The 144,179-nt window shown below is 43.0% G+C and overlaps 1 protein-coding gene across 2 annotated transcripts; it reads right to left on the bottom strand.

Annotated features, from left to right (window-relative positions):
* Positions 1-41,440: 41,440 nt before the first annotated feature.
* On the bottom strand, positions 41,441-142,069 carry ELMOD1 (ELMO domain containing 1). 2 transcript variants are annotated; one of them, XM_075851587.1, is made up of 12 exons: positions 141,937-142,069; positions 104,161-104,249; positions 64,869-65,014; positions 62,618-62,646; positions 60,116-60,213; positions 58,169-58,298; positions 57,130-57,263; positions 54,183-54,251; positions 53,013-53,036; positions 47,214-47,264; positions 45,821-45,954; positions 41,441-44,673 (listed from the first exon to the last, which is right to left on the bottom strand). In XM_075851587.1, exons 2-12 carry the CDS (start codon positions 104,175-104,177, stop codon positions 44,501-44,503), a joined length of 1,005 nt encoding a protein of 334 aa, XP_075707702.1. In that variant the 5' UTR covers positions 104,178-104,249; positions 141,937-142,069; the 3' UTR covers positions 41,441-44,500. The 2 variants fall into 2 exon arrangements, with proteins under 2 accessions (XP_075707702.1, XP_075707703.1); XM_075851588.1 differs by lacking the exon at positions 53,013-53,036.
* Between the last annotated feature and the right edge of the window lie 2,110 nt (positions 142,070-144,179).

Here is a 144,179-nt window from a genome sequence, read left to right as displayed (position 1 = left end):
CTCTATCTACAGGGGGTGTGTGTGTGTGGCGCTCTATCTACAGGGGTGTGTGTGTGTGGCTTTCTCTACAGGGGTGTGTGTGTGTGGCTTTATCTACAGGGGGGTGTGTGTGTGTGGCTTTATCTACAGGGGTGCGTGTGTGTGTGTGTGTGTGTGTGTGTGTGTGTGTGTGTGTGTGGCGCTGTCTACATGGGGGGTTGGTGCTGTGTCCCTGCACAGTGTGATACTGTCAGTATGTAGGGACACATCCCTGTGAAAGGGGAATCATAACACCCATTTGTTAATGCTTGTGCAAAAAGGTAGTGTTAGCAATAGTTACGGCGCAGCAGCGTGGCGGTGGAGAAGGGGGGCCCAAGTTTGGGTAACAGCCCAGGGCCCATGGTCTTCTTAATCCGCCACTGGCTGGGTCTAGTTAGACCCAGCAGCAGTCTGTCAGTAACGGCACCCGGCGATCATGTGACCAGTCACATGAACACCGGGAGCAATAGAGACAGCGGCGCGATCAGAGAAGTGATCAGAGAAGACAGAAGCAGCGAAAGCTGCCTCTATCCTCTCCTCAGGGTCCCCGGCAGTGACTGACAGCCGGAGACCCGACAATCAGCTGCCCGATCTCTCGGGCAGCAAGTTAAAACCCGAGCCGTGAAAAGTCTATGGCTTGGGTTTTAAGGACCCTCACCGCTGGCCGTAAAAACACAGCCAGCGGTCGGGAACCAGTTAATATGAAAAAAAGTTAAAAGTTACACATATTTGGTATCACTGCATCCGTAGTGACCCCAACTATATAACAATGACATTATTTAACCCGCTCGGTAAACGCTGTAAAAAAAATAAAAATAAAAAACAATGGCAAAATTGCTATTTTCTGTTCATCCTGCCTTCCAAATAATTTGATAAAAAGTGATCAAAAAGTTGCATGTGTCCAAAATGTCGTCCCACAAAAAAAACAGCCCTCATACAGCTGCATCGGCGGAAAAATAAAAAAGTTGGCGACACAAAAACAAATAATTTTGAAAAAATGTGTTTTTAGGCCTCATGCACACTAACGTATTTTTTTCCTCCCCTAAATACTGGCGTAAATACGGGTCCTTGTCACACGTATTCAACCCGTATTCCACCAGTATTTATGGACCCGAGCCCGTAAATACGGGTCCTGGGTCACCAGTATTCCACCCGTATTTACGGACCCATTTTCTCTGCACTAATCGACAGCCCCTTCTCTCTATCAGTGCTGGAAAAAGAGAAGGGGCAGCCCTTTCGGGCAGAGTTTTCGCAGCGATTGTAAGTAAAATAAGTTCATACGTACCGTTGTCTTGGTGACGCGTCCCTCTTTTGACATCCAGTCCGACCTCCCTGGATAACGCAGCAGTCCATGTGACCGCTGCAGCCTGTGATTGGCTTTTAGCGGTCACATGGGATGAAACGTCATCCCGGTAGACCGGACTGGAGGAAGAAGCAGGGAGTTCTGGGTAAGTTAACTCTTAATACTATTAACTCCAGCGGTAGTCACTGTCCCGGGTGCTGAAAGAGTTACTGCCGATCAGTTAACTCTTTCAGCACCCTGGACAGTGACTATCCCCTGATGTCGCCTAGCAACCCTCCCGTAATTACGGGTGCACACATGTAGCCACCTGTAATTACGGGAGCCCCATAGACTTCTATGGGCCTGCCCGTGCCGTTATTACGGCCTGAAATAGGACATGTTCCATCAGCCCCCCACTCACTGATTCCCCCTCTGGGTAGCGCCACACAGCCCCTTGTAGGTAGCGCCACACAGCCCCTTGTGGGTAGCACCACACAGCCCCTTGTAGGTAGCGCCACACAGCCCCTTGTGGGTAGCACCACACAGCCCCTTGTAGGTAGCGCCAGACAGCCCCCTTGTAGGTAGCGTCACACTGCCCCTTGTGGGTTGCGCCACACAGCCTTCTTGTGGGTAGCACCACACAGCCCTTTGTAGGTAGCACCACACAGCCCCCTTGTGGGTAGCTCCAGACAGCCCCCTTGTAGGTAGCGCCAGACAGCCCCCTGGTTGGTAGTGCCCCACAGCCCCCTGGTTGGTAGTGCCCCACAGCCCCCTAGTTGGTAGTGCCCCAAAGCCCCCTGGTTGGTAGTGCCACACAGCCCACAGCCCCCTGGTTGGTAGTGCCACAGCCCCTGGTTCGTAGTGCCACACAGCCCACAGCCCCCTGGGTGGTAGAACCACACAGCCCACAGCCCCCTGGTAGGTAGTGCCACACAGCCCCCTGGTTAGTAGTGCCACACAGCCCACAGCCCCCTGGTTGGTAGTGCCATACAGCCCACAGCCCCCTGGTTGGTAGTGCCACACAGCCCCCTGGTAGGTAGTGCCACACTGCACACAGCCCCCCTGTAGGTAGTGCAAGGACTACGAAATGACCCTGATAGCTGGGAGCAATAGACATTCAAAAAAGGACAACTGTGCAGGAGCACACAAAATACCCAGCTTTCCCAGCTATCAAATAAATGTGTGGAAATAAACTAAGATATAACTTTTATTTAGTCTGAGTAAAGGATTAATCCTTTTAGCTAGATTAAATAAAAGTTATATCTTAGTTTATTTCCATACTTTTTTTTGATACCCGGGAAAGCTGGGTATTTTGTGTGCTCCTGCACAGTTGTCCTTTTTTGTAGGTAGTGCCACACAGCCCACAGCCGCCCTGTAGATAGCAACCCCCCCCCTTCCAGTATAGATAGCGCCATTCTAGCTCCCTGAAGGAGCGGAATCCCCATGTGGCCGGGGATTCCGCTCCTGGAGCGCTGCTTGATGCCTCTGTCCATATATTGACAGGGACATCACGGAAAACTCCTGAAGCGGAATCCCCGGTCACAGCGTTGCAGACACTATGACCGTCGATTCCACTCCAGGAGAAGCTCCAGTCGTCTGTGTCCATGACGTCATTGGCTTCTCCTGGAGTGGAATCCCCCGTCATAGAGTCTGCAATGCTGTGATCGGGGGATTCCGCTTCAGGAGTTTCCCCTGATGTCACTGTCCATATATGGACAGAAACATCAAGCAGCGCTCCAGTGTGGCTGGGGATTCCGCTCCTTCAGGGAGCTACAGTGGCGCTAGTAGATAGCAGAGCAGGGTGATACCTCCCTGCTCTGCTATAGTGCCGTCGCTACCACTATAGCAGCCGCAGCAGCTGCTAGCGGCGCCACCGCCCTCATGCCCGGTGTCACCGCTAGCAGACGCTATGGCTGCTACAGCGGTAGCGACGGCCACTAAGTGAAGAAGCGCCTGGTCGGAAAGGCAATTGCAGTTAGTGTGTGTATCCCCGCTGGTAGTTGCTACGGCGCAGGGATACACACACACGCTGGCGCCCCTCTTGCAGTGTGGCGGCTGGCGCCCTGTGCGATCGCACTGGTCGAACATATCTAAGGCCGGCCATATATATATATAGTGATAACAGCGGCTTCTCCAGTTCCTGAGTCCCGGCAGGAGCACTTCTAATTCTCTGGTCGGGGACTCCGTAGCTGAAAGCTCCTAACATCACTGTCCATATATGAACAGTAATATCAACAGCTTCCCTAGGGTCACAATCCACAACCAGAGTACTTCCTGATGCTCTTCCCAGGGACTCCGGCCCTGGGAAATCTCCCTGAGGTATACGTTTAACAATGGCATCCATCACACATAGGCTCCACATAGGCTCCTCCTACTGCGTGGTATACATCTTTTTTGAGGAAAAAAGGAAATTATGTGAATGAGGCCTGGTTTGCACCTTTTATCAACTTTTGCCCTTGATAAATGAGCCTAAGGGTATGTGCACACACACTAATTACGTCCGTAATTGACGGACGTATTTCGGCCGCAAGTCCCGGACCGAACACAGTGCAGGGAGCCGGGCTCCTAGCATCATAGTTATATACGATGCTAGGAGTCCCTGCCTCTCTGCAGGACAACTGTCCCATACTGTAATCATGTTTTCAGTACGGGACAGTAGTTCCACGGAGAGGCAGTGACTCCTAGCATCGTACATAAGTATGATGCTAGGAGCCCGGCTCCCTGCACTGTGTTCGGTCCACTACTTGCGGCCGAAATACGTCCGTCAATTACGGACGTAATTAGTGTGTGTGCACATACCCTAAAAGTACGGCACAAATCTTAGGCCTGACTTTATAACTTTCCATCAAAATTAGGTGAAAACTGAATAGTAATTGTGGGCCTGTGTCTATGCATGGCATCTGGAGTTCTGTATTAGGGTATATGCACACCCAGTGGCGTAGCTATAGTGGTCGCAGCATTCACAGTTGCGACTGGGCCCCTAATCCAGGGAGCCCACAAGCCACTCTTACCACACTGTCCACTGTGTGGACCCGCCGACGTGACAACCACCGAGGGGTCCATCCAACAGCGGAGGATTGCAGGGATGATTGTCGGCAGGTTCTCCTGTCTCACAGAAAGTTCAGATGGGGGAGGGGTGGCACGAAGTCAGTGATGCGTACCCAGGTCACGGCCAGGCGGATGTCACTGACTCCGCCCCTGTCACTGGCCCCGCCCCCTCCGTCACTTTCTGTGAGTCAGGAGAGCCCGTGCAAGTTCATGAAAGCGCTGGGGTGGGGAGGAAGAGGGATTAAAAGACTACACGATTTCAGCCTGCTGGGGCCCTGTATCTAAGCCTACTATGTGGTAGGCTTAGATACAAGGGCTATGTGTGATACTGTTTGCTGGGCCCTGTATCTGAGCCTAGCACATGGTAGGCTGAGATACAGGGCCTATGTGCGATACTGTCTGTTGGGCCCTGTATCTAAGCCTACCATGTGCTATGCTTAGATACAGGGCCCAGCTGACCGCATCAGAAATTGGCCCCCTATCTAAGCTTGCCATGTGTCATATTTTACCCTGGGCCCTGTATCTGAGCGTACCATGTGTGATACTGCCTGTTGGGTCCTGTATCTAGGCCTACCATGTGTGATACTGTCTTCTGGGCCCTGTATCTAAGCCTACTATGTGTAATACTGTCCGATGGGCCCTGTATCTAAGCCTATCATGTGTGATCAGGGCCGCCATCAGGGGGGTATTAGGGGTACTGGTGTGAGGGGCCCGGCCAAACCTAATTGAAAGGGGGGCCCGGCAACTGCCGCGACTTGCCATTGGTAGAAAAAAACGGGCCCTTGCAATGGGGCCCATTTTTTTCACCACAGAATGTCGTGAGCTGCGGGCCCCCCTCTCGTCATGGGGGCCGTCTAACCGCCCGCGCGCGCGACCGATCGCGCGCACAAGGAAACTCCCGCGCGTGCGCACTCGCGAGCGTCCGCGAGCACGCACCCACAAAAGCCCGCACTCGAGACCGCCCGCGCGCACCCGCGGAAGCGCGCACCCGCGATCGCCAGCGCGCGCACCCGAGAACGAAGCGCGCACCCGCGATCGCCAGCGCGCGCACCCGCGAACGAAGCGCGCGCAGCCGCGGACATACACATGGACACAACTTACCTGGAGCCTGGCTGGAGGTGAAGGACTGGACGTCTGGACCGAAGACATCGCCTGACGAGGACTGGAGTGGGAGCAGCTCTTCTGACACAGTGAGTAAAGTGTCTGAAAGTGTTGTTTATGTATGGCCCTGTTCACACAGAGTATTTTGCAGGCAGAAAAAAATCTGACTCAAAATTCCTTACAGAATTTTGAGGCAGATTTTGACCTGCCCACACTATCTTGCCACGTTTTTTTGCTGCGTTTTTTTGCCCACGGCGATTGAGGACAGCAGACAAAAAACGCAGCGAAAAATGCATTTTCTGCCTCCCATGGATTTCGATGGGAGGTCAGAGGCGGAACCGCGGCAAGAAAGGACATGCTGCTTTTTCTTTTTTTCCGCGACTGGCTCCCATTGATTTCAGATTAAATCAATGGGAGGCGTTTTTGGAAGTTGTTTGGTGCTGATTCTGACGCAGTGTCCGAGTCAATATCAAGGCCCAAAAACTCTTTGAACTGGGCCTTATTGTTAGGGCTTATTCAGACGAACGTGTAATACGTCCGTGCAACGAGCGTGCTTTTCACCCGCCTCGCACGGACCTATGTTACTCTATGGGGCCGTGCAGACTGTCAGTGATTTTCACGCAGCGTGTGTCCGCTGTGTAAAACTCACGACATGTCCTATATTTGTTCATTGTTTGCGCATCACGCACCCATTGAAGTCAATGGGTGCGTGAAAATCACGGCCAGAACTTCCGCAGCCGTATAAACTATGAATGAAAACAGAAAAGCACCACGTGCTACAAACATAGAAACAGAGTGTCATAATGATGGCGGCTGCGAGAAAATCACGCAGCCACGCTTCATACGCTGCTGACACACAGAGCTGTTATGGACCTTTTGCATGCGCAAAACGCCACGTTTTTTGCACGCGCAAAAAGCACACGCTTGTGTAAATCCGGCCTTAGGGTAGGAACACACTAGGCATGAACACTGCAGATTTTATGCAACAAATTTTATTGTGGAATATCGGCAGCGTATTACAGTCGCAGCAGAGTGGATGAGATTTGAACAAATCTCATCCACACGCTGCAAAAAAAATTGACCTGCAGTGTGGCTTTTGGCTTTTTAAGCCGCAGTATGTCAATTTATTCTGTAGAATCGCTGCTCCTCTGTTGCGGAACTGCTGCGGTTCTGCCGCAAAAATCACACATGAGAAAAAAAAAAGGCACTTTTTTAAATTGATAAAAAAGTTTATACTTACCCCAGCCGTAGTCCTGGTGACGCGATCCTCTATTCTTAGCGCAGCCCGGCCTCCTGTCATGACGTTTCATCCCATGTGACTGCTGCAGCGGTCACATGGTCTAAAGCGTCATCCCAGGAGGCGGGGCTACATTCAGAAGAGAGAGATGCGTCACCTAAACTACGGCCGGGGCAAGTCTAAACTTTTTTTTCCCTGCAGGATTCCCGCAGCGGACATGCCTCACGAAACCTGCGCCACTATTTGGTGCGGTTTTGCTGGCAGAATTCCCTGCGGCTACCAGGGCGGATAAGCTGTGGAGTTTTACTCAGCATATCCACCTAGTGTGTCCCTTATGATGTCGCTCCTGGAGCTGCTGCCGGTCTCTAAATAGGCAATTGGTCCAGTAGAATTTGGAATTATTTTTTTTTGTGAACCAGCTTAAAAAAATACAAAACTTTTGTGTTAGGGCCTGTTCACATCACCGTTCGCTTCCGCTCCGGGGTTCCGTCTGAGGTTTCCGTCGGGTGAACCCTGCAACGGAAAGTGAAAGTGACAGCACACGTTTTGCGCATGCAAAAGGTCCATAACAGCTCCGTGTGTCAGCAGCGGATGATGCGTGGCTGTGTGATTTTCGCGCAGCCGCCATCATTACGATACTCTGTTTGTATGTTTGTAGCACGTGGTGCTTTTCTGTTTTCATTCATAGTTTATACTGCTGCGGAAGTGCTGGGCTCGAACAATGCACAAATATAGGACATGTCGTGAGTTTTACGCTGCGTGAAAATCACTGACAGTCTGCACGGCCCCATAGAGTAACATAGGTCCGTGCGAGGCGCGTAAAAGTCACGCGCGTTGCACGGACGTATTACACGTTCGTCTGAATAAGCCCTAAGAATAAGGCCCAGTTCACAGAGTTTTTGGGCCTTGATATTGACTCGGACACTGCGTCAGAATCAGCACCAAAAAACTTCTAAAACCGCCTCCCATTGATTTAATCTGAAATCAATGGGAGCCAGTCGCGGAAAAAAGAAAAAGCAGCACGTCCTTTCTTGCCGCGGTTCTGCCTCTGACCTCCCATCAAAATCAATGGGAGGCAGAAAATGCATTTTTCGCTGCATTTTTTGTCTGCTGTCCTCAATCGCCGCGGGCAAAAAACGCGGCAAGATAGTGTGGGCAGGTCAAAATCTGCCTCAAAATTCGGTGCGCGGTTCCAGGCGGTCGCGGGTGCGCATGCGCGGGAGTTTGCGGGTGCGCGTGATCGGTCGCACGGGCGGCGGTGTTTGACGGCCCCCATGACGACCTCCATGCTACCCAGGGCCGCCATCAGGGGGGGTATTAGGGGTACTGATGTGAACCCCCAGGACGCCCTATTGTGTCAGGTATGGGAGGTTTATGTGAAGCTACGTGCAAATTCATAGATCATTACTTAAAGCCGTTAGTAACAGAACTGCCATCACATGTAATTCAGATTGAACCCGACATGTACCTCGTAACCGCAGATGTCGAGAGTCTATATACATGTATTAGACATGGGGATGGTCTGGAGGCGGTCCGCTTCTTCCTGGGGACCAGCAACTGGGATGATGAATTATGTGAACTCATTGTGGAGCTACTCCAGTATGTTTTGAGCCATAATATTTTCGTATTTAAGGACAACTTTTATTCACAGATACAAGGCACTGCCATGGGCGCGGCGTGTGCGCCATCCTATGCAAACCTGTTTCTTGGTCTCTGGGAGAGGCAGGTTTTCCATAGGGATGGCGCTCGCGCCGCGGACCATGTGCAGTGCTGGCTCCGCTACATTGATGACATACTGTTTGTGTGGCAGGGTTCGGAGTGTGAGTTGAGGAATTTCATGCAGCAACTCAATACTAACCAGATGAACGTAAAATTGACTTACTCATTCCACTCATCCAGGATTGAGTTTTTGGATTTATCGATATTTACGGATGCAAGTGGCTTCTTGCAGACGGATGTCTATCGCAAGTCAACATCCGTCAATTCATTGCTGCATGCATCATCTTCTCACACTCCTTCTACCATCAAAGCCATCCCGGTTGGCCAATTCCTCAGGATGAGGCGGATCTGCTCCACTGACCACCTGTTCGAACACCAGTCTCAGGATTTGAGATATAGATTTGAAGACAGGGGGTACAGTAATAGGTTCATTAAGGCAGGGTACCGGAGAGCCAGAAAGACTCCCCGTGCAAATTTGCTGAGGAATAAGATCCCTACAGTGGGAAAAACAGTCGTTAGGTTCATCTCCACCTACAACAGTAGATGGGATGAAGTGAGGACCATCTTAGGGCGACACTGGCCAATTTTGAGGTCTGAACCCACTTTGTCCCTGTGTCTAAGTGATAAACCAACAATGACGGCCAGGCGGAGTAGGAATCTCCGTGATATCCTGGTTCAAAGTCACTATATTCCCAAAAAAATAAACTTCTTTGGAACCCAGGGACAAAGAAAGGGCTGTTACCCATGTGGCAACTGTGTTGCATGCCCAAATATTAGTAGAACTAGTAAGTTCGAATCAGTGGACGGTACCAAGTCTTTTGAGATCAAAGACTATATATCGTGTAGTACCACGCACATAGTGTATTACGCTGTATGTGGGTGCCCAAAGGTTTATATAGGTCTGACGTCGAGGGAACTACGCGTACGCACTAGAGAACACGTGCGAGACATTATTGCAGCAGGAGCGATCGATGACCCTACTGAACTCAAAACCCTGCCCAGACACTTCAAAACGTATCATGGGTGTAATCCAAGATCCCTTAAAATTCGGGGGATTGAACGCATCCGTTGTGGCATCAGGGGGGGTAATGTGAAGAAGGTCCTAGCACAAAAAGAATGTAGGTGGATTGTGCAATTAGGATCTATGTCACCGGCTGGACTTAACGAACAGTTGAGTTTTGCACCCTTCCTATGAGGAAGTCGTAACCACCATACTACCAGCAGAATATTTTATGACTTTTAAACTGTGGATTTTTTGTGTGTTTAGTTTTTAACATATATATTTTTTTAGTAGGCATGAGATTTACTGACCAGTTTCCAGTAAAGGCATCCCTGTGTCCCTGATTAAAATTTCGTATGATTGGACGACCCTCCAAAGTTGTGAATTTCGATGCGGATAATGCATACCCTGGACTTCATCTGTGCAACCTGTTGATGACATTGCTCTTATGTCTGTATAATGCACCGTATAGTTGCCTGTCTTCTTTTCAGACAACTTCATAAGACTGTTCTTGGTTGTAACAGTCTCCTATATATTATTTTTTGCAAATAGTTTACTATTTCCTTTTCTATGTTCATACAAGCACTTTATAGTTGCCTGTTCTTTTACAGACAACCTTACATGACTGTCCCTTTTGGTAACAGTCTTTAACATATTAATATTTTGTGCACTTCTTTATTACATGTGTCATTTTTCATATGCGTTTTGGAGATTTATGTATCTTCAATGTCGAAGGTTTTTATATTAAGAGATGTGAGGTATCGGTATGTTTATGAACGTTATATCAAAGTAAATATTTCGATCTGTGTGTGTATACTCTATATTACCTTCGTAGTGGAATACATATAACTAATTATCTATGCACCCAACTTAATTGGGATATTTGTTGACATTTATCACTCTAATGATTAAATGCTTCTTTTTCCTTTTTTCTTTTATGCCATATGAGCAATGTTCTTCTCGATTTCCGTTCGTATTCAGGTACAAATTATAACTGCCCTTTTAAATAAAAAAACGAATCAGATGTAAAACACTTGTATTCCCTGGTTAGTTTGATTATATTGAACTGCGAAAATTAGAGATCTTGCAACATTGAATGGGTCACTGGATTCTTTAATTCACTTACCTTATCTCGTTCTGCTCCGCCCAATTGGGTGCGCGCTCCCGACGTCCGGGACTGGGTGAGGCCACGCCCGTACCTCCAATAGTGCGGTGCGCATGTCCGGATCTTCTGGTACGCGACCAGAGACCGGATGTGCGCCGCAGCGCTGGAGGACGGAAGTGGGGCACGCCACACTTCCGGTTTCGCCGTCGGGTGCGCGCCACATACTTTTGAGTGGAATAGAATGTAATGGAATACACCTGGATAGACAGGGTATATAGGGTGCCTCCTGGTCAGACACATTACACCCCCTTGAGGAAGCGGACACTCGCGAAACGGGTCTTAGCCTAGGACGCCTATGGGTAAGATCATCATAGCTATCTTTACATTCAGGGCCTGGTTTAGACCCGTTACCCACATCACCTGATGCTTGTTTTTAGGAATACTTACTCCTTCCAAACAGTGTCAAAGTAGGATAGGAGATGTTACTATGTTATGTCATACTAGTGATGGTCTTGCCATAAACCTATACTTCATAAGGGTTCTTCATACTTATCTTGGCTTTCCTGTTCTGTCTCTATGTCATTTTATTGGAGTTTCTCCTAATTGATATATCCTTTTAAATGTTTGTCATTTTGCATATTTAAATAAAGTTTTGTATTGATACTTTTTGATAATACTGGCTACAGACTCTGTTCTTCTTTTGTCTGTACTGATGTGAGAGGCCCGGCCAAACCTAATTGAAAGGGGGGCACGCAGCTCACAACATTCTTTTGGTGAAAAAAACGGGCCCCATTGCAGGGGCCTGTTTTTTTTCTACCAAAGGCAAGTCACAGCAGTTTGCCGGGCCCTCCTTTCAATTAGGTTTGGCCGGGCCTCTCACATCAGTGCCCCTAATACCCCCTTGATGGCGGCCCTGGGTACCATGATATAGTGCTGGACGGAGTACCGTTAACAGGCGGTGCCACGGTAGGGGGGCCCAGAAAATTTAGCTGTAGGGGTCCCTGAAATTCCTGATGGCGGCCCTGTGTGATACAGTCATTTAACCCGCTGTATTTAATTCTGTCCATAGCTATAGGGTCGTAGTGCTCTAGATAGCTGTCTCTTCGGCCATGAAGTTGGGGGGCCCATGAGGAAATTTTGCACTGGGGCCCATGAGCCTCTAGCTACGCCCTTGTGCACACCTCACATTCAGATCACTCTTTTAGCTGCGATTTTTGCCAAAAAGCATCTAAAACTGTAATATGAGCGTGATGTATAAATATACCCTTAAAACTGTTAGAAAGATATATTAACCCCTTCCCGCTCCTTGACGTACTATTACGTCATGGCAGCTGTATCGTTCGCGCTCCATGCCGTAATAGTACGTCTCGGGAGTAACGGCCGTTTCGGCCGTCCTCCCGACACATACAGGAGCTGTGACGCTGCTGTCTTGTTCAGCAGCTGTCACAGCTCCTACAGCGGGGACCGATCGCTGTGTCCCCGCTGATTAACCCCTTAAAAGCCGCGTTCTATAGAGATCGCGGCTTTTTAGGGGTTAAGCTGCCATCGCCGGCCTGCTACGCGATAGCGGCCGGCGATGGTGACTATGGCAACCGGACACCAAACAATGGCGTCCGGCGATGCCATAGACGGAAGCCTAGTGGGTCCTGACAACGTCAGGACCCACTATGCTTGCTGTCAGTGAGTAGCTGACAGTTCTAATACACTGCACTACGCATGTAGTGCAGTGTATTAGAATAGCGATCAGGGCCTCCTGCCCTCATGTCCCCTAGTGGGACAAAGTAATAAAGTAAAAAAAAAGTTAAAAAAAGTTGTGTAAAAATAAGAAAATAAAAGATTTAAAAGTATTAAAATTAAAAATCCCCCTTTTTCCCTTATCTGTCCTTTATTATTAATAAAAATATATAAACAAACAAATAAACTATACATAATTGGTATCGCCGCGTCCGTAACGGCCTGAACTACAAAATTATTTCATTATTTATCCCGCACGGTGAACGCCGTAAAATAAAATAATAATAAACCGAACCACAATCACAATTCTTTGGTCACTTCACCTCCCAAAAAATGGAATAAAAAGAGATCAAAAAGTCGCATGTACCGAAAAATGGTACTGATCGAAACTACAGTTCGTTACGCAAAAAATAAGTCCTCGCACGGCTTTATTGATTGAAAAATAAAAACGTTATGGCTCTTAGAATAAGGTAACACAAAAAGTGAATGATTGTTTACAAAACGTATTTTATTGTGCAAACGCCATAAGACATAAAAAAAAACTATAAACATCTGGTATCGCCGTAATCGTATCGCCCCGCAGAATAAAGTGAATATGTCATTTATAGCGCACGGTGAACGCTGTAAAAAAAAACGAAAAAAAAAACAATCGTACAATTGCTGTTTTTTAGTCACCACGCCACCTAAAAATAGAATAAAAACTGATCAAAAAGCCGCATGCACCCCAAGAAAACTACAATGGATTCCTCAAGGGGTCTAGTTTCCAAATTGGGGTCACTTTTGGGGGGTTCCCAATGTTTTGGCACCACAAGACCTCTTCAAACCGGACATGGTGCCTAATAAAAAAGAGGCCTCAAAATCCACTAGGTGCTCCTTTGCTTCGGAGGCCGGTGCTTCAGTCCATTACCGCACTAGGGCCACATGTGGGATATTTCTCAAAACTGCAGAATCTGGGCAATACGTATTAAGTTGCGTTTCTCTGATAAATCCTTTTGTGTTATAAAAAAAAATGGTATAAAGAGGATTTTATGACAAAAAAAAAAAATGTAAATTTCACCTCTACTTTGCTCTAAATTCCCGTGAAACACCTAAAGGGTTCATAAACTTTCTAAATGCTGTTGTGAATACTTTGAGGGGTCTAGTTTCTAAAATGGGGTGTTTGATAGGGGTTTCTAATATATGGGCCCCTCAAAGCAACTTCAGAACTGAACTGGAACCTAAAAAAATAAATAAATGAGGCAATACTTCGCTTCTTACATTATACTGATAATGAGCCGTGCCCACCCCGAGATGACCCCAGTTTTGACCGTTTGTATAAACGGAGACCCCTATTAGACCGTTCCAGTGCCCGGTTTTCCCAAGCATACACCCCTGAGAAGTGTATTTCTATTGATGAGTCCCTGGTACATTTTAAAGGGAGGGTTCAATTCCGCGAGTACCTGCCGGGTAAGAGGGCAAGGTATGGCGTGAAGATGTATAAGCTGTGAGAGTGCATCAGGGTATACCTACAGGTTTAGGATATATGAAAGAAAGGCCACCCCCAAACCAGACTGCATCCTGGACTACAATAGGTACATGGGAGGATGGACTTGTAAGATCAAGCCCTGAAGCCCTACAGCGCCATGCGGTGTGGTATAAGAAGCTGGCCGGGCACATCATACAGATGGCTTTGTACAATGCGTACATGCTACGTCGATGTGCAGGCCAGACGGGAACTTTCCTGGAATTTCAAGAGGTGATTATCAAGAACCTAATCTTTAGGGACCAAGAAGGGGGGGCACCCAGTACTTCTGGAAGCGGGGCCACACGCATCGTACCAGGGCAACACTTTCCAGGAGAAGTTCCCCAAACTGGCAAGAAGGGAAAAAGTCAAAAGAGGTGCAAAGTCTGCTATAAGAGGGGGTAAGGGAGGACACAATATATCAATGTGACACGTGTCCCGAATAACCAGAGCTCTGTATGAAAGTGTTTTAAAATTTATCATACATCCCTTGGTTTATAATTTACCCCAATTTTACTTACCCTGATGCACTCCACACAGCTTATCCCCCCTCGTCTTTCCCCTCTGGGCCCTGCTGTGTGTCCAGGCAGCTGATAACAGCCACATGTAGGGTATTGCCATATCCGGGAGAACCCACATTACAGTTTATGGGGTGTAGGTCTCCGGTCAAAATGCTCACTACACATGTAGATGAATGCCTTAAGGGTGTAGTTTTTAAAACGGGGTCACTTCTTGGGGGTTTCAACTGTTCTGGTACCTCAGGGGCTTCTGCATACATGACTTCGCACTAGAAAATCCCCAGTAGGCCAAATGGTGGTCCTTTCCTTCTGAGCCCTCCCATGGGCCCAAATGGCAGTTTATCACAACAAATGGGGTATTGCGGCCCTCAGAACAAATTGCGCAACAGAATGGGGTATTTTGTTTCTTGTGAAAATAAGAAATTTTCAGCCAAAACTACATATTATTTGAAAAAAATAATTTTGTTTTCATTCCCAGCCCAATTCAAATAAGTTCTGTGAAAAAACTATGGGGTCAAAATGGTCACAACACCCATAAATGAAGTCCTTGAGGGGTGTAGTTTCCAAAATGGGGTCATTTGTGGTTGGTTTCTATTGCTTTGATACCTCTGGGGCTCTGCAAATGCGACATGGCACCCGAAAACCAATCCAGCAAAATCTGGACTCCAAAGAACACACAGCGCTCCTTTCCTTCTGAGCCCTCCCATGGGCCCAAACGGCAGTTTATCACCACAAATGGGGTATTGCCGCACTCAGGACAAATTGGGCAACAGAATGGAGTATTTTATTTCTTGTGAAAATAAGAATTTTTGAGCTAAAATGACATATTATTGGAAAAAATATATATTTTTTTAATTCCCAGCCCAATTCAAATTAGTTCTGTGAAGAAACTATGGAGTCTAAATGGTCACATTACCCATAAATGAATTCCTTGAGGGGTGTAGTTTCCAAAATGGGGTCACTTCTGGTGGGTTTCCATTGCTTTGATACCTCTGGGGCTCTGCAAATGCGACATGGCACCCGAAAACCAAACCAGCAAAATCTGTACTCCAAAGAACACACAGCGCTCCTTCCCTTCTGAGGCCTCCCATGGGCCCAAACGGCAGTTTATTGCCACAAATGGGGTATTGATGCACTCAGGAGAAATTGGGCAACAAAATTGAGTATTTTGTTCCCTGTGAAAATAAGAAATTTTGGTAAAAAATTACATCTTATTGGAAAAAATGACATTTTTTTAATGTCACAGCCCAATTGAAATAGGTGCTGTGAAAAAACTGTGTGGTCAAAATGCTAACAACAACCATAAATGAATTCCTTGAGGGGTGTAGTTTCCAAAATGGGGTCACTTTTGGTGGGTTTCCATTGCTTTGATACCTCTGAGGCTCTGCAAATGCGACATGGCACCCGAAAACCAATCCAGCAAAATCTGGACTCCAACAAACATATAGCGCTCCTTTCCTTCTGAGCCCTCCCATGGGCCCAAACGGCAGTTTATCACCACAAATGGGGTATTGCCACACTAAGGACAAATTGGGCAACAAAATGGGGTATTTTGTTCCTTGTGAAAATAAGAAATTTTGATCACAAATGACATTTTATTTGGAAAAAATGACATTTTTTTCATTTCAGAGCCCAATTCAAATACTGTGCGGTCAAAATGGTAACAACAACCCTAAATGAATTCCTTGAGGGGTGTAGTTTCCAAAATTGGGTCACTATTGTGGGATTCCTACTGTTTTGGCACCTCAACACCTCTTCAAACCTGGCATGCTGCCTAAAATATATTCTAATAAAAAAGAGGACTCAAAATCCACTAGGTGCTTCTTTGCTTCTAGGGCTTGTGTTTTAGTCCACGAGCGCAGTAGGGCCACATGTGGGACATTTCTAAAAACTGCAGAATCTGGACAATACATATTTAGTAGTGTTTCTCTGGTAAAACCTTCTGTGTTACAGAAAAAAAATGAATAAAATTGAAATTCAGCAAGAAAAATGAAATTTGCAAATTTCACCTCCACTTTGCTTTAATTCCTGTGAAATGCCTGAAGGGTTAAAAAACTTTCTAACTGCTGTTTTGAATACTTTGAGGGGTCTAGTTTTTAAAATGGGGTGTTTTATCAGGGTTTCTAATACATAGGCCCCACAAAGCCACTTCAGAACTCAAGAGGTACCTTATAAAAAAGGCTTTTGAAATTTTCTTAAAAATATGAGAAATTGCTGTTTATGTTCTAAGCCTTGTAACGTCCAAGAAAAATAAAAGAATGTTCAAAAAACTATGCCAATCTAAAGTAGACATATGGGAAATGTGAACTAGTAACTATTTTGGGTGGTATAACCGTCTGTTTTACAAGCAGATGCATTTAAATTCTGAAAAATGCAATTTTTTCAAAATTTTCTCTACATTTTGCAATTTTTCACCAATAAACACTGAATATATCGACCAAATTTTACCACGAACATGAAGCTCAATGTGTCACGAGAAAACAATCTCAGAATCGCTTGGGTAGGTTTAAGCATTCCGACGTTATTACCACATAAAGTGAAATATGTCAGATTTGAAAAATGGGCTCTGAGCCTTAAGGCCAAAACTAGGCTGCGTCCTTAAGGGGTTAAGAAATGAATCAGCACATGTTGAACCTAAAATGACATAATGCTGAAAAAAGTGAAAAATCCATCAGAGTTACTTTACACGTTGCATAAATGCTGTAGATTTTCTGCAACGAAATTTGCTGCGAAAAATCTTCAGCATAAAACAGTAGCAGCAAAGTGGATGAGATGGAAAAAATTGCGGCGTAAATACTGAGCGGAAAAAACGCTCAGAAATTGACCTGCTGTGCAGAGTTTTATTCGGCAGCATGTCAATTGTATTTACGTAAACGCTGCTTATTTGTTTCACATTTTCCCCATTGAATTCCATGGGGAGGTAAAACCTATAACAAAAGTCAGTTGTTGCGGGGGGGTTTTTGCGGCAAAATTGCAGCCATTCCACCTCAAAAAAATGGAACTTAGAAAAAAAAACTCTTATACTTACCCAGAAGTCGGTGTTTCTTCCTCCAGGCAGGACTCCTGGGATGACGTTTCAGCCCATGTGACCGCTGCAACGGTCTCCTGGGATGAAACTGTAGCAGGCCGGCTCAGAGGCGTAGCTAGGTTCTCCAGCACCCGGGGCAAAGATTCAGTTTGGCGCCCCCCCCCCAACCTCTTTCCCGACATCTCCTTCCCCCTCGCCGTGTTTGTTTTCTCTACCAATCGACGTGTCATTTTTTTTTATGTAACGCGAGCATAAAATTATTTGTACATTTCACAAGCAATATGGTTCTATACACAACACCAGAACCAAGCTCAGTACATATATACAGCCCCAGAAGCAAGCTCACTACATATATACAGCACCAGCACAAATACAGCTCAATTTAGTGCAACCCCTGCCGTATAGGTGTATACGGCGTAAAACTACAGCTCCCAGCATAGCCCGAACAATGATAAGGATATGCTGGGAGATGCTGTTTCACAAAAAATAAATCCTATCATAATCATATCACCCATCATCTCGCTGCAGATCATACAGTGACTACAGTACTGATTTAGAGGCAGAATAAACATTTACATTAAGTGACTCACCGGTGACGTCTCAGATTCTAGTTATTTTTCTCCATTTGGTCCAGACCTCTATGATGACTTCTCCCGGTCCATTTCTGCAGTTTGCCGCTCACATGTCTTTTCCAACATTTCTGCACCTATAAATAAATCTAAAGTTATCATTATACCACACACTGCGCCCCTAAATATAATAGCGCCATACACTGCACCTCTAATTATAATAGCACCATACACCGTGTCCCACACATACACACACACACACACACACACTGTGCCCCCTGTAGATAGTGCCTGCCATAGAGCCCCCTGTAGATAGTGTCTGCCATAGAGCCCCCTGTAGATAGTGCCCCCATATAGACCACCCCTGTATATAGTGTCCCACAAATAACTCCCCCTATAGTGCTCTACAGATAGCCCACCCCTGTATATAGCCCCCTGTAGATATAGCCCACCCCTGTATATAGAGCTCTACAGATAGCCCAACCATGTATGTAGCCCCCCTGTAGATATAGCCCACCCCTGTATATAGTGCTCCACATATAGTCCACCCCTGTATATAGTGTTTCACAGATAGCCCATCCCTGTATATAGCCCCCCCTTGTACATATAGTCCACCCCTGTATATAGTGCTCAACTAGATAGTCCACCCCTGTATATAGTGCTCCACAGATAGCCCACCCCTGTATATACCATATACAAGGGTGGGCTATCTGTGGAGCACTATATACAGGGGTGGACTATATGTACAAGGGGGCTATATACAGGGGTGGGCTTTCTGTGGAGCACTATAGGGGGAGCTATTTGTGGGATACTATATACAGGGGTGGGCTATATCTACAGGGGGACTATATACAGGGGTGGGCTATATCTACAGGGGGGCCATATCTACAGGGGGCCATATCTACAGGGGGACCATATCTACAGGGGGACCATATCTACAGGGCTGGGCTATATCTACAGGGGTGGGCTATATCTACAGGGGTGGGCTATATCTACAGGGGTGGGCTATATCTACAGGGGTGGGCTATACATAGGGGGCTATATATCTACAGGGGGCTATATCTACAGGGCTGGACTATATCTACAGGGGGGCTGTATACTGGGGTGGGCTATCTATGGAGCACCATATACAGGGGTGGGCTATATCTACAGGGGGCTATATACTATATAGCCCACCCCTGTATATGGTGCTCAATAGACAGCCCACTCCAGTATATAGCCCCCCTGTAGATATAGTCCCCCTGTATATAGCCCCCCCTGTAGATATAGTCCCCCTGTATATAGCCCAGCAGATATAGTCCCCCTGTATATAGCCCAGCGCTGTAGATATAGTCCCCCTGTATATAGCCCCCCTGTAGATATAGTCCCCCTGTATATAGCCCAGCAGATATAGTCCCCCTGTATATAGCCCAGCCCTGTAGATATAGTCCCCCTGTATATAGCCCCCCTGTAGATATAGTCCCCCTGTAGATATAGTCCCCCTGTATATAGCCCAGCAGATATAGTCCCCCTGTATATAGCCCAGCAGATATAGTCTCCCTGTATATAGGCCAGCAGATATAGTCTCCCTGTATATAGCCCAGCCCTGTAGATATAGTCCCCCTGTATATAGCCCCCCTGTAGATATAGTCCCCCTGTATATAGCCCAGCAGATATAGTCGGCCTGTATATAGCCCAGCCCTGTAGATATAGTCCCCCTGTATATAGTCCCCCTGTATATAGCCCAGCCCTGTAGATATAGTCCCCCTGTAGATAGACACTCCCCGTAGATAAAGTCCCCCATGTAGACAAAGTCCCCCCCCCCCCCGCAGTTGCAGCCGCACACGTCTATTAAAATGTTAAAAAAAAAAAATATTCAAACTCACCTTATTCCCGCTCCCACGCCGTCCGGCAGCCATGGAGACCTGCTCTCTTCTGCGCAGGTCTCCAGGGGGTTGAACACAGCGTCTATGAAAGGCGCTGATTGGCTGGGCAGGATGACTTTCCCTGTCAGTCAGTCAGCGCCTTTCATCGACGGAAGCTTCACTGGTGCAAAAGTTACCAGTCGCTTCATTCATGGAAAGGCGCTGAATGGCCGGGCACGGAACGTGCCCGGTCATTCATTGCTTCAAATTGTACCTGTGTCCTTGCGACACAGGTACAATTATAGTGCAGGAGGAGGGGGCGCTGGCGCCCCCCTCTGAACTGCGCCCGGGGCACATGCCCCGCTTGCCCCCCCCTAGCTACGCCCCTGGGCCGGCTAAATACTGCAGTATTCCGCAGTGGACAATCCGGGCGAAAAACTGCACCACAGTTTGGTGGTGTTTTTCAGCCGGAATTCCCTGCGGCCACCGGGGTGGATATGCAGTGTAACTTTAATCTTGTTATATTAGTTATTTTAAAGAATTGCATAAATTAAAATTCCCTAAAATATTCAGTGAAGTATAACTACGAGCAGTAGCAGTAGTACAGCGATTGCATATAGTACAGTGGGGCCGGTCACATGCCCATATATGGACAATGTTGTCAGTGTCTACCCCAGAGCTGGAATCCCAGGCAGAGCGCTAGTCTAGGCTCTGCTCCGGGACTCTGTGGAATCCCCTGACATCGCTGTCCATATATGGACAGTGTGTGGAATCCCCTGACATCACTGTCCATATATGGACAGTGTTGTCAGGGTCTTCCCCAGAGCGGAGTCCCGGGCAGAGCGCTAGTATAGCTCCGGGACTCAGTGAAATCCCCTGCCATCACTGTCCATATATGGACAGTGTTGTCAGGGTCTTCCCTAGAGCAGAGTCCCAGGCAGAGCGCTGGTATAGGCTCTGCTCCGGGACTCTATGGAATCCCCTGACATCACTGTCCATATATGAACAGTGTTGTCAGCGTCTTCCCCAGAGCGTCTTCCCCAGAGCCAGAGTCCTGGGCAGAGCGCTAGTATAGGCTCTGCTCCGAGTCTCTGTGGAATCCCCTAACCCCAGTGCCGGAGTCCTTGATAGCGCTACTAGTAACTGGCTCCTGACATCTGATTTCTTCTGATAGTTTCCGGTCCGCTGCTAGGGGGAGAAAATGACGAGCAGGCGCTGTGACAGCTAGTGTAGAAACCACGCATGCTCAGAGACTAGCAGTGTTTACCACGCATGCTTAGAGACTAGCAGTGTTTCTCTCACCTAGCAGCAGACCGGAAACTATCAGAAGAAAGTGAGTAACCAGTCCACCACTTCCCTGAGTGTACAGTGACTTCAGGAATGACATACCCGTACATTGATCCAGCCGGAAAATGGAACTCAGATCATGGACGGGCTAGCGCCAGAAGTAAGGACCATGCAGCCCCCCTGTAGATGCCACACAGACCCCCTGTAGATGATGCCACACAGATCCACTGTAGATGATGCCACACAGACCCCCTGTAGATAATGCCATGCAGCCCCCCTATTGATGATGTCACACACAGCCCCCCTGTAGATGACGCCACAAATAGCTCCTCTGTAGATAGTGCCACACACCTCCCTGTAGGTGGTGCCACATACTCTGCCTGTAAATAGTGCCACATACTCCTCCGGTAGATAGTGCCACATACTCCCCTTGTAGGTAGTGCCACATACTCCCCCTGTAGATAGTGCCACATACTTCCCCCTGTAGATTGTGCCACATATTCCCACCTGCAGATAGTGCCACATACTCCCCCCTGTAGATACTCCCGCCCCCTGTAGATAGAGCCATTGCTCTGGCTGGGGATTCCGCTGCAGGAGGTGCCCCTGATGTCACTGTCCATATTAGGGCATGGGCTCACTCTATGAGCGGAATCCCCGGCTAGGCATCGGCAACGCTTTCGCTGTGGATTCTGGCGCTTCGGGAGGAGCCCCTGACTTCATTGTCCAAATATGGACAGTGACATCGTCAGTGGCTCCATCTATGAGCAGAATCCCCGGCTATGTGTCGACAATGCACTGGCCAGTGATTCCTCTGCAGGAGGTGCCCCTGACGTCACTACCCTTATATGGACAGTGAAGTCATGGGCTACTCCTGGAGCGGACTCTCCGGACAGGCGTCGGTAATGTTTTGGCCGGTGATTCCAGCTGCAGGAGGTGCTCCTGACGTCACTGTCCTTATATAGACAGTGAAGTCATGGGCTACACCTGGAGCCCCGGAATCCCCGGCCTAAGTGTTGCTGGCGCCCTGGCTGGGAATTCCGCTCATAGAGACAGCCCTGACTTCACTGTCCATATAAGGTCAGTGACGTCAGTGGCACCTCCTGCAGTGGAATTCCTGGCAGGGCGTCAGCAACGCTTTGGCCAGGGATTTCGCTCCAGGAGGAGTGAATGGCAGTGGAGGAAGCAGAAAGTTTCCTGCTCTGCCATAGTATTCAATTGTATCTGTGTCCTGAGGACGCAGATACAATTGAATGTAGCAGTTGCCGGGACAAGTCCCCGGACAGTAATTTGCCGGGATGGGCTGTCACCTTGGGTACGTGGACCCACTGGGCCGTACCGCCTTGATGGTGTCGCAGCTGGCCAACAGGACACAGGTCACAGTCTTTAGTTCGTATAGTGTATCTGTGGTAGCTCAGACGGTAGTAAGGCAGGCTCGGCTGGGACTAGACAGCAGGCAAGCGCCAGGCGTGGTGTATTAGAACAGGCATGGTATACAGCGCAGCACAACTTCGGCTCCACACGACAATGGATAGCACGGGATATAGGTTACAGGTAGCAGGAACGGGAAACACTGGGAACTGGAAAACACTTAGAAGACCATTTGCTTATACATACTAGGGTAACGACAACAATGCTCAGGCATTGCCGGAAGGAGCTGGGCCCTTCTTATAGTCCAGGGGCTCATGGGCTAATTGTAATACAAATTTCAGGTGTGCCCGCTGGCCCTTTAAGAGCGGGCACGAGCGCGAGAAGGGGAGGCGATGGGGACCAGCGCTCACAATTCCATGGCTGCAGGCGTCAGGAGGTGAGTAAGCCTGATGGCCCGCGGCCATGGTCATAACAGTATCCCCCCTCTTACGCCCCCTTCTCTTGGGGCCAGAGCGAGGGAGAAACTTCTTCAGGAGCGTAGGGGCATTGAGGTTCTCTTCTGGCTCCCAGGAACTCTCTCCAGGACCAAACCCCTTCCAATCCACCAAATAAAAGGTTCTTCCATTTACTCTCTTGGTGTCCAGGATCTCCTTAATCTCAAAAGTCTCTGATGAACCGCTGGGAGCCACTGCAGGAGTGGCAGTCTTGGAGTAGCGGTTCAAGATCACCGGCTTCAGCAGGGAAGGAGTTGGGGATCTTGAGGGTAGGAGGCAGCCAAAGCTTGTAGGAAACAGGGTTGATTTCTGGCAAAATCTCGAAGGGTCCAAGGAACCTGGTAGCAAACTTGTACGATGGCACCGTCAACCGGATATTCCTAGAGGACAGCCAGACCTTAGTACCTGGAAGAAACTGGGGAGGCTCTCGTCTTCTTGTGTCTGCCTTTCCCTTCATGCGGTCAACCGCCAGCAGAATAGAAGATCGAGTCTGCTGCCAGATCTGTAGAAAGTCTCTGAATGCCGATTCAGCTGCAGGCACCTGGCACATAGTGGAAACAGGAAGAGGTATTCGAGGGTGTTGGCCATAGACAATGAGGAATGGATGCTTAGCGGTGAACTCACTAGTGTGGTTGTTGTAGGAGAACTCAGCCCAAGGAAGCAGCTGCACCCAGTCATCATGCTGCCTGGAGATAAAGTATAGTAGATAGTTCTCCATAATCTGGTTTATTCTCTCGACTTGACCATTGGACTGGGGATGATAGGCAGAGGAAAAGTCCAACTTCACACCAAGGAGTACGCAGAGGGCTCTCCAGAACTTTGAGGTGAACTGAACCCCCCGATCCTACAATACGTCGGCAAACATCTGCCCATTCATTTGAATGGGTTTGCCGAAGTACTGTGCAGACGACCTGTAATTTACGCGTCGTCGTTTGACAGCTGTCAAACGACGACGCGTAAAATGACTGCCTCGGCAAAGAAGTGCAGGACACTTCTTTGCAACGTAATTTGAGCCGTTCTTCAATGAAGTCAATGAAGAGCAGCTCAAGATTTACGAGCGTCAAAGACGCCTCGCATAATGCAAGGAGGAGCTTTTACGTCTGAAACGACGCAGCTGTTTTCTCCTGAAAACAGTCTGTCTTTTCAGACGTAAAAGACAGTTCACATGTGCACATACCCTTACACAGGCCGAAGGGAATTACTAGATGTTCATAGTGTCCGTCACGGGTGTTAAATGCAGTCTTCCATTCGTCACCCCGGCGAATCCGGATTAGGTTGTAAGCCCCGCGCTGGTCTAGTTTAGAAAAAATCTTGGCCCCACGTATGCGATCAAACAGTTCAGATATCTATTTTTTACCGTTATCTGGTTCAGACCCCGGTACTCGATGCAAGGATGCAGAGAACCATCCTTTTTCTTGACGAAGAAGAACCCGGCTCCTGATCAACACATTCTGAGAGCCATAACTTTTTACGTTTTGGCTCGATTGAGCGGTGTCAGAGCTTATTTTTGGCGGGACGAGCTGTAACGTTTATTGGCACCATTTTATGGTACATACAACTTCTTGATCACTTTTTATTAATTGTTTTAATTCTTTATTTCTTACGGCGTTCACTGTGCGCAATAAATTATGGTTTACTATATTCTGCGGGTTGGTACGATTACGGCGATACAATATGTATATATTTATATTACGTTTTGCAGCGCTTGCACAATAAAATCACATTTTTATAAAATTATTTATTTTCTGTGTCACCATATTCTGTGAGCCATAGCTTTTTTAATTTTTAGTCAAGAAAGCTGGGTAAGGGCTTTTTTTTTGCAGAACAGGTGTTCGTTTTTATTGGTACTATTTTGGGGTACATGCAATGTTTTGATCACTTTTATTCTATATCTTGGGAGGAGTGGTGACCAAAAAATAGCGATGCTGGCATAGTTTTTAGTTATTTTTTTTTGCAATGTTCACCGTGCAGGAAGAAGAACTTTATAGTTTTATAGTTTGCGTCGTTACAAACGCGGTGATACCAAAACTTTTTTTTAACATTTTCATGTGAATGAGCCGCTGGTCGGCAACACTGGAGGTTCCCGATGCACACTGTTGCCGACAGTGTGCATCGGGAACGACACAGTGACTTCCTGTCACTCTAACAGGAAGCCTATCCGGACCTGTCGGAGGCGGGTCCTGATAGGCTTCCATCCATGGCAGACACAGAGGCCATTGTTTGGCCTCCGGTTGCCATGCCAACCATCGGCAAACCTTGCGATTTCAAAGCGGGTCTGCTGATGTGCTAGAAACCCCTAAAAATGCGGCGATTGCAACCGATCGCCACATTTAAGTGGTTAATTTCATAAATCAGTGGCAAAGGACTGCTGGCCAGTAAGAGTGGAGTGTCAGCTGACCTCCCGTCTCCTGCTGCACTTTACCGCTGACTGGCGATGACGTATAGTTACTGAGTGGTGCGTCTAGAGGTTAAAGAAGCATTGTAATTATAAGCTTACTAATAGGAAGTCCATGACAGTCATAAAGCCCCATGTGTTAAAGCCAAGTTACGGCATCTACTAGTCATTACAGCGCATGTCCACACATTCGTTGCAATCAAGTGTTCAATCCCCATGTCTTGGTAACAAAAAGAAACCAATGATTCACCTCATTGTGTCGCGTGTGCCCATTCTCTCCGCGCATGCGCAAAGAGGGAAACATTGGAGCCGCAGCCATCTTGGGAATGGGCAAATACCTCATTCCCATCCAGGCAGGTTCTGAAGTGGTGGAGATACTGAGATGACATATTCCTGATTTGGCGGGGAGATCTGGTGGAATTGAGGGCTTTGCATGATTTTCTGAATGACATGGATCCGGATATATCTTTTACAGTAGTTCAATCCCAGGAGAAAATTACATTTTTAGATGTGGAGATTAGTTTATTTGACCATACACTTATACATCTACTAATCAGTTTGTAAAACCAACAGACAAGAATAACTTGTTGAGGTTTGAGAGTGGCCATCCGCGCTCGATGGTTAAGTCCCTTCCCTACAGGCAGTTGATTAGGGTTAAAATAATTGTCAGTGAAGATGAGTTGTTGGATGATAAACTAGACATTCTTGCACATAAATTAGGGATAGGGGATAACCTCCCGCAATAATTCAAGAACATCGTCATAAAGTTGAGGATGTCAACGTATAGACCTTCTTCATGGACCACAAAAATAAAAAAAACAATAGGATCCCCTTTGTATCCACCTATAGTGATCTAAGTCAGCCTATTGTCTCTATCATCCGCAAGCATTGGCCAATATTAGGGGTATATTTGCATAATGTATCAGATTTTAAAGTTCCATCCCTGTTTTCATATCGACGACCATGTAATTTGGGCGACAAATTGGTTAGATCGGATATAGGTACCAATAAAAAGGTTACTGTAATGGATTTGCCTGACAGCTTCTTTGTCGACGCCCGTGGTTTATCAGCCTGCATCTGTGCCTAGGTTTGGCGCCCATGGCCGCGGGCCGTCGGGTTTACTCACCTCCCGACGCCCGCAGCCATGGATCTGTGAGCGCTGGCCTCCGTCTCACTCCTAGGAGATGCCAGCGCTCACTTCCTCTCCGTTCGGCTGGATCCCGTAGGGTGCGCGCGCACGCTCGCGCCCGGCCTTAAAGGGCCAGCGCAAGCAATTAGGAAATCGTCATCACCATCAACTGCCACGATTTCCTGGTCTATAAGAAGGCCCCTGGCCTTCTAATCCTTGCATGAGCGTTGTTAGTCTTTCCCAGTCTGTCTCGCAAATGGTTCCTTAGTGTCTCCCGTTCCAGCTGTTACCCGTGCCCTGTTACCGTTCCTGTATTCCGTGTTGTTCCTGTGCCTACCCGCGTTCAAGTGTCATCTGCCACGTCAAGTGCCATCTGCCACGTCAAGTGCCATCTGCCACGTCAAGTGTCATCGGATACTGCCCGCCACGTCTGGCGCCACTTGCCGCACCTGCCTCCATCCGTGCTGAAGCCACAGCCACCGCCCGGACTATTTCAGGTACCCAAGCATACTGTCTACCATTTACTTCTGCTTAGACTGTGACCTGGTCAGCTGCCTCCCCGCTACGGCGGAGCGGCCTAGTGGGTCCACATACCCTGTGCCCGTGACACTAGGTCTGTTAGAGTGACTCGATCTGCTACCAATCAGGCTGGGAGGCTGAGGAGTGGGAGAACCTATCACAGCCTGGCCAGACGGAGCTAGCTCCCGCCCTCTGTCTATTTATACCTTCTTTCCTGCTCCTCTAGTGCCTGTGATTCTTCCCTGTTTCCTGGCTCTGCTGCTCCTGCTATTTTTATTGACCTTGCTTCATTTGGACCCTGGCTTTACTGACTACGCTTCTGCTCTGCGTTTGGTACCTCGTACACTCCTGGTTTGACTCGGCTCGTTCACTACTCCTGTTGCTCACGGTGTTACCGTGGGCAACTGCCCCATTTCCCTTAGCTTCTGTGTATCCTTGTCTGTTTGTCTGTCGTACACATATTGAGCGTAGGAACCGTCGCCCAGTTGTACCCCGTCGCCTAGGGCGGGTCGTTGCAAGTAGGCAGGGACTGAGTGGTGGGTAGATTAGGGCTCACCTGTCTCTCTCCCTACCCCGTCATTACATAATCACAGGCCCATATACCTTTTCTACCCTGGTCCCTGACACAACTATGGACCCCCTTGAGACCCTGGCTCAGCAAATGCAGGGCCTCTCCCTACAGTTCCAAGCCCTGGCTCAGAGGGGCAACCAGCGTGATGCTACCCTGGTAGTGCCCCCCACCTCACCTCTTGCACCCCACCCCAAGTTGCCTGACCGGTTCTCAGGGGATCGGAAGACTTTTTTCTTCTTTCGGGAGAGTTGTAGGCTCTATTTCCGTCTAAGGCCCCACTCCTCAGGTTCTGAGAGCCAGCGAGTGGGTATAATTATGTCCCGGCTCCAGGACGGGCCCCAAGGATGGGCCTTCTCCTTGGCTCTCTACGTTTGATCTTCGGGGGGCTTATAACCTTATCCGAATCAGGGAAGGGGATGAGTGGAAGACTGCGTTTATCACGCCCGAAGTTCATTTTGAATACCTCGTCATGCCCTTTGGGTTGTGTAATGCTCCTGCGGTCTTCCAGAATTTCATAAATGAGGTTTTAAGAGACTACCTGGGGGTATTTCTTGTAGTGTACCTTGATGATATACTTGTGTTTTCCAAGGACTGGTCCTCCCACATTGAGCATGTCAGGAAGGTGCTCCAGGCCCTTAGGGAAAACAAACTCTTTGCTAAAACTGAAAAATGTGTGTTTGGGGTGCAGGAGATACCATTTTTGGGTCAAATTCTCATTCCTAACGAATTCCGCATGGACCCTGCCAAGGTTCAAGCTGTGGCAGAATGGGTCCAACCTGCCTCCCTGAAGGCTTTACAGTTCTTTCTGGGGTTCGCTAATTATTACAGGAGATTTATTGCTAACTTCTCGGTCATCGCTAAGCCTCTTATGGACCTTACTCGCAAGGGTGCTGATCTCCTCCACTGGCCTCCGGAGGCGGTTCAGGCTTTTGATGAGCTTAAGAGGTGCTTTGTCTCTGCCCCAGTGCTGATTCAGCCTAACCAAATGGAGCCATTCATCGTGGAGGTTGACGCCTCCAAGGTGGGAGTGGGTGCTGTCTTGTCCCAGGGTACCAAGGGTCTTACACATCTCCGTCCCTGTGCCTACTTCTCCAGGAAGTTCTCCCCCACTGAGAGTAACTATGACGTTGGCAACCGCAAACTCTTAGCCATTAAATTGGCATTTGAAGAGTGGCGCCATTTCCTGGAGGGGGCTAGGCACCAGGTAACGGTCCTTACCGACCACAAGAATCTGGTTTTCCTAGAATCTGCCCAGAGGCTAAACCCGAGACAAGCTTGATGGGCGTTGTTTTTTACTAGATTCAACTTTGTGGGTATAATTATGTCCCGGCTCCAGGACGGGCCCCAAGGATGGGCCTTCTCCTTGGCTCTCTAAGTTTGATCTTCGGGGGGCTTATAACCTTATCCGAATCAGGGAAGGGGATGAGTGGAAGACTGCGTTTATCACGCCCGAAGTTCATTTTGAATACCTCGTCATGCCCTTTGGGTTGTGTAATGCTCCTGCGGTCTTCCAGAATTTCATAAATGAGGTTTTAAGAGACTACCTGGGGGTATTTCTTGTAGTGTACCTTGATGATATACTTGTGTTTTCCAAGGACTGGTCCTCCCACATTGAGCATGTCAGGAAGGTGCTCCAGGCCCTTAGGGAAAACAAACTCTTTGCTAAAACTGAAAAATGTGTGTTTGGGGTGCAGGAGATACCATTTTTGGGTCAAATTCTCATTCCTAACGAATTCCGCATGGACCCTGCCAAGGTTCAAGCTGTGGCAGAATGGGTCCAACCTGCCTCCCTGAAGGCTTTACAGTTCTTTCTGGGGTTCGCTAATTATTACAGGAGATTTATTGCTAACTTCTCGGTCATCGCTAAGCCTCTTATGGACCTTACTCGCAAGGGTGCTGATCTCCTCCACTGGCCTCCGGAGGCGGTTCAGGCTTTTGATGTGCTTAAGAGGTGCTTTGTCTCTGCCCCAGTGCTGATTCAGCCTAACCAAATGGAGCCATTCATCGTGGAGGTTGACGCCTCCAAGGTGGGAGTGGGTGCTGTCTTGTCCCAGGGTACCAAGGGTCTTACCCATCTCCGTCCCTGTGCCTACTTCTCCAGGAAGTTCTCCCCCACTGAGAGTAAGTATGACGTTGGCAACCGCAAACTCTTAGCCATTAAATTGGCATTTGAAGAGTGGCGCCATTTCCTGGAGGGGGCTAGGCACCAGGTAACGGTCCTTACCGACCACAAGAATCTGGTTTTCCTAGAATCTGCCCGGAGGCTAAACCCGAGACAAGCTTGATGGGCGTTGTTTTTTACTAGATTCAACTTTGTGGTCACCTATAGGGCTGGGTCTAAAAATATTAAAGCTGATGCACTATTGCGTAGCTTCATGGCCAGCCCTCCTCCTGAGGAGGATCCTGCTTGTGTTTTGCCCCCAGGTATAATCATATCCTCTGTTGATTCTGTATTAGCCTCCGAAATTGTGGTTGATCAAGGTTCAGCTCCCGAGAACCTTCCTGAGAACAAGCTGTTTGTTCCCCTGCAATTCCGGCTAAGGGTACTCAGGGAGAATCATGACTCTGCACTATTTGGCCATCCAGGCATCCTGGGTACCAAACACCTCATTTCTAGAAGCTGTTGGTGGCCTGGTTTGCTTAAAGATGTTAAGGCCTACGTCGCTGATTGTGAAACTTGTGCTAGGTCCAAGACTCCCAGGTCCCGACCAGCGGGCTTACTATGATCTTTGCCCATTCCCCAGAGACCTTGGACCCATATCTCCATGGATTTCATCACCGATCTGCCTCCATCCCAAGGCAAGTCGGTGGTGTGGGTTGTAGTAGACCGCTTCAGCAAGATGACCCACTTTGTACCCCTCAAGAAACTACCCAATGCCAAGACGTTAGCTACCTTGTTTGTCAAATACATTGTAATGATGGGGGTAGGGAAACAGACAAGTGAGCCCCAATCTACCCGCCACTCAGTCCCTGCCTACTTGCAACGACCCGCCCTAGGCGACGGGGTACAACTGGGCGACAGTCCCTACGCTCAGTAAGTGCACGACAGACAAACAGACAAGGGTACACAAAGCTAAGGGAAATGGGGCAGTTGCCCACGGCAACACCGTGAGCAACAAGAGTGGTGAACGAGCCGAGTCAAACCAGGAGTGTACGAGGTGCCAAACGCAGAGCAGGAGAGTAGTGAACAAGTCGAGTCAAACCAGGAGTGTACGAGGTACCAAACGCAGAGCAGGAGAGTAGTCAACAAGCCAGGGTCAGTATGAAGCAGGGTCAAATAGTTCAGAAGCTGCAGCAGGGCCAGGAAACCAAACGAGAAGAATCACAAGCAAGGAGGAACAGGAAAGGCAGGTATAAATAGACAGAGGGCGGGAGCTAGCTCCGTCTGGCCAGGCTGTGATAGGCTCTCCCACTCCTAAGCCTGCCATTCTGAGTGGTGGAAGATGGATTCAGTCTCACAGACATAGAAGCAGGTGCAGACAGATTACCTATGGGCGTTGGCACAGAAGCTGTGTCTGGCAGATCCTTTACATACATCCTGCGTCTCCATGGGGTTCCTGTCAATATTGTTTCTGACAGTGGGGTACAATTTGTTTCATTGTTTTGGAGAGCCTTCTGTAAGAAGTTGGAGATTGATCTGTCCTTCTCCTCGGCCTTCCATCCTGAAACTAATGGCCAAACTGAGAGGACTAATCAGTCTCTAGAACAATGTTTAAGGTGTTTTATCTCTGACTGTCAAGATGATTGGGTCTCCTTCATTCCCCTCGCCGAATTTTCCCTTAATAACCGGGTCAGTAACTCGTCGGGGGCCTCCCCCTTTTTCTGTAATTTTGGGTTTAATCCACGGTTCTCCTCCGTTTCACCTGGTGGTTCCAACAATCCCGAGGTAGATGTCGTTCATCGGGAACTGTGCACAGTTTGGGCCCAGGTTCAGAAGAACCTTGAGGCGTCCCAGAGCATCCAAAAGACTCAGGCAGATAAGAGACGTATATAGGGCCGTACAAGATCATTGAGGTCCTTAACCCTGTGTCCTTCCGGCTGGAGTTACCCCGTCCTTTCAGATACACGTGTTCCATGCCTCCCTCCTGAAAAGATGCTCCCCGACCTTGGCTACCTCGAGGAAACCTCCGGTCCCTGTTCTCACTCCTGAAGGGGTAGAATTTGAGGTGGCCAAGATTGTGGACAGCAGGATGGTACAGAACACCCTCCAGTACCTGGTCCATTGGAGAGGTTACGGGCCTGAGGAGAGGACTTGGGTACCCACCCGGGATGTTTACGCCGGGTTATTGCTCAGGAAGTTCCATCTTCGGTTCCCCAACAAGCCAGGTCCACCTAGGAAGGGTCCAGTGGCCCCTCATAAAAGGGGGTTACTGTAACGGATTTGCCTGACACAGCTTCTTTGTGTCGACGCCCGTGGTTAATCAGCCTGCATCTGTGCCTAGGGCTGTTAGAGTGACTCGATCTGCTACCAATCAGGCTGGGAGGCTGAGGAGTGGGAGAACCTATCACAGCCTGGCCAGACGGAGCTAGCTCCCGCCCTCTGTCTATTTATACCTTCTTTCCTGCTCCTCCAGTGCCTGTGATTCTTTCCTGTTTCCTGGCTCTGCTGCTCCTGCTATTTTTATTGACCTTGCTTCATTTGGACCCTGGCTTTACTGACTACACTTCTGCTCTGCATTTGGTACCTCGTACACTCCTGGTTTGACTCGGCTCGTTCACTACTCCTGTTGCTCATGGTGTTGCCGTGGGCAACTGCCCCATTTCCCTTAGCTTCTGTGTACCCTTGTCTGTTTGTCTGTCATACACATATTGAGCGTAGGGACCGTCGCCCAGTTGTACGCCCTCACCTAGGTTGGGCCGTGCAAGTAGGCAGGGACTGAGTGGTTGGTAGATTAGGGCTCATCTGTCTGTCTCCCTACCCCATCATTACAGTTACACAGACACTTCTGGCACCTACCAAAAAGGGATGTTTCCCATGTTTAAACTGCATAAACTGTGCACTCATGATCAAGGGTAATACATTCTTACATCCCATTACCAATGAGATTTATAGGATCAACCATTATTTGACGTGTTACACGGACTTTGTGATATATTTATTACAGGGCCCGTGTAATATGTTATACGTTGGTGAAACAACACTTGACTTAAGAAATAGGATTAACCAACATCGATATACAATTCGTTGCAAACGTTTGGACTTACCAGTTCCCAAGCATTTTTTGGAGGCTAAACACTTGAAGAAACAGCTACGATTCCGTGTCATTGATACTGTCCCCCCCTGAGGCGAGGTGGGGACAGAATACACTTACTTAAAAAGAAAGAATTAGAATGGATTTTACGGTTAAATACTTTAAAACCCCATGGTTTGAATATCGACTATAAACTAGGTAGTGTGGTTTGATGGGGGTGGTCTGCCCTCTGGTCTCTGATGGGTCTGATTTTATGTCCGATAATGTTTAGGATAGAATAGACACTGTTGTTTTTACCTTTGATGATAATATATTTATTATTAATCCGTTTGATGTGATTCATTGATATCCCTTTTCTCTTTTGTAGGCATGAACTCACAAATCCTCCTTTATACTGTCAATGTACTTCTGATATTGAAAACCTGCCTATGGAACTCCAGACACATCATTACTTTCCCTGATGTAAAATATGTCTAATGTGATTGCCGATTTAATGGCCTTTTTGATCATGTTCACACGGATTCAGTGTTTTTTTTTATATGTAATATCCATCTCTGTACATGTTATTTCCCAATGTTTTCTTCTTTATAAAATTTAAGTAATGGACACTATTTGAGTGCAAGGGTGATGGTTTGGTCTGTATTTTATGCTTTAGCCTGCCGTTGAGTGTGTTCGTTTGGCCGGCACTCTGACGTGAACCCCTGAACTGTCCCTTTGTTGACGTGGCACTGGTGAATCCTGGCGTGCTATCTTCACATCTGAGATCCAGGATGCATGCTGGCTACTGAGACTGCTTGGTATCCTCGTGAAAGGGACCAGCTGACTCGGTCTGGCATGACATATGGGTATAAATATGGCTAAAAAGCTTATATTTTTATATTTCTCTATACACTGAATAGCTAAATAAATTACTTTGTTTAAGAACATCCCCACTTGTGCGCCATTATGTGATGCTTCTGCTTGATATAAGAATACTCCTCCATAGCATCATGTACTGGATGAGAATGAGGTATTTGCCCATTCTCAAAATGCCAGCGGCTCCAATGTGTCCCTCTTTGCATATGCGCGGACAGAATGGACTCACACGGCACAATGAGGTGACTCATTGGCTGTTTCTTTTTGTTACCAAGACATGGGGATTGAACACTTAATTGCAACGAATGTGTGGACATGCGCTGTAATGACTAGTAGATGCCGTAACTTGGCTTTAACACACGGGGCTTTATGACTGTCATGGACTTCCTATTAGTAAGCTTATAAATACAATGCTTCTTTAAACATGTCTGAGTATGTTAATTTGATTGACTAATTATACATGTATGAGGGATTATATGGAAATATTCATGTATTCTTTTGAATATTTATTTTTATTTTTAGCACTTTACATTTTTTGTGCCCGTATGGGAGAACTATTTTACAATGCCCAGTGAGAGTCGGCTGTACAACTCAAGTAGCATGATGATTCGGTTGATGCAAGTCTACTTTATATTGGACACAACCGAGCCATGGTAAGCCTATAATCTGTCTTTTTCTTTTCTATTACCTAGACTATCTGCTGTATCCACCATGTATGTCATGTCTGTGGGCAGAGAGATCAGGAATTGTATATGTATGACTATGTGAAAGCAAGGCTTCTTAGCAAGGACCAGGGCTCGCAATGGACGAGACGTATCACTGTTGCCATCAGACATGCCTGAGGTCATGGTGTTATACAGTAACAGATTACGTTGGGGAATTGTAATGGGTTTTTACTGCTCACAGCTGATGCTGTTTGATAAAATACTTACAGGTTCAGCAGCCCATTAAATATGTGATGTCTAAAATAACCAGTCACCCAGAATACAAACAAATGCAAGCAACAAGTACTGACGGGATGACAGCAGAGTACTATGAAAAGAAGAGGGAGTACTAAAATAAACCAGATATTAATCCCTTAAAGGGAACCTGACATCACAATTTTTCCTTCCAAACAAATCCCAAAATTTGGTAGTCCACTTTAAACTGTCAAACCTAAACTTCGGAGTCTGACACACCAAAATATTTTAAAACAAAAATATCTTTATTAAATACATATTAAGAAATATAACATGAATTAAAAACAGAGATGAATTCCACAGTGCAGAAAAGACAACCAGATCACACGTATATAATATATTATATCCAAAAATTTGGGTAATGGGCGACACTGTTGAGCTACAGAAATGCAGAGATACATCAGTAGTATATTACATTTATATGATGTGCATATTCTATTACATAGCCAGCATGAAAGAACAAAGAATGGCAGCAGAACAGAGAGGGGCTATTCAGCAGCAAAACAGCTCAGTGTAACTATCTACACAGCAGGTAGAATCAGAATAAATGTAAATTACAGCGTGTATAGCAATGTACGTGCCCCTGATAAGAGCCAGACAAAGGAGCCAATGTCCATACTATGCACATAAATTAAATGGCTCAGCTGGACCCCATAGGTAAAGGGCACAATACAAAATCAGAGCTGTGGCTGTGTTGTCAGCCATAAATGCAAACAACCTCTACCCATGGTGATAGTCTAAATGCAAAAACTAATATTGCTGAAGGTGGACACATGCTGGGAACGGAGCTCATACCCATTTGGAACAGGTCACCCTCACTGGCGTCACCCCGACGCGCGTTTCGGCCCGGAAGCCTTCGTCACCCCCAGACGAAGGCTTCCGGGCCGAAACGCGCGTCGGGGTGACGCCAGTGAGGGTGACCTGTTCCAAATGGGTATGAGCTCCGTTCCCAGCATGTGTCCACCTTCAGCAATATGAGTTTTTGCATTTAGACTATCACCATGGGTAGAGGTTGTTTGCATTTATGGCTGACAACACAGCCACAGCTCTGATTTTGTATTGTGCCCTTTACCTATGGGGTCCCGCTGAGCCATTTAATTTATGTGCGTATTTTGTGTGCATAGTAGGGACATTGGCTCCTTTGTCTGGCTCTTATCAAGGGCACGTACATTGCTATACACGCTGTAATTTACATTTATTCTGATTCTACCTGCTGTGTAGATAGTTACACTGAGCTGTTTTGCTGCTGAATAGCCCCTCTCTGTTCTGCTGCCATTTTTTGTTCTTTCATGCTGGCTATGTAATAGAATATGCACATCATATAAATGTAATATACTACTGATGTATCTCTGCATTTCTGTAGCTCAACAGTGTCGCCCATTACCCAAATTTTTGGATATAATATATTATATACGTGTGATCTGGTTGTCTTTTCTGCACTGTGGAATTCATCTCTGTTTTTAATTCATGTTATATTTTTTAATATGTATTTAATAAAGATATTTTTGTTTTAAAATATTTTGGTGTGTCAGACTCCGAAGTTTAGGTTTGTCATTTATTCAGCGGGTTCACTGTTATTACCATGCCTTATTCCCCATAAACTATTATGTATTAGGTCATAGTTGTGACCTGAATAAATGTATCCGGGGGATAACCTTTGTGGTGTTATTCATATAGGTTTACTACACTTTAAACTGTGCACACATATCTTTGTTTGCTTTCCTAGCATCTTCTTTTCTGATATAATGCACTTTATAGCTGTATGCAAATGAGTTTGGAAGTGCCACGTGGGTGGTCCCAATCCCGGCAAGTGCTCCTGGTTTTAGCATCTAAACCTACCCAACTCCTACCCTTCTTCATGATTGACGTGGCCAGACTGTGGCGACCTCACTGTTATCTTCCCAGATATAATGCGCTTGCGCTGTGCTTTTTCTGGCCGCCACATGAGTATTATAGTGAGCAACGTTCTCAAAGACCAACAGTGCTAGCTCCGCACCATCAGCAGTACAACTGGAAGAGCCGGCACAGAGGACCCAAGCATTGAAAACTGGAGCTGGGCAGATCCAACACACCTATGCGCTGTAGACCTTTGAGAACGTTGCCCGCAGCATGGAGCATATTGCACATGCCCCGGATAGATAAAGCACGGCTCAAGTGCAAGGTCTGGAAAGATAACATTCGCTATGGCCTGGCTCCGTCAATCATGAGGAATGGGGAGGAGTTGGGCAGGCTTAGTTGCTGAGATCAGGAGCACTTGTTGGGATTGGGACCACCCGTGTGGCACTTCCAAACTCATTTACATACAGCTATAAAGTGCATTATATCAGAAAAGAAGATGCTAGGAGAGCAGACAAAAGTATGTGTGTACACGCTTTAAAGTGGCCTACAAAACGCTGGGACTCGATTGGCAGGGAAAATTGTGTTGACAGGTTCCCTTTAAGGCTTATTTTCAACCAAAGGACAAAACTAATTCTTTAGTTTTTATCTCTACGTTTCGAAAGCCAAAACTTTTTTATTTTTCTGTCAAAGTAGTCATATAAGGGATTTTTTTGTTATGGGACAAAATGTACTTTTAATGGCACCATTTTGGGATACGTATATTGTGAAGTATATCTTTTATTTAAAAAAATTGGAGAGTAGGTAGGAAAAAAAACAAATCCCGCTATTGGTTTTGGGGTTTGGTTTTTACGGAGTTCACCATGCGGTATAAATTACATGATATCTTTATTCTGTGGGTCGCTATGATTACAGCAATACCAAATGTTTATAGTTATTTTTATGTTTGTCTACTTTTGCCCAATACAACCTTTTCGCTTAGAAAAAAATAAATTTGTGTCATAGCATTCTAAGACCTCTAAAAAAAATAATTTTCTGACAAAAAATACCTCTATGAGCGGTGGTAGTTTTTATTAGTACCGTTTAGGGGTACATAATTATTTTTTTTATCACTTTTTATTCCATTTTAGGGTGGAAGGATATATATTGTGTTTATTTTATCGTAAGGGTCGTTAGGAATGTGGCGATACCAGCGATACATTTATCTCTGATATCGGCTTTGAGAGCGGACTTTCGGCTGTATATTACAGCGACATCTGCAAGTGAGGGTGCCGGCTCAGCACGTGCCATCACAGTGTTGTAATAGTACGTTGGCTCGCGTTAGCTATCTGAAAATTGCAACATAGATAAAATTCCCCCAGTATCAAATAATATAAAAAAATGTCTTAACTTTTAATAATATGCAGCTAAAATAGTAAGTATTAAACCTACCAACCAAATCCTAATACATCCTAGAGTAGACCCTGACCTCTGCCGTATTAAGCCCTAGTGATACAAAAAGGCATAAAAAAATATGAAAACCTGGTACACCCTGGTGTTGCTCTGCCTAATCAGAGCACCTGCCCACTGAACATGGTGTGACTATCATCACTGGACTTACCTAACGCTGTCCATATTCTGGCGCTGCACCAGCCACCCTCGATCTTTGCCTCAGCACATCACTACAATCTGTGGTTGTAAGTAACCCGTGGTTTGTATCTACCTAACATGACTTGTTTTGTTCATGGGCCTATTTAGTATAGGCATTTGACTTATAACATGTTTAGTTCATCTATGTGTTGGCCTATGCTACCAAGTGGCGGATCCTCATATGGGCAGTTCGAACCGCACATAACTTCAAAACGCTATGCAGGGCTCCTGCCGGCCACATTCTCGTGGTCGTCGGTCCCACCTGCTGATAAAGAGATGGGGGTGGGTATGCAGGTGTAGTAATTTGCAGGAGCGAGCTAGGCCAGGGAACAGGAGACGTGCGCCGCGACCCAAGATATCTACAGAGGTCGCCGTATTTTGACTAGCAAACGTGCTGCACTATAGGCACGTCTGCCAGAACCCACATTTCTGATGCTATACACACCTCTAGAGAGGAGCAAGATGGCAGCCCTGCTCTCTTCACATTCTGAAGAGAAGAGCAGGGCAGTTAGGTGAGTGGGCTGTGGCAGGCGCGTGTAAAAGAGTGAGCACCGCTCACTGCACTCATCCTTCTCCCCCCACTAACGCTAAAAGGATCGGCCAACGCTTGGGGGGGATTATACTGCAAGGGGGGTTCTGACATCTTACTACAGATGGCTCTATGGGGGGGGGGATCCCCCCAGTAGAGCCCTCCGTAGTTATTATACCTCGTGGGGAGGTTCTGACTGCTGAGGGCTCTATGGGCAGGGAAATTATTTCCCACCCATAGAGCCCTCTGCAGTAATTCAGATACCCCCTTGCAGTATAATCTCCCCCATAGAGCCCACAGTAGCTTTTATACTGCAAGGGGGGGTCAGAGCATCTGACTGACTGCTGGGGGCTCTATGGGGGGGATAACTCCTTTCCCCCCCCCCAGAGCCATAAAAGTCAGACGCTCAGACCCTCCCATAGAGCACTCAGCAGTTAGTCAGTCGCTCTGAACCCCTCTTGCAGTATAATCCCCCCATATTGTCCTCAGGAGGTTTTTTTCTGCAAGGGGAGAGGTGTCTGACTGCTTAAAGGGTAACTAAACTTTAAAAAAAAAATTGACATATCATAGTGACATGTCAAAAGTTCTCATCCGTGGGGATCCGAGCACTGAGACCCCGACCGATCGCTAAAACAAAGTGACAGAAGCGCTCAGGTGAGTGTTGTGCCACTTTGTTTCTGATAGTCTTTCCTCTGATAGACAAGCAAGCGGTGTACGGGCCCAATAGAAAGCCTATGAGTCCGTTCACCGCTCAGAGGAAAGACTATCAGAAATTAAGTGGAACAGTACTCAACTCAGCGCTTCTGCCACTTTGTTTTACCGATCGGTGGGGGTCACGGACCCCCACCGATCAAAACTTCTAACATATCACTGAAATGCAAACAGTTTTTTAAAAGTTTAGTTACCACTTGGGACTAAATTTATTGGTCTGAGTTAATGTATGGGCCTGATGTCTTAATTTGCTTAGGGGTTTGGGGTATAAAACAATTTAGGGTGTTTAGTGTCTGAATTTTTGTGTTGCTATAGACGCTGAAAATGGCTGCAGAATCGAGGGGCAAGATTTCTCATCAGGAAACTCGGCAGTCATCAGGAGAAGACTCCATAACTGCCTGTGTCAGATGGAGAAGAGAAGAAAAGAGAATGACTACCATCTGAGAAGACATCACTTGTGAGTCACTGGATCTATAGAGGATCTGTCCCCTCTCCTGGCATGTCTTTTATAGGAAATTCTTCTATTCTATAAAAAGTCTTTCTGTACCCAGGACTTATAGACAAATGCGTGTTACCATTCCCATTGTCAAGAGGATGTGTCCCTACACAGTGTGATATTGTCGGCGATGGTTGGAGACTGTCAGTATGTAGGGACACAGCCCTTTGACAAGGGGAATCTTAACACTCATTTGTCAATACTCGCACAGAAAGGTGATTTTTAATAGAGGCATGGCATGGCAGGGCGGTGGTGGAGAGGGGGCCCAAGCTTGGGGAACAGCCGCCTATGGTCTACTTAATCCACCACTGATGCTACCTGACTTATTGTACATTTTTGGTGTGATGGTCCCTTTTGCACTATACCTGCATTGAACAGACATGCTAGGTCCTCCAGAGTAAGACGCTCTTTGTTGCTGCTCTTCACTGTGGCTCATTGATGAACATCAGAAACAATGGGTTTTCTAATCATGGCAACCTATTTAAAATATTAATGCTGGTGACTTATTGGAATCCATAAAGAAACCACTACTATCTGTAATGTGGCGGATAGTTGAGGTGTCATTAGTATGGTAAGATCAAAGCAGGCTATCAATTAAACCATTTTTTAGCCCAAGTGATTTTAGGGCCTAAATAAAAACGACACTATTCCTGGCTTGTTATTCAGCACTTACGACACCTGGAAGCTAACGCTAGAAGGTTTTTCAAGTGTTGGAAAATCAAAGGCTCTATTAATGGATTCCATTTTTACAGGATCCATGATGGATATGATGGACCCAATATGATCCCTCATGATTAGTTATGATCCATTGATGGTTTCGATCTATCAAACAAATCAAAACTACTTTTGATCTTCTCCTCTGAGAACACTTTTGTCAAACTTTGTGGGGAGTGAGCTTCAGATAGGTTGCGACACAAAGGTTTCATCCCATGCAGTTGATTGGCTGGATGTGTTTCAGTTGCTGATTGGTGCCTAATATTGTTCTGGTATTCTTGCTGTGAAAGAGGCAGAGAGAGCTGCTTCTTTCACTATTTAAACACAGAGCTGGTGACATAGCTACAGCACACACATCATACATTAATACAATACTGGTAAAATAAAAAGAACAAACTGACAAAATTGCATAAGAATTAATAGTTGTCCCAATGCACATTACAATCATAGCTATTTTAGTTTTTTGGGGGGAAAGTATTTTAGTGTTTACTTCTTGTTCAAAGTGGTTTTGCCATCTCAGGCATTTATGGCATACCATTTGGATATGCCATAAATGTTTTATAAGTGGGTGTCTTAAGGGGAATTCCTATCTGAAGTATCGGGCTGAGAGGTACAGGTCTGATGAACCTTGTTTGCGGATTCCCAGCTGTGGAGGTCGCCTTAGAGTTTAATGGAGAGGTGGCTGCACACGGTCCTCTCCACTGAAGTCTTTGGGAGTTACGGATAGAGCCTAGGGTTGCCCTTGGGGACCTCCAAACATCAGCTGTAGTATGTGGTTGAACCTGCCAGCAAGTGTTCAATATCTCTTCAGCGCCTCTATAGGGGAAATTAAGCATTACACATTTCTCACTGAAATTAACCAACTATCTGTGTAATGTATGGGTTCCCCAGAACGAGAGATGCTGGCTAATAGACAAAGGGTGAATGCAGACCTCACTTTATTAATTCAGAATTCCTTAATGGGCTATTTAAGACTGGATTTTCTAAACCAGACAACCAATTTAACGTAACCAGGGTAGTTTATTAGCGAAATAAAATAAGGAGCAACACTCTTGTTTGGAATGTCATGAAATTTATTCAAGTGATTTCACAATTAGAAGCCTGAAATTCAAAAAAATGAATTCTGGTAAATGAGATCACACAGTCGAATGATAGCATATTCAAAAACGATGCAACATTCAGTAAAAAAGCATGAATATGAGCAAAACACAAACCAGTTCTATATGTCATGGAAAAAAACCTTTATATACAGTATGCCAGCCACTGCCACATTATTACACTTGGATGAATGGGTTGTTAACAGGAATTACCTAGATAACATTACAGAAAATTATCCTGAAGAAGAGTCATTTGCTGCCCTTAGTCTTCTGATTTTGATGTCTATCTATGCTGCGCCATTCAGTTATATGTCCCTTTTGTGAAACATTAAAGAGCAATGAGAAATATTAACACTGCACAACTTGCAGAGTAAGCCCTAGTACTGTCCAAGGGGAAGCGATAACAGAGACTCAAAAGTGACACCCATTTTTGGTGACATCCTGTGGTGCGTGAAGTGGTTTAACACTGAATGAGGAAACATTTTTTTGCTTCTAGTCACCCCAGGTACTACTAATATTGTACTACTCAACCTGACATAATACTTCATCACTAAACTCCCTATTGTAGGTAAGAGGAATAGCTTGTTATTCTTGAATCCTGGTACAACGCTATACTGGCTTACTCCAATAATGTCCTACTTCACTTTATAATGGCATGCTATATAACAGAGGACTCCAACTTTTGTTAGGCTACAACTCCCAGCATGCTTTTTTGAGACCACTGATGTAAAGTATCTACATAGTGAAATAGCGCCATCTAGTACAAATAAACCATTGTATTGTTAACATGATCATGCACTTTAAGTACAGAGGAGCGTCTTGTCTCCCTGGGTATAGGGCTCTAAGTGTAATGAACACGTCTTCTCTTATTGCTTCACCTTTAATTCAACTCACTTAAATTACATTATTGTTGCAAAGAGATTATTCCTCAGCTTTCAAAAATAGGAGAAATATGTTTTTGAAAAAAGCAAATATACAAAGTATTCAATGGTTGTTAAAAAGTTTGTTTGTAAAATATATTGCTTTACATCAAAATTTACTCATGAAGAGTTTGTATTCTGACAAAATAGATTATTTATCCATAAAAATGTCAAGAAGAGATCATAGGAATATTGTACGTGATATATACTGAGATATTTATGTCCTAGTGTCATTTAAAGTGCACCTGTAGAAATTTCTGGGCATAAATAAATTGGAAGAGATTATTTCAGCCTGCAAAATGGCCACCTCCACAAATAGTGCACTTTAAAAATATAACTGACCACTTTTTACTTAGGCCTTACTTAGATTAGCGCATTGTACCCTTGTTTAACTGTGCGTATTCTGGATGTAATACCCAGGCCAACCCCAACCCTCTCCCCCTCCTTCAATCTAAATCTTTTCCGAATAGTCCTTATCAAAATTTCTAGATAAATAAAGTACATATTCTCTGTTCCATTCTCTCTACCCTCATGTCTTTTTAGAATTCACATAAATTAAAATTCTTGTGCTCCTCAATAAATGTTGAGGATGCCTTTGAGATATCTATACTGTCCAGGAGCTTATTTATATCTAGAATATCTAGATTCTAGAACTATGAACTGTAACACTGGTAAGTAGATCCTGCTGATTTGGCTTTAACGGATTTATTACCCCTCTGGCTGACTGACCAGATCTCTGGCTCCTATGGAGCCTGTTAATGGGGCTGAAGGATGACTGTGAAATCAGCCCACTGAGGATTGTTTCCATGATGTCTGAAAATGACCCACCTCAATAATTATTGGTCACGTCGGTCATTATGAGGCAAACATGCTGTAATATTGTCAAATTGGCAATGTGCATGGTCTACTTAAAGTGCTTGTCCTCTCTGGACCACGCCATTTTGTATGTAGGGTTCGCTGAAGATTAACTGTCACATAGTGTCCTGCTGCTGGGACCACGAGCGATCAACTGTAAGCTATGGGAGAACTCGGCAGCAAGTGTTCAATTCCCCTGCAGCACCACCACAGGGGAAATGAAGCATTACATGTTCCCATGGAATCAATGGGCTGTTTGTCTAATGCGCAGATATGTTAGGTACTCCCAAACAAAAGCCACTCTTTGTAGTCAGTCTTTGCTCTGGAGAGTAAAGAGGGCCCTGAACACGATAGGGTATTTGGAAACAGGTTTTCTAAACCAAATAACCCTTTAAGGACCAGAGGGAAGGAAAGATAAGAGTAATATCCAAAAATAAATTGCCTCATGGAATGGTATTTAACAAATACAACCCTTTAATGCCTACAATTAGTTAGAATTAAAGATGTCAACCAACGTATTATGGGAAAGTGAACCATCTGTTAAAAATTATCACAGTACATTGGGACCTTATGATGGCCAGAGTTCGAGTCTTTATCATGTGGACCTTTTACCTCCAAAATACGCAACTGACAAAAACACTGGAGGAGGGAGGAAAAAGGGCATTTACACTAATTTTCATCATTTTAGTAATCTTTAACGGCTGGTTACCCAATAGATGATGGCCTCAATATTTCCCCTGAAACTGTTCATAATAGCAATTTTATAATTGTTATCTTCTCATGATACACCTATTGGCTATGTTTAGACTGTAGAATGGTGAAGCAATGTATATACAGTATATATATTAAAGACATCTCAATTATGTAAATGTAGCATCAGGTCAGTAGAAATATTAGGGATCATAAAATGCTTACAGTACAAGAGCTGGCTTGATCAGACATCAACTTAAATGTAACAAATAACTCTTCAATGCTTAACTATGAGAAAAAATACAATCTAAAAAAATAGAAAACTCTCATGTCAGATGAAAATATAACACTGCGTAACCCGCAATATGCGCAACCATCAAATGAGCAAGTCCCGTGGTGCCTAAAAGCCTGGGGACTTATAGTTTATAGTTAAAACAGAGATGAGTACTTTACCAAAAAAGCATGCATACAATCGCTGTGGTCATACAGCACGGCCATGATAATGAACACAATAGTGAGGCAGTGATCTGGAATTCTACAATGTAGATGACTACACGTTGACCAAGCTTTCCGATGCCGCAAAGTGGGGACACAAAGCCATGTCCGTCTTCTGGAGCTGCTTTAAGATACGCTTGTGAAACTTGTTGCGTACACGATTGAACTCCATTATGTCCAAGGGATCTTCTTCAATCCAAAATTTATGAAACTCATGCATGAGAAAGCCTAGGAAGAAATATTTCACAATGTTATTTATGCACCAATACTAAAGTCCACAAAGCTGATGATATCATTCGCACATCGGTTTCTGGTGGTTCTGAGAGCTGGAGATATGTGAGCTAAAGTTGGGATCATGGGGGCAGATATTTTTCTGGACTTCTTGCCAATAATTTCATAGGAGACCACTACAGTCTGCCTCTACCTAACCAGAAATGGTTGATAAGAGGTAACAAAGGATTTTATCCCACTGCACAGGGAGTGGAGATAAGACAGATTTTAGGACCTCATAGATCAGATGTAATCTGTGAGGGAATCTGGAAGCAAGTGTTTAATATCCCTGCAGCACAACTACAGGAGAAATGAAGCATTACATCGTGCCCACTGAAATCAATGGTCTGTCCATGTAATGCATGATTGTGCTTGGTCCTCCAGTGGTGGTGGCCAAGTGGGGGACCATCCATTAATATGTGAGATAGTTAATAGGGTATTTGAATATATGAGAAAGTAATCATTAACCTTTTCACTGTCAGTAATGTGACATGTCAGCAGATGTTTGTAGTCAAGGACTAAGCGGTCACTTGCCAGCTAAAAAACAATGCAAAGTGCCCAAAACCTATTCTTAGGGCCAAATACATTGGCTCCATGATTCAGGAGTGATCCAATGATCAGATAAAGTCATTGATCGCTTCCTGAGGTTACTGAACCAACAAGTCTGCATAAAACGTAAATGATCTCGTCCCTGTATGACCTTTCAAAAACCCCAGGGGTGTGATAGATGAACATTTGCTAATCTTCTCAACAACCCCCCCCCCCCCCAACCTCAAAAGTATTTGCAGGAAGCTCTCTCTTATGCCCCATCAGACAGCTAAATTGCTTACTGCAACTGGTGGTACCTAAGGAGGCAGAATCTGCTCCCTAGAAACTTTGGGGTGAAGCAAACGGGCCAACCCTCTTGGCATGGAGAGCATCAGAGATTAATTGAATAATACTAATTTATAATAAACATTATCTCTGTGCCTGATCCCTCATTCCCTTACCGTCCAAATAACTAGGCCATACGTCCTCCTTCCCCCACCAAAGCATCTGAGACCATTTATAACAAAGAGCACAGTAATACTGTAATGATATCTGAAGGCTATTCCTATGTACTTACAGAAAGTTTGCTGGAAATGATACAAGGATGGGGCTTCTGGGGCCACATTGTACAGATGTGTCTTGAGGGCCCCACTTATCAGCAGGTTGTAGGCCAGGTCAGTAATGTTAATCCCAACAATGGCAAATGAGTAACTGTATGATATAAAAGCAATAGTTTTTGAAATTAATACATATGATATACAAGCACATTAATCGAGATAGATAGATAGATAGATAGATAGATAGATATGAGATAGATAGATAGATAGATAGATAGATAGATAGATAGATAGATAGATAGATAGATAGATAGATAGATAGATAGATAGATAGATAGATAGATAGATAGATAGATATGAGATAGATAGATAGATAGATAGATAGATAGATAGATAGATAGATAGATAGATAGATAGATAGATAGATAGATAGATAGATAGATATGAGATAGATAGACAGATAGATAGATGATAGATAGATAAATGCATAGATACACGGATAGATAGATAGATAGATAGATAGATAGATAGATAGATAGATAGATAGATAGATAGATAGATAGATAGATAGATAGATAGATAGATAGATAGATAGATAGATGATAGATGATAGATAGATAGATAGATAGATAGATAGATAGATAGATAGATAGATAGATAGATAGATAGATAGATAGATAGATAGATAGATAGATAGATAGATATGAGATAGATAGATAAAATGCCAGTGATCAGGCTGGTGTCCATCTCTTTTTGTACTACTTCACATAAACATTTAGCTTTGACTAACACTGGCTATATAATGTCAGCAAGTCTAAAAATGTACCATGTTCCCAATATATTTTTTTATTACCCTTTTCAATGTTTTACTTTATTTCTTTTTACTTTTTTCAGTGGAAAATAAAGGTTATAACCTGGAAACCATCACCAAGCAGATTAGTATCACCTGATAGAACTTCTAATGACTTTATTTTTATTGTGTTTATGGTTGGTAAATTCCCACGTCATGCTGGCTGGTTAATAAATAAATATATGAATTGAAATATTTTATAAATTGTCTAATTTGCATAAGAATATGTAATGAATGTATTGGCCACTCAATTATCAAGAGTAAAACCATATTAATATGTTTATAAGCATCAGATTCACAGCTATTTCACAGATTGACTACATTATGCACTGAACATACTCAATAGACTAATAATAAGAATAAAAGATCCGTTAACAGCACATTGCTGATGATTTCCACTTAGCAACAGGGTTTTTTTTCTACAAGACAAACAGTAAAAACTAACTGAAAATAAGTTGGAACAAAAAAAAGAAAGTATGGGAATAAAAAAATATGTTTTGTTACCTTTTTAGTTAGGGGAGTTTATATGTGTCTACATTTGGCAATTTCTATGATAAACATACCCAATGGCCTTGTCAAACTTTTTCATTTCCCATTCCATTTTGCTGATTTTACTAGAAGGAGAAAAACATAACAGTTAACAAATCGAAAGGAAAAAAAGGTAGAAATATATAAAAACATAGACACACATAAAGACGAATGAGATGTTTAACCAACACTTAGGCCTTGTTCAGAAAGAAGCTGTAGCGGTACGGTGGAGAGTCCATATTTCATCGGAATACTGCAGCAAAACCACATCAATCCTGAGCGTTTTTGTTTTTTTGTAATTTTGGAGTGTGCTGACAGTGGCGATCGCACAGGTATGTCATGCTGTCACTTATCCTTCAAAGAGAGCCTGTTGTCTTAAAGTTTTTTTTTTTATCTTAAAAGGTAACCAAACTTTAAAAAAACTTTTGACAGGTCATAATGACCTGTCAGAACTTTTGATCGGTGTGGGTCCGAGTACGGAGACCCCCATTGATCACCAAAATAAAGCGGCAGAAGAGCTCAGGTGAGCGCTGTGCTGCTTTGTTTCTGATCGAGCGAGTGTTGTACGGCCTCATAGACTTTCTATTGAGCCAGTACACTGCCCACTCGGCCTTCCAAGTAAAAGCCGATCAGAAACTAAACAGCACAGCGCTCACCCAAGCTCTTCTGCCGCTTAGTTTTAAGGAGGGACATGATTAACTTGTATAAGTATATAAATGACCTATACAACAAATATAGTGAAAACCTGTTCCATGTAAAACCCCCTCAAAAGACAAGAGGCGACAAGTCTTGTTTACTGTGAGAACTGTGAATCTATGGAATAGCCGGAGCCGGTCACAGCAGGGACAGTAGATGGCTATAAAAAAGGCTTAGAAAATTTCCTAGAACGAAAAAATATCAGCTCCTATGTGAATGTGTAGAATTCTTGTTTGAATGTTGATCCAGTCAGATGTCCACTTTAGATCAGGAGGGACATTTTGCCTTTTTATGGCAGATTGGCTCATACCTTATTCATTTATTTTTTTTACCTTAAATAGGGGGAACTAATAGGGGCTACCTCTTCCCTTCATCTACATCCTTTCCCATCCCTTGGTTGAACTTGATGGCCATGTGTCTTTTTTCAACCACACTATGTAACTATGTAACTTTTATAAAAGACTTCCACATTGAGATTTCTGTGCCTATTGCAAATGTTCACTGTGGATCCTTTTTGAATACATTATATTTGGACAGGTTTTGCAGCTTCTTCTCTAGTGCCCTCCCAGTCAATACAGACAGGGAATTAACACAAGATATGCAAAATTATCTTTTAAAACTGTGTTAGAATGTGTTTACACCTAGATCCCATGTTTTTGTTTTTTAGTCCTAGGATATTGTAAATGCACTCTAACTGTGCATTCACCCACCTCCACTGTGTCCTCCCATACCGATTTGGCACCCCCGTGCCACCAGTCACACTTGCAGGTAAAGATGTGAGAAGGGCGTTCCTGGTGCTTAGAGCGCGTGACGCTCGCTTCAGCAGTGAAAACGACATTTCTTATGAGCACCCGAGCGGTGCTGATGGCAACCTGAAGAGCATTCACATACAAGGCAAGCATAGCTGAGCTGCGCATGCCCGCCCTGTGTAGTGAGAGCAGTGAGTACGTATATGCGCTTGACTCTTGAGCGGGATGATCTGCGCATGATCTTCCTCTTAGGCCGGGTTCACACGTAGCATAAACACTGCCGATTTTACGCAACAGAATTCATGAGGAAAATACGCAGCATAATACAGTAGCAGCAAAGTGGATGAGATTTGAACAAATCTCATCCACACACTTCGTAAAAAACCTGCCGGAAAAATGTTCAGAAATTGAATGCAGTGCGTTTTTTTTATCAATTTATGCTGTGGAATCGCTGGTTTTCTGTTGTGGGTTTTCCCTATTGAATGAGGAGGTAAAACCCGCAACAAAAAGATCTGTCTGCTCCTGTGTCCAGCCCGGCCTCCAAGGATGACATTTGATACCATGTGACTGTTGCAGCGGTCTCATGGGATTAAATGTAATTCCAGGAGGCCGGGCTGCAGAACGTCAGAAGGACGCGACGCCATGGCTACGGGTAAATATAGACTTTTTTTTTACGTGCTGTTTTCCACAGCAGACATTCCAGCCCAAAAATTGCACAATTTGGGGCAGTTTTTCGGCCAGAATTCCCTGAGGCGTCCAGGGCGCATACTCTGCGAATCTTTCTGCAGCGTATCTGCTCTGTGTAAACATACCCTTACAGAAAGAACTACAGGAAAATGCTGCCGCGGTAACCGATCAAAAATCAAACCCACAGGATGGTGGCGGGGGTGAGCTTCATTTTAAACAATTAATTGTATTGGCAAATATTAATTATTTTTAATATGTGATGCAATGGTTGCAACCTTGATACAACCCATTTAATAAGGGGTGAATGGCTGCTGGTCTGGTCTTAAATCTTAAAGACCCAGTCTTACAGTTTCTTAAACTGCAGAGTACTTTCAATGTGCTCAAAACAGAAAGCTGAAAGGCAACAGCATACCTAGAGGATGAGAGGACTTATAGCAGGGATAAAAATAATTTCCCTTTCAGGTGCTGCTTGATACCTCCACAGTTCTAACCACGTGGGAAAACACGGGTAAATAGCTGCTTGGGATCTAGTGTAAGGGAAAACTGGAAATTTCCTCCGAGCCTCCAACACTTGGGGACCTCCAACACCCTGCCCCATCATGGCCTATTCTCATCTCTTCCTTTATTTTTTGATCACTGCATAGAGTTGTTATTTCGGCATTATGTGGCACTATTAATTAGGCACTTTAGGCCATTATAATGTGAGCACTGTATGGTATTGCTATTTGGCACAGTTTGGTAGCATCATGTAGGCACTAAACATTATTCAAACAGTATTTCCCTCTAATTCCTGCCTTTTCAAAATGGTAGGAGTCCCCACGTTTGCCAAAGGGCCTCCATAGAATTTGATCCAGCCCTGACATTACCTATATACAAATCAAATAAAACAGAATAGTTGACCTGCTGATAGGTAACTTTTAAATGCCCCACATGGTAAATACTACTTACATTATGGAAGTTCATAACTTAGTTATTTTCTTTCACTATCCTGATAGTTATAAAATCTTTTAACTCTGTGCAAAGTACATATTACAGAATGTTAACGCAGAAACCTCGGAATTCCTTGCCAAAGGGCATTCTTCCCAATCATTGAGAATTATGTTGTTCCGAGTGCTCATACTGTGAAAGGTTTTACTTAGTTATTGCAAAACTGGGGCAAGGACCTTAAAAAGCAACGTCTTAGAGATTTAGACAGACTAATGGCTTGCAATTTATTCCTTTTTATGTTGCGTACGGAACACGGGCTGTGGGTGGATGGTCTGACATTTACTATCTTTATAAACAACAAATCTATGTCAAGTAATACTTAAAAGACCCATATTTCCTATAGTAACCTGACTGAAGTGATGCAAACAACGTTAGAGAATATGTTCTTAAAGGGGAACTCTACCCACTGTAAACACATTGTTTTAGCGGTATTTACTCAGTTATTTGAATAAAGGGCTTTGTTTTCATAGCAGATACTGTAGCCGGATATTTTATCAATAGGGCAAACAGTGCAGCTGCTCTCGGCCTCGGCGCAGCAGGAGGCCTCCAGCCTCCGCGAAGATCTACTTACTACAGGGGAGTCTCCTCCTCTCTCCTCCCTCTTCCTCCTCTCCCAATAGAAGCTCAGCTACAGCAGTGTGAGTGCTGAACTCTGCCCTCCCCGCTCCCCATAGGCTACAGATGGACATGGAGCTTCACATTTGGACCTTGGACACCCCTTGCAGCCACCAAAATCACAAGTTAGTGCAGGGATACAGTGCACCAGTATCAAGCACTCTGAGGGGATATTATGTATACATATATGTCTTGCCTAAACAATCTAAAACTATCGTAAGGATATAAGAAAATGAGGCTTTCTACTTTAGGATGCCTATACAGGGGGTGGCAATGGTGCAGCAAAAGCTGCATGTATATATAGGAGGCTGTTGTGTTTTTGAATGGACACAGTTCTAGTAAATACATGTGTTTTTTGACAGCTAGCAGAGATCTGGAAAACCATGAACAATTGATAAATTATAATGGAAAATTGTATAACTTTTCATTATACAAAGAATAAAATGTATTTGCGGAAATGGAATACCACTTTAAAGAACAAAAAATGTGAAAGAGGAAACGGAATCAAAGCTCAGTAGAAGAAGAACGCAGTTTTTAGCTTTCATCGAGCTTCTAAGGGTATGTTCACACAACCTATTTTCAGGCTTAATTCGGGCGTTTTACGCCTGGAATTACGCCTGAAAAGACGGCTCCATTACGCCTGCAAACATCTGCCCATTGCTTGCAATGGGTTTTACGATGTTCTGTTCAGACGAGGTGTAATTTTACGCGTCGCTGTCAAGAGACGGCGCTTAAAAAGACGCCCGCGTCAAAGAAGTGCAGGACACTTCTTTGGCCGTTTTTGGAGCCGTTTTTCATTGACTCCATTGAAAAACAGCTCCAATTACGTCCGTAATGGACGCCGCGAAAAACGTCTGAAATTCAGGAGCTCTTTTCGCCTGAAAACAGCTCCGTAATTTCAGACGTATTTTGCGTTTGCGTGTGAACATACGCTTAGGGTTGTGATATTGCCAGATTTTTGTTTGTTGTGGCGGTCACTGCAGCACAGCCCTGTCAAGTGAAGGCCATTAATGTGTATTCCCAGAAAACCTCTTTAAATTCACATTGTATATAGATTATGTACAGAAACAGCATAACAGCACTACAAGTAACACAATGCAAACACAAAGGGATGTAAGACGTGTTATAAAAGATGCAGTCCTGCTCAGAAACACTAAAAAAATCACGCCAAGTGTAGAAGCAATCCATAATATATGTATTATATCAAATATTAATATATTAAGAATTTATTGAAACAAAATTTTACAAAAATTGTCCATGTTAAGAGAGACCCCGTTCACACGTAGCAGTTTGTGACAATGGCAGCCATTATGGCTTTCAACCACGGTAACCAGACGTATCTTGCGTATAAGTAGCAGATTTTTCATTCCATTAACACAAAGCGGTATGGACGGTTGTAGTTTTTACGTCCTACTATCTTTTTTTTTTTTTTTATCACAGAATGTCCTATCCACTTTAAATCAATAGGAACCCTGTGAGCACATACAATGTTAAACAGGAAATATTTTTAGACTTTGGGTTACTTGCTCTGTCTGGTATCTTCTATTGTTGCCGACCATATGGAATACCATACCTAAATAATACTGTCATAATGTACATAGAACCATACCATACAGTGCCCAATTAACAGTGCCATAGAGGGCACAAATAACATTGCCATACAGTGCCCAAGTAACAGTAGTCTAAATAACTGTAGCTGCTTTTCCATTGAGTTGGACACCAGATGTAGGATCTTGTGATCGGTAGGGGTCCCAGAGGTTGGACACCCACCGATCAGATATTTATTACCTATGCTATGGATAGGTGATAAGTAATTATTATATGAAAACCCCTTTAAGGCTGGCACTGGTTTTATAAACATTTTATATAACTTTATCTTAAAGGGAAATAAAAAAAAACTATCTATACAACAATATGGTTTATACTGCCTTTTTAGGTACAGTAGTACTTTGTGTCTCAACTACTGTCACTACTGCTAAGTGTGAACAGGGCCAGACAATGTGATACGATTTTACTGTGTGTAATTAACATGCATGAGAATGCATCTTTAGATACTAAATAACCAAACAAAATAATAAAAAGTAAACCAAAACTTTATACCTTAAGTCCTCTTTACTGACATCCCTTAAATTGCAAAACATAAAAAAGAAAAGAATAAAGCAACTAAAATATGTAAAATAAAAATATGTAAATATGCAGTAAATAGAAACACCCTATAAGTTGGGCTACATCATTTCAGCATTACAATATTTTGGAGCACGATACAGAAATAACAGCAGATTGGAGGGAAACGTCTGGTCTGTTATATTAAAATATAAGATTATACAGCTCCTAACCTTGTTAGATCCTGAACTACTAACCCATAATGTTCTCTCTACCTGATTAAGAAATTATCCTGTCCCAATTAGAAGACAGTCCTCACTCTGAACTCCTCTTCTGAGGAGAGCCGCTAAGAAAGAGTGGCTTCTGCTCTGGTGGACTAGACCCGACCATGTATTATATGGCTGCCTCACTCATTTGAAGGACAGCGTATAATACAAAATGTTCCCAGTAGTAGCCACTGTAGGGAAAATGTGTGGCCGGCTGCAACATGCAACATACACTAGCAATATCAGTTGATTGCTGTGGTTTTCATAAATCAGACCCTAATACTTATAAAATCAAAATTGATCAACTTTGATTTTATCAGTATTAGGCTTAGATGAGGTGTCAGAAGCTCACAGGACCAAGCTGACGGAGGGATTCAGCTGACAATGGCGTTCTGCAGCTTCTATGTACAGTGAACACATAGAAGCTGCAGAACTGAAGCGGAGCAACATTTTTAATAAAAGTATATCACAAAAGTGATTTGCATGCAAAAATACATACATTTTAGTTTAAAAAAAATTAAATAAGACACCAGAGTTGTCCTTAGCGTTTAAGGTTTGGTGGCTATGGTATGGTATGGGCTGTTTTATTTTATAACTTTTTATTTACTATTTTACTACATTATAACATTTATTTTCTTATTAACAAATTCAGTATATAAACAAATATCAGAAAAATAAAGATAATTTGTAGTTTATATATCATTTTTCTCCCAGCCCGGTCACTGTAGTCCCACTAGTGTTACTACATCCCATGGGCAATGCTGTGGAGTCTCAAAGCATCTCAAATGGTTCTATTATATTTAATATTTATTTAAAACACATATAAAAGTATGAAAATAAATAATATTAAAAAAGTAGAAAGACAACTACAGAACAATCAAGATCCTAAGTAGATTTGTACCTGCATTTCGGCTGAAGGGAATCAGAAAGTATCTGTAGAGCAGAGTTGGTATCTTTTTCTGCAAAGTATCTAAAATGTAAAGTAAATAACACACCAAAAAGAAGTCACATGTGGTTAAAATAACAAAAAGAAAAAAGTAATAGAATGCTTTTTGTATTGTGCTGGATTTTATAAAGGAAAGTGCATCGCTGACATAGACAATTCTGCGAATTCTGACATAAGAAGAGGAACTTTTTTGAGCGATAGTCCACCTGTGAACACCAATTTACAGTCTTCAGATTGAATTTTTCTCAAAGTAACGTGGCGGAGCACAGACAGTACTCAGCAGTGTGGCAAATTAGTTCACCGCTCCACCGCTTGAGTCGAGTTCTGCCGCACTTGTGTAACCTCCAAGTTTTGGGGTTCACTAGCAAACAATTGCTCTCCTCTTAACTGCCCGAAGTACGGATCCCTGTCAGGACCAAAACTCCTCACCTGGATACAGAAAACTTTTGGAAAATGGACACACACCAGCATAAAGCGATCATCAAACCTGGTTTTCCTTATGGGATTCTTCGCAGTACAGAAAGAATTGTAAGAAGGAAAAAGGACGAGAAAAACAACGACTGGGTGGAATCTGTCTAACAGGTATTTTCTGCGCTTTAATAATTAAAACTTATGAGATACAACCTTGGTAAGAAACATATTATTTCAAACGATGTAGTAAAACTCCAGGGCCACACCCGACTCGTTTCACCCATTCCGGCTTCGTCAGGGTTTGATCCTCGAGTCAAAGGTGACCAATAACATTGGCCTGACCTGGAATCCCTTCCTGGTCCAAAGTTCATACAAAAACATTAAAAACAGCAATTTTTATGTGTGAACTTTGTGCCAGGAAGTGATTCCAGGTCAGGCCTATGTTATTGGTCATCTTTGACACAAAGATTAAACCCCTGACAAAGCCGGAATGGGCAAAACCCATCGGGTGTGACCCTGGAATTTGACCACATCGTGTGAGATTATATGATTTTTACCAAGATTGTATCTTGTAAGTTTTAATTATTAAAGCGCAGAAAATACCTGTTACACAGATTACACCCAGTCGTTGTTCTCGTCCCATGTTACGAGGGATCCCATAAGGAAAACCAGGTTTGATGATCGCTTTATGCTGGTGTGTGTCCATTTTCTAGAAGTTTGCTATGTTCTGTTCAGTGGGTTTGGTCCCAACAGGGATCCGTACTTTGGGCGGTTGAGAGGAGAGTGAGTGTTTGCTAGTGAAAGCCGAACTATGGGGTTACACAAGTGGGAAAGACTCAACTAAAACATCAAGCTATTTTGCCACAGAACTATCTATGTACTGTCTGGGTTCATTTGTGCTTATAGTTCCGAGACGGTCAATGTGTATATAATATACATTACTTTGAAATTGCATTATTTCTGAGAGCAGGACTGCTATGCTGTCTAGTTTCTGAACAGTTTTTAGTGCTATTTGTTTTACTCAACAACTATTGATATATTTGTATAGAATTTTTAATATAGAATTATTCTACATACAGATCAGTAACTTTGTATATACAGTTCATTTTTTTAATCTTTTACTGATGCTGAATTACAGCTAAAGTTGCATTAATAATTCCGCAGGCTACAGAGCTGAACTCTGTAGGGACATTGAGCTAACAATTTAAGCTGATAGTCTGCTCTAGTGATTTGCATTCTAGAAAGCGTACAGTTTTTAGGCAAGTTAGTTCAGACGTTGCGGAAAACTCCACTGCGGACCATAGGCTGCGGTGCGGAATTTTCAGTCCGCAGCATGCACGGTCTGTCGCGGAGAAGAAGCGGAATTTCACTGCGTATTTCAGCCTTTGCAATGCAAAAACTGAAATCTGAGGCAAGTCCGCTGTGTTTTCTGCAACGTCTGAATTACCTGTCAAATATGCAAATGTTGGTGCAGATTCGTTGTGTAATTGCCCCAAATCTGCACCAACATTTGCAGTGGAAAAACTCTGCCACGTCTGAACGTGCGCTAATACAGGCTGCAACTCAGGATCAGTGCAGAATAAAAAATGCAATATATTTACAAAGTTAATCAATGTTTTATATGGAATAATTCTATATGAAATCTATTCAAAATAGCTCTCCTCTAGAAGGAAGAAATGTATCTCTCTAGTGCCACCTGTGGGTAGCAACCCATAAGTCAATGTTCAACCCCTAAAAACCATTCAAACATGAGCCAAACTAGATACACTCATTTGTAGACAGCCCAGTTTTGGAGTTCTTGGTCCTCCTCAGTAGAGATGATGGTTCTGGTTCGCTGTGTGGCATAACCCTGTGTCTAAAAGGGTCAGACATTGGCTTACACTATAGCCACCTTTTTTTTAACTTCTGGAGCAGAGCTATTTTGCACTGTTTTTTTCCTTAATTGAAAGTAGACAGAGATCTTGAAATTGGCGAGGAATTGTCACCCAAAGTACATCAAAAAGTTGCAGCTGAAAAAACTTTCTAAATGTCCACTTGGCTTTGTTGTATTTTTTTTCCATATTATGTCACATCTGTGTTGTTCATTTCCGCTGTTTTGCTCTGTCAAAGGAGCAGAACATCTAAAATGACGGCAGTGACTGATCCGCCGTATGAACAACACCAACGACACCCGATAACCCCATAGACACCCCCATTGACACCATAGGTTTCCGTCATAGTGTCTGTCATTTTACCGGACAAAATATTGCTATTTTGTCTGGAATTTTTAACCGGATCTGCGATGGAGGCACCTGACGGAGCCTTTAGCGCAGATATATACACAGTCTTAGCAAACAATTGAATTGCAATGTAAGAAGTTCAGTGATTAAGAAAACATTCTAATTACTACAGTGACCGATCAGGACAGCACAAATAAACCAGGGTAAAATTCTCTTTGATCTTGTTCTCCATTCACTGAGCTGTGCAGTATAGCAATTCATCATATACTTACTCCAAGTTGTACAGTCCCAGGAGACCCATTCCTCTAAAATCTGTTTTTGGGTCATCACCTTGGAAACCAATTTCACACCACTGCTTAGAGACCCGCGCCTCCAGTGGAACGCCAGGTTTCAGCATTTTCCACAGCTGTAAATTAGAAATGAATGTTATCTTCGGATGTGTCTATGCTTCTTATCTAGAACGTTCACATTAATTAAAACAACGAATGCAATATCAAAGTGAATAACAAACAACTATGCAAATCCATGTCTTGATCATAAAAAACAAAAACACCCTATATAATACAAAAATACACAATGTCAAAATGTGAAGAATTATGTAAAATCCAAAACATGATATAATAGAATTGTTTTTATAATTAGGGCACACTTACATTGATCAAACCTTTTTGGGAAATTTGCTATATCTGCCCTAGTAAACTAAAAGTGCTATTATTGTGAAGAAGAAGCATCTAGGAGTAACAACAGCTCAGTCCCTGAAGCTGTAGACCACACAAACTCACAGAGCGGGGCCGCCGAGTGCGAACGCTTGTGGCGTGTAAAAATCGCCTAACCTCTGTTGCATCACTCACTACATAGCTCCAAACTGCCTCTGGAAGCGATATCAGTACAAAATCTGTGCATCTGGTTTTCTATCTAGTTTTTATTGCCTCTGCACACAAGCCTAAGATCACCATGCACAATGCCAAGTGGCAGCTGGAGAGGTGTAAAGCCAGTAGACTCTTGAGCAGCGTGTTCTCTGGAATTGATGAATCACATTTCACTATCTGGCAATCTGATGGATGAATCTGAGTTTGGCGGATGCCAGGAAAACGTTACCTACTGAAATACATAGTGCTGACTAACATTTGGTGGAGAAGGGATAATGGTCTGGGGCTGATTTTCATTGTTTTGGCTAGACTCTTATCTACAAGTAAAGGCTAATGTAAAAGGGGTATTTCTATATTTCCAAAGTATATGAGACAAATTATACAGTACATACGTGTGTCTATTGGCAGCAGAAGCCTAAACACCAACACATGATTTTCTCACCTTAATAAGCATCTCCTCATGCTCAGGGTTATCTGAATCATATGCCTCCCGGCGCAGTTTTTCAACCTCTAGAGTTAGATTTCGGTAGCCCACAATTTGCAGAAGGCCAGCTTGAAGAGACACCGCCAACCTAAATTTATCAAATAAAAAATTACCCTTACCTTCCTATAACAAATCTACTACACCAAAACTGCGATCACATCTAAGTAAATAACTTAGATGTGATTGATAACAGGTGGGCAGGACCCGCCGACACTGAACCCGTCAATCCCACTGACCTGACAAATACAGGTTTCATCACTAGATATAGCTGCTCTGTATACAGGATAAAAAAGCAGATGTATCTCAAAAGGTAAATATAATTTTTAACAGAAAGTAATTACAAAGCTGCAACAAACGCACTGATACACATTCTTATTAAAGAGGCTCTGTCACCAGATTCTCAAACCCCTATCTCCTATTGCATGTGATCGGCGCTGCAATGTAGATAACAGTAACGTGTTTGTTTTTTTTAAAACGTTCATTTTTGGCCAAGTTATGAGCTGTTTTATATATATGCAAATGAGCTTTGAAATGGACAATTGGGCGTTTTTTTTTCGTTATGTCCAACTGGGCGTGTATTGTGTTTTTAACTGGGCGTGTTTACGTGTATGACGCTGACCAATCAGTGACCAGTCAGCATCATACACTCATCTCCATTCATTTACACAGCAGCGATGTGCAGCCGCATACACAGAGATTAACGTTAATCAAGTGTCCTGATAATGAATACACATGAAATCCAGCCTGGACGTCATGTGTATTCAGAATCCTGACACTTCTGACTCTTTTCTTTGAGATTTCTAGCAAGGGAAATGAAATCTCGCGAGATTACGGAGGTAAACGAGATTTCGTTTCACTTGCGGGAATCTCACAGAAAAGATTCAGAAGTGTCAGGATTCTGAATACACATGACGTCCAGGCTGGATGATCATGTGTATTCATTATCAGGACACTGCAGTAACGTTAATCTCTGTGTATGCGGCTGCACATCGCTGCTGTGTAAATGAATGGAGATGAGTGTATGATGCTGACTGGTCACTGATTGGTCAGCGTCATATACATAAACACGCCCAGTTAAAAACACAATACACGCCCAGTTGGACATAACGAAAAAAAAAACGCCCAGTTGTCCATTTCAAACCTCATTTGCATATATATAAAATAGCTCATAACTTGGCCAAAAATGAACGTTTTTTTTTAAAAAAAAAAGGTTACTGTTATCTACATTGCAGCGCCGATCACATGCAATAGGAGATAGGGATTTGAGAATCTGGTGACAGAGCCTCTTTAAGAAAAAAAACACATTTTCAAAGGTGGTACATATCAACAGAATAGATTTAGGCCTAGTCCCACATTCCATATAATATTAAACTAGGATCCCGCTAGCCGCCTCCACCTTCCTTATTCCCTGGTTAAATATTAATGGACATCAAGTTACAAACAATATAATGATATAAAAATTAAAAGCTAAAAACAATAACTTCCTAAATGTTTAAATCGATAGATATGACATATACAGTATATTAAGATAGATAGATAGATAGATAGATAGATAGATAGATAGATAGATAGATAGATAGATAGATAGATAGATAGATAGATAGATAGATAGATAGATAGATAGATATGAGATAGATAGATAGATAGATAGATAGATAGATAGATAGATAGATAGATAGATAGATAGATAGATAGATAGATAGATAGATAGATAGATAGATAGATATGAGATAGATAGATAGATAGATAGATAGATAGATAGATAGATAGATAGATAGATAGATAGATAGATAGATTTTAACGGCAGTTGATGCCTTGTTTCCCATGTGTAATATAACATGTCTATCCTGGGGACGCTGCAAATATTTCATAGATATCAGTGCATATAGTGTAAAGACGTCTTACTGCGGGTTGGTGTCCACATTCACTTTCTTCAGTGTCAGGATGTCTTCTATGGTCTTTTCGATTGCATCAGGGTGCACTGCCACTGAAGACTGCAGGAGCTGCGATAGAAAGTGAGACTTGTAATACGACTTATACAGCTCCTCAAACAGGGGCAACAATTTACTTTTTCTAAACAGGCACTTAATTATAAAATAATAATAATATCTACACACACATAAATATATATATATTACTATGAGGTGCTGCCTCTTGCTTTTAGGCTTCATGCACATGGGCGTGTTCTTCTCCAAGTTGTATGGTACAGCAATAGGTCACCCATAGATGTCAATGGAGTCCTAACTTACCTCCATATGACTCCGATTCCAACAAAGGTTTTTTCTGTTGGATTGATACAGGAAAAATGGTTGCATGCTTTATTGGGGAGGCCATATAACAAAGCTATTCCCGCCAAGCCCCACTAGAGGACCAGATGTGCAGGTACTTTTTGTGCCTCTGTATAGCCTAAATGTAAGCAAATGTGTCATATACTTTCTCGGGCTTTTGAGCTTTGATTGACCAATAGGAGATACTGCATGGTGTACGGGCCCATACACTTTCTATTGAGCCCATGCACTTTCTATGAGCCCGTACACCAATTGCTTGGCTTTCCGAGAAACGCCAATCAGAAACCAAGCGGCTCAGCACTCACTTGAGTGCTTCTGTCGCTTATTTTTAGCGATCGGAGGGGATATCAGTGCTCAGACCCCACCGATGAAAACTTTTGACATGTCACTATGACATGTCAGAAGTTTTTCGAAAGTTTAGTTACCCATTAAAGTGAATTTACACTTTAAAAATAACTTATTTTTGGATGGGGATTCCAGCCCCCTCCTTCATCCAAGTCCTCCTTTCCTGGCGTCCCTTGCTTACAAGATTAAGAGCTGGGGGATGTTAGTCTTGTTCTGTAAGTAGAGCGGCACCCCAACATCAGGCCTTATGCACACAAAGCCCGTTCCATATTACAAAGCCATGCCACCATGTGGTGCTCCGATACAGTACTATATTCTCCTTAATATGGTATCCGATGGAGCATGGCACAATTATTTTTCTGTATGCCTCAGTGTGAAATCGGAGGTACATGGGGGTACAAAATAAGTCCATATATTTCTATGTGAGCGGTATTACAGATCTGTACAACACGGTTTGCTATTGTTATTTCTTGTGAATGAAACAATAAATTTCCCGCAACCTCGGGATCCACTTCTCAGCTCAACCAAATAACCAATCAATTCATGTTTTCATTAATAAAAATCATTGCTCCAGATTTTCAAGCCACTTGACAATGTCATCAGAGGATAATCCGTTTTCCTGTGCTGTGAGGGTGCTAGGGAAACTAATCTCAAGGGTTTAACACATTTTCTTGCACAGTGATGGTTGGAGAAATCAGCTTGTATGTTACCATGAGGTCCATGGTGAAAAAGAAATGAAACAAAGCATCAATTGTGCTGTAATAGAAAACCGGCACATAGAGGGGTTAATGCTGCTATCACAATACTCTCTACAGTGAAAAGTGAACTTTGGATTAAAGGCTCTTCAGAACATAGGATGTATTCACATGGTGTAGCAGAAAGCCAGACCATTACTGCACTGCGGCAAAACCGCATGTATAAATATGTGGTTTTTGCAGTAGTTTGACAACAATTGTGGTTTTTAGGTTTCGCCTCAGGCAACAAAAAGATGTGAAGAATGCTTTACTAAAAGTAAAAGAAAAAAAAAAAGAACTTTTTCCAATTCACCTAAAATAATGTAAAAAAAAAAAAAAAATCACAAAAATAAACATAATTGACATCACCGCGTCCATAAAAGTCCAAACTATTACAATATAACACTATTTAACCCACCGGCTGAATTCCATAGAAAAAAATTCCCAAAGGTGATCAAAAAGTTGTATGTACCCCAGAATGGTAAGGATAGAAAAAAAAAGATAGCGCCCCCGCAAAAAATAAGCCCTCACACCGCTCTATCAATACAAAAATATAAAAAGTTATGGCTTTCCCAATATGGTGAGACCATTATTTTTTGTAAAAGTAGTACATCATAAAGAAAACTATATCAATTTGGTATTTCCATAATCATATTGACCCATAGAAAAAGTTAACAAGTCGTTTTTATCGCACAGTGAACGCTGTAGCAACGAAACCCCAAAAATAATGGAGGAATTGTTCTTTAATTCCAATTCCATCACATAAAGACATTTTTTTCAGTTTCCCAGTGCATATGGTAAAATAAATGGTTCTGTGAAAAACGACATCTCCTCTCGCGAAAGACACCCTCATACGGCTGTGTAGACAGAAAAATATTAAAGTTATCGCTTTGGAAATGCGGGGAGGAAAAGGTGAAAATGAAAAGACTAAAAATGGCTGTGGCAGGAAGGCGTTAAAGGCTCTTTCCACACAATAAAAAGCAGCGGACTCGAGAGGATATGGTTAAAGATGGAATACTGAGGCGCAATTTAAAACGTACCTTACTTTTAGATGACTTCAAGCAAGATTCTGCAAAACACAATTTCAAAAATAAAAAGCACAAATAAAAAGCACTTAATTCAATTTTTGATACAAGAATCAGATCATTTAATGGGCCTAATTTATCAAAACCGTCTAACAGAAGAAATTGTCTTGTTGCCCATAGCAACCAATCAGAGCTAATTTGCTGTGGAAAAATTAAAGCTTAGCTCTAATTGGTTGCTATGGGCAACAAGACCAATTTATATATTAGACAGTCTAGATAAAGGAGGCCCATTAATAATTGTTTTCATGTATCAGTGCATGCAATTTGCCCTCCTCTCTTTATAAACGCTCAGTACACTACTGCAAGCTTCCAATGAGTGGCATTTTGCATGGTGAGAATTGGCAGATAAATAAGGGCAACTTACTGTGCTGTACCATGGCTCTCCAATCACAGTGTATCCACACTAAAAGCTATTCATTGTTGCTAACACAATACAGTAAAGATGACCGAATTTCCAGAAATTTGTTTCGGGGCCAATTCGATAGAATCGGTCCCAAATTTTTATTAGGTCTGAGTAAATTTGCCCCGAATCACAAGTGCCTGGATTGCCCTGTCTGACTCTCAGATGCCTTCTAGGACTGTATCCAAGTTGGATACAAATAACCAAACCATACGGTGCCCCAAATAACATTGCCGAAAAGGTGTCCAAATAACATTCTTAGAACGTTTCCTAAATAACACTGCCCAATAATTAAACTAGGAAATGTACATGCAAAGGTTTTGGCCCCAAGGGTACAATTAGGCGTAAACTTCAGTTGCCAGTGGCACCCCTTCAGAAGTGACACAGCATTGGTCGGACACCCCTAGGACCAGCCCTAATTGTGCCTTATCCTTCTGAAAGAATTAATTAGAGCCTGTATGAAAGCAGTAAACAGATTATTCTGGTCAGCAACAAGGCACTGCTAAGGTTTCATTCACATCTGTGCTAGGGCTCCGTTCCGACGTTCCATCTGAGATTTCCGTTGGAACGGAGCCCTGACAGACACAAACGGAAACCATAGGTTTTCATTTCCATCACCATTGATTTCAATTGTGACGGATCCGGTGCCAATGGTTTCCGTTTGTCTTCGTTGTGCAAGGGTTCCGTTGTTTTGACGGAATCAATAGCGTAGTCGATTGTCGGATCCATGAGCCATGAATATGGGCTATGTACCGTCATCACGTCAAACACAATCACAGCCTTATCACTTAGGAGGCACTGTACATAGGTGGCTAAGTTCTAATGGTAGTAGAAGGGGTATTAACAATGCTATACACTAAAATGACTTGGAGAAGTAATAGAGAGACCATTTGCTGGAATAGTCTGCCCACCCCTTGGCATCTAAGTACGGTACATTGGTTTAGCTGGTAAAACTTAAAAATCCTACACATTTAGTAAGACTAACATATCTTATGCCCATTTTTCTTGTCATTTTTTTGAAAAGTGACATGTCTGAAAAGTCTTTTTCGACTTTTTTGGGTGCAGTTTACTACAAAACCTGTCAAAACTGCTTAATAAATGTGGTACAATGTCTCTGGGTAAAAATGAATGACTGGAGTCTACATTGAAATTCCTTTAATCTGGCATTACATACTCCAGAAAGTCTGATAGCTCTGCATTTGTTTCCAGCACAGAACTCAATATAATGTGTAATTTCACATAATCGCAGAAGCCTAAGCGGAGAGAAACAATTAAGAAACCTCTCTTATTAAAATACAGTTATAGCAGCAGGTCTTGTGGCAGCGGTGTAGCTAGGGCGAGGGGGCTGGCAAAGCATGTGCTCTTGGTACTGGGTGCCAGGGGAGGGCGCTAACAAACCACTCTGCATTGGCCGGGTGTATTTAGATAATGGGCTAGGGGAGCAAACTGAATCTTTGCCAGGTGTGAAAGAAAACCTAGCTACAACTCAGCTTTTTTAGTTTTACTCTTTCCTCCTCTATCCTTATAAGTGAGTTTTAGATCGTTTTCTATGACCTTCTGATAATCCAGCATCTATGAGGTCCGATTGAGTCCAATATAGGGAATCTGCATCCCATATAATATAATAGGTGAATGTATTCACGGTAAAATCGATTTTGCCACCATGGTGGAGGACCGTAAATCAATATGCAAACCATCAACACACAAATCAAACATATCGGCAATCTGTAGACAAATCCAGAGTGACAATGTAACAAAAAATAGGTATTTACGAATTAAATTGGAATATTTACAGCAGACATTTACCTAATTTTAATGTCCGTCCAGCACCCGGTTTGTTCTTGTAGCAGATTCTCTGCAGCTCACACCGTCCGGTCAGCTTCCTCAGTATAAACTTGAGACAACGCCAGAGACAGATGCAGTAGAAGTACAACCACACCTGAACCACCATTCTGGGGAACAAGTAAATAGAAAAAACTTTGACGTTATGACAAGTCCTCATAAATTAAACCTTGAAAGGATCCCTCCACACTAAAATAAGCATCTAGTAATACATCTAGACGAGTAATCTCAATAAAATACATATCTCTCTGATGGACGGCTTTTTTCTAAAGGTTGCTCGTTGTCAAGGTCACATGTCAACACCATACTGGTATGACGCTATCTGACCGAGCACAACATGGATTATTATTCTCAGACCATCAGAGCATGACCCTCTATGACTACGATACTATCACTCCATGTAAGTCACCTATTTACAGACCCGATTCTTGTCTTGGGTTGAATAATCATTTACAATAAATAATAGACATATGTTAAGGAAGACCTGTCTGACATGTCTGCTTTCGTGAATAATTGTATTCCCCATGAAATAACAATCGTGGAGTATTTCTTCTTAGAACTCTGTGTTTTGCCGTTCATCTGTTATTCCTCCTAGAAATGTAAGAATAAATTGACAACTGGGTGCTACCAACTGGGGGTGTGTCCCTACCCATACTGACATTGCCCAATCAGTGCCAACTGAGTGAGACTGTGTAGGGACACACCCCTTTCATAAGCGGAATGGTAACACTGAGTTGTCATTTTATTCATACATTTCTAGGAGTGTTAACAGAGGAGCGACAGAAAATATGTACTGGAATTGTTAAGAATTATAAGTATTTACTAAAATAAACATGTCATGAGAGGTGACAGGTCCTCTTTAACCCCTTAGTGACCAGCCCATTTTAGGCCCTAATGACCAAGCTATTTTATTTGTTTTTCTATAGTCGCATTCAAAGAGCTATAACTTTTTTATTTTTTCGTCTACATAGCTGTATGAGGAATTGTTTTTTGCGGGATTAGTTGTACATTTTAATAGCACCATTTTAGGGTACATATAATTTTTTTATTAACTTTTATTAACTTTTTTTGGGGGGATTATAAAAAAAACTGAAATTCCACCATTGTTCTATGCGTTTTAAATTTTCGCCGTTCACTGTGCGGTGTAAATAACATGTTACCTTTATTCTATGGGTCGGTACGATTACGGCGATACCACATATGTAGAGGTTTTTTATGTTTTACGACTTTTGCACAATAAAAACACTTTTGAACTAAAATTATTTGCTTTTGCATCGTCGCTTTCCAAGAGCCGTAATTTTTTTATTTTTCCATCAATGTAGTGATTTTTTCGACTTGTTTTTTGCGGGACAAAACGTAGTTTTGATTGGTACTGTTTTGGGGTGCATGGGACTTATTGATTCATTTTTATTATGACTTTTTTGGGGGGCAATGGAAAAAAATTGCAATTTCGCCATTGTTTTTTGCGTTTTTTTTTTACAGTGTTCACCTTGCGGTGTAAATTACATATTAACTTTATTAATGGAGTCATTACGGTCGCGGCAATACCACATATGTGTACTTTTATTTATTTTTTACACTTTTACTAAATAAAACCACTTTTTATGGAAAAAATGGTTTCATTTATGTTTTTACTGTTATTTTTATTAATAATATTTATTTCACATTGGTGACTTATTTTATTAGTTCCACTAGGGGACTTTACCATGTGATCTTCCGATCGCTGCTATAATACTTTGGTATACTTCGTATACCAGAGAATTATTGCCTGTCAGTGTAAATCTGACAGGCAATCTGTTAGGACGTGCTTCCGGCGCGTCCTAACAGGAATATGTCCAGGGCAGACCTGGGGGCTTTTATCAATCGCCCGGCTGCCATGACACCCCATCGGGGACCCGCGATTGCATTCGCGGGCCGCCGATGGGTGACAGAGGGAGCTCACTCCCTCTGTAAACAAAGTTAAATGCCGCGGTCGCTATTGACGGCGGCATTTAATGGGTTAAACGGCCGCGATCGAAGTAAACTTAGATCGCGGGCGTTGGAGCAGGAGCTCAGCTGTAATCAGACAGCAGAGCCCCGGCACCAGCCTGCACGGGAGACCCGTGCAGGACTTAGACTAGGCGAACGTGAAAAGGCGTCAGCCTAGCCTAAAGCCCCTTAGTGTCGAACGTTAAAAGGCGTATTGGTGGTCACTAAGGGGTTAAAGGAGTACTGAACCTAAAGTATACAATTTATAAGAGTAAGGCCTTCTGTACGTGGCCATAAGTTCGGCTCTGTATAACCTCTGTGATGTACGGAGCCAGAATATGGCATCAATAGACTTCTATGAGGCTCTACTGTACCTCCATATGCCTATGATCAGGAAGAAACAGCCACAGGGAATTAGTTGAGCAATGTAGTAGGATAGATAAAAAATGAATAAACGCCAATACGCCATAAACTGATAGAATGTCAATAAATTTACGACACAATGCTCTTGTACATACCATATACTTGGCGAACGCATGACAATAGTAATACAATAAAGTACAAAGAAGAGCTCTTTCCACTTTTGTTGGCCTGGCTCAAATATTTTGCGAGGCCCATGATCAGCCATTTACTATAATGAACTGACTATGTGGCCTCTGGAAAAAACAGCAGAGCCATCAGATGCCAAAAGGGTGAAGCTGTCACTTCATTCTAGCCATTAGCAGGGGTCACAGCGGTAGGACCCCCACTGATCAGATATTGATAACATATAATCATACATATGTCTTTAGTAACATACCCCCTTTAATAACAATTGGACTCCACAGCAAGAAACTAGCATTGGGACCCACTCTGCCACGACACCATTAGCATCAAGTGAGTTTATGATAAGTATGGTTTTACCTCTATCCTCACGTCCTTTTTTTTTTTTACTACTTTGGTTCTTCCTTCTCATTCACCTACACATTTTATTTTACTCTTACCTTCTGTCACCCAGATTACTACCCTTTTCCAGGCTTCTTTAACAGTAGCGATGACCTTATAAGCAGCAGGGCTTTATAGAAGCTACTCTAATAGTTTCTACCTGAAAGATCTGCCCACCTAATACAGTGTCTTCTGATCAAGTGACTGGATGATAGGTGCCTTCTTAACCTCTTCCCGACATCCACCATATATATATATATATACACACACACACAGATGCATACATACACACACACTGCCTGTGAAAAGTTTTAGAACACCAAAAGTTTTCCAGTTATTTTTGACATTAGCACAGTTTTAGTACAGCAAATAACGTGAAATCAAAGGTTCAAAAGTAAGTTATAAGCATAAAAATTATATGAATTTTTAACCTCAAACGCAACAATAGTCTAAATTTCGACATTTAACCAAAGGGCTTTTTCAGGGAAGACATCAAGGACAGCTGCTCCACAGCACAAAAAAGAAAATTAAATTGGATGCAAACAATTCCTACAGGTGTCTCAACTTTTGGAGATTACTATCAAACCCTCTGACTCTATGTAACCAGTGTTGGAACAGATTGCACTACAACACCCTTTAGGGCAGGATTTGGACAGTTTTGCGCTTCAGGACAGAGCACATTGCTATCATAATGGTAAGATAAAGGAAATGAACAAAAGACAGACCATTATAACCCTTAGAAGTGGAGGTCTGTTCTTCAGATAAATTGCCAAGAAAGCCAAGGTGGCAGTCAGTACAGTTTTCTATACCATCAAAACTCACTTGGAAAATGGTGGAAACTCTGACAGGAATAGGTCTGGCAGACCAAAGTCCACTACAAAATCAGATGATACGTTTTTGAGAGTAAACAGTTTGCGTGATTGGCGCCACACAGCACAAAAACTTCAAGCCCAGCTTAATGCAGCAACAAGTAAACAAGTTTCCATTCCAACTGTGAAGAGAAGACTTCTATCTGCAGGTTTGACAGGTCGAGTATCAGTAAGAAAGCCACTGCAAAGATTGCAAAATAAAAAAGACTTGCCCGGGTCAAGCAGCACCTCCAGTGGACTACTGCAGAGTGGAAGACAGTGTTTGGACTGTTGAATCAGAATTTGACATCTTGGTACATCACGCAGGGTTTTTGTACGTCGTCGAATATGCGAAAGGATGTCTCCCCAGTGTGTGACACCAACTGTCAAACATGGAGGAGATAGCGTGATGGTCTGGGGCTCTTTTGCTGGATGCAGAGTTGGCAACTTGACCAGGGTTACTGGCACACTAAACAAAAAGGGGCTATTACACCATTTTGATTCGACTTGGTCAAGTGTTCATATTATAGCAAGACAATGATCCAAAACATACTTCTAGGGGTTATGTCAGAACTACCTAAGAATACAAGAAGAAGGCGGGAGGCTTTAAAGAATGGAATGGCCTGCACAGTCTCCAGACTTAAACCCCATTGAGCTTGTTTGGGATGAACTGGACAGAAGGGTGAAAGCAAAGCAATCCACAAGTGCAGCACATTTGTGGGAACTTCTGAAGCAATGTTGGGAAGAAATATCTGAACGATATCTGAACACAATTGTATACAGAATGCCTGGATTGTGTAAAGCTGTTATATCAGCTAGCTAGAGGGGGCTTAAAGATTCAAAAATCTAGATTTAATTTATTGAAACAAAGTTAATCCATTATCTTTATTCATCTTGACTTGTTTATTTCTCCTATACTTTTATTTCAAAGTACATTTGAGACATTAAACTGTGCAAATATCAATAAAAACTGGAAACATTGAGGTGTTCTAAAACGTTTGACAAGTAGTGTATATATGTATGTGTGTGTGTGTGTGTATATATATATATATATATATATATGTATGTGTGTGTATATATGTATGTATATATATTTATGTGTATATATGTATATATGTGTGTGTATTTATATATGTATATATATATATATATATATATATATGTATGTAATTATATGTGTATGTATATATGTATAAATGTGTATGTGTATATGTACATGTGTGTGTGTGTATATATATATATATATATATATATATATGTATGTGTGTGTATATATATGTATATGTATGTATGTATATATTTATGTGTATATATGTATATATGTGTGTGTATTTATATATGTATGTATATATATATATATATATATATATGTATGTATGTATGTATGTATGTATGTATGTAATTATATGTGTATGTATATATGTATAAATGTGTATGTGTATATATATGTGTGTGTGTATATATATATATATATATATATATATATATATATATCCCAAAATACGAGGCAGGACTCCAAAAATAGTGAAAAAGCAGGATTTACTCACGAAATGTGACGTTTCAGCCATACTCAAAGGGGCCTTTCTCGAGCTTGAGAGGCCCCAATGAGTAGGGCTGAAACGTCGCATGTGGTGAATAAATCTTGCTTTCTCACTATTTTTGGAGTGCTGCCTCGTATTTTGGGAAATATTGCTGGAGATTTGGGACACTGGTCATTTGTCCAAGCGAGGATATTGCACCCTACTTGTGCCATTCTTTAAAGGTGCTGCTCTTTTATCCAATTTGTATATGTGTGTATGTATATATATATATATATATATATATATATATATATATATATATGTATATATATATGTACAAAGAAAATTATGTATGTGTATGTGGCTCATGTAACATTTTTTGTGAAGAAAATAAATATTAAGAGGGAAAAAAATTTGGACTCAGAACCAGTTATTTTGTGGCTAAATGAAAAGACAAGTCTGAAATGTGTGAGCCCATTATTACCAGGGCTGAATCAATCTCTGGAGAAGCCCCATTCCTATTTCTTGGAAACATGCAAATGAAGAGTATACAGCTGTAATTATGTATCAGTGCCAAAAAGTGGCTAAATAATAGAATAAAAACAGCAGTGTGCCCACATAATACTGCCAGACAATGTCTCCAATAAAGCACCATACAGTGAGCACACAACAGTGCCCAAATCAAAGTGCTTTGTAGTGATAAATAATACCGCAATGTTGTGCCTAAATACAATTTTAGCTGGTGGCATTACTAGTTTGTAACTAGCCATTAAAGAGTAAGTTCAGAGAGGGCCACACATGTTTGGGCCAAGGTGAAGCCTCTATACAGTGAAGGTCCTTGGGCAATTGTACTTTTCGGTCATATATCTGCCCTGGATAAAACCATTTCAAAAGATTCCAGTTGCATTTCCAAGATTTTAGCACCAGAAAGAAAGAAACAATAAAACAAAAAACAACAAACAAAACACATACAGGTGAATATCAGGGCAGTATTTCTATATTTTGTACATTAGGAATAACAGCACTTTAAAATAGTGACAAATTTGGCTCCCAGGAGTCCGCCACACAGACAGTATTAATAAGGGCCTCCAGCTACAATCCGATCTGTCGCTATCAGATATAATGTCCCTCTCCATGAAATCCTGCTGCTAGACAACCAGCACAGCCGGAGTAGTTTGCCTCGATGTTCCAAGCCTGAAGAAAAATCACACTTTATTCCTCAAGACGCCACAAGGAGATCTAAAAAATTCATGTAGTATGACTACTTCACCAAGGGTTCGGTTGCCAGTAAATATCAGATATTATAATGACATGTCCCTCCAACATCATTTCATGTATTTTTATGATTCTAAAAAGAAGCCTGCAGGGCTGTGGTAAAAATCAAATACCCAGCCACTGCCCTGTAGGCAAATTGAGCCGTAGAGATTAGCGAAAATTAACTTCGCCAGTGTTTTGCAAAAGGGTGAATTTCCTATTATGGAGCCATGTATGCCGCATAAGAGACAGTGGAGGCTGAATCGGTAAAATGCAAAATATCCTGGTTTCGCTCATTTGTATTCAAGCAGAATATAGGTGTCATTTACAGGAGCCTGTATTCCCTGAATTTCCGTGATAGACAATGGTCCTTTGCGACCATTTTATTTTTAATTGAAAAATTAAACAACCTTGTAAATAGCTTTGATTAAAAATATTCTATTGTTTTGTGTCTACAGCTCCTATGCATACCTCTGGGTCTCCATGGTAACAGACTACAATCAAACCGTGTGTGGTCTGATCCTGCAGGCATACTTTCTTCCATTTGTCACCAACTTCTTGACAACATACCTAATGTAGGTGTAATGTCGGGGTAGGGAGACAGACAGGTGATCCCTAATCTACGTGCCACTCAGTCCCTGCCTACTTGCTCGGCCCGTCCTAGGCGACGGCGTACAACTGGGCGACGGTCCCTACGCTCAATAAGTGCACGACAGACAAACAGACAAGGGTACACAGAAGCTAAGGGAAATGGGGCAGTTGCCCATGGCAACACCATGAGCAACAAGAGTAGTGAACGAGCCGAGTCAAACCAGGAGTGTACGAGGTACCAAACGCAGAGCAGGAGAGTAGTCAGTAAAGCCAGGGTCAATTTGAAGCATAGGTCAATAGTACTAGCAGGAACAGCAGAGCCAGGAAACCAGACAGAATCACAGGCAAAGGAAGAGCAGGAAATGAAGGTATAAATAGACCGAGGGCGGGAGCTAGATCCGTCTGGCCAGGCTGTGATAGGTTCTCCCACTCCTCAGCCTACCAGCCTGAGTGGTAGCAGATCGAGTCACTCTATCAGACCTAGGAGCAGATGCAGACTGATTAACAACGGGCGTCGACACAGAAGCTGTGTCTGGCAGATCCTTTACAGTAGGTTAGCATGAAGTAGGGGACAGATGGAAGACATTTTTAATCAAAATCTACTATATTGCACAGGTGCCCCATGTTTAATTTTACATGCATTGGGGCAATACAAATTTGGCTGCAAAGGTGGATATACCCATGGCAACAGACTCTGAGTAGAATTAGATTTTCCTACAGCTGGACTGGTTCCCAATATAAATGGAGTGTTCATTAAATATTAGGGAATTACTTACGCCCTTAGGTTCCCATTTAAAATAAATCTCCGCCTTTACATTAGTCCTATAGTCATCAAAAGTAAAATACAGAATCTTTTACTATTATCTTCACCACAGACTTTGCTATTCATTTTCTTTTTTACTGCAGTGTGATAAAAATCAGCTACCTGGAAACCATCAGCAAGTAGTCTAGTTATTTATATAGCCAATCTTGTCTAAAAAGTGGAGTTTTACGTTAAACACATGTAAATGTGATAAGCAGGAGTGTAGATTGAAACGTCTGGGCCCGAATGCAAAATCTTTAGCAGGGCCCCCGCCTACTATGTGCCATTTATAATATTGTGGCAAAGAGGACTTTTGGGCCCCCTTGGGCAACAGAACTTAAGTTCAACTGCTACCGCTGCACCCCCTATATATATGTCCCCGGTGATAGCAGATACAATAGGCAGTGGGTAATGGACTTATTCTTTACTGCAATTACCTACAGTGGATATAAAAAGTCTACACACCCCTGTTAAAATGCCAGTTTTTCTTACGTTACAAAGTCAGTACAAGATGAATAATTTCAGAACTTTTTCCACCTTTAATGTGACCCATAATCTGTACAATTCCATTGAAAAACAAAATGAAATCATATAGAGGGGATAAATAAAAATAACAAACATAAATAATGTAGTTGGATGAGTGAGAACACCCTCTTATAATTAGGGATGTGGTTGTGTTCAGAATTAGCCAATCACATTTAAACTCATGTTAAATAGTAGTCAGTACACAGCTGCCCTTATTTAAAGTGATTCTGAGCAACCCCATATCAAGTTCAGCTGTTCTATTAGGATTTTCCTGCCATTTTCTTTGTTGCATGTGACAACAAGAGCTTACAACACATCAAAGGGATCTGATTGTTGAAAGGAATCAGACAGGAGAAGGGTACCAAAGAATTTCCAAGGCATTAGATATACCATGAAACACAGTGAAGACGGTCATGAAGAAGTGGATAACATTTGGCAAAACAGTGACATTACGAAGAACTGGACGTCCCTCAAAACTTGATGAAAAGACAAGATAAAAAGACAAGACGAAAATTAAAGGAGCTGCAGGACTTTCTGGCAGGTACTGGTTGTGTAGTGCATGTGACAACAATGTCCCGTATTCTTCATATGTCTGGGCTGTGGGGTAGGGTGGCAAGGCGGAAGCCTTTTCTAACAAAGAAAAACATCCAAGCCTGGCTATGTTTTGCAAAGACCTAGATCAAGTCTGCCAAAGGCATGTGGGAAACATGTTATGGTCTGATGAGACCAAGGTTGAACTTTTTGGCCATAATTCCAAAAGGTATGTTTTGCGCAAAGCCAACACTACACAACACCAAAAGAACACCATACCCACAGTAAAGCATGGTGGAGGCAGCATTATGAAGCATGGTGGAGGCAGCATCATGCTTTGGGGCTGTTTTTATGCAAATGGCACTGGGACTTTAGTCAAGGTGGAGGGAATTATTAACAGTTCCAAATATCAGTCAATATTGGCACAAATCCTGCAGGTCTCTGTTAAAAAGCTGAAGATGAAGAGGAATTTCACTTCAGCACGAGAACGACCCAAAGCAGAACCTCCAAATCAACAAAAGAATGGCTTCACCAGAAGAAGATCGCCATTTTGGAATGGCCCAGCCAGAGCCCAGACCTTAATTCCATTGAAAATCTGTGACGTGACCTGAAGAGGGCTGTACACAGTATGCCCTCGCAATTTGACAGATTTGGAGCGCTTTTGCAAGGAAGAGTGGGCAACAATTACCAAGTTGTCAAGATGTGCCATGCAGATAGACTTCTACCCAAAAAGACTGAATGCTGTCATAAAGTCAAAGGGTAATTCAGCAAAGTATGAGTTTAAAGGTGTGCTTATTTATGCAACCACATTTATTTTTTTTCTACCCTAAAAGATTTCAGTTTGTGTTTCAATGGAATTGTACAGATTATGGATCACATTAAAGGTGGAAAAAGTTCTGAAATGATTCATGACAAAAACTGGCATTTTAACAGGGGTGTGTAGACTTTTTATATCCACTGTATATGATGATAGGGTGTGAGCATAAATATAAAAATGACACATTTTAGAAAATCTTTATTTGAAACCTGATATCTAAAAATAATAAATACCTTTTTAGAAATAGTTTTCACTCCCATCATGCCTCAGGTTTATTTTGTTTGCCCGGGGCCTGTTATTACGTTTGAGCCTGGGCCCGTAGGAGAATTCTTTAGTGTTCTGATGGGCCAATCTCACACTGGTTATAACTTTTCGAGTGAACTGTCGTTACTACCTGATATTTAACTCCTATAATACTGCCCCCTATAAACAAAAATATGGATGTATGTGTGTAGAGAATTTCGATATTAGACGGCAATAAATCTTGTGTAATCTGTCTGAACGAGTTTTATTTAGGTATTTTACTTGATTATGTAACACTTCAAAACCTAAAACTATTTTTTTATTTTTTTAGTTGCTCGCTTACTGAGTTTTCCTGGGGTCAGAAAGATTTACATAATGAAAAAACAGCAGCTCTTTTATGGACTAGGATTAGCATATTTACTTTGGTCGTATAATCCTGTTTATTTCTAAACTTGGAGCGATGCATTTTTGATCCCTGAAAGAAGAGCACTTTCCACTGACCTATTTCTCTGTCGAGGATACAGTAAAGCAATGCACTTTTGGTCTCCCTCTTTGATGCCGCCCACGGCATGATTTTGACCTCTAATATCTCAGAAGATTAAGGACTTCTCTGTGAAAATCATCTCTTTCCAACTTTCAGATGTCATTGGAGATCACAGCCAAGATTTAATTAATAATGTATCATCATTTTCTGTGCAAAGATAAATCCTTATCCTCCGACAGCAATGCAGAAAACTGTGTTATTGGCTAATTACTGGAGTTTACTTTATGTTATGTAAAAATCTGGAGAATTAAAGGGTCGGTATTCCAGTAATGGAAAAGTTTAATGAAGGGACACATACACTATATGGACAAAAGTATTGGGACACACCTCTTAATCATTGAATTCAGGTGTTTCATTCAGTTCCATTGCCACAGGTGTATCAAATCCAGCACTCGCCTTGCAGTCGCCTTTACAAACACTTGTGATAGAATGGGTCGTTATAAAGAGATCACTGAATTCCAGTGTGGTCCTTTAATAGGATGCCACCATTGTAACAAGTCGGTTAATGAGATTTCTTCCCTCTTAGATATTCCACGATCAACTGTGAGAGGTATTATTGTAAAGTGGAAGCGTTTAGGAACCAGAGAAACTCAGCCACGAAGTGGAGACCACGTAAAGCTACAGAGCGGGGTCAGCGAGTGCTGTGGGCACATAATACATAAAAGTCGCTAACGATCTGCTGATCGGAAGTGGGGCAGTAGCCATCTTGCTACCCCCGACTTGCCGCCATTAACCATCTCTCGCTGGCCCCACTGATTTAGAATACACCTGTTTTTAACGCTATATAAGGGAGGGTCCCGTTGGGAAGACGCCACCCCCGGACGAAGGCATCTGCCGAAATGCGCATCGGGCTTGGCGTCTCCCCCATGCGGTGATATGAATCTGGGTATGTACTACTATCTTGGCTACTTTTTCACTGGGCTCAGGCTGCATCCTGTGAATATGAACCGTTTGCATTTTTTGTTACGCTACCTACATATACTTGTTACACCTATGTACTAATCTATGGTGTCTTCAAAATAGGAAGAACACCATGTTCGCACATTAGCACTTTATATTTATATTGTTTCTTGCAAGTTATATATCTATATGTATATCCAGGGTATCATTATCAATAACATCAGCATCCAATTAATTGGGTCTTTTTTTATATATGTTCGCACCCTAAATATTACCCTCAGATATCCTGCATGGGCTGACGCCTTTTTACATTGTTTGACTCATTTTTAGATTGTTCTTGTTTCTGTCTGTTAATAAAGATGTTTCTCTATTACAATTTATGTTTGAGTTGTACTTGACCATTTTCTCTATAGGTTGTTTCAATAACTACATAGTAACGTTACCTGCCTGACTGCATTGTGCCAAATGTAAAGTTTGGTGGAGGAGGTATAATGCTATGGGGTTGTTTTTCAGAGGTCGGCCTAGGCCCCTTAGTTCCAGTGAATTGAAATCTTAATGCTTCACATTTTGGACAATTGTAGCAACGTTGTGAAAACAGGGATACAGCCCTTTTCTGTTCCAGCATGACTGTGCCCCAGTGCACAAGGTCCATAAAGACATGGTTGGGGGAGTTTGGTGTAGAAGAACTTGACTGGCCGCACAGAGCCCTGACCTCAACCCCATCCAACACCTTTGGGATAAACTAGAATGAATATTACGAGCTCGGCCCTCCCCTCCAACATGATTGTCTGATCTCACAGATGCTCTTTTGGATGAATAGGCAAAAATTCCCACAGACACACTCCAAAACCTTGTAAAAGCTTTCTCAGAACAGTGGAAGCTGTTTTAGCTGCAAAGAGAGGACCAGGTCCGCACCATCCATGAGGCAAGACGAGTTTCTCGACCTCAGGAGGTGGCCTGCTGTCTCTCTTAGGGGGCAGCGGCGCCACTGAAACCAGTCACCGCCACCCTCTCCTGGACTAGAATTGTATCTGCGTCTATAGGACGCAGATACAATTATATTCATAAGCGCTGAATGGCAGGGCACGTTCTTGTCTTATGTTGCAGAGGGTCCTTTGGGCCCCTTCAGGCACCAGTGTCCGGGAGTTACTATTTCCTCTTCACCCCTATAGCAATGCCCACAAGAACAGCGATTCCAGGAGCTGACCTTTATGTGCATATGTAGCAGTAGTGGTGTGGCACAAAGATATTAACGCTTCAGTAAAAAACATGTGATGGAACTGGATGAAAAAACACAGTAGTTAAAGGTAAGGGGGAACACCACAAACAAATCCCCAAAAAAGTAACTAATAGGGCATGATGCCCTGATAACCGCATAGGTTTAAACTGCACCGTGTTACATAGGTAGTTGTGTGGTTATGAAAAGATATATGCCCGTCAAATTTAACCAGGGGAAGGGCGAGCATGTGGATGTAGGGGAGGGGAGGGTTAAATCTAAAAACTTTGTTTCCACTAATTGATCGAGAGGAAGGCAATAAAACAAAAAATATTTTCCGCCCTGATCCCAAGTGGCGACAAATATATATATATATATATATATATATATATATACATATATATATATATATATATATATATATACATACCGTATTTTTCGGACTATAAGATGCAGTTTTTAGCAAGAATAAATCTTGCTAAAAAGCCCCCGCACCTTATAGTCCACAGTCAAGGGACCCGGCGTCGCCGGGCCCCCTGACCGCTTCATTACTTAACCCCTCCCCGACTCATGACGTTCCCGGCACATCATGGAGCGGGGGGGATGATGTATGGAGTGGGCTCACGCACTGAGCCCGCTCCATACACTGCAGGTGTCAGCAGCTGACATTCTGCTCCAACAACCAGGAACAGCAATTTTGCTGTTCCTGGAGGTTTAAAGGGGTTGTGCCATAAAACACATGTATCCCCTATCCACAAGGAGAACGTGGACCGAAACTCACCAAGAGCGCTACATGACAAGCTTTGACTTCCGCGTTCTGCGTCCAGCAGCTTCATAGAGATGAATGGGATTTTTCTGTGCATGCGCGAGCGGCTATGTATTGATCTCTATGGAGCTGCGGAACAAATAAGCCGGACACAAAACCCGGAAGTTCAGGCTTCTCATGTAGCTCTCTGGGTGACTTTCAGTCCCCTGTTCTCCTTATCGCTGGGAGTCCCAGTGGTCGGACCCCCAGCGATCCCACATGTATCCTCTATCCTGTGGATAGGAGATACATGTGTTTAATGGCAAACCCCTTTAACTAGTTAAATGACGTGGTCAATAGCGACCGCAGCATTTATAGGGGTTTTTCTATGAAGGACATTTATGACATATCCACAAGATATGTCATAAATGTCAGGTAGATGCGGGTCTCACCTCTGGGACCCGCACCTATCTCTAGAACGGGGCCCCCTAAACCCCGTTCTAGCTTTCTGTACTCTCCCGCTATGCTACGCTGCTTCCGTAACTGCCATTCACCATTTATGAGAGTGAATGGCAGCTCAGCAAGTTACGCTGTTTCAGTAACTCCACATGTAATCAAGTGGCCGCTGGTTCAGGTCCCCTAGGGGAACTAATAAAATGTGTAAAAAAAAAAAAAAATGGCTCTCAGAATGTGGTGAAACAGAATAAATAATTTTTTAACAAATAATTTTTTCCCTATTTTCTGTTGTCTAAAACATGGGTGCGTCTTATGGTCAGGTGCGTCTTATAGTCCCAAAAATACGGTATATAGTTAGGTCCAGAATTATTTGGACAATGACACAAGTTTTGGCATTTTAGCGGTTTACCAAACATATTGAATATACAGTTATATATTCAATATGGCCTTAAAGTGCAGACTAACAGCTTTAATTTGAGAGTATTCACATCCTAATTTGAGGAAGGGTTTAGGAATTCCAGGTCTTTAATATGTAGCTGCCTCTTTTTCGAGAGATCAAAGGTAATTGGACAATTATCTCAAAAGCTATTTAATAGGCTGCATGACCTATTCCCTCGTTAATCTGTCATCAATTAAGCAGGTAAAAGGTCTGGAGTTGATTCCAGGTGTGGCATTTGCATTTGGAAGCTGTTGCTGTGAACCCACACCGTGAGGTCAAAGAAGCTCTCAATGGAAGTGAAACAGACCATCGTAAGGCTGAAAAAAATGAAGAAATCCATCAGAGAGATAGCACAAATGTTAGGAGTGACCAAATCAACAGTTTGGTACATTCTTTAAAAAAAAAAAAGATCGCACTGGTGACGTTGTGAACTCCAAAAGGCCTGGACGTCCACAGAAGACAACAATGGTGGATGATCGCAGAATCCTTTCCATGGTGAAGAAAAACCCCTTCACAACATCTACCCAAGTGAAGAACACTCTCCTGGAAGTAGGTGTATCAGTATCTAAGTCTACCATAAAGAGAAGACTTCATGAGAGCAAATACAGAGGGTTCACCACAAGGTGCAAACCATTAATCAGCCTCGGAAATAGAAAGGCTAGATTAGACTTTGCCAAACAACATGTAAAGAAGCCGCCCATGAAACTAAGATCAACCTGTACCACAAAGATGGGAGCAAGAAAGTATGGAGAAGGCTTGGAACTGTTCATGATCCAAAGCACAGCACATCCTCTGTAAAACATGGTGGAGGCAGTGTGATGACATGGGCATGCATGGCTGCCAAAGGCACTGGGTCAATAGTGTTTATTGATGATGTGACTGAATGATTTCTGAAGTGTTCAGGGATATACTTTCTGCTCAGATTCAACCAAATGCAGCAAGTTTGATTGGAACTCGCTTCACAGTACAGATGGACAATGGGCTGTGTGTAGCGCTATCTACAGGGGGATGTGTGTGGCACTGTCTACGGGGATGTGTGTGGCACTATCCACAGGGCGGTGTGTGTGGCGCTCTCTAGAGGGGGGCTCTGTGGTGCTATCTATAGGTAGGGCTGTGTGTGATGCGGTCTACACAGTGATGTGTGTGGCGCTTTCTATATAGGACATGTGTGCGTGATGATCTCTACAAGGGGCTGTGTGTGGCGCTATCTACAGGGGCTTTTTGTGATGCTATCTATAGGACGTGTGTGGCGCTAACCTATAGGGGGGTGTGTGATGCTATCTACAGGGGCTGTGTGTGGTGCTATCTACAGGGGGCTGTCTGTATGTGGTGCTTTACTTTACAGTGTTTGACACAATTATATTCAGGAGCACAGTGTTTGGTACTATTTTATTCAGGGGCGCGGTGTATGTTGCTATTATAGTTTGGGGCACAGTGTGTGGCACCATGATAATTTTATCTTCGTTTATAGGTGTGGAAATGTTGGAAAAGTAAGGAGCCAAAGACATCTGAGTGGCAAATTCTGCAGAAATGGCTCAATTCTGCAGAGAAGTCGTCATGAAGTCTGGAGAACAAAAGAGCAAATAACTACTAGAATCTGAGAAGTAGTCACCTGTGAGTCATTGGATTTATAGGGAATCTGTCACCTCTCCTGACATGTTTATTATAGGAAATCCTCGTATTTCACAAAAAGTCTTTCTGCAGTCCAGAACTGATAGACAAATGGGTGTTACCATTCCCCTTGTCAGGCGGATGTGTCCCTGCACGCACAGTGTGATACGGTCAGTATGTAGGGACACAGCCCTTTGACAAGGGGAACCGTAAAATCCATTTGATAATGCTTGCACAAAAAGATAGTGTTAACAATAGATTCGGCGAGGCAGGGCGGTGGTGGAGAAGGGGGGTCCAAGTTTGGGTAACAGCCCAGGGCCTATGGTCTAATTAATCAACCACTTAAGTCACCCCTCGTCCTAATAGACGGCCCTGAGGGTCAGTTTTTTGTGCATGTCACACAATATTTCTCTGTCCCGCCATAGATTTTCTATCTGTTGTGCCCAGCTCAGGCAAAAAAGGAACGGTCACGATACGACTGATATATATGAACACATCCTGACTAGTAAATGTTGTGCCCGTGGTCGCTGACCGCCGGCACATCCTAATTACCGGTAGCCGCAATCAAAGTACACTCTATTCATGCTGGCGCCTCCCTCCCCAGAGACGCCAGCACATGTGGCTGCAGCTTCCCCACTGCATCCTGTGGGGTGCGCGCGTGTTCGTTCCCTGCCTTAACAGGCCAGCGCGCAAAAGTTCCGTAGCCAATCCCTGTACATCCTGGACCCTAAAAAGGGCTCTGCCATTCCTCTCCTTGTCTGAGCGTTGCTGTGTCTGCCCATATTAGTCTTTGCAAATGGTCAATTAGTTGTATCCTGTATCCAGTGCTCCCGTTTCCTGTATTCCGTATCCAGTAATTGTGTTTGTTCCATTGTGTAATCTAGTGTTGGAGTCGAGAGTGTTATCAGTGCCAAGTGTCATCTATGCCAAGTATCATCTGTGCCAAGTGTCTGCTACGCCGAGTATTTACCAAAAAAATCTATCCAGGTACTCTTGTTCTAGAGACTGTTATTAACTATTTATTTTCACTATTATAAAAATATATATATTTATTATTTACATATATATTTTTTGTCATATACACTTTGTTCACACTTATTAAATATATTCACTTACATTTACACATTATTATTACTATGTGTATATACTTTTTGGTATCACATTTTGGGAATATACCTATATTTATTTGTATGTATTTAAACACTAATGAACAGTAGTATAGATCTTTAAAGGTATTATTTGTCACGTGTGGTTCACTTTATTTACTTTCTTTTATTTATCACTTCACTCTGCACGTGTTGTTCACTTTTACTTTTATTATTATATTATCTCTTTATATTTGTTTATATGTTTATATGTAAAATAAAGAAATTTGTTATTTTGTATATTTATATTTTTTTATTTATTATATATATTTTTTTATTATTATATTTATGCAAATTGCCCCCTCTTTCCAATATTATGTATTATGTATTGTGTATAATGGATGATTGGACCTGTGATCAATTTAACATGGATGTATATATGAATTGATATTGTGATACTATATATGATCTGTCTGTGTAGATATTACGGTCTTATTGTATTTTGATGTGCAATCTACCTTCATCCTTCAACCTAAACTCTTTATTGTCATTACTTATTTCTACATACATGTTTTGACGTTTGCTTCCGGCATCTTGAGATTTGGCCGTCTGCATAGCCGCATCCCTTATCTTTGCCCAGACTTAAGATGGCCCCCACTGTACGATGTGTCATCTATATGCGATGATCTCCTTCATTCTGGGACGATCTTAATATGACGCGTATGCGCATGCGCACCTCTCACCTCTCGGACGTACCTGATATTGCCAATGACGTCGGTCTCGCTGCCTACCAATCCACACTTAGGTAATCATGTGCAGGCTCGACTCGTCAATACATGACACCTGACACACTTCAGGTGTTGTGTATCGGTGATTTGTGCTGCCATTCGTTGCTTACAAACACACCTCTTCTTTAACTTAGTACAAATATTAGTGTAGGTCATCTCACTAGCTAGCACCCCTTGAAAAAGCTACCGCGAAACGCGTGTCAGGGCTCTTGCGGTGGACATTCATTGTTTTGGCCTGATATGCAAAACACTGGTTGGTATGGCTCCTGGGACCTATTGAAATTTCTGGGTGATATCCTGGTATCTATACAACCATATTCACACTGTTCATTCGGTGTTGGCTATTCAGCCCTATTTGCATATCATCTCTGATAAGGGTCTTTATTTTTCTGTTTCAGTATATTCTTCTGGCGATTGAGCTCCAGGGGCCTGTTATTTGTTACACTATATAAGATTATGGCCTGACTGTTACAATGACCCTGTATGGTATATTTTCTATTATATATATGCCATTCTTTTGAGTAGCCCTGTGTTGTCCACTTAGCGTATTTTAATTGTTTGTGGTTTTTAGGTCTTGATGGCCATCATGTTCTTGTATTTATTGTAATAAAGGATATATATTTTTTGCAAAATTTCTTGAGTTATTTGGTGTTTATTTTTTCCCCTACGGGGTGTTACTAATTTGTCCTCACATACAGTTATAGGTATTTATTGTCTGTTCTTTTTTGATATGTGTGGACGTTTACCATAACGTTTATAGTTAGGTCTGGTTCTATATAGGTATTCATCATTGTTATTAACTATTGTTTGGCCAGCTGCTACTCCGCTACTGCGGAGTGGCCTAGTGGGTCCACATACCCCATAGCCGTGACAGTAAAACAGTACTAATATGATAAAAAAAGTGACCATATTTTTAATTATTTTCAATTCACACTTTTTATCAAAATTCCCCCCAGTTTCTTGCACTCGACTACCCCATAGCATTAAAATATATTAGTTTATAATTTTTTATTAATTAGAATAAACATTGTTAGTGAGGAAGAGGAACAGTACAGGGTCTTACTACCTACAGTTACCTGTAAGTTATTCAACTGTTTCTCTTGGTCTATAGTTGTTTGCATCAAATATGCACGGAGCCAGCACTCTATGGAAAGAAATAGTTATAACATAATTATGGGTTTTTTGTTTTATTTTTTACACTCCATACATTATATTGCATTAACAAGTCTAAGAGTTTTTGAGGGTAATTAGAACTTCTGCAAATCAATAGTGGTGGACCCTCTTACGTATGGTAAATGAAGGTGGTCCTACCTTTCATGGTACATGCTTTTCATCAGAACCATGAGTATTTCCCTTTTCATGTACATAACCATCCAGCCTGCCCCGCCACCCCTCTTAAAAAACTTTGCTGCAACATCTTGTAATCTAGAGTTCTTGAGGACATTCCATCAGACAACCACGTGGCTTCCTCAATGAGCCTATCACTGAGGGAATTGTTTTATCATTTCCATTTAATGTGCATAAACATTAAGCCATTTTTCATGCCAAGTAGAGGTGCCTCCTAATCACCTGGACTTGTAAGGAAATCTTGAAGACATTTGACTGGTCACTAGAATTTCTATGTGAATAGTGGAAGCGGTGGTGCAATCTCGAACAAGTCCTGCTGATCTTGATCTACCACTTTGAGATACTGTATAGCAAGACCTGGATGAATGATAACCTTCCTAGACACTCCCTTTGGAAGTCAACTTTCATTTATCATTACTTGACATGGCTCTCTCATGACATCAATGGACTATGGTTGGAAGAATATAAAGAATTATGACTGATCCATCCTATGTATCAAGGAAATTGTAACACAAAAAATGTGACGATACAAATTTTCTTTAGGCTATGTTCACACAGAGTATTTTGGGGGAGGAATATCTGCCTCAAAGCTCCAAACGGAATTTTGAGGCAGATATTCCTCCCCCAAAATACTCCGTGTGAATAGCAATGATCGCGCCGTTTTTCGCCCGCGGCCATTGAGCGCCGCGGGCAGAAAACACGCTTTCTCCTGCCTCCCATTGAAGTCAATGGGAGGTCGGAGGCGGAAGCGCCCGAAGATAGGGCATGTCGCTTCTTTTTCCCGCGAGGCAGTTTTACTGCTCGCGGGAAAAAGACGCCGACGCCTCCCATTGAAATCAATGGGAGGCGTTCTCGGGCCGTTTCTGCCGAGTTTTGCGACGCGGTTTCCGCGTCAAAAAACTCGGCAAAAGACCCCGTGTGAACATAGCCTTAAAATTAACCAACAACCAATATGGCTGCAGTTCCAGTTGTCTACATCAAAGTAAGGTCTCATGCACATGGCCGTATTGCAACTACATACAAGCTCTAAATTATATGGGGCCATAATAAAGTGTATGATGTCATACTATAAATCCAGATGCCTGCACACCAGGGCATTTATATTGAATCTGACAGAATGAAATTTGTTTATTCTGCCCTACAAGCATTGTCGTCTTCAGTGGTGCCGTGCGGTGACACCATACTGTGACACTCCATTCACCATACAGCTCCATAATATGCAGATGTAGAAACCCTATATGTTGCAACGTAATTGTCACCACGGTGGAAGTCCTCTCTGAAAAACAATAATGGTGACTGACAAATCTGAATTTAGTGGATGCCAGGAGAATGAGGCTGTTTCATAGGTTGAGTTGGGCGCCTTTAGTTCTCAAAAAGGGTCATCTCAAAGCTTCAACATACAACGATATTTCACAGAATTGTGTGCTTACAATTTTGTTTTATCAGTTTGGTCAAGACCCCACTGTGGAAAAGCATGAGCCATGACAAAAATTAATTGCAAAGGTTAGTGTGGAAGAACTTCATTTGCCTTAAATGGATTGGCTAGTTTTAGCAAATGAATGTTATTTTTTGCAATTAAAAGCTATATTAATTCCAATATACTTTCTGTGTTGTTTCCTCACGGGTTTCAAGATCTCTGCTTGTTGTTATTCAGTAGGAACCTTCATTGTTTATTTTCAGTGGAGGTGCAGGGCTCGTTATAGTTACAGTATGTGTATCAGAGTTGTGTCTTCTAACGATCCCTGCACCTGTGTGTCCATGGAGTGGAGAGGGGGGCAGAGAGAGAGAGAGAGAGAGAGAGAGAGGAGGCACAGGCTGCTGGTAAGAGTTATATGTCACCCAATACTGGATTCTCAGCTACACCGCTGATTATTGCTGTATAATCTCCTCCATGCTGCTGCTTATATATACAGCATATATATGTGTGTGTGCGTGTGTGTGTGTGTGTGTGTGTGTGTGTGTGTGTTTGTGTGTGTGATACAGATAGGGGGGCAGGATCTTCTCTTCTGTGTGTGCAGTGTATGGAAGACATGATAGAATTTAGACACCACCCTCACCACAGAGAACTGAGGATTAAAGATAGAGCCTACAGAGGGGAAAACAGCTAAATAATGTCAAATACAAATCATATAATGGTCATAAATCGTGTTATTCCACATGTACACACATATGTAGGCTTATTATGAAAAGTCCCCTGAAAAGTTAGGTACACTTTAAGGCACTCCACAGATCTGGATGAGGCACGGCATGCCTGCTAAACTACCTTGATTCTACAGGACAACGCTGCTTCATATGGGAAGACAATCTTTAGCGCAGATCAGCATAGGAACAGCGAGTTACAAGTCTGCATGAGCGCACATATAACTAACTTCCTTCTTCTTACAGGAGAGTGGGAAGGTAAGTGTGGTACTGACTACTTCATAGTGGGTGTTATTGGGGACTGTGGCTGGTAATGAAGGATTGTGGCTAGCAATGGGGTACTGTGGCTGAATCTGGGGTACACTGGGTTGCACTGGTGGTATTGTGGATGGCACGGTGGGACCTAAGATAGTCTCTGTTTTTTGGATGAGACCCTTGAATAAAAAGCTTAATTTGCGCTGCATTAGGGTGCAGTCACACGCGGCAGGTTTTGTGGCAGAAATTTTCTGTGAATGAAAATCAGTTTTATTCATCTGAATGATACTTGCAGAAATCCATGCACCTGCTGCAGAAATGATGAATGGAACTGATTTCCTGTCGCAGAAAATTTCTGCTAAAAAATCTGCTACGTGTGACTACACCCATAGGCCAAAACTACACCTAAACTTTTGTAGTGAGATTTTCAAATTTTAACTACAGCTGAAGTCCAGAGGAATACATTGGGGTATATTTATTAAGACTGGCATTACATACGCTACCCTTAATAACCAATTCGCTAATATAAGATGTGACACATTTAAAGAGAGGCCTGACCCAGGCTGCAAACTGTGGGAAAAGGCGGGCATGGCGGAGTTTGGAGGGAAGGGAGGGAATAGAAGGACTATAGGGGTGGAGTGCGGGCGTAGTTAGCCTTTTTTTTGGGGTTTCCTCCCTTTTTTTGATCTTATTTCGTATTTCTGTCTCCTAACCTTTTATACTTGTTTTCTTCGCATGTCTTTTCTGCAGGTGCAATTTGGGCTAAGAGGTTGCCTGTCTATGCGGAGTCGTGGCAGCATTGTTTGGTGGATCTGGAATCCTTGGAGTGGGGGGGATTATCGTGGGTATTATCCCCTCCAAATTATTGATCTGACTTGGTTTGGGCTCCTGCAGGGTGGTGTACCATCTCTGATTGGTCATGGTGCCCCTGAGCCGGTAGTGAATGGCTAGGGGAAATACAGTAGTTGGTTATTAACTGGTGCCAGATTTTTGTAGCTCTAAGGATCCCCTCCCTTTTTTGTAACGTTTTACATTGAGTTTAACAAAATGTTTAAATAGTCTTGCAGAATTTTATGTATGTTATTTAATATGTTTTGTTTAATAAAATGGCTGCTGTGACCAAAATTATCCAAAGAACCACTGTCTCTGGCAGTAGCGTAGCTAGCGTGGGGTCAGTGGACCCGGCCCCACTGAGATGGTGGGGCTCACCGCAACCGCCCCCGCCATGAAACCAGCCACCGCCACCGCCTCCTGCACTAATTGTACCTGCGTCTATAGGACGCAGATACAATTACATACATAACAATGACGCTAATTGGCAGGGCAGAATGACTTGCCCCGCCAATCAGCGCCTCTCAATGACGCTAGCACTTCCGTTGTTGAAAGGCGCTAATTGGCGGGGCAAGTCATTCTGCCCTGCCAATTAGCGCCCTTCAACGACGCAAATGACGTTCAGCCCCAGCAGACCTGCTCAGAAGAGAGTAGGCCTGCATTGACACAGGACGGCACGGGGTCAGGATCAAGGTGAGTATGTAAAGTTTTGTTTTTTTCACTTAAAAGTGTGAGTGGAATTATCTACAGGGGGGATTTATATGTGGGGTACAATCTACAGGGAAGGCTATATGTAGAGCACGATCTACAGGGGGGCTATATGTGGGGCACTATATACAGGGGGTGCTATATGTGGTACTATCTACAGGGGGGCTATATGTGGGGTACTATCTACAGGGGGGTCTACATGTAGAGCGCTATCTACAGTGGGGAATGTATGTAGAGCGCTATCTACAGGGGGCTATATGTGGGGCACTATCTACAGGGGGCTGTATGTGGGTACTATCTATGGGGGGCACTGTCTACAGGGAGCAATCTGTGTGTGTGGGACACAGTGTATGGTGCTATTATAATCCTTGACACAGTGTATGGTGCTATTATATTCAGGGACACAGTGTATGGTGCGGTTATAATCAGGGACACAGTGTATAGTGCTATTATAATCAGGGACCATGAGAATTTTATCTTCATTTATAGGTGCAGAAATGTTTGAAAAGTGAGAAGCTGAAGACATCTGAGCGACAAACTGCAGAAATGGGCTGTGGAAGGGAGAAGTCATCATAGAGGTCTGGGCCAGATGGAGAAGAAAAGAGAAAAAGAACAACTAGAATCTTAAAAGACGTCGGTGAGTCACTTAATGTAAATGTCTATTCTGCCTCTAATCAGTACTGTACTCACTGTATGATCTGCAGAGAGATGATGGGTGGTATTATTCTTTTTTGTGAAACAGCAACTCCCAGCATATGCTTACCATTGTTCGCATCATGCTGGGAGCAGTAGTTTTACTCCGTACAAACCTATACGGCAGGGGTACCCTGGCTGTTATATACAGGGATGATGGGGTTTATATACAGGAATGATGGTTGTTATATACAGGGATTATAGTTGCTATATACAGGGATTATGGTTGCTATATACAGGGATGATGGTTGTTATATACAGGCATGATGGGTAGTCCAGCCATCATCCCTGCATTGTGTATATCAGCCACCATCCCCTTATATAACCCCCATCATCCCTGTATATACCAGTTATCATCCCTGATAATAACCCCCATTTTACCTGTATATACTAGCCAGGCTGGTATATACAGAGATGAAAGAGATTATATACAGGGATTATGGGGGTTATATATCTAGAATGCGCCTCTTCAGCTGTAAACATGTGTCAGGGGGGCCCACTCAGATATGCTTTGCCCCCCCCCCGTGTGCTAAACCCCTAGCTATGCCTCTGGTCACTGGCTATTATTTGGGAGGAGGTTAAGCAGTGTGATGGGTAAGGAAATTAGCTGAGGGCCATTAAAAATGGAAAATATAATTATTTAAAAGGCGAACTGAACTCTACAATACTAAAGTCATGAGAGGCGAATGCCTCCTAATAAATATGTTACATCTTTTCGCTGGCTGTGCGCCACAATTGGGGTATAACAACCGCGCCTCATCCATTCCCCATCACATAAAATAAAAATAAAAACATACTTACCTTACTACTCCACTTTTCCCCACTGGATCCGCTCCATCTCCCTCTTCATAACACGGCTCATTCAAGGTATTGATGGCAGGCAGCGAAGGTACGTATGCGACGCAGCACTGATGACGTTAAGTGTCGCGTCGCATAGGTACTGATGCTGCCTGGCGTCAGCACCTTAAATGAGCAGCGAAATGAAGAGGGAGCCAAAGATGACCTGGTGGAGAGAAGAGGAGCGGTGAGGGGAGTATGTATTTTTTTTTAACGTGTCCGATGGGGAAGTTGGAAGGGGTAGTCAGATTGGACCGGGCAAGGTGGAGGCCCAGCATGGGCCTCTACCTTGCTATGCCATGCCAACTGAATTCCACACCGATGGGGAAGGAAGAGAGGGGAAGTCAGATCAGCCGGGGCAAGGTAGAGGCCTGGCATGGGCCCCTACCGTGCTATGCGCCGCAGACTTAATTCTATGCCAGCCGGGGCTGGCGTAGATTTCTGATATAATTTCCGCCAGTTTTCTGGCCATTCTAAATAAGAAGTCCCAGCTCCCTTCAGCTAAGCCCACCTTTTTTCGCAACTTTCGGGAAGTGCCGAGAAAAGCAAAAAGTCGCCGATTTTGGTGCAACTATGGCGTGTGCCAAAATTTGCAACTTTTTTACGCCTGAAAATTGGCATAAATCATTGTATATAACCCCCCTATTGAGTTGCATGCAGGTCAGTGCACTTGTGTGAACACTCGTTATAATTAAAAAATCTCACTACAAAAAGTCTAGGTGTAGTCCGGGCCTTATGCATTGTATCAATGGGTAATTAGTTTGGGTAGAATTTTTCAGCAGTCCGGCTTCTTTCACCCGGTAATTATGATATCACCTGACAAAAATAATGTTAATTAAAAGATGAGAAAGAACTCCTAGCGATCTATGGAACATTTCAATTGTATGGTCAGTGGCAATAAGAGAGCATAAATATAAGGTAGTCACAGATAGGGGTCATAACAGCCCACGTACATAATATGAGGGTAATGATATGTCTGCTTGTAAAAAGAGATTACAAGAAAATTAAACCTCTATTAACACATAAATGAGTCACCGTTTGGGATGTGAATGTCACCTCCTAGTGTTATATTGTTTGCCAAAGTCATTTTTGGTACCAGGCACCTGTTCAAAACTGCTGCGTGAAATAGGCTGCACGTTGTATTCATTATTTGAGATCTAAGTAATAAGACTTGTTCCAGCCTACGCAGTGAATAGCTATTTTGGATTATTGTGCCGACATTTTTACTCCATAATGAAGTTTTAGAAAACCTGTGGCGCAGCAGATGTTGCAGAACAACCCAGCATGCTCTGCCAGGCAGGATAGTATGGCCAACAGCTCGAAGACCGCAGGGACCAGCTCCATTTTGACTTATAACATTCTGTAAAGTACTGTGACTAATGATTTAACTCCTTAGGGACCGGGGTATTTTCAGCCCCAGCCCGTTTTTTTTAATATATACAGATGTGCACGTCCACTTTAATTGCATCAAAAAAAGCCATGTCATCAATAAAATCGAATACTTTATTTGTGACTCCCATAAGAAATGGACCCTAGTGACAGGCTGTAAATGCGGTTGGACCTTTGGGGCATATTTTTGTGTCAGACGGTGGGCCCACGAGGATCCTCTGTTACTCTGGTGGGCGAGTCCAATCCTGACTATCCCTCTTATTTTCTTTGGTATTTAAAGTGCCAATCCAGTTATACTCTCCAGCCCAAACTAACATCGGGCGTGGAGAGACGCTTCTGCACGCTGCGCGGTACTGTTGCCGTGGCAACTGTATGATGCCCACAGACTATTGTGTACGGCTTCAATTAATTCGAATTAAACTCATGCACGATATTCTCCCGGAGTCGTACAGTTGCCGAAGCAACAACGTGCAGGAACTTCTCTCCATTCCCAACGTTAGTTTGGGTGGGAGAGTATAACTGGACTGACACATTAAAAACTGCTGTGGGCAGTACATATTGTACCATTGTGTGCCTCCGATTTTATATGGAGATACGCAGCTTTTTTTTCTTGCGGATCTATGAGAAAACAAAGTGTGGTGTACGCCATACATGGCAATGCCCTGTGTATGGACCCTAATGCCTCATGCACATGACAGTGTGCGCCGGTCGGGTCCCGTCAATGATCCGTGAAAAGACAGGACATGTCCTATCTTTCCACGGATCGAAGAATCGGGTCAGTTTTCACGGACGCGATTTACCCACTAAAGTGAATGGGTCCGTGAAAACTATCGAGCGCCACTCGGATGCCGTTAAAAACGGCCCAAGTGGCACATCGGTCATGTGCAACTGGCATAACAATAAAAATATAATTCGGTTGTATCACCCATATTATTACTACAGGGCTGATGGTGTTAATATTACAAAGGCCCCCAAGAAAAAGAATATATTTTTCAAATAATTCAGAAAGTCTTAGGCCTCATGCACACGACCGTAGCAAATCGCGGGACATGCACATGGCCGCCGCCATTTTTTTCAATGAGCCCGGACCGCTGAACAGGGCCGTAATAAGACATGCCCGTTCTTTCTGCGGTGCGGGCTCCCGGGCCGTGCAAGGACCGCAAAAACTACGGTCGTGTGCATGGCCCCATAGAAAAGAATGGGGCCGCAATTCTCCCGTGGATTTTCGGGGGAATTGCGGCCGCAAAAACACGTTCGTGTGCATGGGGCCTTATATTTCAGCACTTGTTTTCAGCACAGGACTAAGGTCTCAGTAGACCTAACCTGTTGTGTCAATAAGTTGAACTGGTTGACTGTGCTGAATAGCGGCATCTCCCTGATTCTGTGCTGTTTTTCCCGGACCCCCCCCCCCTTTCAAGAGATATGGCATACTGTTGTGTTGGCTCCCTATATGCTAATTTGCTGTAGTTAGCCAACAGGGCGGAGCTAGCTTTACTGCCTCTGATGTTGACTAATCAGTGCGAGGCAGCTTGAGGGTAGTTCACGCCCTGTTGGCTGAGCACTGCAAATTAGCATAGAGGGAGCCAACACGACAGTCGGCCATATCTCTGGAACTGGGGGGGGGGGGGGGTTGAGGAAAGAAAGAAAAACAGCGTTGGAATCAGGGAGACAGCGCTATTCATGTCAGTAAACCATTTCAGCGTATATGACCTAGTTAACACAGTATTTTGGGCTTTCTTTCTTTAAGTCCTCTACCCTTGTAAGAAACTTTTATATATTTTTTTATGACTGTTTAATAATTTGGGATATATAATAATCTGGCTTCTATTGTGTCAAGTTGCTTCCGGATTAATGGAATCTTACTTTATATATCAATTTTTATTTATTTTTTGAGTTGGCATCTTTCACGTAATTGCAGTGGGAATGTGACTCAGACATGTCGCAAGGGTCCCAATGTATTTTATTCAGAACTGATACAGATAAGACCATCTTAGGCTTCGTTCACATCTACACTAAGGTATTCCGTTCTTCTGTTCCATCAGAGGAACGAAAGGAGTAGAAAAAACTGAACACGGGAGACATTGCATCACGGACATTTCCCGTACCCAATGGCCATTCTAAGCTGAATGTGCCTGCTCTCGCCAGATCGCAGAAGTTACACAGCTTGAGGCCTCGCAAGTACCAACAGAACCCATTGACTTTGGGTTCCATCGTGTTTCTGCCAGGGTGTCCATCCTTTTTCACCGGATCTGCGACGGAGGATCCTGACAGAGCTTCCAATACAGATGTGAACACAACCCTACAAATATCTATGAGTATTTGTTCCCTCGCCAATGTTACGCCAAATAACAGTTTAAGTCCCCCTGCACACATTGCATATTTGCTGCAGAATTTCCATCCGGATTTTCAGTGCAGAAATTCTACAGTAGAAGCAAAGTGTATGAGATAAGAACAAATCATCTACGCGCTGCAAAAAAAAAAAACAGCAGAAGAGACGCGCGGAAAATGACCTGCGGTGGGGATACTGAATCTGCAACATGTCAATTTATGTTGCGAAAATCCTGTGGAATTTCCACACAGTAAATCTGGATGTAAATTCTGCAGCGAATACGCAAGTGCGCGGGGGGCCTTAAACTGTTATTAAAGGAATAGCCCTTTAAATCGTCTGCCGCAATAGAGGCTCTAGTATCCATGTCTGCCGCACTATTTGAATTCTATTTTGCTCATTGCTGTAGACTTGTATTTTCCGCATCTTGCTTGGATGTATGGGACTCTGGTGGTTTGGATAAGTTTCATTTTTTTTTTCTCGCTCCCTCGTGCACGCAGCTATCTCAGACTCTCACCTCTGGAATCTGCAAAAGAATCTCCATGGCAACATAGCGTTCACGTCCTCTTCATCAGGTTCATCATACCGACAGGCACGACGCTAAGAGGATTGTGCTGCTTGCATATTAACTTCATCTAACAAATACCGGATCATCTCGGAGAAGCGTTCCCTTATTACATCTGGGCTTATTCTAATCAATGTACTTGTCTGTGTACACATCAGTATTACGTCGTCTGGGGTCATCTTTATTGAATTGTTATGGTAAACGCTCTGCCATGTTGTTTTTGATGCTCATTATTCCATCTGATTTTTATTATGGCAACCGTACGACACGAAAAATACCAGACAATGTATAGATGATAGAAATATACACAATTCATTGTAAGGCTATGTGCACACACAAACTCAAAAACGTCTGAAAATACGGAGCTGGTTTCAAGGGAAAATAGCTCCTGATTTTTAGAAGTTTTTTAAGCCACTCACGATTTTCGCTGCGTTTTTTAAGACCGTTTTCGGAGCTGTTTTTTTATAGAGTCTATGAAAAACGGCTCCAAAAACGGCTGAAGAAGTGACATGCACCTCTTTTTTGCGGCTGTTTTTTTACACGGCCGTTTTGAAAAACAGCCGCATAAAAAATGGCCCGTGGGAACAGATCGCCGTTTTTCCCATTGAAATCAATGGGCAGATGTTTGGAGGCGTTCTGCTTGTGATTTTTCAGCCATTTCTCGGGCGTTTACTGCCCGAAAAACGGCTGAAGATAAGCCGTGTGAACATACCCTAAATGTGCTGCTTTGTATGGAGATAGACGTCCCTGAGTAGTCTTGTGTGAAAATCTCTATTCACATGGGTGTCACGGGTTCCATTTTTTCTTTACTGGGGAGAATCTAAGAAGCACACTACACCGAAACCTGACATGACGCCAGTGTGAACAGAGCCTTAGGCCCCATTCACATCGTATTTGTGCTATCCACCAAGCGTATATGGTTTTTTTTTATAAAAACGCGGCCATTGAAAACTTATACAAACGTGTACCATTTTCTATTTACGTCTGTATTTTTTATAGCGTGTATGTTTAGCGTATACTCATAAGTCGGTATACGTTTCTCTGTTTTTTTTACCTAAAAAACATCATTTTTTTTTAAAAGCGAACAATGACAGAAAAAAAAACGGATTTACTGCATGTGAACGGATACAGATGTATAGCATTATGTTTGCATACGTCGTCCATTGAGATCAATGCTAAAAATAGCGTCACGTCGCGTATCTTTTTTTGAAGTACAAAATAGCGTAGCAGACTACGCTTTTCAGTACGTTCAAAAAACAGTATCCCAACGTAAACCATGATAAACATAAACCAAACGGATGTTATTTTGACCCATTATAGTCTATGTATACGCCGAGGTATACGTTTCAATACTTTTTAAGTGTTTAAAAACGTATTCGCTCGGCGGATAGCACAAACGCGATGTGAATGGGGCCTAATTCAGTCATTTCTCATGAGACTTACAAACGTGACCACCACGGATAACAGATATTAGGTTGAACGGGTTTTCTGATCCCTATAAAAATAGAAAATAAAATTGGAGGTGTTCCCAGATTGCCAGTAATGTTTCCTAAGTGACGCCCACGTGGCACTGGACGACACATTATTGTACTTCAAAGAGAATAGGTATCAGGGCGCCCAGTGACACGTGCTGTGGGTACAGCTCCGAATTTAAAAAGTAAGTATACTAGAATTCTTTTTTTACAATTTCAGACGGTTTAACCTGATCTTTAAAGGTTGGAAAAAGCTCTTTAAGGGTATGATCGCACAGGTCGCATACGCTGCAGAAAAGTACGGAGTAAATCCAATCTAGAAACCGCAGGGTATTCTGGCCGAAAGACCGCAAATTCTGGGGAAGATTTTTATCCGGAATCGCCGTTGCGGAAGGCAGAAATAAACAAACGAATACTTCCATCATTGGCGTTGCCATAGCTACAGTACGTGATTGGCTGCAGCAGTCACATGGGATAAAACATCATCCCAGGAAGACAGCAGCACGGAGAACAGCCTGGGGAAGACCCGACTAGAGGTGAAGCTCTGTTGGATCTGGTCATTTCTAATAATGCAGATCTTGTTGGGAATGTCAATGTTCGTGAAAACCTCGGTAACAGTGATCATAATATAGTTACATTTTACCTATACTGTAAAAAACAAACGCAGGCTGGGAGGGCAAAAACATTTAATTTTAAGAAAGCCAATTTCCCCAGGATGAGGGCGGCAATTCAGGACATAGACTGGGAAGAACTAATGTCCAATAATGGAACAAATGATAAATGGGAGATTTTCAAATCTACCTTGGGTAATTATAGTGCAAAATTTATTCCTACAGGTAACAAGTATAAACGACTCAAATTAAACCCCACATGGCTTACACATTCTGTGAAAGGGGCAATACATGACAAAAAAAGGGCATTTAAAAAATACAAATCTGGGGGTACAGCTGCAGCCTTTGTAAAATATAAAGAGCTTAATAAAATCTGTAAAAATGTAATAAAATCAGCAAAAATACAAAATGAAAGGCAGGTGGCCAAGGATAGTAAAACAAATCCTAAAAAATTCTTCAAGCATATAAATGCAAAAAAGCCAAGGTCTGAACATGTAGGACCCCTAGATAATGGTAATGGGGAGTTGGTCACAGGGGATCAAGAGAAGGCAGAGTTACTAAATGGGTTCTTCCGCTCTGTATATACAACAGAAGAAGGAGCAGCTGATGTAGCCGGTGCCAGTGCTGTTAATATATCAGTTGATATACTGAATTGGATGAATGTAGATATGGTCCAAGCTAAATTAAATAAAATAAATGTACACAAGGCCCCGGGACCAGATGGGTTACACCCTAGAGTTCTTAAAGAGCTTAGTTCAGTTATTTCTGTCCCCCTCTTCATAATATTTAGAGAGTCTCTCATGAGTGGTATAGTGCCAAGGGACTGGCGCAGGGCAAATGTGGTGCCTATTTTCAAAAAGGGCACTAGGTCTTCGCCGGGTAATTATAGACCAGTAAGCTTAACATCAATTGTGGGGGAAATGTTTGAGGGGCTATTGAGGGACTATATACAGAATTATGTGACAATAAATAGTATTATAAGTGACAGCCAGCATGGTTTTACAAAGGACAGAAGCTGTCAAACCAACCTGATTTGTTTTTATGAAGAGGTAAGCAGAAGCCTAGACAGAGGGGCCACTGTGGATATAGTGTTTTTGGACTTTGCAAAGGCATTTGACACTGTCCCTCATAGACATCTAATGGGTAAATTAAGGACTATAGGTTTAGAAAGTATAGTTTGTAATTGGATTGAGAATTGGCTCAAGGACCGTATCCAGAGAGTTGTGGTCAATGATTCCTTCTCTGAATGGTCACCGGTAATAAGTGGTGTACCCCAGGGTTCAGTGCTGGGACCACTATTATTCAACTTATTTATTCATGATATAGAGGATGGGATTATTTCTATTTTTGCAGATGACACCAAGCTATGCAATATAGTTCAGACTATGGAAGATGTTTGTGAATTGCAGGCAGATTTAAACAAAATAAGTGTTTGGGCGTCCACTTGGCAAATGAAGTTTAATGTAGATAAATGTAAAGTTATGCATCTGGGTACGAAAAACCTGCAAGCATCATATGTCCTAGGGGGAGCTACACTGGGGGAGTCAATTGTTGAGAAGGATCTGGGTGTACTTGTAAATCATAAACTAAGTTTCAGCATGCAGTGTCAATCAGCTGCTTCAAAGGCCAGCAAAATATTGTCGTGTATCAAAAGAGGCATGGACTCGCGGGACAGGGATGTAATATTACCACTTTACAAAGCATTAGTGAGGCCTCATCTAGAATATGCAGTCCAGTTCTGGGCTCCAGTTCATAGAAAGGATGCCCTGGAGTTGGAAAAAATACAAAGAAGAGCAACGAAGCTAATAAGGGGCATGGAGAATCTAAGTTATGAGGAAAGATTAAAAGAACTAAACCTATTTAGCCTTGAGAAAAGACGACTAAGGGGGGACATGATTAACTTATATAAATATATGAATGGCGCATACAAAAAATATGGTGAAATCCTGTTCCATGTAAAACCCCCTCAAAAAACAAGGGGGCACTCCCTCCGTCTGGAGAAAAAAAGGTTCAACCTGCAGAGGCGACAAGCCTTCTTTACTGTGAGAACTGTGAATCTATGGAATAGCCTACCACAGGAGCCGTCACAGCAGGGACAGTAGATGGCTTTAAAAAAGGCTTAGATAATTTCCTAGAACAAAAAAATATTAACTGCTATGTGTAGACATATTTTACTTCCCCTTTCCTATCCCACTTCCCCATCCCTTGGTTGAACTTGATGGACATGTGTCTTTTTTCAACCGTACAAACTATGTAACTATGTAACTATGTAACAAGCCGTCACTACGGTAATGCCAGGGAAGTATGGACTTTTTTTTAAATGAAATTTTTTTAAATGAAATTTGCAATTTTTACAACGGATTTGCACAAAAACGCAACATTAGCTATTTCTTGCGGTTTTTACCTCCACAATTAACTCAATGAGGAAAAACCACAACAAAAGTGCAACGATTCTGCAGCATAAATTGACATGCCGCGGATTACAATTCTGCACCGCAGGACAATTTATGCACATTTTCTCAGCAGATTTTTTTCTGCAGCGTGTGGATGAGATTTGTTTGTGAATTTAGCCTTGGTTAAAGATTTTTTGGTTTAGGTTTTTAATTTTTATATATGAGAGCGCGACTCTTGTCCATGCACTGCCTCTGGTATTACAATTCAGCCCCATTCATTTAAACAGGACTGATCTGCAATGACAAAATCAGCCTATGGACCAGAGTGGCGCTGTTTTTAAGGGGAAAAAAAATTTGGCTTTTATTTTAATTTCATATAGCCCATTTAAAGGAACCAAATGCCCTAATCTAGGAAATCGAAAAAACATTGTCTTCAAAGGAAACCTTTCATGTTTAAAATAGAGTCCAATCATATTATAGAGCAGGGGAAGAGAAGCAGAATGATATGAATATATATATATATATATATATATATATATATATATATATATATATATATATATAGACAGTAGTCTCTGGATTCACACTCATACAGACCAGGCTGTCAATCAATGAGTAGGACCGCCCACTGGACTCCTAAGCCCGGAGTGAACAGAGGTATAAATATATAAACAACAAGTTATACTTAATCTTCTGCTACAAAACAAAATATCAATCTTCTCGCCTACTCTCGCTCTAATAGGCTGCCTGCAGATTGCACTGGATTTTCAACGTGACAGGTTTCCTTTAAAGAAAATGGAATTTACATGTCAAGAAATAAGGGATTATGTCTCATTTTAAGACAGTAGGTGGAGCTATGCAAATTACTCCTTTATGTGCCAGTGGACAACCTTGCATCCAGAACCGCTGGTATAGAGCACAGGTGTATCCTTTATAATTATTCCAACCTGGCTTGTTAGCCATTATAATTAACCACTAAGGCCATATAAAAGTACACAGCGTATCCGCCCTGAAACCCACAGGGAATTCCAGCTGAAAAACCGCACCAAATTGTTGTTCAGTTTTTTGGGCGGAATGTCCGCTACAGAAAACAGCGGTTAAAAAAAAATCCAATACTTACCCCGGTCTACATAGTCATGGCAACGGGTCCCTCTGTTGACTGTGCAGCCCGGCCTCCTGAGATACCGTTGGCTGCAACAGTCACATGGAATAAAACGTCATCCCCGGATGCCGGCGTGGATGGAGAAGTATAGAATGGCAGATTTTCCGCCGCAAAAATCGCAACATCTCCTATTTGTTGTGGGTTTTACCTCCCCATTGAAATCAATGGGGAAAACACGCAACTGAAAAGCAGCAATTCCAAAGCATAAATGGAAATGCTGCAGATTAAAACCGTACCACAGGTCATTGTATGAACTTTTTTTCGCCTTATTTTTTACGCAGCGTGTGGATGAGATTTGTTCAAATCTCATCCACTCTGCTGCTACTGTATTACGCTGTAGATTTTCCGCAATGAAAATCCGCAGTGTGTACGTTAATTGTGGACCTAACATTGATCACATATATTATCATATATTGCCGTTTTCACACAGTGCCAGATGGAAAGTGTCGCAGTGTTTTCCCAAGCATTGCAGCTCCAGCTCCCAGAGGTCGGACCGTCAACGATCAGACATTGATGGCATATCATAATAATGTAGAACTATACTTTTAGCTGTGTTTTGTTTGATTTTAGAATGCTCTACTTTTCTAACAAACTCACTGTTGAAATTCTGTGCCCCAGAATGATGTTTATGCAAGTAGGGCACAGTTTTTATTTACAGGTCTCTCCTTAATGAATATCCAGTATAATGCACACAAGGACGTATTTAGGCTTCGTTCACATCTGCGTCAGGACTTCCGTTAGAAGAACCCATGAACGGAACACTGACTAAAAAAATGGAAACCATAGGTTTACGTTTGCATCACCATTGATTTCAATGGTGACGGATCTGGTGCAAATGGTTTCCGTTTCTCACCATTGTTTACGGGTTTTGACGGAATGAAAAGCGCAGTCGACTATGGTATTGATTCCATCAAAACGACGTAACCCTTAAATAACAGTGACAAATGGAAACCATTTGCACCGGATCCGTCATCATTGAAATCAACAGTGATGCAAACCTGTGGTTTCCATTTTTTCAGTCAGGGTTCCATTCATGTGTTCCCCTGACGGAAAAGCACAGACGGAACCCATTCTCGGAGCCATGATGCAGATGTGAACGAAGCCTTAAATGCACAGATGTGGAATATCCATGTGGACTCCTAGGTATGTGTCCCATGTCAATGCACAACCATATGGAAGCAACCCCACCTCCTGCCGCTATAATACCCAAGATCAGTGCTTAGGACTGAAGTTTTTCTACATAGGATTGTGAATGTTCCACTTCTCTTTGTCTACACAGTCTTTCACTTTATAGAGCTGCTATTCCTGAGCAGTCATTAAGGATTAGAAGTTACAACCCTCATCGGCCATTTTGGAGGCTATGGAGAACTATATTTGGTCACCCGGTCACACACATGCAAAAGCATATACAGACACTCCCCTGCTCTATACTCGCCTTCTCACCCCATCTGTCAATTGTGGGTAAGTTACTCAAATAGTCATGCCCCTGTAGCTTCTGTGACGTTTGATGTTGTGATAGAGTTCCAGTAACAGAAACATCTAAGCAGTATCAAAGAAGTTGTACTCGCTAAATAAGCCTTTTTATTCTGGAAATGTGGTGGTCCGAGATCACAGACTCCACTAAAATTATAATTTACCTAAATACATCTCAATCTTATCAAAGTTATCAGCTTCATAGCACTTTATGTAAACATACTATTTTCAATTCTGCCGAAGGCTTTTATGTCGATTTTTCTATTTCATGGACAGTCATCTTTTTTTATGTAGCTCAAATATGTTTTAGTAGAAATTGCTTTGTGCTTATTAGATGACTGTGGCGTTCCATTCATCCTGCTGTTCGCTTTACAGAATCACAGGCACTATAAATTTTAGGATCTCTCTTTGAAATATGAATATTTTTTTTACAGGGTTTTCCGGGACATTAATATTGGTGACATTTCTTAGGAGAGGCACAGATTTTTGGTATCCCGCATCCCCTCGATTAGCTGAATGAGGGGGTTGGGGCTCTCTTGTGAATGTCCGAGCACTGAGACCCCCACCAATCACTAAAACGAAGCGGCAGAAGCGCTCGTGTGAGCGCTCAGCCGCTTTGTGTCTGTTCGGCTTTTTCCGGAAAGCCGATGTATCGGAGTACGGACTCATAGACTTTCTATACATTTTTTGGGGGAAAAAGCCGAACAGACACAAAACGGCTGAGCGCTCACACGAGCACTTCTGCCACTTCATTCTAGCGATTGGTGGGGGTCTCAGTGCTCGGACCCCCACCAATCCAAACTTCTGACATGTCACTATGACATGTCAGAAGTTTGTCGAACGTTACATTACCCTTTAAGCACTTGTCTTTGATATAATATTGCATTATTTAAAAAAAAAAAAAAAAATAAAATTTGGATTACACAATTTCTTGATACAATTTTTATTTAGACTCCTTAAAGGGTTTCTTCAGTTTTATGTAAATAAAGCTTAAAGTGTCCCTCCAATATAAGGGTATGTTCACACGCCCTATTTACGGACGTAATTCCGGCGTTTTACGCCTGGAATTACGCCCGAAAATACGGCTCCAAAGCGTCGGCAAACATCTGCCCATTCATTTGAATGGGTTTTACTATGTTCTGTGCAGACAGCCTTTTTTTTTACGCGCCGCTGTCAAAAGGAGGCGCGTAAAAAAGACGCCCGCGTCAAAGAAGTGCATGTCACTAATTGGAGACGTTTTTCATTGACTCCATAGAAAAAAAGCTCCAATTATGTCCGTAATGACGCCGCGAAAAACGGCTGCACATGGAAAAACGTCTGAAATTCAGGAGCTGTTTTCACCTGAAAACAGATCCGTAATTTCAGGCGTATCGGACGCTGCCGTGGGAACATACCCTTTTCACTCGGCCGATCTGATCTGAGCCACAACTGCACGCAGACAATACAGTTGCCAAGGTAACCATACAACCCCCAGCAAGTATTAACAGGATCGGTGCACGAAACTCGCTAAGTGTACTACAGTTGCGAAAGCCAAGTGTGTAGTCGCAGGCTCTCCAGGCCCGATGCCAGATCGAGTAGGAGAGTAAAATTGTAATAGTTTTATAACAACTCATTTTTTAACTCTCTAGCATACTTTGTGGTTCAATATCTCACAATTTTCAAGATCTCCGCTTTCGGTCAATGAATGGAAACATTTAAAATCTGCCCAGCCCCAATATTTCTCACAGCTGAGAATTTGTTTTTATTGTATCCAGACTAGGCAATCTTCTGTGAGTGAAGTAACACAAACCTCCCTGTCCTGATAGTTTGTTAACATCAGTAACACAGTGTGTCAGCCTGGAGTCTAAGTTGCATTACCAAGACTGGAGACAATTGTAGCAGACTCTCAGCTATGAACAGAATTAGGTCTGTACAGATTCTTAGCCTCCAGTCACTAACAGCAAATAGAAATCTTGAAAATGGTCCTCACCATTTTTAAGATCTATGTTTGCTGATAGTGAATAGAGGCTGGGCTAACGCTGTGGGAACTTCATTCTAAGGTTTGGTGGGGAGATCCCCATTATTCAATAAGTGATGATATATCCTGGCCATATGCCATCACTTCCTATGGGAAAATCTATGGCCCTGTTCACATGGCAGAATTTTAACGCTAAATTCCGACGCATTATCTGCAGCGGAATTACCCTCGTAAAAAGCCTTCTATTATTTTAAAAACAAAAGTTACATGTCACTTCTTGACGTGGTTTCTGTGGCGTATTCCGCCACAAAGATGGAGACGGGCAGTTACACGCACATTATTTGCATTCCATGCTTAAAGTTCCCAATGTACACACTTGACGTGTCGAAAGGTGTCCACAAGCCCGAAGGAGACCAAAAGACTGTGCTCCCGGCCCCTGATCGGCTAATATACGTCATGTAGCGTCGTAGTAGACTTTTATTCCATCCAACGGGATCCTGCAAATAAACGTATACCGCCCAGAAAACATGTACGTTTATGTGTGATGTATGCCAGTGTATGGCATTCGTCCCAGGCATCCATTAAACGTATACATCATGGGCTTTTCAATAGCTTTTTATGATGCATACGTTAAACGGACGCCATAATAGCCCATGGCATGGACGCCTGTGACGAATGACAGTGACATCCATCACCCATAGGCTATTACGTCATGTGTTTAACATGTACATCATGGAAAGCTGATGGAGGTTCATGACGTATATGTTAAACTGATATCATTCTAGTTCACTGCTGTCATCCGTCACAGTCTACGTTTAGTTTATACGTCGGGAGCTTTTCCTGGCTTATACGCTAAACAAAGGCCAAAAAAACGTGATGCAAATAAGGCCTAACATTACTTGCCAACGGTCCCGATTTTGGCGGGAATATTCTGCGTACCAGATCACAAATGGGTGGGGTTATGCAAATCTGTATTAAAAGTGGGCGTTTCTATGGTTTTGGGAGTGTTCCTGGATGGAAAATTGGGGTTTAAATGATCGAATTTGGGTATTTTAATGTTGGCAAGTACACCTGCAAGCTTTTCATGTACTACGGTTATCTACATGGAGGAAAAAAAATCAAAAAGATACAAGTTCTTTTTGTGGAAGAACACGGGATAACGCGTGCCATGCCGCAGCGACGATGTAGCTCTTAACACCCACAAAATGGCTGCCTCCACTCTGCGTAGGCAACAGGTACAACTTGAATAACCTCGTATTGTTAAAATAAACACACAGAGGCAATTACTCACTTCATGAAGTGCTTCATTGTTGACGCCTCAGCAATCCAAGCGTAGAATCCTCAGCAATTTTCCTGATAATCGACTCGTGCCGGCAGAATCTGAAAAGAATCAGCAGGGAAGAGAGTTAAGAAGACAGAAAATGGCTCATTCTCCGCGCCAGCTATTCTGTGAACATTAATTATTTGCCTTCATCCTTATTTACATAAGTATTCATATTTTGATTTCCTCTCCCACTTTACATGCTATTTCATTTTCCCTATATTTAGCATTTACCTGAAACCATCACACTAACATATCAGGTCAAATATAAAGAGAATAATGTACGGATACAGCAGAGCTGAATTTGTCAGGAGGCACAATGTTGTGTGGTAGTGTGATGTGCTATCAGTGGTTTTGAACAGGACTGCATGTAAACCTAGTAGACCATCACAGGGAACAAAAGAAACAGATAAATGACTAACTCAGCTCTGCTACATCTGTATGCATTAAAAGGGTGACCTCGACATGACAAGCCCATTTCAGAAGTAAGTCGTGGTATACTTTTTTTCATGGTATACTTTCCTGACATATACCTCCAACATACTCTGCAAACACAGTGTGAACAGAGCCTACTGCATCTTATCTATATCTAACTTTTGAAATACCTAAAAATGGTCAAGTGCCCAACAGTGTTTGTTGCCTAGTGCCCCATTTTCTATAAAACCGGCCAAGACTGCATATAATTTACTTCACATCAATGTTTAAGACATAACGTATCAAGCACAAATAGACCGGAGGGATTTCGGAGAACTGATGGTTGGTCAATAGCGGGTTTCAATTATGGCTTACTGAAGTAAAAAAAAAACACAGACGACCGGCATTTAACCTAATGAGGTAAAATAGATGTCAATTATTTCCTCTGGGAACATGAATCTAATTTCCAAATGTTCTGCACACATAGTAGCACCATCCAAGGTGAAATTAACTGCAGTATCGTAAGAATCGTATCCATTTAACTGGTAATAGTGTAATATTCATAAATATAGTATGATATAATATGACTCCATTTTACATATATAGTTGTTAAAACCTCTATTCAGTTGTATCAGTTTCAGAGAAAGCTAGGTGCCATCTTCAAAGTCACCAGTTAAGCTCCCATAGTTGTTACCCAGCTTTTTTAGGTACCCAAGTCCTCTCCTCAGGCCCGTATCCTCTCCAATGGACCAGGTACTGGAGGGAGCCTTGGACCATCCTGCTGTCCACAATCTTGGCCACCTCGAATTCTACCCCCTCAGGGGTGAGAACAGGGACCGGAGGTTTCCTCGAGGGAGCCAAGGACGGGGAGCAGCGTTTAAGGAGGGAGGCATGAAACACGTTGTGTACTCGAAAAGACGGGGGCAACTCCAGTCGGAAGGAGACGGGGTTAAGGACTTCAATGACCTTGTACGGCCCTATAAACCGGGGAGCAAACTTCTTGGACGGGACTTTAAGGCGCACATTTTTTGAAGATAGCCACACCAGATCCCCGACCACAAACAAGGGGTTAGCAGAACGTCTTCTATCTGAACCTGGGTCCAGACTGTGCACAGTTCCCGATGAACGACCTCTACCTCGGGATTGTTGGAACTACCAGGTGAAACGGAGGAGAACCGTGGATTAATCCCAAAATTACAGAAAAAGGGGAGACCCCTGACGTGTTACTGACCCGGTTATTAAGGGAAAATTCGGGGAATGAAGGAGACCCAATCATATTGACAGTCAGAGATAAAACACCTTAAATATTGTTCTAGAGACTGATTAGTCCTCTCAGTTTGGCTATTAGTTTCAGGATGGAAGGTCGAGGAGAAGGACAGATCAATCTCCAACTTTTTATAGAAGGCTCTCCAAAACAATGAAACAAATTGTACCCCTCTGTCAGAAACAATTTTGACAGGAACCCCAGGATGTGTTTGACAAACAAGGTAGCTAACGTCTTAGCATTGGGTAGTTTCTTGAGAGGCACAAAGTGGCACATCTTACTGAAGCGGTCTACTACAACCCACACCACCGACTTGCCTTGAGATGGAGGCAAATCGGTGATAAAATCCATGGAGATATGGGTCCAAGGTCTCTGGGGAATGGGCAAAGAACATAGTAAGCCCGCTGGTCGGGACCAGGGAGTCTTGGACCTAGCACAAACTTCACAAGCGGCGACGTAGGCCTTAACGTCTTTAAGCAACCCAGGCCACCAGTAGTTTCTGGCAATGAGGTGCTTGGTACCCAGGATGCCTGGATGGCCAGATAGTGCAGAGTCATGATTTTCCCTAAGTACCCTTAGCCGGAGTTGCAGGGGAACAAACAGCTTGTTCTCAGGAAGGTTCCCGGGAGAAGAACCTTGATCAGCCGCAATTTCGGAGACTAAATGAGAATCAATAGAGGAAATGATTATACCTGGAGGCAAAACACAAGCAGGATCTTCCTCCGAAGGAGGGCTGGCCATGAAGCTACGCGACAGTGCATCAGCCTTAATATTTTTAGACCCAGCCCTATAGGTGACCAAAAAGTTGAATCTGGTAAAAAATAACGCCCATCGAGCTTGTCTCGGGTTTAGCCTCCGGGCAGATTCTAGGAAAACCAGATTCTTGTGGTCGGTAAGGACCGTTACCTGGTGCCTAGCCCCCTCCAGGAAGTGGTGCCACTCTTCAAATGCCCATTTAATGGCAAAGAGTTTGCGGTTGCCAATATCATAGTTACTCTCAGTGGGCGAAAACTTCCTGGAGAAGTAGGCACAGGGACGGAGATGGGTGAGGGACCTGGTACCCTGGGACAAGACAGCACCCACTCCCACCTCGGAGGCGTCAACCTCCACGATGAATGGCTCCATTTGGTTGGGCTGAACCAGCACTGGGGCCGAGATAAAGCACTTCTTAAGGACCTCAAAAGCCTGGACAGCCTCAGGAGGCCAGTGGAGGAGATCAGCACCTTTGCGAGTGAGATCTGTAAGAGGCTTAGCGATGACTGAGAAGTTAGCAATAAATCTCCTTTAATAATTAGCGAACCCCAGGAAGCACTGTAACGCCTTCAGGGAGGCAGGTTGGACCCATTCCGCCACAGCCAGTCAAACCAGGAGTGCACGAGGTACAAAATGCTGAGCAGGAGAGTGGTCAGTAAGCCAAGGTCAGTACAAGCAGAGGATCAGTAGTTCAAGCAGCAGCAGAGCCAGGAAACAAGCAGAGCAGAATCACAGGCAAAGGAGGAACAGGAAAGGCAGGTATAAATAGACAGTGGGCGGGAGCTAGCTCCGTCTGGCCAGGCTGTGATAGGCTCTCCCACTCCTAAGCCTGCCATCCTGAGTGGTGGAAGATGGAGTCAGTCTCACAGACATAGGAGCAGGTGCAGACTGATTACCGACGGGCGTCGACACAGAAGCTGTGTCTGGCAGATCCTTTACAGTCAGTATTCAGTATTTTCTATATGTTTCTGAAATAAATAGTTTGTCGAAATTCTACAGAGCATATAGCTGTTAATTCCCTGCTGATCTTTTCCATTTTCGGCTAATGAATGGATGAGGGGCGGGACTTAGTAAAGGATATGTGTGTCCTACTGCAGACAGGGCAGAGCGGGGAAACTCCTGCTGCAGCCAGTTGTCTTACAGACAAACACAGGACAGTGAGGAGAAGAATTATTTATACAGTATATTTCTTCGTTCTAATTGCAATATCAGACAAAATAGGATGAAAGGAAAAGGGGAGGAAGTGCTGGCATAGAAAAGGTTGATAAATTACCCCCTTAGGCCCCATGCCCACGACCGTAAAACCCCGGACCGTAGTACGGTCCGCGATTTTACGGACCCATTTGGTTCTATTGGCCGCGGACAACTTTCCAAAGCGCTACGAATGGGTGTTCATGCCGTAGAACCGTGCCGGGAATTATGGAGCATGTCCTATTTTTCGTATTTTACAGAACGTGCCCACAATCGTGGGCTATGATTACGGGCACGGCCGTGTGCATGGGGCCTTAGTCTGTACACCACGTATTGTACAGTAATTTGATGTACTGTAAATAATACAAACTGTTCCCCTGCGTTACAGTAGCTCAGCTAAACTGTTAGGGGTGTGTCTGATGACAAGCTCTTAAACGGTTTCCAATAACAACAGAATTGTGAATGCAGCTCTTGAGTATAAAAGGTGTACATTTACAATACAGCCAATAATAAGCCATCATAGCAATAGCTCTTACATCTATGGAAAAAGGAAATTATCAACACGATCAACTGATATAGTTAGAATCATTAGGAGATTTATAATATATAATAGGGCAGAACTCCATAAATATCCTAACTTTTACAGGAAATGATGAAGAGAAGTACAACCAAGTGTTCTTATATCATTACTTCCCTCGGAGAGCTACATCACATGCATAGAAGTTTTGAATGGAGACTATTGCACCAACGTAAATTATAATACAACCCTGACCCTGAGGGTTAGGCGCCCCATTCTTAATGGCCATCCATTGGTATTAGTCTGTTGTGCCTAATGGAAATGTCCTGATCGTAACCATGTCATTGTGACATAAAATATCTAATCTGATGAATCATGATTGAAAATGTATTGTGAGGCACACATACTAGTTGTAGGGTTTTTAAAGGGGGTCTCAAAACGCATTGGTGTCAACCACAAAATTAATGACAAAATTCCTCTCCTTTCTCCTCCACCACTGATTATACTCACAGCACTAGATCACAGACTTTTATATAGGGTGGATTAGGGGTCAGTGAAAATACTCCTTAAAATATCCCTGGGGGGGGTCTATAGTAGCTCTAGTATTTCTGGTGATCTAGGGTGATGGATGGGTTAATATTGATATCCATTATCCATGTTCCGAATATCCCTGGAGGTCTGAGGTGGTTTAATGGTCAACAATTATTGAAACTAATAATAAATAAACATTAAAACGACAAGGCTGAATTCTAACTTCGTGGACGCACCGCGCACACGTATCTTAAATCCCCGGAGGTCTAGGGTGGTTTAGTGGTTATTAATAATAATAATAATAATAATAAAAATAAAAGGCAGGTTTCTCACATTGCGGACGCACCGTGGCCGAGGTGCGCTCGTGAAGCAGGCAAATCTATGCAGATATGTCGATCGGTTCAAGCTGCAGAGGCGACAAGGCTTCTTTACAGTGAGAACTGTGAATCTATGGAATAGTCTACCGCAGGAGCTGGTCACAGCAGGGACAGTAGATGGCTTTAAAAAAGGGTTAGATAATTTCCTAGAACAAAAAAATATTAGCTCCTATGTGTAGAAATTTTTCCTTCCCTTTTCCCTTCCCTTGGTTGAACTTGATGGACATGTGTCTTTTTTCAGCCGTACTAACTATGTAACTATGTAACTATGTAAATATGTCAAGGATTGTGGTTGGAGTTCTGATTTTCTGATAGCGTTCTCCTGCTTCCTTTCACACAACCATCCAGTTAAAGGGGTTGTCCAGTTTAGAAAAAAAGATTTTCATACACCCTATTAGAGAGTTCGGAGTAAATAGAGTAGTCTCCTCGGTTCAGGATCCTCATTTCTTGACCAGAGTGAAGAGCGGTAACAAAGAGAAACTCTTGCTCTGGAGGACCTGTCCTGCGTTGCACAATCCATTGATATGAATGGACACTGTGTAATGCTTAATTCCACCTGTAATGGTGCTGCAGGGATATTAAACACTTACTGCCAGGTTCCCCCACACATTACAGCTGATCACTAGAGGTTCCAGAATAGGGACATTTGTGATCTGCTTATTGTCAAGGGATCAGTAGTGACTGTCCAAAGTAGGGATTATCGAAATTCTGAAACCACAAGGGGTCGGCTCACTGCAAAAGGATTTATACAGCTTACGTTGAGCTCAATAATAAATCAGTATGCTATATTACTTAATAATAGTGTACGTTTTTCCCAACAACCAATGACTGCCCCCAGGGATATACACCTATCTGTACGTGTATTACAAAAGTAAGCGTCCGGTTGAGAAGGACACGTGTCTAGTTCAGTTGTTTTCTTGCATTATGCTCAAGTAACTATCTACAAACTCTATTTCGGCAGGGATGTAATTGTTGTGACAGAGCAAGAAGTATTCAGGGACCTGATTTTTGTGCTACCATGAGAATGGTGGCTGAGGAGGGGCGAGCATGAGTCATCTGTCTAAACAGATAATAACCGCACATCGAGATGGACCGCTCATGCAACAATAACAGAATGAACTAGGGGATCAACATCTTTGGCTGTCGCTTATCACTACAATCGCATTCTTCCTGGGGCTTGTACAGAATAAAGTCGAATTAGGAGAGGGAAATTAAGGAGATCTACATATCTTCTCAATAAAACCAAAGTCAGAAATGACTTTTTTTGTGGCTCCAGAGAGGGATAATTAATTTTTCTGCCACTTCTGCCCTTATAGAGCATAAGGCCCAGTTCACATGGAGTTTTTTGGCGCTGATTTTGACACAGAAACCGCATCGGAATCAGAACCAAAAAAAACGTCCGAAATCACCTCCCATTGATTTCAATGGGAGGCAGGGCCGTTACTTTTCCGCACAGCTTTTAGGCGCTCGCGGGGGGAAAAAAGCGGAGTGTTCCACCTCTGACCTCCCATTGACATCAATGGGAGGCAGAAAAAGCGTTTTTCGCTGCGTTTTTTTGCGGCAAGAATGTGCAGGCAGATTTTTTCTGCCTGCAAAATCCTCCGTGTGAACAGGGCTTTAAAGGTATAATACATCTAGGTAAGGGATGACCCTGCCCCTTTTATTGGAACTGCCTCTTGAAATTGTTGTACAGTTTTCTTTTGTGTTTGTCCCACCCCCATGTCTTGTCTCCCCTTCCCCTGTTGTGTCTACAGGAGGTGGTGGCAGTGTCGAGAAAGGGTGAGGCAGAAGAAAGCATGCAAGCCAAAGGAGGGTCACTGATGTAGTCGCAAGGGCACACCCTCACACAGCCTTGCAGACGAAAGACTCTGTTGTCAGGATGTATGATCGGTGGGGGTCCAAATGCTGGGACCCCAACCAATCCCGACAACGGAGGTCCCCGAGTGCCCTATGTGAATGGAGTGATATTGCGCAAGTTCGGACACTGCTCTATTCACTTTCTATGTGTACGTAGAAATAGAGCTTGGAGGCCAGATGGGCACCTTTCCCACATAACCCTGGAGGAATCATTTGGGAAGCTTATTTAACCCCTCCACCCCTAGAGACCTGTACAGTTGGCTGCTGCCACCCTACATGCGTGGGCCAGAAGGGTCAGTGATTTAGTTCCTGCCATCGTTTGATTGTTCAACAGTGAGAAGGAGATAAGTTCTGCTAAGCATTTTATGTAAGGAGTTATGTTGATGCAACATCTTAGAGAGGTTCTTAACGAGATCGACAGAATTGTGTGTTGTGTGTGTGCCACTCCGTGGTCTAATACCGTTGTCTGTGTTGCTGCGCAGATAGTTTGCGACGTGTACGTTTCACATACATGGTCGAGGGAGTTGGGATCTATGAAAGTAGTGGTGTAGCGGCCACCGTGACCCACGGAGGCGCAGTTCATTTCCCCTTTAAAGTACCTGGTATACCCTGGAAATATTCTATACTTCACAGGGGAAACTGTGTGGTAGAGGGTAGCACCTCAGTGACCCATATCGGTATGGTTGGGACAGGTTGCAAAGTCTGCAGTTACTTTAGAGTGGCCCGGCTTGGTTGGAACTCCTGCAGAGGTTGAGATCCCCGACCCGGGTTTAACGACTGCTCAATTAGGTGTGTTCCCGTGTCATCTTCTGGAAGACGCTATTACATTTATACACATCATTTTGCAGACGGAGAACAGTTGGTGCTCATTTACCACTTTTCCAGCCTGGATCTAGATAGGGAAGACAAGGAGGTATGGATAGATGCAGGTCTCTAGAAATCATGTATCGTCTGATCTACTGGATTCTGACAGGTATAATGCACGCCCTTTGTATACTCCAAATGCTGTCAAACCCTGTACTAGCCCTTGGCAGAAAGAGTTAGGGGTGGTGCTGAATCTAAAAACAAAATGTGACTTTCCCATTTACTGTTTTTTAGTTTTTTTTTAATGAAATGTAACTAATGTGATTTTCTTATTTTCATAGATTTAGTTTTTCGATGAAATTTAAGTAGCAAGAAAAACACCAAAACATTTTCTCGGGAACAGCTGCTTCATTCTGTGTCTCCTGCATTGATCTGTCTGAGATTGCATTGATCTACACGGGGAAAAGACGTTGAACACCTGGGACAGGTCAAGAAAAATGCATATTCTTATTTTCTGTCAGTTTATATGTAGCTTTTTAAATGGGTTGTCTTTTCTTTCTTAGAAGGGTCCCCCAAAAATAAGATGCCCACAGATTGTTAGCTGCTAGGACCCCCCAACAATCAGCTGTAATCTATTGGGAAACCCGGCAGCGAGAGTTTGATACTTCTGGAGTGCCACCACAGGGGAAATAAGGAATTACACTCTATGTAGCAACTCTCTGCTCTGGCTAATTGATAGAGAATCTGAACTAGGAACTCCCATCTACTAACTCATAATTCTCAAATGGGTACTTGAAATTCTTTTGTAAACCAGAAAGTCCCTTAAATTGGGGTGTTAATCTGTCATCAGAATATACGGATGATTGACGGCCACTGTATATAGAGGCAGATACATCAACAGTTGTCAATCATTATCGAGGTGGTGGGGAGAGGTGGTTCAAGCACCAGACTCATGAATACAGCGGACTATGAGTGCACTATATTCTTTCATAGCAGATATTATAGAAATGGCACAATATTTTTTGTGCTGTTTGGTATAATAGGCCAGCCGACCTGCAATTCCAGCGCCCAGTGGCGTAACTACCGCTGCTACGGGGCCCACGGCATGAGGGGGCCCGTGCCACCCGCCGACACGCCCCCCATATGCCCGGTGGCACCGCTAGCAGCCGTTATGGCTGCTACAGCGGTAGCGACGCTACCACGGGGCCCGCGCCGCTGAGCCTCTGACATTTATGGGCTGGGCGGCACGGGCCCTCTCATGCCCGGTGGCATCGCTAGCACCTGAGTGGGCCCCGGGGGCTAGCGACAGCCACCCCCTCTTGCAGTAATTGTACCTGCGTCTATAGCAAATACATGCATTAGCGCTGAATGGCCGGGCACGTTCCGTGCCCGACCATTCAGCGCCTTACAATGACGCTGATTAGCGGGAGGCAAAATGACTTGCCCCGCCAATCAGCGCCTTTCAACTACGCTACCTCATCGCGCCACTTCCGTGGTTGAAAAGCACTGATTGACCCTGCCAATCAGCGCTTTTCAACGACGCGCCGCTTGCGTCATTCAGCTCCAGCAGACCTGCTCAGAAGAGAGCAGATCTGCATTGCCACTGGATGGCGTGGGAACGGGATCAGGGTGAGTATGTAAAGTTTTTTTTTTCTACTGAAACTGTGAGTGGCATTATCTACAGTGGGGGCTCTATCTACAGGGGGGTCTATATGTGGGGATGTGGAGCACTATATACAGGGAGAGCTATATACAGGGGTGGATAACCTGTGGGGCATTATCTACAGGGGGGTAATATGTAGGGCACTGTCTACAGGGTGGTCTATATGTGGGACACTATATACAGGGGGAGCTATATGTGAGCCACTATCTACAGAGGTGGTGGGCTATATGTGGAGCAATATCTATAGTGGGAGCTATTTGTAGGGTACTATCTACAGGGGTGGGCTATATGCGGGACACTATATACAGGGGTGGGTTACCTGTGGGGCACTATCAACAGGGTGGCTATATGTAGGGCACAGTCTACAGGGGTGGGCTATATGTGAGGCACTATCTAGGGGAAGCTATATGTAGGGCAGCATGGTGGCTCAGTGGTTAGCACTATTGCCTTGCAGATTTGGAGTCCATATGTGGGCACTATCTACAGAGGGCTGTATGTAGGGCACTATCTACAGAGGCTCTATGGGGGCACTATCTACATGGGGCACGGTGTATGTGGGACACAGTGTATGGTACTATTATAATCAGGGACATAATGTATGGTGCTATTATATTTAGTGGTGTTGAGAATTTTATCTTTTGTTTATAGGTGCAGAAATTATTTAAAAGTGAGAACCTGAAGAGGTCTGGACCAGAGGGAGAAGAAAAGAGAAAAATAACTAGAATCTGAGATGCCACAGGTGAGTCACTTAATGTAATGTTTATTCTGCCTCTAATCTGTACTCTAATCTGTACTGTAGTCACTGTATGATCTGCAGCGAAATGATGGGTGGTATGATTTTTTTTATTGTGAAATAGCAACTCCCAGCATATCCTTACCATTGTTCGGGCCATGCTGGGAGCTGTAGTCTTACGCAATACAAACCTATATGGCAGGGGTTGCCCTAAATTGAGCTGTATTTGTTCTGGTGTTGTATATCTGTACTGAGCTTTGTTCTGGTGCTGTGTATATGTACTGAGCTTGGTTCTGTATTTATGTACAGAGCTTGGTTCTGGGGCTGTATATTATATACTGAGCTTTGTTCTGGTGCTGTATATATGTCAGAGCTTGGTTCTGGTGTTGTATACATGTACTGAGCTTGGTTCTGGGGCTGTATATATGTATTGTGTTTTGTTCTGGTGCTGTATATATGTATGAGCTTTGTTCTGGTACTGTATATATGTACTGAGCTTGGTTCTGGGGCTGTATTTATATTTTGAGCTTTGTTCTTGGGATGTATATATGTACTGAGCTTGGTTCTGGGGATGTATATATGTACTGAGCTTTGTTCTGGTGCTGTATTTATTTACTGAGCTTGGTTCTGGGGATGTATATATGTACTGAGCTTTGTTCTGGTGCTGTATTTATGTACTGAGCTTGGCTCTGGGGCTGTATTTATGTACTGATCTTTGTTCTGGTATTGTATATATGTACTGACCTTGGTTCTGGTATTGTATATATGTACTGAGCTTGGTTCTAGTACTGAATTTATTTACTGAGGTTGATTCTGGTGCTGTATATATGTCAGAGCTTATTCTAGTGCTGTATTTATGTACTGAAGTTGGTTCTGGTGATGAATATATGTATTGAGCTCTGCTCTCGTGCCGTATATATGTATGAGCTTGGTTCTAGTGCTGTATTTATGTACTGAGTGTAACACCCATGGCCGCGGGCCGTCAGCTTTACTCACCACATGACGGCCACAGCCATGGATCAGTGAGCGCTGGCCCGCTTCTCCTCCTCAGGAGACGCCAACGCTCACTTCCGCTTCTCTCTGCTGTGTCCCATAGGGTACGCGCGCGCACTCGTGCCCGGTCTTAAAGGGCCAGCAAGCGCACCTGAATTAGATACCCAAATTAGCCCATGAGCTCCCTGGACTATAAGAAGGGCCCTGCCCCTTCCTGCATTGCCTGAGCGTTGTTGTCGTATACCTATGTTATTCTCTGCAAATGGTCCCTTAAGTATTTTCCAGTTCCCGGTGTTCCCGTTCCTGCTACCTTTATCCCTTGCTACCTTGGTTCAAGTGCCGTTTAGAGTTGGAGTCGTGTTGTGCTGGATACTACGCTTTCCTGGTTACACCACGCCTGGTGTTTGCCTGCTTCCAAGGTCCCATCCGAGCCTCTTCGCTACTGTTTGAAGTTACCACAGGTACACCTATCCGAACTATTGATTTTGACTTGTACACTGTTGGCCAGTTGCTATACCATCAAGGCAGTACAGCCCAGTGTGTCCATGCACCCAATGTGACACTGAGCTTGGTTGTGGTACTGTATATATGTCAGAGCTTGGTTCTAGTGCTGTATTTATGTACTGAGCTTGGTTGTGTTACTGTATATATGTATGAGCTTTGTTCTGGTGCTGTATATATGTACTGAGCTCGGTTCTGGTGCTTTATATATGTACTGAGCTTGGTCCTGGTGCTGTATTTATGTACTGAGTTGGTTCTGTTGCTGTACATATATGTACTGAGCTTGGTTCTGATAATTTATTTACGTACTGAGCTTTGTTCTAGTGCTGTATATATGTAGTGAGCTTGGTTCTGGTATTGTATATATGTACTGACTTTTGTTCTGGTGCTGTATATTTGTATTGAGCTTGGCTCTCGTGCCATATATATGTCAGGGCTTGGTTCTGGAGCTGTAATTATATAAGATATATTTAAAAATAACAAAATTATAGGGCAGATGGAACTGTTTTCAATTCATTGTATATCTAATTGGAACCTGTCTGGTAGTTTTAACTTCTTGAACCGCCACCATGCGGTAATAAATGACTTGACAATATTTCCAAATGTATGTTTTTTTCAAATGCAGCAAAATCTATAAAATCAACTTTTAAAATAGTGCACACTATATGCTAATTACTCATTAAAGGGTCATGGGGCGGTGCCGCTATCCTGAAGAGTCACATAGTCCTGCCTCCAAACCCACCTTTCCATGTTTAATTGACATCCCCCTGGCTGATACAACTTTCTCGGATGTGCCATTGCCTTGTATTACTTGGGGGGCTGTGTGGCACTATATACAAGGGGGGCTGTGTGGCACTATACACATGGGGGAGCTGTGTGGCACTATACACATGGGGAAGCTGTGTGGCACTGCCAAGGAGGGGCTGTGTGGCACTATCTACTATTACATAGTTTACATAGTTAGTAGGGTTGAAAAAAAGACACATGTCCATCATAACTTAGATTCTCCATGCCTCTTATTAGCTTTGTTGCTCTTCTTTGTATTTTTTCCAACTCCAGGGCATCCTTTCTATGAACTGGATCCCAGAACTGAACTGCATATTCTAGATGAGGCCTCACTAATGCTTTGTAAAGTGGTAATATTCCATCCCTGTCCCGCCAGTCCATGCCTCTTTTAATACACGACAATATCTTGCTGGCCTTTGAAGCAGCTGACTTACATTGCATGCTGTTATTTAGTTTATAATCTACAGGTACACCCAGATCCTTCTCAACAAGTGACTCCCCCAGTGTAGCTCCCCCTAGGACATATGATGCACACAGATTGTTGGTACCCAGATGCATAACTTTACATTTATCTACATTAAACTTAATTTGCCAAGTGGATGCCCAAACACTTAGTGTGTTCAAATCAGCTTGCAATTTACAAACATCTTCCATAAACTGAACTATATTACATAGCTTGGTGTCATCTGCAAAAATAGAAATAGCGCTATTAATCCCATCCTCTATATCATTAATAAATAAATTGAATTATAAGGGGGGGGGGCTGTATGTTACGTTTTACAAGGGGGAGGGCTGTGGCTCTATCTACAGGGGGCTGTGTGTGGCATAAACTACAGGGCTCTGTGTGTGGCACTATTGGTTTTACGCCTCGAATTACGCCTGAAAAAACGTCTCCATTACGCCTACAAACATCTGCCCATTGCTTTCAATGGGTTTTACGATGTTCTGTTCCCACGAGGTGTAATTTTATGCGTCACTGTCAAAAGACGGCGCGGAAAAAGAAACCCGCGTCAAAGAAGTGAATGTCACTTCTTCGGACGTTTTTGGAGCCGTTTTTCATTGACTCCATTGAAAAAGAGCTCCAATAACGTCCGTAAAATACGCCGGAAAAAAATGTGGGTAGTTACAAAAACGTCTGAAAATCAGGAGCTGTTTTCAGGCGAAAACAGCTCTGTAATTTCAGACGTATTTTGCTACTGCGTGTGAACATACCCTAAGAGTTCCAGACACTTATTGCCCTCATAACACATTGCCCTCCCAGGGAAGCATTTCTGTGCCCAAAAGGTGGAGGGTTGCAAAGAATGGCATCACAGGCTGCAGGCTGTGCATACCTACTTTGAACTGACTTTAGTGTGTATGCGTTTATACGGCCCTATGAACATCACATTTATGCCTGACATACTTAGTATAAGTGTCTATAGGGCTCCATCAGGATGGAATATGTCCGTATGCTTTTTTTTTTTAAAAGATGGTAAAAGTATACTGCATGGTATAATTTTTTTTTTAACATGTATGGCATCCGTCACATACTCTGTTAAACTTATGCATCAGGGAGCTTCAGTAACCTAACTGTTCATATATGTACAGTTATCACTGGAGCATCCCGCCGCAGCAGAGGCTGCCGTGCCCTCAGACCCTGGCCACCCTGTCAAACAATATCAGATCTGTGGAATCCTTTGGGAACCCCTCACCCGCACAGTGGCACTTTCGCACCATCCGAGAACCCGGAGTTCCCAGCTGCTTTAAAAGCAGCAGGGGTCCCCGGCTGCTATCTCGGCCCAGGCAAAGTATGTCACTGGAGCTTCCCTGGGTAGCCCTGCTTTCAAAGCAGCAGGGGTCCCTGGCTGAAGTCCCGCATGGCAGCAAAACACTTTGATGGTGGCCAGCTTCTATCTTGGCCCAGGGAAGCTATGACACTGGAGCTTCCCTGGGGTAGTGGCATCGATCATCCATAAGCTATAATTGTATCCATTTAAAGGGGTATTCCCATATTAGATATTTATGACTTGCCTGGTATGGCTTCTGCAAACTGGTGGTTCCAGGCAGGGACTGTTGTATGGTAGTTATGGAAACAGCCGAGTAGGTCCTGCTCGGCTGTTTTTCATAACTCTCATTGAACAGACTGGAGAGAGCTGTGCTTATGCACGGCCGTCTCTCCTCCAGCTCCCGCATGGAATCGTCAGCTTGTGTCCGCCGCACCAGGCAAAACGGGGGGTCTGGTGACCCCAGTTCTTGAAAGAGGTTCGGTCCCAGTTTGGGACCAGCATCTATCAGACATGTATGGCATAGCCACAGGCTATGCCATAAATGTCTAAGTTGGGAATATCCCTTCCACTGATACGACATAAACAGTTCATGACTTATCCGTTAAACGGATACCATTAAAGGTGACGGATGCCATTCATCGTCACAGACTACGTTTAATCTATAAACATCGGGAGCTTTTCCCGGCGTATACGCTTAATGTAGGCCAAAAACGTGATGTGCACAGAGCCTGCCTTTAGCAGGGAAACTAGGGGTGGGCACTCTGTCAGTAAAGTACAATATAATAAGACATCAATAATATATAATTAAAAGATAATAATATTTCATTTGGGCTAATCAGAGCTAGAATTATTAAAAATGTACATGAAAATAAATTCTGTTTCGGCTTTGAGAAACCCTGCACTCTTCTTAAACTGGCACATGAAAAGGTTACTTAACTAAATAATCTCTTTATGCAGCATAAAGATAGAAAAAAATCATTTAATATTGGTTTTTGGCTTAAAGAGAAGCTATAAACTCTACATGAGCTATGCGCCATGAAGAACTCTTGAGACATAGAAGCTCCGAAGCGCTGCTACATAAACCTGCTTTATAAAGTAGTTCTTGCAGGGTACATTGTGGCTTCGAGCGTTTATGACTCACTTTGTTCCTACACTGTATACATATAATTCCGTATTTCGTATGTTCCATTTCATTTATTTATGCAAAACAGACTCCCAGAATGAATACACATCATATATTTTTTATGTACGTCCAGAAAAATTACAGGTTTTATTCAATACGTAATATAAATAAAAAATATACCGCTTTCTATCATCTAAGAGGATATTCGAGTTTAATCCAATAAATGTTAGAATAAAAAGAAATATAATTTTCCAAAATATTTCTGTTTCACGGTTTTCAAAATTTCTGCTTGCTGTCATTTAATAGAAACCTTTATTGGTTACTTCTATTGGATAAAAATATGTCCTGACCATGTGGTGATCTCACAGGTGCATGGCTCATTACAATACACTGCATGCCTCCAGCTCCTTGCTCCATCACTGATACTATGACATTATCATGCCTGTCTGCGGCGAGCCACACACACAGGGCCGGTTTTAGACAAAGTGTGGCACTAAGCAAAGTTAAAAGTGGGGCCCGAAATGCTGAATTACTGTATCAATAATGCAGGCAATTCAGAAGGCGGTGTGCAGAGAACTGCATCACTAATTTCTAGTGCGTCAAGAAGTGTTGCAAGCCCCAAAGCATATGTCCCCCCTCTCACACAAAAAATTATCTATATACATATACAGTTATTAAATCATACCACTATACCAGATGAAATATTACCTGCATACTGTTACTGAACGCAACTCACTATTATAAGACCAATATTACCAATAATAACACAATATAACATCCACATTATACTGCCACATAGTGACTGAATAATACCCCCATACTGTTACTGAATGATACCGCCACACCATAACCACATAGTGACTGAATAATATCCTCATACTGTTATTGAATAATACCGCCGCACAATAACCACATAGTGACTGAATAATACCCCATATTGTTACTGAATAATACCGCCACACAATAACCACATAGTGACTGAATAACACCCCCATACTGATACTGAATAATACCACCACACCATAACCACATAGTGTCTGAATAATACCCCCGTACTGATACTGAATAATACTGCCGCACCATCACCACACAATGATTGAATAATACCCCTATACCGTTATTGAATAATACCGCCCCACATAACCATATAGGGACTGAATAATACCCCCATACTGTTACTGAATAATACTGCCACACCATAACCCAATAGTGACTGAATAATACCCCAATACAGTTACGGAATAATACCGCCACACCATAACCACATGGTGATTGAACAATACCCTCATCATTTTACTGAATAAAAACCACTATACAAAGATCAATATTACCAACATGAAGTGACCATATAGTGGTAGATACTAGTTATACACAGGAGCTCTGTAGAGGATATAAGTGATTACAGCACATTTATATCCAGTAACTCACAGGTGATCTTTTCTCTGATTAGAATAGTTTACTTTCCCTTTTTTTCTCCATCCAGCCCAGAACATTGTGACAAATTATTCCAGCCACAACTCGTTTCTTCAGAATTTGACACCGAGACATGTTGGTTTCTCGTTTTTCCAGCACCCTACACACCTATACTCTATCCTCTAAACAAACCCGTAATCCACAGTGCGCCAGATGGTAATAATGATCCCTCAGTGCTCGACACAATAAAAATGCCCCCTCAGTAACCGTGCCGCTTTGTGCCCCCTGTAGATAGCGCCACACACAGCCCCCTGTAGATAGCGCCACACACAGCCCCCTGTAGATAGCGCCACACACAGCTCCCTGTAGATAGCGCCACACACAGCCCCCTGTAGATAGCGCAACACTGCTCCCTGTAGATAGCGCCACACACAGCCCCCTGTAGATAGCGCAACACTGCTCCCTGTAGATAGCGCCACACACAGCCCCCCTTGTATATAGTGCCACTAAGCCACCCCTTGTATTTATTGCCACAACCCCCCTTGTATATAGTGCCACACAGCCCCCTCCTTTAATATAGTGCTATAAAGGCTCACCTTGTATATAGTGCCACACAGCCCCCCTCTTGTATTTTGTGCCACACATCCCCCTTAGTAGATAGTGCCACACAGCCCTCCGGCTTGTATATAGTGCTGCACAGTCCCCTCGTATATAAAGCCACACATACTCCCCGTTGTATATAGTGCCACACAGACCCTCTTGTATATAGGGCCACACAGACCCCCTTGTATATAGTGCCACACAGTCCCCCTTGTATATAGTGCCACACAGTCCCCCTTGTATATAGTGCCACACAGACCCCCTTGTGTATGGTGCCACGTAGTCCCTCTTGTATATAGTGCCACACCGCCCCCCCTTGTATATAGTGCCACACAGCCCCCTTTGTATATAGTGCCGCACAGCCCCTCTTGTATAAAGTGCCACATAGAACCCCCTCCCTTGTATATAGTGCCACACAACCCACCTTGTATAGTGCCACACAGCAACCCCTCCCCCTTGTATATAGTGCCACACAGCAAACCCCACTTGTATATAATGCCACACAGCAAACGCCCCTCCCCTTGTATAAAGTGCCACACAACCCCCCAAAAAACATACTTACCTTGCCCTGTTCCCATGACGGACGGAGCTGCATCACAGCCTCCAGGCGGGACCCTTGCGCAGGCCAGCATAATGCAGTGACGTCATCACGCCAGCCTGCGCAGGGATTCTTACCAGCATTTTAAGGGCTTCATGCCAATCTGGGGACGCAGATACAATTGACTTCGGCGGTCGCTAGCACCAGGGCCCCCTCCAGTGCTCGCAAAGCCACCGGGAATGAAGGGGCCCATGCCATCTGGCCCATGAATGTTATGTGCCAGGCAGCGCGGGCCCCCTCATGCCTCGGGCCCAGTAGCAGCTGCTATGGCTTCTTTAATGAGCGGGGGGCCACAGGCAATTGCCCAGTTTGCGCCCCCCTAATGCCGACCCTGCACACACAGCAAAGACCTGAAGGAGACTTGCAGAGGGCTCTCCTCCATTCGTCATGGGAACAGGGCTAGGTGGGGATTTATTTTATTCTTTTAGGAGGCACTATCGGGCATTATACTGTGTGTGGGGCACTTTGGGACATTATACTGTGGGGAGGCATTCTGGGGGCATTATACTGTGTGTGGGGGGAACTATGAGGCATTAGACTGTGTGTGGGAGCACTATAAGGGCATTTATACTGTGTGTGTCACTATGGAGGCATTATACTCTGTGGGGGGGTACTATGAGGGTATTATACTGTGTGTGGTCAATATGGAAGCATACTGTGTGTGGGGCACTATGTGGGCTCTATACTTTAGAGAGGAATTGGGGGCATTATACTGTGTGGGTAGGCACAGTTTTTGTCCCTCTTTACAATATCCGAAAGTTGGGAGGTATTAATAACTGTTCTGTCACGAGCTGCGCACCTGTGTGTTTATCACATGATCAGGACATATTTTTATCCATTGGAAATAAACAATGAATGTTCCTATTGTATGGCAGCAAGAAAAGATTTTAAAAACTGAAGAATTGATACAGAATGTATATTGTAAAATTGCATTACTTTTCATTATACAAAGAATAATCTTTATTTGCTGAAACTGGAACATCCCTTAATGGAAGGCAAACATAAAAAAGAAATAAATTACAAATTAAAACAAGGCATCTTGGGTCTCATTTATAAAAACTGGGTAACAAAAAAACTGGTCTTGTTGATCATAGCAGCCAATCAGAGCACAGCTTTCGTCTTTTAAACCGTTTTGTTAAAATGAAAGCTGTGCTGTGATTGGCTGCTATGGGCAACAAGGTTAGACAGTTATGATAAATGAGGCCCATTATGCCCAAAACAGTGTAAGGGTATGTTCACACGAGGGCGTCCGTAACGGCTGAAATTACGGGGATGTTTCAGCCTGAAAACATCCCCGTAATTTCAGCCGTAACGGCATGTGCAGGCGCTTGAACGCCGCATCAATTACGGCCGTAATTAGCGCTTCTATTCATTTGAGTCAATGAATAACGGCTCCAATTACGGCCAAAGAAGTGACAGGTCACTTCTTTGACGCGGGCGTCTATTTACGCGCCGTCAATTGACAGCGGCGCGTAAATTACGCCTCGTGTGAACAGACAAACGTCTGCCCATTGCTTTCAATGGCCAGATGTTTGTCAGCGCTATTGAGGCGCTATTTTCGGACGTAATTTGGGGCAAAAAAGCCCGAATTATGTCCGTAAATAGGGCGTGTGAACATACCCTAAGGGCTCATTCAGACGAACGTAATATTCATCCGTGTGCTGTGCCTTGAAATAACTCACAGCACACGGAGCTATTAATTTCAATGGGGGTAATCAGACATGCGTGAGTTTTCACGCAGCGAGTGTCCGTTGCGTGAAACTCACTGCATGTCCTATATTGGTGCATTTTCATCCGTGTGCTGCCGTGTTTCACGCATCAAATACATAGAAAAGCAATAAATAAATGTAAAAAAAAAAGTGCTTGCACGGACGGGATAAACGCATGCCACACGCAAAACACACTGATGCCATACGCAACGGACAAGAATATGCAGGACAAACACTGCGTTTTTTACGCGCGCAAATCAGACACGCTCGTCTGAATGTAGCCTAAAAGGAAAGAGGGCCTTGTTGCTCATGGCAACTAATCACAGTGCAGCTTTTACTTTACCAGAGCAGTGGAAAAAATTAAACCTAAGCTCTGATTGGTTGCTATGGGCAACAAGACCAGTTTTTTATGTTAGATCGTTCTGATAAATTCAGGGGCCTGCCTTATCATTTGTAATAAGAATATATTGGCGATTTATATGATTTCACTTATAACAACACATTTTATGTCAGGGAAAACAACTATTGTCTCATAACAAATACTTGTTATGCAGATTTCAAAGCTACATGTTCCTCATAGCAATATAATCAAATTATTTGTTTCTAGATGAATGTCTTTTGTTTCATGTCCTTGTACTGAGAGATCAGGAGTGACCCGCCACGAGAGACCAGCATTGCCATGGATTCCGCAGCGCTCTTCACAAGATATCTGCATTCACCTCATGCAGCAAATCAACCTCCACTCAGGCTGAGGACTTCTTCTCCCCCTCTCCTAGGCCGCCTGTTTCTTCGCTCCCTGCTCTCAGAGATTTCCTTGTCCACAGATCCTGTGCTTCATATTTAATTGATTCCCTGTTGCTAAGCGGCATTCACTGGCAACAGGGAAGAAAATAACAGAACGATGGGGATGTTGTCCCAGGTTGCAGAGGGACGTCACACGCTATTGCAGCAGGACCTTAGTATTGAACGTTATTTCCCGGCCAATGCATCGTTAGGCATATTAATTTTTACACAACCAACTGGCTTACATAATGATTAATATAATTTATTAACGCTTTACTAAAGAAGCTGCTAATGGCAATGTTAATGTACATGCAGAGGTTTTTTTTATTGTAGTGCTCGGCTGTTTCCGTTGGCCCCATAGGCATTAAATGGAGTGGCAGAGCACACGCGCAACTGCTGCTCCATTCAGAAACCTTCTCAATCAGTGAGGAGGGATGGGGTCTGAACCCCCGTTCTAGAAACGGTGGGGTTCCCAGTGGTGGGGCCCCTAGCGATCATACATTTATAGGTGATACATTTTCATTGTGGGAAAACCCCTTTAAAGCTTGTCGTATCTTTTTGACATAACATTTGGTGTCTACCCCTCCCAATAAAAGTAATCTCCATGCCGTATTTTAGTCGGGGTGCCACAAGGCTGAGTACTAATGACATTTCTATCTAATCACTTCTCCCCGCGACCGCCACATACTTACCTCACCGCGGCGTCCTCCTGATCGTGGCCTCAGCCGCATTACTTCGCCGCCCTGGGTTGGTCGTGCTTTCCATCGCCGCCGCTCTTCTCCCGCACTCCATAGTGCATGCACAGACCCTCCTATTCTTATAGGGCTAGTGCGCGCCTAATTATTGACCCAGCTTTCCAAGGGTATAAATGGATCTTTGCTGTTTTAATCATTGCCTGAGCAATTTGGTTCCTCCTAGCTTGCTAGTGATACTCTGCTGATTGTTTGATTGTAATTCCTGTGTTTGACCTCTGCCTGTACCTTTGACTATCCTTGCCTGTCGTCTGTCCTGACCTCTTGCTAGTGACCCGTGACGAACCACTGCCGCCTGCCCTAACCTTTGGCTCAACCAACTGTGAGTGCTCGTTTGCCGCCTGTCCTGATCTTTGTTATACGTGACCTAGCATACTGTCTGACGATTTCAGTACTACGCCTGTTTACGTTGGCCATCACCAAAGGAGACTACTCTGGTAGTAGCGACCTGGGGTTCCCCAGCAGCAAAGTCCAGATCTCTGTATAGGAGTTCAAGGGTGAATACTTGGGTCCCCTTAGGGCTAAACCAGGGAGTGTAGTCTATGTAAAATCCCTTGGTGACAAAGTAGGTTCACACCATTCACAGCAAACCCTCTGACAGTCCCACTATCCACAGGCCACATGAGTTTCTAGAGACCTTAACATCTCGTGTCGCTGATTGTCTGTCAGCCATTTCCGCCTTCATGTCCTATCGCTCCCTGAAGACTACGTTTGTTATCTTTTCCCATCGCTCTCTGCTTTAATATTTAAAATATACTTGTGTAGCGTCCATGGCCAAGAGCCGTTGGGTTTACTCACCTCCCGATGCCCGCAGCCATGGAACCGTGAGCGCTGGTCCCCATCTCCTTCCTAGGAGACGCCAGCGCTCACTTCCGCTCCGGTCTGCTGTGTCCCGTAGGTTGCGCGCGCACGCTCGTGCCCGCTCTTAAAGGGCCAGCGCGCGCACCTGTGAAACAATCATCATTATCAATCACATGATTTCCTGGTCTATAAGAAGGCCCCAGCCCTTCTGATCCTTGCCTGAGTGTTGTTAGTTATTCCCAAGTCTGTCTTGCAAATGGTCCCTTAGTGTTTCCCGTTCCAGTTGTTACCCGTGCCGTTACCTGTTCCTGTATCCCGTGCTGTGTTCTTGTTACTGTGCCTACTAGTTGGAGTCGTATCTACTGCCTCTGCTGTTGCTTTGCCACGTCCTGTGTCATCTGCCACGTCCAGAGGATTCCCCACGTCTGGCGCAACCTGCAGCACCTGTGTCATCTGCCACGTCCAGAGGGATTCCCACGTCTGCCACAACCTGCAGGACCTGTGTCATCTGCCACGTCCTGAGGGATTCGCCACATCTGGCGCAACCTGCGGCACCTGCTGTCATCCGCCACGTTTGGCGTTACCTGCTGCACCCACCTCCATCCGTGCCAGAGCTGCGGCCACTGTCTGAACTATCCAGGTACCCTTGTGCGGGACTTTGTATTTCTGTAGTTCCTGTTGTTTGGCCAGCTGCCTCCCTGCTACAGCGGTGCGGCCTAGTGGGTCCATATACCCACAAACCGTGACATCTCGTTTGTTAAGAATACCCCATTTGATTCAGCCCTTACATTTAAGCCTACATCCACACTCACTACCTCCTGTCGTTTCCAACTCAAAACCATTTTCCGTACCCATTCCTTCTCAGAAAAGTAAATTATATCTTAAAAATCCTATCTAAGTCCAGCAAAAAAGCTTTTAATGTATAAACACATAAAAAAAATAGAAAACATATATATCACACAAAGAAGGGGACAGGGGGCATTTGAACCAACTTACGTCAAATAAGACATTTTGGATCTCCACTGGCCACTTTTAAAAATATCTTTTTTTTTTTTTTTTAGCAGTCCTAGATTTATGGTTTTTACAACAAAACCTTAGAAATGCATAAAGAGAAAGGGAAGTCATCTGAGAGGGATGAGTAATGAAGCAAAATTATTACATTTTTTACACATGAATTGAGTTTTAAAGCTAAATAAACCATCCACTGCACCCTCCAGCCATTTTAAAATGGATTCCAAGAAAATTATATAACAACTACATTTTCCTATAGTACTCACGTTTTGGCCTCGTGTACATGGCTGTATTACACCTCCATACAACCTCTGAGTTGAATGCCGTAATACCGTACCCACAGACGTTTATGGGGCCCTACTGTACCTCCATATGCCTCCGTCTTCATATGGAAACAAAGTTATTTTGTATGAATTAGACAAGGTACCGTATCTAGGGGAGAACATGGTGCCGTACGGAGAAAAAATATGGCAACGAACGGAATACATATGGCTCCGTAATACAGAACCATCGGGACAATGTGTGCTGCCGTACAGGCTCCCTTCAAATAGCTCTGCTGTGTGATGACACCTTAAGTGGTAAAGATTATGCTAAAATTAGGGTTCTAGCTTTTGGGGGTGCAGAGGTAACAGATACATCTGTATCAATTTGTCTAAGGGGGCCCAAATACCTACCTGCCACATAAGAAGACACCAGCATTGTGAATGGCACATGATAGGTGGGGGACCTGATACAGATTTTTTCTTTTTTTTAAACATTTGTTTCTATTAAAGTTTCAAACCATACAGTGTTACAGACCAGATACATGAAAAATGAACATATCAACAGTCAGGCAACCAAACAGATAGACAGATACTGGATAGCTACTCAGTCCGACATAATAGTGCAAACTAGTCCAAAAACAATTGGTTAAAACCTGAACAATAACCAAAAAGATGACTATGACAAGACTAAGACACAATGGCGGGAGGGGAAGGGGAAAAATCACCTGGGCTGTCAAGTTCCAAGAAGGCATGTCAAGCACTTGACACTCAAGAGAAGGGGAATGTACAGTTTTTCCAAGGCTCCCACGTCCATTCAAAGGGTTTAATATTTCCCTTGGCAAGGGCTGCAAGTTTTCATTGAACCTATATTTATTTAGCCTTTGCTTGACTTCAGAGAAGTCAAGGGTCTGGTTCTTCCAAGCCAGCTCTATTGTTAGAAAACGTCTGTCCCTTTAAGATTACCATGACTACTAGTCTAGCTTCTGGGCGTCTCTGGTTTTAGTTGCAGAGCCTATCTCACTTGTCTGTCTTTCTCCCTATCAGATTGAAAGGTGGAGTATTTAAATCTGGGTTAGTTCTGTCTTCTTTGCTTGTGATTCTCCTTGTTTGCATGTGTTTGATCAAGCTCCTGACTATACCATGTACCTTTGACTATTTGGACTTTTGGAACTAGACCTCGTCTTGTCTCTGGATTTACCCTTTGCTTACTGATTTGGACATTCTGCTCCCAGCTAGTTTTGACCTCGGCAATCCCTGATATCCACTAGCTTTGTGATTTGGACTTTCTGTTTACACTCTGGCTGTCTTGTTATCTGTTCTGGTTTTGCCTGCCTTGCACCTGTTATCCAACACTGTACTCTGTTAAAGCAACCTGGGTTCTATGCAGCCAATTCCAACCTGCCTTGTGGTGGGCTCTGGTAAAGACCATGGAGTAGCCTTAGACTCTGCTGATCAGAGTTGTAACGGATTTGAGGTAGCAGATTTACTTGCACGCTTGTTCCAGACATTTCCCAGCTGCCTTTTGGGAATCGCTCACATAGCAATTTCATCAACTTTCACTCTGCGAATTGCTCAACTAGTGATTCCATAACAGCTATGGTTTGCTTCGCAGCCAGAGAGAAGAATTAAATAAAATTTTGCCTTGTGCAGGGAACGCCCTCCATAGCTTTGTTGAGTAGAGCTTCCCATGGGCGTTTGTTCACAGTATACCCAGTCACTGTTTGAATGAGACAATATAATTCCGCCCACAAGTAAGAAGCTTACTGGGGTTCTCCCACCAAATATGATACATTGTGCCAGGTAGAGGGTCAACCTCTAAAACAATTAGGGGAGTAGCCAGGTATCGCATTGGCGATCCTAGTAGGGACCAGGAACCAGAAAAGCAGTACTTTATATGAGGTCTCTAGCCTTAGAGTATCGATAGAACTTTTCGCAGTGCTCTCTGATTTTTTTATTGGGGACCAGGAGCTACAAGTAAGGCTTCTAGCTAAAATGTATCAGATGAAAAATGCAGGGATTGTGGTTTAATTCATGCAATACTGCAATGTTGTTTTCCACAAGAGTCAATCTAGCCAAGCTAGAACCTGCATGAAAAACTAATTTCCAAATTAATAGCTCCTCATATTTTTCAAAGTCAAGGGAGGAATCTAAGAGCAGATCAGTAGAAAATATGAAAGATCAATGCTTTTTATATATTATTCAGATTCTTTTTTTATTCGAGAGATGAGCAGCTGTACTCTATATGGATAGGAAGGAGTCGCTGTCTAAGGAATCGATGACCCATGACGCAGGAGGGTCACATGCAGTTCAACCATAATGAATGCACCAGAGGTAAATTGCATACAGTTTGTCAATGTAGACTGACCCTCAGGGAGCAGAACTCTAAATATCAATTTTGCTCATTTGCAAACAGGATAATTGACAGAATAAAACTGTTTCTTGACATGTGTTTTGCAACATTATTAAAGATAATAAAACTTCAAATCAATATAAAGTTAGATAGATATTAAATCCATAGAGATAGATAGATAGATAGATAGATAGATAGATAGATAGATAGATAGATAGATAGATAGATAGATAGATAGATAGATAGATAGATAGATAGATAGATAGATAGATAGATAGATAGATAGATAGATAGATAGATAGATAGATAGATCTCAAATCAAGAGAAAGATGATAAAACCGATGCCAGTATTTCTTTATATATCAATATGTAGATCATATGAAGAATATACTCAGATTACGGAGTGAGTGTTTAAAGGTAAATTTAAAATTTAGCATAATTTTTGGAATTTAAAAAATGATTATTACATTATATTTAATCAAGTTACTGCCTCCTCCCATATTTTATCTAGTGACGTATTTATCATCTTGAAGAAGACCTGTCACCTCTCGTCTGTTTTGGTAAATAATTGTATTCCCCATGTTTTCTTAGAACGCAACGTTGTGACGTTCCTCTTTTGTTCCTCCTAGAAATATATGAAGAATTAGACAACTACTAGTTAGGGGTGTGTCTCTTCACAGGCTGACACTGTCCAATCAGTGAGACAGAGGGAAATTGTGTAAGGACACACTCATTTGACAAGGGGTATGGTAAGAACCAGTTGTCAATTTATTCATACATATTCAAGGGGAATAACAGAGGAACAGCACGACACAAGAGTTCTAAGAAATTGTTTCAGAATTCTTATTTCATGGGGATTACAAGTAATTAATAAAGTGCATGGAATCCTCAAGTCGCAGTTTCCAGAGTAGTCGCCGACTGGCAGTTTCAGCAGGACAAATCCAAGGACGGAGGGTAGAAAAGTACAGTCACTAAGGGAAGTACTACAGCTTCCAGGCAGAGGATGAGGCAGAAGTGTTTTCAGGAACAGAGCCAGGATCAAAGCCAAGATGAAGGTGAAATTAGTACAAAATCCAGGGAACAATTCAAATAGAGGTCAGCTGAACCGAGTACTGATTCCAGAGGACAATAAACGACCAGGCTCAGGAGTGCACGTTTACTAGAGTCCAGATACAAACACCTAATAACTGTCCTAGTGGTGCATCTGATGATTTATATAGAGCGCACAGCTCTCTGATTGGCCGGACCGCAAAATATTCAGATTGGCCAGGTGCTCATGGACTCTGATTGGCTTGAAGAAACGCGTTTTTAGATTGGTCAGACGGCGGTGCATAATGATTAATCTAGCGACCATGCAACAGGGGCACGCGACACCAGGTTTCCCCACCAGCCCTGTTGTGACACTCACAACAACGGCAACTGTCAGAGGAAGACAGCGCTGGTGAGCAGCTCGCTTTTAAATATCCAAAAAGTCATTTTCCGCATTTTTTTTTGGGCACAGATTATTTCCATTTATTTATTTCACTGTCTTTTAAAATAAAATAATATTAATTTTCATTAATATGCATTAAAACTCCCTAATTAACAATACGAACACACAAAAAATAAGAAATATACATATATATATATATATATATATATGGAGAGATGTGGAGATCAATAGACAGGCCGGACCCAGGTTGCAAGCCGTGGAGGAAGGACACATGACTAGGGTATAGGAAGGGAGTAGTTTATGGGAGGCGCGGAGGGGAGGTCACTCAGTGCCGGGAGTTTGGTTCCTGGCCGACAGGACGCAGCCAGGAGAAGTGTCCTGTCCTTCCCATAATTGTTTTTCTCTGTTTTAGGTGTTTTAGGATGTCTAGAGTGCTTGTTGCTGTTTCTTTGGCTGTTGTTGCAGTGTCAAGGCAGTGGGTGATGGGTTGGGGATCCTTAGAGTTGGTGTTAAATTGATGGGGGAGGTATTCATCGTGGGTATGCTCCCTGCCAAATTATACAAATATTGGGGGTCTGGCTTATTTGGGCTCCTGCTGGTTTAGACCTGCTTCTTGTTTTGGCTTATAAATACTGACGCAAAATACTGACCAAATTACTGCCATGTGAAAGTGGTCTTAGGGATATGGAAGTTAGAGTGTGATACTCCCAGCCCATGCTGGAATAGTCACAACATCCCTATATAAAGCCCTACATGTTTCATCGCACATTTATTTACTGCAGTGAATCGTGGGGGCTCTGGAGCACATGGAACCACCAATCTAATAATCAGCCGCTCAACACTGTTCATGACAGCCAATGGTGCCATGACAGATATTTTTGCAATCCGCTTTGAGCAGCTTGAATAGAAATATTAAATAGGGAAAATGCACTACATCTGTGAAGTCACAGCTAACATCCACCAATTGTGCAGATCTGTCCCCGAGGTTCGGTCTCTGGTAATTTAGTGGGCCTGTCAGACCCGTCCCTCACCTTTTCAAAGACAAAAATGTCTTAAAGTGACTGTCCCATCCATGGGTGGCTCATAGTTGGCCCCCTTTCTACGCTATTATCTATCCTCACAAGCATAGAGCATGTTTGCATAGATCACCATTGGCCCGGCAAGTCTAGTGGTCCTGCCATTTTGACGTGTTCTGAGGCCGGGCTGATCCCATCTGGTAAAAAAGCTTTTTTCATAGAAAGGAGTTTCCATTCTAATTAACTATATTAACCAGTGCCAATAAAAAGAGCAGTTCCTGCTCTGGAGGACTGTATTATATGCTTCAAGCCGCTTGACCCATGGTGATCAGTATACTGGAGGGTCTGCAATTAGAAAAGGGTCATTCTGGTGGGGCGACCCCTTTAAGGCCCTTTCCAGACATGTAGGATTTATTAGAGGATGCGCTGAAGAAATTCAAGGGTGGCACTCAGATTTCTGCTGCAGATGTGTAGTTTAATGTCCCACGGATCCGCACGAAGATTAGCCCCATTTACTGCTAATCCATCACCTTTTCTGTGCAGAATCCCTGAGAATAAGTAGTATGCTTCTTATTCTCACTAATATTTTTCTACTGCCATGCGGACAAAAATTTGCACAGATTTTTTTTTTTTTTTGCTGTATGCGAACAGTATTACAAAACATTGGATGCAGAATTGTACTAAATTTGATGAGGAGTTCGGAAGTAAATCCACACCAAAATGCTCATTAAATTCTGAACGTGTGTACAGTGCAAGGTACGAGGTTCACTTGAATGGCGCAATGCTGCAATACCTCGCGCAGGCGATACAAGTCTGTACAGGAATGAAACTTATCTAAACAATGAAGAGACTGCAGCGCTCATACGAGTGCTGCGGCCCCTTTAAGCAGCTGATTGGTTGGAGTGCCAAGAGTTGAACCCCCACCGATCTAATATTGACGGCCTGTCCTAAGGGTAGGCCATCAAATTTAAAATCCCAGATTACCCCTTTAAATAAAGATCAATGAGATTTTTAAAAATCCTATTCACATTTTGCATTTAAATACTGCACGTTTTATAGGTCTTGATACATTTTTTCAAGAAAACACTCAGCAGCTGTCGCTCTTCTGTGACAACAGAAAAAATGCATGTAAAAAACACAATATCCTGTATAAAACAGGAGACAATAACAACCTAGGTAGAGGCAAACACTATTCACGTCTAGTCTAAGACAAAGAACATCTTCTGTATGCAGCTTCAATTCTGCATGAACTAGATAATTAAAAGGAGTATAACTGCTCCTCGGAGAAAGGTAAATTATGTCAGCGTAAAGACTCTATTTCCCTTGTTATATTTCATCAGGAACTAGACCATCGTGAATCTGTTCCTGCAACTTGTGAGATGAAAGAATTTACCAGGTTCAAAAATGATTTATTAATCTCTCTTCACATTGAAATAAACCTTTCATTATAGCAGGTTAAAAAAAAAATCCAATCCCATGCAAAAAAAAAAACCATATACATTGACCCTAAAACCAAATATAAAGAACAAGAAAAGAAGTATTGAACAGCGCCATAAATACAAAAAGGCAGGCGATGCCACTTAGGAAGGCCATGATACTGCCATGGGGCCCTGCGGGAAACCACACTCAAACCAAGCGTTGCTTCCCAATACAACAACTTGCACTTGGATTGAGAAAATGCATTTTGGCACCCAACCCCCGTGTTTCTGTTCCCAGATCTATAGCACCCCATTTGGCCTGCCAGAAAGGATGAAGAGAACTGGTGAGCGTTGGTGCCGATGATAGCAGGCCTAGGTCTAGGAGAATGATCTTCATTTTGCTTTTGCTATGTACATCCCTAGATTATTTATGATGAAACGCAGTTTCCAGAATCGTAAGTGCCGCAAAATGCATTAATCCACATAGTATGTGTAGAATAAGAAGCAAAACTTAGACCCCGTTCACACTGAGTTTTTTTGCAGGCAGAAAAAATCTGCCCGAGAAATCCTTCAGGAATTTTGAGGCAGATTTTGAACGGCCCGCACGTATTTTGTTCACGTAGTTTTTCGCCAACAGCCATTGAAGATAATGCAAGGATCGCAGGCAAAAAGCGGAGCGAAAAACGCTCAGAAACTGGCGCCGCAGGTTTTTCCTGCCTCCCATTGATTCAATGGGAGGTCAGAGGCGGAGTCCGCAGCAAGAAAGGAATTGCCACTTTTTTTTCCCCGCGAGCAGCCAAAAGCCGCTCGGGAAACAAACACCTCTGCCTCCCACTGAAATCAATGGGGAGCGATTTCTGATGTTTTTTGGGGCTGATTCCGACAGGGATTCAAAAAAATCTGTGTGAACTGACCCTAAGGATTGTTTATGCTCAGCATATTGTATAAAACATAAGTGGTCCAACAAAATTCCTGCACCAACACTGTGAAATTCCTGACACTACAGAATGTATGTAAATTAGTTCTAAAGTCAATTTTAATCCAGAATTTCCAGAATCTTATGATAAGGTAGGACCAGGAGGCAGCAGAGAATACTCCGATTTTCATAGTATAGTAGGGAATCAAGTCTCAGGGAAAGTCTAAAACAAAGTTTGAAGAGGAATGAAGGCATAATGTTGGCAGCAAAATAAGAAAGAAACAGATAAATAGAAAGAAAAAGAGGGGAGAACCTTGGCCACCTTGTTTTCTCCACTGCCCTGAAGCCTTGGATAAGTAAAATACTGTAGGTTCATAGGCATGTAATTCAAAATTGATTTTCCTGTTAGAGTTACTTAGTTTGAAAAAAGACCCTTCTGCAGGGTTTATCAAGAAAATAAAAAATGTAATGTACTATAAAGCACATATCTGAACCAGACGACCACGACTTGCAGAAACTGGGATGTATGTTGGCATATAATAATGAAAAGCCAACTCCTCAATTTACCTCCCTACCCATTAGTATAGCGTGACAATACCCTAGTCAGATGCAGCTACACACTGCCTCCCACAACACCAGCATACTCTTCTTGTGCTGCCATCATTGTTTCCTTGATCTACTTGTTTACAGGGTGTTCTTTCCACACCTACTTCATACCAATGTCCCAATCAAATGCAGTCCAGTCCTCAGTAACATAATCACATGAGTGGACAAGTCACTGCTTACCACAAGATCAGCACACTCCTCTTCTGCTGCCATCATCATTCCTTTGCTCTACAGTACTTGTTTACACTGTGTCCTTTTTGCACCTACTACATAACAATGCCAATATCACAAGCAGTCCAGTCCTCAGTAACATAACCACATGAGTGGACAGGTCACTGCTTGCCACAAGATCAGCACCCTCCTCCTCTGCTGCTGTCATCATTCCTTTGATCTACAGTACTTGTTTACAGTGTGTTCTTTCTGCATCTACTTCATACCAACTCCCATATAACAAGCAGTCCAGTCCTTAGTAACATAATGACATGAGTGGACAGGTCACAGATTGCCACAAGATCAGCAACCTCCTCCTTTGCTGCTGTCATCAGTCGTTTGATCTACAGTATTGTTTACAGTGTGTTTGTTCTGCACCTACTTCATAACAATGGCCCTAACACAAGCAGTCCAGTCCTCAGTAACATAATCACATGAGTGGACAGGTCACTGCCTTACCACAAGATCAGCACCCTCCTCCTCTGCTGCTGTCATCAGTCCTTTGATCTACAGTATTGTTTACAGTGTGTTCTTTCTGCACTTACTTCATAACAATGGCCCTAACACAAGCAGTCCAGTCCTCAGTAACATAAACACATGAGTGGACAGGTCACTGCCTTACCACAAGATCAGCACATTCCTCTTCTGCTGATGTCATCATTCTATAAAAAATGATAAGCTACAGGGTACCTACAACAGGTCTACAAAGACACCACAGACTAAGATTGATCATAAAAGTAGGAACCACGAGTCTTATGCAAATCCGAAACAAAATCTCTCATGCTGGAAAGGCACATCTGGCTATGAGAACAAACAGATCATAGAACAAACAATAAAATATACAAAAACCAATGCACTGTACAAAAAACACATGCACCAAAAATAGTCATCGGTAAATTACGAGTAACGAGGAGCGGTGTAAGCAGCATAAAGACTTTAGGGCATGTGAACACCGGCAGCCCGGCTAATTGGCAGCTGTTTAGAAGCAGCCAGTGTCTTGTACAATATTGAAAGGCAAAGTCATTAACGCTTCAATTCCTCTTATTGCAGTGTAGATGAAGCTGCCCGATGGTTCCTCCAAGGCCTGTTTTACACACAGACACGTTTTCTGCATCAACAGCGATGTAAATGGTTCCAACTTTGTTGCCAGCAGGAGGAAGCACCTGCCTCTATTTGTGCTACTATACCACGGGGCTACCGTTCTAGGCCGGTCATCTCATTTCACTCCCTGACTATTTATTTTACATTAACAATATTCAGCTTTGCTATTGTATTGTACTATATATCAACTGATAGGAGAGGCCTTGAAGCAAATGTATAACTATGTGAATGGTGGCATGAATTGGCACAGCTGTGCCAAATCTGCATAAATGGAGCCGGATGCTGTATAAATTAAGTCCTGACAAAGGAATAAGGTGCAGCATGTGAGACTTGATCAGCCGCCTGTTATCCCCCCTAATAGGATGCGGTATAAGATGCAACGAGGATCAATGTGACTGTATTCCCTGTATAGTCCTATGGAATATATTGCCACTGTATATATAACATTGAAAACAAAAATACTAGTAGTTTACAGAAGTGAAACTGTGCTAGCCCTATACAGATCCTGATCTACATCTAGTCCAAGGCCTCATGCACACTTCCGTTGCCCTTCGTACGGCCGCTAATGACGGATCCGTGGAACACGGACCGTACACGGATGGTTCTCGTTTGCAACCCGTTATTTCAACGGACCAAATGAATGAAATGGCCGAGACTGTTTAGTCAAAAACGGGCAGGAGTAGGACCTGTCCTATTTTTGTCGGAACGGCCACCCGGTTCCGTTAAGACAACGGAAGTGTGCATGGCCTCATAGAAATGAATGTGTCAGTGTGCTATCTGTTAAAAAAACAAAACGGAACGCACAGTGAAGAAAATAACTCAAGTGGGCATGAGGCCTAATACTGTTTAACAATTTCAGGACCATGGACAGTTGCATGGAGGAATGATTTGTTAACTCTCCTGACATGTCTGTTTTAGTAAATACTTGTATTTCCCATGAAATAACAATTCTGGAGCATCTTTTCTTAGAACTCTATTGTGCCATTCTTCTGTTACTCCTCCTGGAAGTGTATGAATAAATTGACAACTGGGCGTTTTCATTCCCCTTGTCAATGGGGTGTGTTACTACAAGTTCGACACGGTAAGAACTGTTTGGACAGAGTGTGTTAGAATACACCCCAATGACAAGGAGAATGGGAATACCCAGCTGTCAATTTATTCATACATTTCCAGGAGGAATAACAGAGTTAAGGCACAACACAGAGTTCTAAGAAAAGCATTGTTATTTTATGTGAAATGCAGGTATTTAGTGAAACAGACATGTCAGGAGAGCTGCGAGGTACTCTTTCAAGGGAATCGTCAAAAAAAGCAGCACACTCCTTGCTTATATTAGTATAGCTGTATAGTGCAGTGGTGCAGGTTCAGTAAGGATCCACTGGCACAGATCCGAGTAATCCTCTGTAAAACATATCAACGTAAACAGCACTTAATTATTCGTGATTAAACAAGTTGAATTTTTTCTCCAGTCACTAAAAAAAATTACTTGGCAGGTTTTGGACATGCAGGTACTTCAACATTGTGGTATCAGGGAGTCGGGACAACAAGGTCGACATTGTTACGACAACCCCATCAAAATATCCTATTAGGGCATATGGACACGATAGAAGGCGGTACTCGACTCAAGAACCCCTCTATGGGCCAGAACGGAGAGTCACTCTATAGGGGTGGCTTCTGCACTGGCAGACCTATGCATCACATGGACGTCGATTTATATGAATGGTAGCCATGTTTTGCCACTCCAGCCATTGCAGGGGCAATCTATAGTGGTCATCTGTTTTAAAAATCCCTTGGCTTATAATAATAGTAATAATCATGATGATAATAATAACCCTAGTAATAGTTGTTAATAGCACTGGCAAACATTTATGAAATTGCCAACAAGTTGAATGGAGACGATCAGAGAAATCATGAAAACGTTATTGAGAAGCCTGAACACAGGCCATTCTGAAGTTGAAATTGGCTTGAATTAAACAATTAAATAATAACTACAACTCAATGCCAATAAGCTGCCAATAAAGCAAAGTCAGTGGTGTAGAGAATAGAAGAGACAGTAGGACACTGGTCTCATTTTTCATTTCTAGGTTTTACACCTATTTTGGACCCTGAACAAGAACAGAGATAGTTTTTTGGTGGCCTGGTAGCCTATATAGCTATCTTACCCTGTAATATTTATTTGGACATTATATATGTTTAGACAAATTTTCCTTGAGGCTCTGCTGTTCAGCAGTCATTTGTTCTGTAATGCCAACTTAGCATTTGTGGTGTGATCTGTGACGTTGAACGTAACCCCTGTAGCAGGGTATACAATGTAAAAAATCCTTCCCCCAGACTATAGCAGATCTTCACATGTTAGTAGCTTGCTATGATATTTATGGTCAAAGGAAATTAACCTCATAAATACTCAAAGGGTTCTAACTAGGTCATAAATGTTTCTCCACCATGCTGATATATTAACCTTGAAATCAATCATTAAAATGGAACGTGGAAGATAAATAATTGATAATGACCTGAATTTGTATATTTTTTTATCTTATATGTGGATCCTGTAGAATGATGTAATACCAGCTAAAAAAAAACACAAAAAATTGATGTTTCCCTTTAAAAATCCATCATCATTCTTACAGCGTCTCCTCTCATGAATGTTAGTATTCATATGTATACCTGCTGTATGAGATATTTTACAAAAAAACAAATAGTATTGGAGATGTATTCCTAAATCCAAATGAGTCTCTACCCAGCAAATCTTAACTGTGGCACTATTTTAAGAGGGCACAGTATGTAGCACTTTTATATTCATGGGCACTGTGTTTGGCATTATTTTCAGGGTGCCCTCTGTGTTTGGCATTATTTTCAGGGTGCCTTCTGTGTGATGGTATTATTTTCAGTGGATTCTGTATGTAACGCTGTGGTTTTCAGGAGTCATGGTGTGTGGCACTGTTATTTTCAGAGCGCACAGTGTGTGGTGGTATTATATTCAGGGATACTGTGTGTAGTGCAATTACATTCAGGGGGCACAGTGTGTGGCACCATGAGGAATTTGTATAGCTATAGAGGTTGGGGATGAGCAGCTAAAGCAAGAAGCCAAAAACACCTGGGTAGTAAACTCTGCAGAGAAAAGTTCTATCCAGGAGAAGTCGTCATGGTGGTCTAGGTCAGATGGAGAAAAAAAGAAAACAACTTCAATCAGATCTATGGAATATTGTCATTTTTTTGTTATTTGCTTTTTAGGGTAGCACTACATTGTGGGCACCCCGCATGCATATATTTGTCATGTAAAAATGTTAATCCTACCCCCTGGGCCCATGATAACCTCAACAAGGGACCTGAAGAGGCAGCAGTGGTAAAGGAGCAGTCCGTGTACAAAAAACCCTATGGATTTCCAGAAAAGTGGGGACCAGGTTGGGTACTAGTCTCCATGGAGGGTATCTTAGTAATTTGTTTAGTGGAATGTGCTCATCTTAGGTTACAGGGCAACGTATCAGCTTTAACAACGGACAGCACACTGACTCATACAAGTCAATGGGACTACTTCCACATCCGTTTTTTTTAACGGAGCACATTACCGTTGTGACAAACTCACAGCATGTCCTATTCTGATCCATTTTTTTCAGACCAGACTCACCTACTAAAGTCTATGGGTGAATTAAAAAGACAGACCGCACACGGATGTCGTCCATTTTTCACGGATCCATTGCTAAGCGATGCAGAAAAGAACTCTCTGTGCAATAAAAGTAATAGAAAATGGCACCAGACCGACCATGTGACCTTTCGGAGGGAGTTTACAGTGGGTTGGGCCAAAATTGACAAATATAGACGTACTTCCGTTTTTTTGCAGACGAGAAAAACATATGACATACGACGTAAAACACGGATACACAGAACGCACAAAGACATACAGATAAAAAAAAATGAATACGGCCTAATAGCAAATAATTAATGGGGGTGAAAGCGCGATATGACTGAAGTCTGCATGAGGGTTTTACTCCACACCTACTGAACCATTATAAGGATTAGGGTAGGTTCACACGCTTAACAAAATACGGCTGAAAATACGGAGCTGTTCTCAAGTGAAAACAGCTCCTGATTTTCAGCTGTTTTTTAATCAAACTAGCGTTTTTTACGGCCGTTTTTGGAGCAGTTTTTATATTGAGTCAATGAAAAATGGCTACAAAAACGACTCAAGAAGTGGCATGTACATATTTTTACGGGGCGTCTTTTTACGCGCTGTTACTTGAAAATGAGGCGTAAAATAACGGAACAGAACGCCGTATTTCCCTTTAAAATCAATGGGCAGATGTTTGTAGGCGTTCTGCTTCCGATTTTTCAGCCGGCTGAAAATAGCCCGTGTGAACATACCCTTACAGCCTCACACCACACTATTACTTACATATATTTAACTACTCGTGTGCTACAAATGGAAGTCATAGAATGATGATCTGAGCTGCTTGTTACATCTGTAGAGATTCCTCTCTTTATCATTTACAGAGGATATTAGAACTGATGTAGGAAAAATACAACCTCAAGAGTCAACGAGTCTCTGCATAAAAACGAGTGGCCACAACGTAACCATAGCTCGGCTTTTCTTCATCTGGGGAGAGACTCGGTTTTCTACGTACCACAGTTCTGTTTAAGGCAGAATGGCTTGTTGGTGCCCCATACTGGCATCCAACACCTGGCGCCCATACCCCACACCTATGCCTCAACATTTTTACATTTTCCTTTGTTGCCCCTTCAGATATTCTCTTGCTTTTGTGATATGGCAGAAAAAAAACAGCACATGAACAACAGGACAGATCTGATATTGTCGCTTTACGCAGCGTTCTGGTGCCCGGTGATGTTTTAAAGATGAAGGTGCAGATTAACCCCCGATGAGACAGTCTTAAACAATGCTGCGATTGATACAATATTGAGTGACAATATTGATATGCTGTATCCCCCCTCCCAAAAGAAAAACAATCCATGAATCTCCCCAATACTGTCCCTCATTGATGCCAAAAGAAAACCAGCTATTGTCTAGTCTCAGCACAACACAGGGGACGTAATCTGTATATAACATAGTATACCAGATGATCTCACAAAAATGCATGTATTAGATATAGGTAATATTCTGGGGTCTTATTACAGAAGATTAGATACACATATAGATTCTTTCCATTATGGATAGATATTAGATAATTAATTAACCCTATATACATATATAATTAGTGGCTGCTGTATCACAATGTATTATATGTGAGGGATCTTCTCTAATACTCTAGGGTTAACCCCTTCACCCACAGTCTGGTCAGTACTGCATTCCGCACCCCCCATTCCCAGCGTTATTCTGTTTGGCATGCAGCATGTGTGCGCTGATCCCATCAATAATATGCCAATACCAAGCATAGCAATGCCTCATCACTATCTATGCCCACAGACGAGCAGCATTACAATGTGAATGAATGTAGCACAGGCACCTGGCTAATGAGCACATAGATGCTCAGCTCCGGGCTCTCACCTGTATAATGACTTGTTATTGGAGCGGGTCCGGGATTTCAGGGTCCCATGATCGGGCGGCTGTCACTCACTAGATCCCAGCTGCTCCACTGCACGGCGGCGAGCCTCCGACACCGAGAACAACACAGGCGCGACCCCGACAACGAAGGCCAATCAGAGCGGGGGATTGCCCCAGGCCCCGCCCACCTTCTCACCTTAGCGCCTCAGCAGTGCAGCCACATATGTCTGCCTTGTATAATGTATATTATATTATAGTGTAGGGTAGTGACAAACGCGATATATGACTATTATTATATATGGTATACATAAAATGTTATATATCAGATATGTAATATACAATTTCATAAAATAGAAAAAAAGAAAGATTATGAGGGGAGAGAGAGAGAGAGATATGAGAGAGAGAGAGAGAGAGAGAGAGAGAGAGATAGATAGATAGATAGATAGATAGATAGATAGATAGATAGATAGATAGATAGATAGATAGATAGATAGATAGATAGATAGATAGATATGAGATAGATAGATGATAGATAGATAGATAGATAGATAGATAGATAGATAGATAGATAGATAGATAGATAGATAGATAGATAGATAGATAGATAGATAGATAGATAGATAGATAGATAGATATGAGATAGATAGATGATAGATAGATAGATAGATAGATAGATAGATAGATAGATAGATAGATAGATAGATAGATAGATAGATAGATAGATAGATTAGATAGATAGATAGATAGATAGATAGATAGATAGATAGATAGACAGACAGACAGACAGACAGACAGACAGACAGACAGACAGACAGACAGATAGATAGATTAGATATATAGATAGATAGATAGATAGATAGATAGATAGATAGATAGATAGATAGATAGATAGATAGATAGATAGATAGATAGATAGATAGATAGATAGATAGATAGATAGATAGATAGATAGATAGATTAGATAGATAGATAGACAGACAGACAGACAGACAGACAGACAGACAGACAGACAGACAGACAGACAGACAGACAGACAGACAGATAGATAGATAGATAGATAGATAGATGATAGATAGATAGATAGATAGATAGATAGATAGATAGATAGATAGATAGATAGATAGATAGATAGATAGATAGATAGATAGATAGACAGACAGACAGACAGATAGATAGATAGATAGATAGATAGATAGATAGATAGATAGATATGAGATAGATAGATAGATAGATAGATAGATAGATAGATAGATAGATAGATAGATAGATAGATAGATAGATTAGATAGATAGATATGAGATAGAGGGCATCAGTCAGCTTCAGAAATGTTAGGGTATGTTCACACGACCTATTTTCAGACGTAATGGAGGCGTTTTACGCCTGCAAACATCTGCCTATTGCTTGCAATGGGTTTTACGATGTTCTGTGCAGACGAGGTGTAATTTTACGTGGCGCTGTCAAAAGACGGCACGTAAAAATACGCCCGCGTCAAAGAAGTGCATATTACTTCTTGGGACGTCTTTGGAGCCATTTTTCATTGACTCCATTGAAAACCAGCTCCAATTACGTCCGTAATGGACGCCGCAAAAAACGCGAGTACTTGCAAAAACGTCTGAAATTCAGGAGCTGTTTTCGCCTGAAAACAGCTCCGTAATTTCAGAAGTATTTTGCATTTGCGTGTGAACATACCCTTACTGTACAGATAGCAGATAGCTCAGGTGTCGATCTCAGCCCCTTCTTTTTATCTCCGGCAGATTTATGTTCTTTTATCTCTACTTTGGGCCTGTTTATTTGTTTTTGCACAAGAGACCGGCCTTTCTACAATTAAGGACCTATTACATCGGCCGATTTTGGCCGGTGCAGCGAGCGCCGATCAATGAGACATCTTTGATCGGCGCTCGTTTGCTCCTGTCACATGGAGCTATGTATGGGGACGAGCGCTCATTACTCTGATCACTCATCCCCATACATTATTATCACATCGACAGCGCGTCTACCTGCTTACACAGGAAGATGTGCTGCCGACAACGATAATATTTCCCTTTTTTCAAACTATACGATCAGCAGATGATCGGGCGTTTGATTGTTCATCTGCTGATCGCTGCCCTGTTTACATGTTCTATGAATGCTTGTCTGCCCGATAATCGCCCAGTGTAAAACCCCCTTTACTCAGAAGAGCCCTTCCTGGAAATTGACAGAATCGACAGATTGTCAGTATGGGGAAGGAAAGAAAGAATGAACATGCC

This window comes from Rhinoderma darwinii, chromosome 2, assembly GCF_050947455.1.
Source record: "Rhinoderma darwinii isolate aRhiDar2 chromosome 2, aRhiDar2.hap1, whole genome shotgun sequence".
NCBI classification, from domain to species: Eukaryota; Metazoa; Chordata; class Amphibia; order Anura; family Rhinodermatidae; genus Rhinoderma; species Rhinoderma darwinii.
The sequence above is the reverse complement of the archived record's forward strand: the minus strand, read 5'-3'. Positions and strand labels throughout refer to the sequence as shown.

Excerpts from the sequence above, each read along its gene's own strand:
- ELMOD1 (XM_075851587.1), bottom strand. Across the intron at positions 57,264-58,168 it reads ATGAGGAGATGCTTATTAAG|CTGTGGAAAATGCTGAAACC; the intron begins GTGAGAAAATCA and ends TCTAATTTACAG. Across the intron at positions 45,955-47,213 it reads AAGTTTGACAAGGCCATTGG|TTACTCATTTGCCATTGTTG; the intron begins GTATGTTTATCA and ends TATATCATACAG.